A 138271-nucleotide genomic window follows, 5' to 3' on the forward strand; every position below is an offset into this window, starting at 1 on the left:
CACTGAGCCAAACCGGTTTCAGCCACCCTTTATAATCCTAGTGTTGACTCAGGCATCCCAGACATCCCAGGTTGACATTCCATTTTGAACAGGTCTTCCCACCGCCCCTCCTAGTTGCTGGATGGGAAGCTGCTTGATTCATGAATCGATTAATAAAGCTAATTAGGTCTTCAAATTTACTCGGTTGAGTTTTGTTTTTTAACAAGATTGCCCAAACTTGTAGAGCATGTTTATGACTTTATTTGAGCCAAACTGACAATTGCTGGAAAGTAAAATCCTAACGGCTGAGAATGTGCTCTGGAAAAGGGCAGCTTTACAGCTTATTTTATGCATTAGAATCAAATGGAGACCTAAGGAGGCTCACAGGAAATCCATTGGTCGTAAAGTGGCAAGATGGGAGAAAGCAACGCAGGGAACTCTCTGGGATTGGATAGAGAGTGGAATTAGGAGACACATACTTCTTTTACATGGGTGGGTATGTGGTACGCAGTTAGACAGACTTGAGCAGAGCAAGGACCATGGATGGGCTGGGTACAGAAGGTCACTAGAGCGGACAGCCTTGTGTGCCTAGCAAAGGACAGTTGTAGGGTGGGACCTCACCCCCAGGGTGACCTTTCCCCCCCTAGCATATCACTGGTCATGTGGTTTGGAACCCCCCACCTTTCCTCCCTAGAGTTAACATCTAGGTCTCAGTTGTATTTCAGCTCCGGGCCCAGAAAAGCAGCAAAACCAGACAAGGAATGCCATGGCCGCCCTCAGGGCCAGCTGCATTGGATAATGACCTCCTGCCCTGGTGCTGACCAATCAATCAGTGGTGACCGAGACCCTGAAAGGACACACCTGGAAAGCTGCTGAATATTCTATTGAGATCTTCCCCTGGGACCTCCCCTAAAAGCTCCCCTAAGGGCACCCTCTGGGCAGCCTGGCCTTTCCCTTTCACCTGCCCCTCCCTATCCCCCCAGGTGCCTCAGCTTTACCTTCCCCGCTTCAAGCTCCAAGGGCCCTCCTTTGCGTCTATGACTTGTTTCCTAAGCCCACCTCTTCTACGAATTACTTCTGCCTCTGTAATTTTCCAAATAAATGTTCTCTTATAGTTTGGGTCTTGGCTCTGAAGTCCTTCCTAGCCACAACTCTAGTACCGAGGTTGCTGAACCCAGGTCCGGTCTGACCTCACAGCTCTAACACCCTGTGCCGTTCCAGCCGCCTACAACAGGTACAAGATAGTTAACAATAAATATTTACTGCACGTAGAGACGATATTTGGGCAAGAAAATAACAATGAGGGGTTCCTCATTGGTCTTGTGCTCTGGTGGTCTGGGGGGACATTGTGCCCTGAGGGGTCTTGGAAAAAAAGGAGATTATTCTGACATTCCAAAGATACGCTATCTTGGATGCAAATAAATAATAGACTGTCTCACTTAAGATCAAGATTGACTTTGCCCGGCCAGCCTGGCTCGGTGGTTGAGTGTCAACCTATGAACCAGGAGGTCACGGTTCAGTTCCCAGTTAAGGCACATGCTGGCTCCATCCCCAGAGTGGGGCATGCAGGAGGCAGCCAATCGATGATTCTCTCTCATCGTTGATGTTTCTCTCTCTCCCTCTCTGAAATCAATTTTTAAAAATGTACTTTTTAAAAAGATAAAGATTGACCTTTGTCAAGGAAGCTACAGGCCTGGGCTGTAACTATCACCATGACTTTCTTTTAGTTAAGAATTTTGTGTTGGATCACTCCTTGTTGTTACTTTCAGTCTCTCTTTTTATTTTACTTTACTTTATTTTATTTATTTTCAGTGTCTGAGTTTGTAGGGCCTGCCGTGCTGGCCTCTCCTGAACTTGTCAGGTTTCGTATGTGGCCCCTTTTTCAACGGAAATGTTACAGGACACAAGGGGTCCCTTTGCCGGTGTGCATCAAAGCCCAGTAAGACACAAACAGTGAGAAGTAAGGATTTATTTTTAGGAAGTGGCCCAGCCAGAGGAACACAGGTGAGCTAATGCTCAAAGACCTGGCTGCCAGGCGGCTCCCAGGGATGAGTTATGTAGAGGAAAAATCATGAATCATGGTGACTAGGGAGTCGGGGATGTGGTAGGATTATGGTCTCCACTGATGGGTCGGTGCTAGGGTGCACTGATCAGTGCATCTGGTCCTGATGCCAGCCAGGGTGTAGCTTCCTCTGGTTCCCCCTTTTCTGGGCCTGCAGCTGAAACACACTGCGGCCTACATGTTATCTCCAGTTTGACTGAAACTCTGTCTTTGTGGTCAAGGCACCCGAGGCTTTGTTCCTAAGATTATGTGATGCTGGTCAGAACCTCATTGTCCTGCCCTGGCTGGTGTGGCTCAGGGTTGGCCCATGCACCCAGAGGTCACCCTTTAGATTCGTGGTCTTTTTTTTTTTTTTTTAAATATATATTTTATTGATTTTTTACAGAGAGGAAGGGAGAGGGAGAGAGAGCTAGAAACATTGATGAGAGAGAAACACCAATCAGCTATCTCCCACACACCTCCCACTGGGGATGGACCTGCAACCAAGGTACATGCCCTTGACCAGAATCGAACCTGGGACCCTTCAGTCCACAGGCCGACGCTCTATCCACTGAGCCAAACCAGTTAGGGCCGTGGTCTTTTTTTAAAAAATATATTTTTATTGATTTCAGAGAGGAAGGGAGAGGGAGAGAAAGAGAAACCTCAATGATGAGAGAGTCCTGGTCTTATGGGCTGGATCTCGATCAATATTTTGCTCTCACATCAATATTTCTCTCCCTCTCTCTCCCACTGCTGTCCTCTCTCTCTAAAAATAATAAAAATATATATTTATTAAAAAAGAGCCGAAACTGGTTTGGCTCAGTGGATAAAGCGTCGGTCTGCGGACTGAAGGGTCCCAGGTTCGATTCCGGTCAAGGGCATGTACTTTGGTTGCGGGCACATCCCCGGTGGGGGGTGTGCAGGAGGCAGCTGGATCAATGTTTCTCTCTCATCGATGTTTCTAGCTCTCTATCCCCTCTCCCTTCCTCTCTGTAAAAAATCAATAAAATATATTATAAAAAAAAAAAGAATCTTTGGCCGAAACCAGTTTGGCTCAGTGGATAGAGCGTCGGTCTGCGGACTGGAGGGTCCAGGGTTCGATTCCGGTCAAGGGCATGTACTTTGGTTGCGGGCACATCCCCAGTGGGGGGTGTGCAGGAGGCAGCTGATCAATGATTCTCTCTCATCGATGTTTCTAACTATCTATCCCTCTCCCTTCCTCTCTGTAAAAAATCAATAAAATATATTTAAAAATAAATAAATAAAATAAAAAAGAATCTTTGGGTGGTGGGCACACAGTGTAATATACAGATCTTGTAACACAGAAACCCACAACTGAAACCTGTATGTTCCTGTTGACCAATGTCACCCTATAAGTATTCTCTACTGTGACCAGCAGGGCTAGAGAGCAGACTGAGTCCCTCAGTAGGGGTGGCTGGGGATTGAGAAAAAGAAAGACAGACACAGAGATAGTAGGGAAAGCTGGGACGGGAGGAAGGGGGAGGGGGGAGAGGGGAGAGACACTGCTCTCTGATGGAGGGATAGTGACCCAGAGCTGGTGCAGCGCGTTTATTATATACACATCATGATTCCAGGAAGTTTTACTAGAGTTTAACACAAAGGAAATTATGTGAAATCATGGTTAAGGATCAAGCTGCAATTCTTCATTGTTGTGGCTTCTTTGTAATTGTCACTCGTGGCTGAGCCCAGATAATTGTGTCCGTTCCTTGCACCTGGATGAACAGAGATAATGAAACCCACCCCCTGGCACCTGAGCTAAGGGTCAGGCTGACAACATACCTGCCTCTGGCACGGTATGTTTCTAGGATGTGGCTCTGCCAATGTCACTGGACTCAGCCGACAATCAGCTCATGTGCTTTCCCAGGCGCTCTCTACATCACCCCAATTCATTTAATAAATTAAAAACCCACCTCATTGTCGTGAGGGAGGGCTTAATATTAAGGGAGTGGATGTGCAAGGGAGGAGGCAGGTGAGTCAGGGTGCTGGATGAGGCCAGGGTGAATCAAAAGAAAAGGAGAAAAGATCATATTAAAGAAATGACGTTTCTTTGTGGTTACAACAGGATTCAGGGTGTTAATGTGAGAAATGGGGTTTAGCACATAGTAAGTGCTCAATAAACGTTAGCTGTTATTAATCAACAATTATTAACTCCCTCTTCAAAACCTGAACAGCTATGGGATTAACCTTCTTCCTCATCATCCCAGCACTTGCCAGTCACTGCCTCCTCCTGCTTACCAGGCTAGAGCGGTCTCAACATGCTGCCTTGCGTCCCCACGTCCCCACGAGGGTCCCAAATCTCCACGTCTGATGGCCTGAAGCGGGGGTGAGGTGGGCAGGGCAAGCCTCCGCTGTGACCAGGATGACAGTGGGAGGTGAAGGGCAGAAGGGGGAAGGTGGGGCTGAGTCCCCACCCCATGGAAGACCGCTTTTGAAAGAGGAGACAGACCAAACAAAACAAAACAAAACAAAACAGCAAAGAAATAATTTTTTTTTTTTTTTTTTAAGAAAGAGGAGACAGGGCATGGGTGGTGGGGTGGACACTGGCCACATGGTCCAGCCAGGACACCCTGAGGCAGAGAGCCTGCGACATGGCCAGGATTGAGGGCTGGGCGCCTTGGTGTCCCCAAGTGTCTCATGGCCTTGCGGATGTCTCCCCTAGTCAGCTCCTAGTCCCATGGGCAAGTGCGCCCCGGCGGGGTAGGGGCCCTGGGCCTGGGACCTTGGTTCCAGGGCGGGTGTGGAGCTCATGGGTCCTCTCGCGGGTCTGCGTGGTGATACCAGGTGTGGATCGGACCCCGGTTCCGGGTCCTCCAGGGGGCTCGGCGGAACTGTCGCCGCTGGAGCGGGAACCTGGCCCTGCAAGTGCCGCGGGGCAGTCCGGTCACTTCCAGCCCCTCCCGTCTCCGCGGTCACCCTGCCCGCGCCATCTCTCGTGGAGCTGCGCCCGCGTGTTGCATGCGTGGCTGTTCCTGGCAGACGGGCCAGGGGTCCCGGGGCGCCCGGAGCGTGCGGCCGGAGGTCGGAGGCGGGGCGCGAGCTGGCGGTCCGGATGAATGAGTCAATGAATGAACCGATGACTCGAATGAATGGGCGCCGCCGCAGTGCCCTTCCTGGTAAAATTAAAAGGGCAAACCCAGCATTTTGGGGGGGGTAGTTGCCCCCCTCTACGAGGCAGGAGCGCAGAGTGACGTCGGTCGCCTAGATCCGGAGCGGGGAGTTGGAACTAGGGAATGGCTGGGGGCAGGGTGGGAGTGCGGTTTCGATATTTCCTGTCCCGGGGGCGGGGCATGAGGGACATGAGGGGCGGGGCCTGTTCATAGCCACGCCCCCGCTCCGCCCCGGCGCCGCGCAAGCCCCGCGGGTTTCCAGCCGCGCTGAGGTCACAGGCAGGCGGCCTGGCGTCCGAGCCGAGAGCCTGCGCCGAGCGGGGCCGGAGCGGAGCCCGAACCGAAGGAGAGCCCGAGCCCCTCTAGCAGGGAGAGGCCGCCGCGCACGGCCCCGCGCCTACCCTGCAGGCCGGCATGGAGGAGGAATGCCGGGTGCTCTCCATCCAGAGCCACGTCGTCCGCGGCTACGTGGGGAACCGGGCGGCCACGTTCCCGCTGCAGGTACGCTTACGTAACCCGCGGTGCCCCGCGAGCCGCCGCGCGGACCGAGGCGGGTGGCCACCGCCGGCCCGCGTGACCTTGGCCGGTCCCCGTCCGGCTAGGAGCGCCTGGTGGGTTCCTGCGGGTAGACCGGCTCCGGGGCGCCGAGTGCGGCGGAAGCCTCCGTGCTAGCCTCGCGCACCCGGCGGTTCCCACCCCTTCCCGCTGCCTGACCCCAGCAGACGGGTTCTCTGTGGGCGAGGAGATGCCGCGCCGTGGCCCGGACCGTGCCCCAGGGCGAATGAGACACGATGGGCAGGTGTTTGCAGTGCTCACCTGCCGGGCGCGGTGTTCTGCCCTTGCCCGCTGTGGGTCAGGTTGCCGGGACAGAGGAGGAGAAGGAAGCTCACAGTGAGGCCCCGCCAGCTAGGATGCCCCTCCCCGCCATGTGGGCCCCCACCCTGCCGCTGGCCATTCCGGGAGGTGGTCGCTGGAGAGAGAAGGGTCTACCTGCTGGTGGTGGCTGTGAAGAAGAAGAGCCCACAGACCAGTTCGGGCCCCTGCAGGGTTTGGCTGTAGAAGCTGCTCTTTCAACGTGTCAATCTTTCCATCTGGCCTTCCCCTTGGGCTGCCCTCCTGCCTTCCCAGCCTGTTCTTGCTGAGGGGCTCACCATTTCCTGTGGCTCGCTGGGCATTCACTGCTTCATATTGCAGCCCTTGGAGGGGCAGGAGGAGGCCTGGGGGCCGTGAGGTGGGCTGCTGGACAGCAGGCAACACCACAGTGCTGGGCACCTTGGCAAGGTGGTGACTCTCCTGGACTGCCTGCCTTTGGTTTGATGTTTGAGCTAGGAACAGGTATGGCAGGTCCCAGGGCTGGCCCCACAGGGCATAGAGGGCCACCTGCAGGGGCACAGGCTAGCCAGAAAGACCATAGGAAGGGCCAGAGCTTCCGAGTAGAATTTGAGGCTGACCTAGGCTGCCGTACCCAAAGCCTGAAGAGGAAATAGTGGAGCAAACACTTGAAGGTGGAGAGGTACAAAGGTTCAAGTTCAGAGTGACCAGCCAGCCCTGACTTGTGAGCAGCTCCACAGGTCTGGTCCTCATCCCTCCTGCTCTGGCCAGCAGAGGGCAGACTCGTGGGGTAGTCACCCTGCAAACTTGGGGTGTCCCACAGTCCCCACTCCTGGTCACTGCTCTGGAATGCCTCCTCCTAGCTTGTGGGGGGAAGGGGTGGAGACTTGGCAGGTAGGTGGAAGTCTGAGTAGGGCCACTGGGGTGGGACTGTGCCCAGGGGGCGGGGGGGGGGTGTGTGTGAAGCTGCAGGGTCCCTGGGGCAGAGCAGGAGCAGCCCAGGGAGGTGGAAGGAGAGGGCTTTGAGAACAGGTTCTGCTCGCTGCCCAAGGGCAGCAGCAGCTCCAGCCTGGCCTTGGCCGGGGAGCCGGGGAGCCGTGGGAACCGCCCTTGGCAGAAAGTGTGCTATTAGTTCCCCGCGGGCTCCTTTGTGCCCTCTGCCCAGTCCCCCTCCCTTGCTCTTTCCACAGGGCACACTGTTCCCTTCCTCTGCTCACCAGGGTCCTACAGTGACGTCCCTGTTCTTGAACTCCCAGGCACATGCCTTCAACTTCCACACCAAAACCTTCCTCCTCCAACCATCCAGGGGAGGCTGCTCCTCCAGGCCACCAACCTGGAGAAGTGCCTCTTAAAGACAGAGCTGCGGTTTTTAACCTGGGGTTTCCCCAGGGCCCAGCATCTTTACTTAGGGGCACGTGTGCTGCGGCTTAGGGGACACAGGCTCGGGGGCAAGGGTCATGTCATTTCCTTCCTCCTGTCATGGGCGGGGGTTGCTGACACATATTCCCAGCCCTGCACTTCCTCCCCTTAAGGTTTCTGGGGCTTAGGGGGAGCATGGCAGGATGGGGGTCATGGAAAGCAGGGACCATTAGGTTAGTGACCTTGAAGAGGCCACCTTCTCCACCGAGCCCTCTGGTGTTCGGTTGCCTCCGGTACGAATGGGCCTGACGCTGCTTCACTGGTCATTTTAGGCTCCCGGGAGATGGGGAGTGTGCACAGTTCTCTGAGGTGCCCCCTGTGGAATGAGGTGGGCCAGCAGCGCCTGGGGTGTTTTACTCACCTCTCCCCGTGCAGACAGTCAGGCATGCCTGAGGCACCCTCAGGAGGTCAGGACCACTGTCAGGAGTGGATGTGGGTCGGGGCCCTACTTCCTTGTGTCCTTTGCCCTAATTACTTCCTCTTCCTGATTACGGAAATAAGATGTAGGTTGGAGGGAGGGGAAGAGGAGAGGGATAAGGGCAGGGAGAAAGCCAGGGTGGGTCTCAGAATACGCTTCCTTGTTTCTCAGTGGGTTAGAGTACCAGCCCTCGCACCAAAGGGTCGGTCGCAGGTGTGATTCCCAGTCAAAGGCACATACCTGGATCGCAGGTTCCATCCCAGCCCTGTGCGGGAGGCAACCCAAGATGTGTCTCTCACGTCGATGTTTCTTCATCTCTTTCTCTCTCTTCCTTCCTCCCTCCCTTCCACTCTCTCTAAAAATATCAATGGAAAAAAGTACCTTCGATTGAGGATTAACAACAACAAAAAATAAAGAAAACACACTCCCTGCAAAGCTGGAACTCAAACAGAACTGCGTTAGTCAGTTCAAGTGGCCACAACAGATACCACAGACGGGGGCTCAGACACAGGTGTCTATTCTTTCCCAGTCCTGGAGGCTGGAAGTCTGAGACGAAGTGTGGGAAGGGCTGGTTTCTCCCAAGGCCTCTCTCCTTGGCGTGTGGAGGGGGCCTTCTTCCTGTGTCCTCACATGGTTGTCCCTCTGTGTGTCTGTGTCCTAATCTCTTCCTCTTATGAGCATACCAATCGTGCTGGACCAGGCCCATCCTAGTGGCTTTGTTTAACCCCAGTCACCTCTGTAATTGCTCCATCTACACTAATAAAAGAGTAAGATGCAAATTGACCGTACTTTGCAATGCCCACCAGCCAATCAGGAGTGAGTATGCAAATTAACACAACAAAGATGGTGGGTTAATTTGCATATGCAGGCGCTGAGCGGCTGGGTAGGGCGGTCCACACTGCCCCAGCTGCTCTGGGCCTCTGGGCAGCGTGGGAAGGCAGAAAGGTGGCTCCGGCCGGAGCGAAGGCGGTGCCAGCAGCCAGGGGAAGGAAGGCCCATTCTTGCACAAATCTTCGTGCATCGGGCCTCTAGTCTCTAAATAATGTTCCATTCTGAGATGCTAGGGGTCAGGGCTTCCACATATGGATTTTGGGGACACAGTTCAGACCATGACAAGAACAGTTTCCAGAAATATCGTAGTTCATTGGACTCTTTCTGCACTTGCCTACTTAGTGCTTCTTTTAGCAGAGCCTGTGCAGGCTTGTTTCGGACTCGACTTAGCTCCTTTGACATGATCTGTTCGTACTATGGGGTGCTCCCCACACCTGAGCACCGCTGAAGCAGGGAGAAGCAGGGAGATGGGTGGGGATGGCCTACTGATGGGGCTTGAACCAGCCTTTGCCACCACAGGACAGAGACATCCCCTAATACTGACCCGGGGCAGCTAGAGACTGCAAAGGCAGGCTCTTTCACAGCTGAGTGTGGAAAGAGAACTTGGAAATGATTGGAGAAGGTCAGCTCCGGCCGGGCCACACAGATTTGCCCTCATGCCACTCAGAGACTGGAAAACGGGTGTGATGGGGGCTGGAGAGGCTGCCTGCAGGGACTGATTTGGTGTCCCCGGTCTCGGAGTTCCGGCCCTCTGAGCCCTCCTAAGCCTCATCTGCAGAGTGATGCCAACAGAACCTTTGTGGGTTTAAGCAAAGAGTTTTTCACTTGGGCCCAACTGAGGATGGGGAAGTACAGCTGTGCACAGCAGTTTCAGGGAGTCACATTCACCAAGGACTCAGTTTTTCACCCGGTGGGGAGAAGGTTCGGATACGGCAGGGGCGTCAAGCTCCCGGAGCCGGGAGTCCTGGGAAGGGTCTGGAAGCAGTTATTTCTACAGATTTACCAGGATGAGGAGAGAACAGGTTATCGCCTTCTCTAATCGCTATCGTTTTCGTTGGAAGTGCTGGAAACATATGTGGCCGCCCCACGAAAGACTGCGGTTAGGAACCAACTGTGCTCCCTTGGTTACGGATCAAGTTGGAGCAGTTTGACACCTTTCCTTGTCCCGTGAGGACAGTTCTCCTGGTGATCAGAGGGTGCCTGGCTCCCAGGGTGCCACCTGGCTCCCAGGTGCGCCTCGGCCAGCGGTCAGCCTGGTGCTGATCTGTGCCGGCTGGATGTCCGTGAATCTTCAGGGCTGAGGCTCCCAGACCGCTTTGCCAGGTCCTGAAGCACACTTTTCACAGTCTCAGGCAGGCCGGCCCATGGGCTCCACCTTCCACGGGCAGAGAAAAACGTTATCCAAGAAAGAGAAGGGCCCTGGCTGGTTTGGCTCAGTGGTTAGTTGGCTCTTGGACCAAGGGTCTTGGGTTTGATTCCCAGTCAAGGGCACATACATGGGTTGCAGGTTTGCTCCTCACCCCCCGTAGGGGTGCGGTAGAGGTGTGTGCATGAGAGATACATCAGTCGATGTATCTCTCACATAGATGTCTCTCTCTCCCCTCTCTCTCTTTCTCTCTCCCACTCTTTCTGAAAAAGCAATGGAAAAAATGTCCTCTGGTGAGGATTAACAACAACAACAAAAAAGGTGGGGGGGAGAGGGAGAGAGATCCTGCTTTTGGATTCATTTCTGCGCTCTGGTGCAGCAAACCCATGGTACATTTTAATGTTGAGGGGAACATGTTAATGGGACCAGCGGCAGAGGAGGTAGCCTTAGCTGAAAATCCATTTAAATATCGTGTCACCGAAACAGGAAAGACCACAGGAGGCCCCAAAGACACTTTCTTTTCTTTTTTTAAATACATTTTACTGATTTTTTTACAGAGAGGAAGGGAGAGGGAGAGAGAGTTAGAAACATCGATCAGCTGCCTCCTGCACACCTCCTATTGGGGATGTGCCCACAACCAAGGTACATGCCCTTGACCGGAATCGAACCTGGGACCTTTCAGTCCACAGGCCGACGCTCTTATCCACTGAGCCAAACCAGCTAGGGCTCTTTTCTTTTTTCTTTTTTAAAATATTTTTATTGATTTCAGAGAGGAAGGGAGAGGGATAGAGAGATAGAAACATCAATGATGAGAGAGAATCATTGATTGGCTGCCTCCTGCCCGCCCCCTACTGGGGTGGGGGGGGATCGAGCCCGCAACCCAGGCTTGTGTCCTTGACCGGAATCGAACCTGGGACCTTTCAGTCCACAGGTCGACGCTCTATCCACTGAGCCAAACCAGCTAGGGCCCCAAAGACACTTTGGGGGTGGGGGGTGACTCAGTTTGGGGCCTGCCGAAATCAGCCTCATTCTCTGGCTCTTCGGGCCCATCTGTGCAGGAGCGGTCAGCAGCGGGTGTGCTGAGAGGCCCCGGCGGGGAAACCTGGGTTCAGACTCCTGTGGCCACAGTAGCTGGAGCAGAGGTTCTGCTGGAGCCCAACGGGAGCTACAGAGCTCAGGGACCTGGGCGTGTGAGCCCACATGTTCCTGTGGGCGGCTCCCAACAGGTTCTCCTGGAGGCACCCCTGGGTCCCCAGGGACTGCTGCAGGGCCACATGGAGCCGTTTCCACCTCTCACCTTTGAGAACCCCTGAGCCCCAGGGTGGACTTCTTCAGAGGGTCTCTGGTCAGTCCCTTGGAAGATGTTTACCACTTTTTCCTTAGAGTCCCCAGGATAGAAGGGACCTTCTCCAGCAGAGTTGCATTTGGAAGATGCTGGAAGAATGGCATCCTACCCTTAAAAAAAAAGTTGGTTTTAGAGAGAGGGAGGGTGGGAGAGGGAGAGAAACATCAATCGCCTGCTTCCCATACCCGCCCCGACCAGGGATCGAATCGGCAACCTAGGTAGGTGCCCTGACCGGGAATTGAGCCTGCAACCTTTTTGATATACGAGAGGACTTTACAACCAACTGAACGGGGCACCCTGCCCTTCAGTAGACATAGTTTCTGTCTTAACTGTTTTCGTGGTGACTCATCCTTAGCAAACAGTACAAGAGCTGCCCCCAAAAAGCACGCCTCCCTCCCCCGCACTCAGCAGTCATCCAGTCCCTGGGAGTGACCGCCGGGTTTGAGACCTCCTGAGCGTCCTCCAGACGTCCCCGCGTGCTGTCCAGGCCCCACTGACCTGCTGCTTTCCTCTGTGCTGTGTGACTCTCCCATTTCCTTCTGGAACCCCCCAGTCTGATCCAGACGTACTCCGGTCCTGGAACATGGATGTTGGTTTTGCTGTTTCTCCAGGAAAGCCCAGAATTGCTTAATATCTTGATTTCTAACTTTCTTGCTTAGTTTGGGGTTGAAGTTTCAGTTTCTCTTGGCCTGTCATAGAGAAAAGCAAGAATTTAATTGGTTCCATTTTCTGATCTTTTCCCCACCGTGTGTGTGTGTGTGCGTGTGTGTGTGCATGTGTGTGTGTGCGCGCGCACGCACACACATGCATGTGAGGTGTGAGTATGCATGTGCTGTGGGCATAGTTGTGTATCTGTGTACATATGGGTGCATACGTGCTTGGACATGTGTATGTGCAATTTTGTTGTGTGGTTTGCTGTTCTCTGCGTGGGATCCTGTCTTCTGTTTGAGTGACCGCCCTCACGGGGAAGGAGAGGGAGCATCTGGCAGCAGGTGGCTTCCGTGAGGTGGGGGCTGATGGGCTTTGCAGCTCGTGGGCTTGGCGGTCCCCTTTTGCACACCCCACGGAGCTTTTGATCTGGAATCAGCCAGTTCTATTCACAGAGTGAGCTGGAAGAGTGGTGCTGTGGGACAGAGTCAGGGGCGTTTCTCAAGGAGAAAGGAAGGAGGCATGGGGACATGGGCCACCCAGAGCAGGCGCCCTGTTACCCATCTGTACCCAGGTGCCATCGGGAGCTTGGGATGAGACCCGCCTCCCTCTTAGGGCTTTGCAGTGCCACCCAGCAGACCCTGACCCTGTGCAGCGCCTGGCGGAGCGTGGAAGCCAGGGAGCGGGGTGCACCGCGCTGGTGTACATGGGCTGAGGTGATGGGGTCCAGGGCTGTGACAGCTGAGGCAAGGGCGCACACGGGACAGCAGTGGCTAAGGCGGCCCCAGGAGGCTGCTTCGTGGAAGACAGGGCTGTTTCCAGTAGGAGTTCCCGTCGGAGACCAGAGGGTGGTGGGTGGGGACCAGCTGAGTGGTAAGACTGACCGGTAACCAGTGGTGGAAGGGACAAGGCTGACCAGGATGACAACAGACACGCGACACTCATGTCCCCTCTTGCCTAATTCTGATTTTCTGTGCAAGTGGCTAAAAGTCTTGCAAACAAGCCACAGTGAGCGTCCTTGAAGACAGAGACGCCTCCTGGTGCCCAGCATGAACTTCCCCCCTAGAGGAGCCAGGCGGTCTGGATGGGGTGAGGAGCTGCCCTGGAACATTCCAGCGTTTCTGGTTGCCGCCATGATGAAGGCGGATCGCAGAACCGCGCCTGCCTCGCAGTTAGCACAGTGCGTGGATGATTCAGCCGCGAGGTGGGTGTGCAGCCGCTGGGGCCTGTGTCCCCCACTGAGGCTGACACGGGAGCCCTGCCTCATGGCCCCAGCAGGTGCAGCTGTCCCTGAGGAGGGGTGTTGTGTCCGGAAAGGCGGACTGAGGTCTGTGTTGGGGCAATGGATGGGTGCCTGCGTGGATCGAAGACCCTGCCTACGCCCCTGTGTTCCTCTCCGTGGCTCGGTGACTGCGGAACGTTGGAAAGCTCTCTCGGGTACACGCGTGCTCCGATCATTGCAAATGCTTCCCCCCCCCCCACGCTGGCAGGGGCAGGAAGCTGGAGCCACTTCCAGGCCATCCCACTGGCCTGGGCTTGCTTTGAGCCCTGGAGCAGGCAGTCTGGGTGGCCTTCCCTCTGCGCAGGACCAGTGCCTCCTACATGCCATGCACACGTCTCCCCTTCGCTGCCACTTCACTTCCCTTCCTGCAGCAAGTCCAGGCCGCCTGCCACGTGCCAAGGGTGGATTAGCATTGACAGGCAGCGTGTCCTGCCCAGGGACATCTCTTGCCAGCAGTGCCCTGGTTTTGACTGGCTGTGCATCGCTGTGGCTCCTCTTGGATCTGAGCCCTGGCTCCTCAGCTAAGCCGTGCTGATGTGGTCACGTGAGGCCGCCTCTCTCAGCAGCTAGAGTGGGAGTGGCGGCATGCTCAGTGTGGGCACCTCGTCTTTCTGAAGGGGGAGTGCGTTTGCTGGCGGAGCCTGGGGCTGGGGCTTTTGCTACCACTGGCTTCATTCAGAGGCACCGGGGGTGGCGGACTCATCCTGGGGGGCTCCCGGTTGGCAGGGCATCCCTAAGCCATCAAAACCCCACCAAGTGCAGGTGCAGAGCCGAGAAGAGAAGACGTTCCTGTATGTGCCCTAAACAGGGTCCTGGGGGCTGAGTGAGCGATGGTCTGGGCTGCGGAGAGGCGTGCACACAGGTTTCAGACGTTTCAGGGTCAGGAAGTGGCCACAGCGTGGAATGCACGGAATTGGGTGTGGTGGTGGCACACGCAGCCCTGGGACCTGGCTTCCTGCCACGGGCAGCAGCGAGCCGGGAAGGCTAGGGCTCACGGGGTACACCTAGGGGCCAGGGGAGGGGACGAGGACAGGTGGCGTGGCGCTCACAGGAACTGGAGTGAGGAGCCCTTGGACAGCCTGCACTGGGCTGCCACAGCAGGGATGGGGCACTCGGGCGGGGGAATTCCAGGAGCACCCAGCCCCCAACTGGTGGGACAGGGAAGTCACCACCCTGAAGGAGGGCCGAGCTGGGGGGCGGGCTTCCTGTTGCAGCGCGAGGTGGCGGAGCTGGTCTCTGCTCTCTCGGAAAGCCTTCCTTCCCCTGACCCCAACCTGGGCTGAACTAGTCAGTTGGTCTTCTGTTTTTTCAATTTTTTTATTCTTTTTAGAGGGAAAGAGAAAGAGAAACATCAGCTTGTTCCAGTTATGTGTGCATTCATTGGTTGATTGGGGGCCCTGACCCAGGACCAAGCCCACAGCCTTGGTATCGGGATAACACTTGAACCACCTGGGCTGCCCGGCCTGGGCTTTCTCTTTTTTCTTTTCCTTTTTTTAAAAAAATTCTTTATTGTTTAAAGTATTACATACGTCTCCTTTTTCCCCCACTGCTCTCTCCCAGGCCGCCCCACCCCCCTCTTTTTTCTTAAAATGACAGTTTATATCTTTTTTTTTTTAAAAAAAAATATATTTTATTGATTTTTTTTACAGAGAGGAAGAGAGAGGGATAGAGAGTTAGAAACATCGATGAGAGAGAAACGTCGATCAGCTGCCTCCTGCACACCCCGTACTGGGGATGTGCCCGCATCCAAGGCACATGCCCTTGACCGGAATCGAACCTGGGACCCTTCAGTCCGCAGGCCGACGCTCTATCCACTGAGCCACACCGGTTAGACAGTTTATATCTTTTTACTGTGTGCTGGCAACTGTTAGAAAACTGGCTTGGGCCCTAGCTGGTTTGGCTCCGTGGATAGAGCGTGAGCCCGTGGACTGAAGGGTCGATGGTTTGATTCTGGTCAAGGGCACGTACCTCAGTTGCAGGCTCGATCCCCAGCCCCAGTTGGGGGCCCGTGCGGGAAGCAACCAATTGACGTGTCTCTCTCTCTCTGGATCTCCCTCCCCCTTCCTCTCTCTCTAAAAATCATTGGAAAACATATCCTGGGGTGAGGATTAACAACAGCAGGAAACTGGCTCGGGGTGGGGAGGGTGTGTGCCAATGTCTGTGGTGTAAGTGCTGCCCCGGCTGAGCCCAGCCACGCAGTGAACTGGGGGGCGGGGAGGGTAAGTCAGTCACTGATTCGTTTAACCTGGTTCCCTAGTGCGGGCTCTGCCTTAGCTGTCAGTGCCTCGGTCTTCGAAGCCAGCGACGTGCGTGGGGTCCTCTCAGCCAGATCGCCCTCCTTTTCCGCCCATCAGCCGGAAACTCCCTGCTGCTGAAGGACGCGTGTAATTAGATCAGACTCGCGTGGACGCGCTGCCTTTTGCCGCGGAACGTGGTCACATCCACGGGTTCCGCCGCACTCGGATGGGGTTGTGCACGGGTGCACAGGGCCCTGGGTCCCCACAGCACTGCTTCCCACAGGAGCCCCGGCTGAGTGAGCCCGGCTCTGCTGTAACACAGCCTGTTCTCACCCCCAGGGACCGGCAGTCTGTCCTGTCAGCTGCTCTCCTGTGGGGTGGTCTTGTCGGCCAGTAGGGTCCACCGGCATCCTGGTCTGTTCCCATGTCCTGTGACTTACGTGCAGGCTGTCAAGGGGTGGGGACTCAGATCTGCCCCCCATGCCAAAGCTGAAGGCCAGGGAGCGCCCAGCTGCTCACCGTGTGTGTGTGTGTGTGTGTGTGTGTGTGTGTGTGTGACTGTGTGAGAGTGTGTGTGTGAGTAGTGTGTGTGTGTATGTGACTGTGTGAGAGTGTGTGTGAGAGAATGTGTGTGTGAGAGAGTATGTGTGAGAGTGTGTGTGTGAGTGTGTATATCTGTGTGAGAGAGTGTGTGTGTGTGTGAGAGAGTGTGTGTGTGTGTGAGAGAGAGTGTGTATGTGTGTGTGTATGTGTGTGTGTGTGTGAGTGTGTGTGTGTGTGTGTGTGGTGGTGGGGTCTGCCCTGACCCCTGGGCCAGGAACCAGCCTGTCTCTGGCTCCCCGGCGGGAGGAGATGAGGGGTAGCAGGCTGGGGCCAGTCCAGAGACAGAAACCACAGCAGTCATTTTCAGAGAGTTTAACAGAGGCAGCTGTTACCGGGAGAACAGAACAGGGATACGGGCAGCACAGGTATGGTGTGGGAGGCCCCTGCCCACAGCCCACACCCGCCCTACGTAGCTGGTGTGGGACCAAAGAGAAGAGGCTGGGGAGTTGGAACTTCACGCTGGGAGAAGGGGGGCGAGGCTGGCTGTGCTGAGAGGGGTGGGAAGCCACAGTGTGGATGTCACCTCCGGGGCTCGGAGAACAGAGAGCTGCTGGGTACAGCCCTTCCCTCCCCCAGTCTCTCCTTGTTGGCCGTGCCCAGAGGCAGCCACTGGCTGCTGAGCTGGGTGCGAGTCCCAGCGTCTCAGCCCCCCCTCCACAGGGCCCAGCACAGAGGGGCGGGGGGGGGGGGCGGGCGGGGGTCTGAGCTGAAGCCTGGGTTTGGACAGCAGGAGGTCCTTTCTCCAGGGCCCGAGGCCTGAGTCCCGCAGGTCGGCCCCCTGTGCGACTTTCTCCTGGGTCTGGCTCAGCCCTGCACCCGGGTTTGGCAGGTGCCCTCAGAGGAGCTTGGGTTCCTGGCCAACACGCCCATGTCACTGCTGGCGTCTGAGATGGAGCTGGCAACCAGGGGCTTTGCGCTCACTGTCATTGCAAAGCAGGTACACGGCGACTTCACCTTTCCAGCTCCGAGGAGTCATTATCCACCCCAGAAGCACTGGAGAGCGGGTTTGGGCAGGATTGGCAGGGCTGGAGTCATGGCTTCAAAGCTGTCTCTTCAGGATTTGAAATTCTGCAAACTATGTGCGTCCAGGAGGCCATAAATCCAGGCAAGGACATTTGCAAAGCTCCCATTTTAACTTTTTACTTTAGTAAGAGTTGACTTTTTATTACTTTAAGTTCTGATAATACCGGCTTAAAATGTTTAAAAAGACATCCTAAGCGTGTCACTCAATGAATTCACCTGTGTAACCGTCGCCCCCGTGAAGACACGGGCGGTGAGCCGCACATAGCCGTCCGCCCGCTCCCCGTCACTGCCGCCACCGTCCCCGGGCAGCCGCCCCGACTGCCGGCAGCAGAGGCCCTTGTGTCCATTTTGAATGTTAAGATGAGACGTGGAGGTTGTTCCAGTGAAGAGGGAAAGAGTGGGGGGTGGAGGTTGTTGGTGCATAGAAGCGGGGGGGGGGGGGGTGTTGCTATAGCAGAATGGCAGGCGGAGGGCAGGGAGGCCCCAGGGCCAGCACATCCCTGCACTTCTGTCCTCTCCGTCGTTTCTTCCTTACACACTTTCTGCTACTGCTTGTCTGTCTCACACTGTCTGTCTCTCAGTCTCTGTTTTTTAAAAATATATTTTTATTGAGTTCAGAGAGGGAGAGAGAGGGAGAGAAACATCAATGATGAGCGAGAATCATTGATTGGCTGCCTCCTGCATGCCCTCTACTGGGGATTTGAGCCCCTAACCCGAGCATGTGCCCTGCCTGACTGGGAATCGAACTGTGACCTCCTGGTTCATAGGTCGATGCTCAAACCGGCCGGGCTCTCAGTCTCTGTTTTTTCACGTGGTCTCTCTCACTCGCTCTCTCTTGCCCTGTCTCTCTGGGAGACTGTATGGCTGATGGACCCCCTTCTTCCCTGTGCCCCCAGTAGGCACTGAGATTTTAATTTAAAGGCACGGCAAGTGTCTGTTTCAGCTCCTCCACAGTTTGTTGAAATCCCTCGTCTGCTCCCTTTCGTTGTCTTGTGGATCGGTGTTAAAGATCCTCGTTCTCCCGGTGAGCTCGGGGAAGGGGAGGTGTAAAGTCCGTGGACCAGGTCAACCAGAAGTCCCGGAGTTGACCCAGAGGCTTTCCTGCTCCCGGACCTCGTATCCTTATTCACTGCCCTGGCCAGTCACGTCTCCTGCGTCCTGTCCCTTCCTCCTCACCCTGGGCAGGGCCATTGGCCTCACACTTCCCTGGTGGCTTCCGGCTTGCCACTGCTTGTATGTGGCTCATTGGGGGGTGGTCTTGGTTAGTGGCCCACGGGTTTCTTTGCGCGCTCCGTTAGTGGGATTTCCAGGAGTGATCCGAAGGCACTGAGTCCCAGCTGGTGGCGAGTGGCCTCTGTGTCGCAGCCCATCACCTGGCACAGACACCACCAGAGTGCGGACATGGAGCCTGGCTCGGGGAGACGCTCCTGGGCCCTGCACCTGGGGGCCGGCATGCGTTGGCTCCCCTCCTCCAGGCCAGGGGGTTACTGCCAGCTACAGGCTCTCACACCGGGTCCTTCTCTGTCTGTCTTGCAGGTTTTGGGGTTTGAGATCGACGCTGTGAACTCTGTCCAGTTTTCAAACCACACAGGTAAGGCACAGGCTCAGCCGAGTGTGGGTATGAGAAACGTCCCTTTAGAAATGTGGGGTCTTTTTTTTTTTTTTTTTTTTTTTGAAATGTGGGGTCTTGTGCCCCCATCTGACAGAGCTGGAGGGGCTGCCCTGTGTGAGGGTGGAGGGCTGGGATCTCCCATCTGCAGGGTGGACTGCCCACCTGAGTCTTAGCCCCACGGCTTTGCGCTGGCTGGCCAGGGCAGGTGCGGTAACCAGGGAGGTGGTGCCTCAGTTTCCCCCGGTAAAACAAGGACGTGACCCTAGCACCTACTCTAGGGCTCTGCCGTCCTCTGTACATGAGTGGCTCATGCCCCCCGTGACGCCATGGCTGCGTGGAGGGCCCCATGCTGTGGGTGGACCCTGATCGTCTCTATTAGAGACTGGTGCCTGGGAGAGCACATGCATGGGGACCTCGAGGATTTCTGGACAAGCCTTGCAGTGGAGTTGCTGGCTGGAGGGTGTGTGAGGGGCAGTGCCTTAGAAGGCCCTGGTTGTCAGGGGTGAGCCCCCTGCTCCCCGCACCCCCTGACCCCACGCTCCCCACGGCCGCAGAGGCAGGAGGACAAAGTCTCCTTGGTTCTTGGAAGTGTCCCCACATTGCGTCTCGTGAGATTGCTCTGAATCCAGGAAGAACCTCCGGGCACAGAGGTCTCCGACCGCCTGGGGAGCCCCGGGGGCCCCGTGGGAGGTGCCTTGGCCTCAGCCCTCGCGAGGGATTTCTTGTAATTCTCCTGGGTGCAGTCTTTCCTGGAAGGGAGAGGGGATGATAGGTCATAGACAAGGAGGGAAGAATTCTGTGTGGGTTTGGATGGAAAGGCTACAATTCGCCCTGGAAGTCCTTTTCTGCTTTCACTTGGCGGAGTGTGCTGGACGCTCTGAAATTTGAAAAAGTCCCAAAAAGTTTGAGTCAATCCAGCAAACTTCCCTGAATCCCACATGTTTTTACTGGCTGTTTCAACCACCCTCCCTTTTTTCTCTTTCTTTCTTTTTTTAAGAATATATTTGTATTGATTTCAGAGAGGAAGGGAGAGGGAGATAGAAACATCCATGATGAGAGAGAATCATCGATCAGCTGCCTCCTGCACGCCCCACGCTGGGGATCAAGCCCGAAGCCAGGGCATGTGCCCTCACCGGGAATCGAACTGTGACCTCGTGCTTCATAGGTCGATGCTCAACCACTGAGCCTCGGGCTCTTTCTTCCTTTTATTTTTATTTATTTTAAAAATATTTTCATTGATATCAGAGAGAAAGGGAGAGGGGGAGCGAGGAGACAGAAACATCAATGATGAGAGAGAATCATTGATAGGCTGCCTCCTGCACGCCCCTCACTGGGGATGGAGCCTATAACCCGGGCATGTGCTCTTGACCGGAATCGAACCTGGGACCCTTCAGTCTGCAGGCTGACACTCTATCCACTGAGCCAAACCGGCTAGGGCTTTTTTTTTTTTTTTTTTTTTTAAGTAAATTAGCCAAACTGGCTTGGACACTAAATGATGGAATTAAACTTATTGGTGAATACTATATTGTGCCGTAATGACATTAGCTCAACGTAAGCAAGGATTCGGTTCAGAAATTCCTGCTGCCCTTTGCAAGGGCGAGGGGAGGGGCCTTCCTGGCCTCGGTGGTGACAGCTCCTCCCGCCTCCTGTGGACCCTCTCAGGTGGTGGTGGGCTGGCTGTCCTGAAGGGTCTGAAGCAGGGAGGCCTCTGCCTGCCCCGGGCGGGATGGATGAGGAACAGAGCAGTTTGCCTTAGAGCCTACACAGGTGCAGGCATGGGTAGGGCTGGGATGGGGGCTTCTCTCCCAGGGAGGCACCCCTCTGGCTCCCGGATGGGCCTTCTCACCCACAGAAAAGAGCCTCCTGCCTCCCCTCCAGCCTTCGATGCCGTGTGGGGCCTGCCTGGCGAGAGGACCCCCCAAGGCAGCTCCCCCTGTGGGTGACTTTGAGCACCTGTCTCTGCAGCCTAATCAGAGGGCCTACAGGGGGAGGTCTCCCCAAGGCCACCTCTGTGGCTCAGGTGCCAGCCCCTCGACCTGGAGTAGCCAGGTGATGCCTCGCTGTGCCCCCAGCCCATCTCTCTTCCCCTCACCCCTGCCCACGCCCTGCTGCTCAGAAGTGAGGCTGGTCTGGTTCTCACACCCACTCCCTGTGGTAGTGTGGCATGTGGCACCTGGCACCTGAGGCCCAGGAGCTAGTGCTCAGGCCACAGTCTGGTCAGGAAGCTGGTCTCACAGAGGCTGTGCTCTGCCCTGGTGCCCAGTGTCTGAGGCCTGGTGGGGGGCTGTGTGTCATCACTGCTCTGATGGGCTGAATTGTGTCCCCTCCGATTCATGTGTTGAAGCCCTGACCCCCAGAACCTCAGAGAATGACTGTATTTGGAGACAGGGTGTGTAGAGAGGTGATGAGGTTAAATGAGGTCATTGGGATGGGTCCTAATCCAACATGATGGTCGTCCCCATACAAAGAGATCAGGACACAGGCAGGCATAGAGGGACAACCATGTTTGGACACAGGGAAAAGGGGTCATCTAATCCCAGGAGAGAGGCCTTGGGAGGGACCAGCCCCGCCCACACCTGGACCTCGGCCTCCAGCCTCCAGGACTGTGTTGGAGCCGCCCAGTCTGTGGAACTTGGTCTCAGCAGGACTCGAATATGCTACAAGTGCAGTGGAAATAAACCAACCCTGGTCGGAAGGAGGTTAGGAAAACGGAGGGGCAGGAAGGACCACTGTTCTTCCCACTCTGGGCCTGCAGCATTTTTGTGGCAGCCCAGCCCTCCTTGAGCAAACACCTGCCCGGGACACAGCCAGAGGCTGCCAGCATTTGGTGTACGTGAGAGCCGGTGGGGGCAGTCCTGCACTGGGGAGCTCTTGGACTCTCCCTGCCCCTGACTCTCCCTGCCTCCTGACCCTCCTGACCCTGCTGACCCCGGGGGTCTCTGATGAATGGGGCCAATCAGGTTCTTCTACTAACAGATTCACCCTCCCATGTCAGTTCACACTGGTGTCTCTCAAGGGACACAGAGATGCGCATTTGCCCCAGAGCCACGCTGCCTGCAGAATCGCTTTGACAGTTGGAGCTGTTCCAGAATCAGGTTGACTCCTGCTCATGCACACCGGCTGCCAGCAGAGGGCACCGTCGCCCTTCTCCCTCCAGGCTGAGCAGCCTGGCTACGGGGCGGTCTGAGTTAGTCCAGATCACCACCCGGTGGTCCATGTGGAGGGTCGTAGGGATAACTCTCAGGTGGTTTTTACTTACGTGCTTGGAAGCACATACTTTAAGGCCCTCCCATTGCCATAAAGGACACCAGGAGGAATTCTCGTGGGTGAAGTGTGGGGTGTCCGTGGCGTGGCCCTGCCCCTGGGGAACTGGGAGCCCTTGGCCTGTCCCCATCTGAGCCTCTGTGGGCAGGGGCTCCACGTGGCAGGCGGGTCCCCTCAGGATGCTCACATGTCTGTCTGCACCTGCGTACCTGTCGGGGACGGGAGCAGGTTGAGCATCTGGGCCCATTTCTAATTCACATTTGGCTCTTGGTCACGATTTGATCCAAGACTTGCTTGGGCCGCATTCCAACCTTACGTGGAGGTGGAGGGCGGGGGGTGCTGGGATGTGACAAGCCCTTACCTGCCAGATGACAGCGATCAAACAACTCAGCCTGGATGGGGAAACATGCACAGTAGAAGCTGGCAAAGCAAGTGACTGTGACATGTGGGGACACAGCCCAGGGGCCCCCTCGAAAGGCAGGGAGAACTGACAGTTGCGTGAGCCCAGCGTGTCCTTTTCAGAGTGTCCCTCTCCCCGTCCTGTCATATGACACGGGTTCCACAGGTGTCCATGGGCCGGCCTGGAGAGCTGATGCCCTCGCTGCCTTGGATTCATTCCAGAGGGAACTGGCGGTGGGAGGTGTGATCCCTGATGCCAGTAATTACAAACACAGACAGTGTCAGCCAGGGTGCTGTCAGGGGCACTTTGAGGCTGTTGGGCACCCACAGGGATCAGCCCACTGAGACACCGTGCCCGGGAGGTCTCAGTCAGCCCCCGTGTCAGTCCCTGGGGAGGGGACCATTCACGCCACCAGCGTATTCAAGGTTGGGCTGTGCTGGGCCATCAGGTGAAGCTGTCTCACCCGTGTGCCGTGTGCCGTGTGCCGTGTGCCCGGCCCTGACCGCTCTGCTCTCCCCAGGCTACGCACACTGGAAGGGTCAGGTGCTGAACGCAGACGAGCTGCACGAGGTGTACGAAGGGCTGAAGCTGAACCACGTGAATAAATATGACTACGTGCTCACGGGTAAGGGCCCCGAGGGCGCAGGCGCTGGGACCTGTGAGCCTGGCTCCCGCTGGGATGGACTCGGGAAGTCCCAGAGCACCCCACGCCCGGGCTGGTCCCTGGTCCCTGCCTCCTTCGAGGAGGGGAGGCGCATGCCACCGAGCACCTGGTCCTGTCCAGGCCAAGTCACACTGCTGGGCCCACAGTGGGGTTGCAGTGCGCATGGGGTGGGGCCAAATGGGGTGTTGGGAAGAGGTTGGGGTGAAACACCCAAGTAGGCAACACGCTGCCGCCTGGTATGTTGGTCTTATTTTTACCCGCCCTTGGTTAAAAAAAGGACCTGTTTGTGTTTATGTACGTGGTTAAAAGTGAATGTGTTTATTATTGGAATGGACAGGACAGAAGAACATCCCCTATACACCCATCACCGAGGCTTCCTCCTCTGGGGCGGTGCCGGTGACCCTCGCGGCTGCATTTGCTGGGGGATGGTCTTCCCCCTGGCGCAGGACGGTTTCCCTTTGCCGCGGTCGGTTGCCGTGAGCCTTCTGTTTTGTGAGGGGGGCCTGCTCTCCCTCCCACAGGGTACACGAGGGACAAGTCCTTCCTGGCCATGGTGGTGGACATCGTGCGGGAGCTGAAGCAGCAGAACTCCCGGCTGGTGTATGGTAGGCGCTGGGCTGTCACCTGCCGGAGTGGGGGCCCCGGGGAGCCTGTGCATGGGTGAGGGCTCCCTCTTGCACCCCAACTTCATGGTCCACCTCCCAGCCTGTACGCACTGAACCCGGGGGGTGGAAACACCTTCACCAGGAACCTGGCATCTTTGTGCGGGGGGCAAGCAGGTTGTAAGCTGGCTTTACCAGTGTCAGTGTGCCACGGTCACTGCATTTGAGGTTTGTGACGCCCCAGGTGGCCCGGATGAGAACGTGGGAAATTCCAGGTAATGAGTGAATGAGAATGGGAGGCCATGCTTCCCCAAGAAGCTTTTAGGTGCAGGTGAAGTTTAACAACAAATACCATGTGAAAGGCCTTGGCCGGTTTGGCTCAGTGGATAGAGCGTTGACCCGAGGACTGAAGAGTCCCGGGTTCGATTCTGGCCAAGAGCACGTACCTGGGTTGCAGGCTTGATCCCTGACCGCAGTCGGGGCATGTGTGGGAGGCAATCAGTCTATGTGTCTCACATCAATGTTTCTCTCTCTGTCTCTCCCCCTCCCTAACACTCTCTCTAAAAAATGGAAAAATATCCTCGAGTGAGGATTAAAAAGATTAAAAAAACCCTGTGAAAGGCTCTTTGTTTCCCGGCTGCAGCCCTTGCTGATACGATGCCCTTTGTGCCTCCGCAGTGTGCGACCCGGTGATGGGCGACAAGTGGGAGGGCGAAGGCTCCATGGTGAGTGTGTCACGCCTGTGTGAGAGCGTGAGCGCAGCTGTTGCTCACGCTAAAGCAGGACACCCAGCGCTGATGGACGAGGCGCTGCTCTGGGGGAGGCGGGGCCCTCGGTCGGAGGGGGCAGGGCTGGCAGAGAGGTTTCCCAAAAAAGGGCCAGAGAGTCGGTATCTTAGGGCCACGCTTCCCTGTTGTAGCCAAAGCAGCCAATTTGCAGACCAACGGACATGGCTGTTTTCTGGTAAAATTTCATGTACGGACACAGATTGGAATTTGCTGTCATTTCCACGTGTCACAGCGTGTTCCTCCTCTTTTGATGTTTCCCCCGACTATGAAAAAATGTTAAAATTGCACTTGGCCCATGAGCCGTACACAGACAGGCAGTGGGACAGGCCGTGGCTCACTGTCCCCGTGTGGAGCCCTTTGGGTCCCCATGCGCTGCCTGTCTCCACGGTGGGGAGCCCGGTCTCACGGGGGGTGGGGGGGGGTCCCCCGAGCTGGACTCGAATGTCCCGGTTTCGTCTCCTCCTCTGTGTGCGTCAGCCTGTCCCTCTCTCCTTTTCCTTCAGTACGTTCCAGAGGATCTCCTTCCTGTTTACAAAGAAAAGGTTGTGCCGGTCGCAGACATCATAACTCCCAACCAGTTCGAGGCTGAGTAAGTGACTGTAAATGGCCAAAGCGTCCGACCTCCCAGCGGTGACGGACACAGCGCAGGAGGTGTCCCCACTTCCCTCCTGTGGGTTCGGCTTCCCGGAAGGTCCTGCCTCAGGGGAGCGGAACCTGGCCCCGGGGTGGGGGCAGGGCCTCCCCAAGTCGGAGCCACCTGCCCCGCTGCGTGCTGGGGTGACGAGGTGCCCAGGGCCGATCTGGCTGCTTTCTAGCCGTCAGCAGTAGCGTGTGGTTATTTTACTCCTGGACAGCACGAGTCTTGGGGACAGAGAGAGGGAAGTGGTGCCCTGGCAGGTGGCTGCCACAAGGGAGGGAGTCCATGCAGCTGACACGGGCGGTCACCCTGAGCTCCGGAACCCACTTCCCAGATCTGAGCATGAGGTGGGGAGCCGTGTGCAGCCCTCTGCCCAGTATCAAAGGGCCCCACCCCTTGTATTGAAGAACCAGGCGCTGAGGGTGTAAGGGGCGCTTCCCGGCGCCATGGTGTGCAGCTAAGTGCCAAGTGGGTGAAGGTTGGCTCTGTTGGACCATCAGCCTGGTCCCCTCTGTCTTCGAGGCCACTCTTTACAGTCAGAGTGGGGGGACTCCCAGACTCTCGGGTTCCCCTGAGCCAGGCCTGTCCATCGCCCTGAGGACCTTGGCCTTTGGTGGGCTCCGTGAATGTGCACCTGAGCCACTGGCAGCTGTGACTGTGGATGCGGGTCACCTTGCTGGCCCCGGGTGCCGTGGCGCGGGTCCCTAAGGGGGCCGTGTGCTGCTGTCCTTTATGTTGTTACGTGTACACGTTCACCACAGTCGAGCTTCCGCACGCCCCGTGATGTGTGAGTTCCCGTTTAAAACTAAAGTTGACTCTTTTTAAAAATTCATTTTTATTGATTTCAGAGAGGAAGGCAGAAGGAGAAAAAGATAGAAGCATCAATAATTGAGAGAGAATCATTGATCAGCTGCCTCCTGCACACCCCCTAATGGGGATTGAGCCCGCAACATGGGCATGTGCCCTGACCGTGACCTCCTGGTTCATAGGTTGATGCCCAACCACTGAGCCACCCCGGCCGGGCCTAAAGTTTACTCTTGACCGGTCCCCAAACACATCATGGTGGCCACTTGGTCCGTGATGGCCAACAGGCTCTGAGTTAGTTCCCTGTGGGGGGTGGGGGTGGGGTGGGGGTACCAGTGCTGCTGTCGCTTTGAGAACGTTCCAGGCACGACCCAGCAAGCAGCGTCTCACCTGTGCCCGCCTGCCTTTCAGGTTACTGACTGGCAGAAAGATCCACAGCCAGGAGGAAGCCTTAGCGGTAAGGAGACCTTCCAGGTCCTTAGTGGGGCAGGTGGCCTGTCCCTGGGGAGGGGACACGCACTCCTGTGGAGATGGGAGACAGACACCCCCAGGGGCCAGCTTCCGGCTGCCTGTCACCTAGCCCCGTGGTCGGCAAACTGCGGCTCGCGAGCCACATGCGGCTCTTTGGCCCCTTGAGTGTGGCTCTTCCACAAAATACCACAGCCTGGGCGAGTCTATTTTGAAGAAGTGGCGTTGGAAGAAGTTTAAGTTTAAAAAATTTGGCTCTCCAAAGAAATTTAAATCATTGTACTGTTGATATTTGGCTCTGTTGACTAATGAGTTTGCCGACCACTGACCTAACCTGAGGGCCAGGGGGATGTGTTGTCAGTTTCCTTTCTCACCCCGGTTGGTCACTTGCAGCTTCAGGCTTGTCAGGTTTGGGTGAACCCACTGTCTGCTCTGCTCTGGCAGGAGGCCCCGTCTGAGCTCACTGGGGCGGCCGTAACAGAGTCCCACAGCGGCGAGCAGAGTGGGGAGCCTCCTCCCGCTCCGAGGCCTCCGAGCCAGATGACCTGGGGTGGGAAAGGGACGGGCATGGGTACAGGCACCCCTCGCTATGAGAACTAGAGGAAATCCACAGTGCCCGGTACGGGAGGGTGGCGGGGGGGTAGCTGGCCTGTCCCCTGTGTGCGTGTGTGTGTGTGTGTGTGTGTGTGTGTGTGTGTGTGTGTGTGAGGTGGGGGACACGTCTCCCTCAGCCCACACTCAGCTCTAGAGCAGGGAGTGCCCACTCGCATGATCACAGGCACTGCTCTGAGGCAGGTGCGCAAGGCAGACAGGGCCTCCTCCAACTCTTAGAGAAAAGCCCAGTTAAAGAGTGGCCGCGCCTCGTGGCTCGGTGACCCCCAGCCCGAGGCCCAGGGCTGAGAGAGGAGGGACGCGGCTGCTAGGCTGTGACGGGGAAGAGCTGAATCCTAGCCCAAGGGTCTGGGACTTGGCGTCCATACTGGTCCCCGGCACGAGAAGTTCCGAATGTGTGTGCACGATTCACGGTCAGCACGGGAGCCTTCCCAGGCCCCCCACGTGACCCCGTAAGATAGTGCAGCTCCGCTGGCTGGCGCTGCCCACGGGAGGCAGGTGATGCGCCTCCTGCTGCGCTGAGGCCCTCCTGCCTCCGCCCAGGTCTCTCCAGGCCTGGCCCCTGCTCGGTTCAGCTGGTTCCCTTTCCTGAGGCCCGAGTGGACCTCAGTGGGTATTCTGTCACAAGGCCTGTGCCCTCGAGGGCAGGGAGCCCCCAGCCCCCAGCATGTCGCTGGACACACAGCAGTGGATGTTTGTTGAATAAATAAGCGAGTGAGGGAGTGGCTTCCCAGAGCGGACGGGTGGTGGGAGCCCAGATGAGGAAGGACAACTGGCCCAGCTGGTTGGCACCTTCCTCCAGAAGGTGGGCACCTGTAGGGTGCAGATGGGGGCTGGCAGGTGCGTGCCCTCGGACTTCAAGCCGAGCGAAAGGGGACGGTAGCTCTAACCTGGCAAAGCTGTCACTGGACGGGCAGGGGCCAGTCGGTGGGTTCCGGTTCTCAGCCTCTGTTGTCCCCCCTCTTCCCGCCCTTAAGCCAAACCCTGCCAGAGTGCGTGCGGGTGTGAGTGCCGCTGTGCGTGGCGGTGTGGGCTCAGGGTGAGGGGCAGGAGTGACGGCTTTCGGGCGCTCCCTGGCTGATGGGCTCCCTGTGCCTGGCAGGTGATGGACGTGCTGCACTCGATGGGCCCCGACACCGTGGTCATCACCAGCTCCGACCTCTCTTCCCCGCGGGGCAGTGACTACCTGATTGTGCTGGGAAGCCAGAGGATCCGTGAGTCCCACCGCCCCGCCCCGCCCCGCCCCGCCCCAGCACTGAGCCCCCTTCCCCGAGGGGCAGTGACTACCTGATTGTGCATCCCTTCCCCTTGGGGTAGTGACTACCTGATTGTGCATCCCTTCCCCTTGGGGCAGTGACTACCTGATTGTGCATCCCTTCCCCTTGGGGTAGTGACTATCTGTGCATCCCCGAGTCCCATGCCCACCCCGCCCTGCCCTGCCCCACCCCACTGTGCCCCAGCACTGAGCTCCCTTCCACACCTTTACTCCCCACGCCCCTTGAGGCTTCTGAGAAAGTTTGGAATTTCCTGAAGTCCTGTCACCCCCACCCCAATCCTGAGAAAGATGAGACTAAAACGAAATGAGGAAGGATTCCAGGAATCAGGTGCAGTGGAGCATGGGGAGCTGCCACCTCCCCCATGGCCGCCAAGCAGCCCTCGACATCCATGATGGGGCCGGCAGCATGAGGATAACGTGCCGACTTACTTACCTCTGGGGTCACAGGGAACAGCCCTACTGGAGCCAGGCTCTCGGGGACCCAGGGGTCCCCACGCCTGACCTCCCCAGAGCTGGGGCTGGGCTGACCTCGCTTCGTGGTCTGCTTGCTCGTTGTTTCCTCCTGCGCGTGCCACCGGGTTGGTGTGCTCCGCACAGCGTTAAAATGACGGGCTGGGTCACTCCCACTGCCCCAGAGAGCAGCGTCTCACGGCTCCCTCTGCATCTGTGTGCAGGAGCACACGCACTCACGCACTTGCACATGCTCATTCACAAGCTCACACTCACGCTTGCACACATGCTCACACACGTCAGTAAGTTCACATAGTCCCTGCAGCTCTAGGCGCCGTGGTTACTCGGGCTCCCTCCACAGATCACACGACCCGGCCCCTCATCAGCTGCGCAGTCCCCCCATGCCGTCCTGACGGTGGTCAGCAGGGGCTCCCATCTTTCACTTGCTCCGCTGTGGGGTATTGGGGGCACCGGGTAGGCCCTGAGCCCAGGGGTCGGTCGGAGTGAGCCTCCGTGGGTGACGTGACCCTTCCGCGTGCAGTGCAGGGGCTGAGCGGGCAGGAGGGCAGGCTAGGGCTCCGGGCTGGCCCTCCGCTGGTGACGGTCTGGGGTTCCAGCGGGCCATGCTGTCCCCCAGGGCACCCTGATGGCTCCGTGGCGATAGAGCGCATCCGCATGGACATTCACAAGGTGGACGCCGTCTTCGTGGGCACCGGGGACCTGTTTGCGGCCATGCTCCTGGCGTGGACACACAAGCACCCCAATAACCTCAAGGTCAGCAGGGCATGCCCCTCCTGCCCCGTTGACCCCTTCATCTCTGAGGGGAGTGGTTATGTCCCTCCAGAGCGCTGGAGGGTGTGAGGATTACGTAGCTTTGGTTTCCACGTCCTGCCCCACCTCTGGCTGGAGGGTGTGAGGATTCCGTAGCTTTGGTTTCCACGTCCTGCCCCACCCCTGCTCAGCGTCCCTCTCTCGTTCCCAAGCAGGGTGCCAGGCCCAGCCCAGGGAGGCCTGTGCCAGCAGAAACCTGAGGGCTCTGGCTCAGGACTGAGGTGTGCAGCCTCGGTATCGGGGAGCCTCTGTCAGCAGAGCCGTCAGTGCGAGGTGTCCTCAGATGTAGTCCCTGGGCTGGTTTGGTAAATGGGGGAGTGGGGGTTTTCTGTGCACTCTGTGGTCCAGCTCAGGACGCCCAGGTGTGCTCTTTGACCTCCTGCTGTCATATTGTTCTGTCTGATGCCCCATCAGCTGGCAGCCAGGCCTGTCCTCCATCAGGAACGTTATAGAAACGTCAAGTGGGTGAGGCCTGCTGCCCCCTGAATTTGGGAAGGGCAGACTTCTGTCTCGGGGGGGTCCACTCGAGGAAAGCACAATTCGGAGCTCAGGATCTGGAATCGGTTTCCTCTGAGGCTGTTGGCAGAGCCCCTGGAGGGGCCCCGTTTCCTCTGAGGCTGTTGGCAGAGCCCCTGGAGGGGCCCCGTTTCCTCTGAGTCTGTTGACACAGCCCCTGGAGGGGCCCCATCTCCCCTGGGGCCCAGGCCTTCCCAACACATCTGGGCTCTGTGTTTGTGCAATGCAAGGCTTGCCCTGGGGTTCCTCCCCTCTCACCCATCGAAGCCAAAATGTGCCATCCGCTGGCTGGTTTCACACCCTCCTGCCCCCTGAAAGCCAACCTGCTGAGAGTGCAGACCTGCCGGTCTAATTGGCAGCAGCGGGAGCTCCATCTGTCCAGGCAGTGGCATCGTGGTGCCCAGAGGAGGGCTCACTGCTGGGCCTCTGAAGGCCGAGTTGGTTTAGGAAGGGCCCTGGGCCCCAGAGTTGGGGAGGCAGTTCTGTTGGCTTCCCCGGCACCTGCGGAGCCCTGAGTCTGACTGTGAGCAATGACTTTGGCCGACCTTGGGGCACAAGTTCTTTCCCGTGTAGATTCTTTACACTTAATTCATGCCAGAAACACTAAGCATCTACTACGTGCCAGGCAATATGGATGGCCCTGCGTCACAGCCCCTCCCCAGAGCTGTCTGGTCCGGGGGGGGCAGTTAGTGATGCAGGCACCTGCTTAGCTCTGTTATTCTCCGGGGGGACGGCCCAGCTAGTTGGGGGAGCATGTGCTGGCCAAGCCAGTGCCCTGGTGACTCGGGGTGGAGACAGTGCCCTCGCAGGCAGCTGTGGGCGGCACGGTGAGTGGACGGTCTCGAGGTGGCCGGGCACAGTGGTCCCTCCTCCCCGCAGGTGGCCTGTGAGAAGACCGTGTCAGCCATGCACCACGTTCTGCAGCGGACCATCAAGTGTGCGAAAGGTACCACCGCAGGCCCGTGGGCGCCTTTGCGATACCGAGAGCCTCCCGCTTTGGGGCCTCAGGCAGAGCGGTGGGAGGGGGAGAGGTGGCACCTGCACAACTGTGAATGGGGTTCCCGGGGCTCCCCCTGTCCCCCTGGCCTGGCCTTTAGGAATGGGGGCAGTGGGCTGCAGCCCGGAGCTCCCCTCCGGCTGGGAACTCCGAGGCGGTCTCGCTGCTCTGCCCCGATGCTCACGCACTGTCTGCTCCGTAGCCCAGGCTGGGGAAGGACAGAAGCCCAGCCCGGCCATGCTGGAGCTGAGGATGGTCCAGAGCAAAAGGGACATCGAGAACCCGGAGATTGTCGTCCAGGCCACGGTGCTGTGAGGGCTCCTGCGCCCACCTGCTGGCGCAGCGCCGGCGTCTCCTCCTCCGTCGTCATCCCTGTGAACACGTAACGTCTGCCTTAGAGCTGTGACCGGAACTTGATGTTTTTTTCCTTTTGTGAGTGTCCAGCATCCACTGGTCTTAATTGTGAAAATGTGCCAGTCGTGCTTTTTAACACTAACACAGTGATCGCAGAAATTTGTAATTTGGAGACCCAGCCCCCTTTTCCCACGAAGGCTCCTGGGCCTCCCTGAAAACCAGCTCTGTGGTCACCCCCTTGGGGGCGTCCTCCCCAGCTGGGGGGCGGGGGGCATGGTGGGAGGGGCTGCTGCCCGCAGAGGGTCAGGTGGGCTCCCACCACTGAGTTGCCCGCTGTGCACCGTGGCCGGGACGTGACGGGCCGGTGTCTGTGTCTCTGAGAACGAGTGTGGTGTCCCCATCCGCATCGGACGGATTACGCCAAGTACCTTCCTTGTCGTCCTGACCTCTCCCCCCGGCTCCTGCATCAGGATTTGTTTCTTACGTTGCTGCTCGTGGGTCCCTGGGCGTTTCCGATGTCCCGCTCTGTTTCCCCATATGGACTGGTCAGTGCCGGTGGCCCAGACACACACAGGTGTGCACGGTCCCTTTGGCGGGGACCTTCCAGGACCCCGAAAATTCCAGTCCACAGATCTCACGAGTATCCGCGGGACCGCCCTGTCACCCACGAGTGTCTTTAGGGACCAGCTGCACGGGGCGCAGAGATGCCAGGAGAAGGACGGCTGGTGCGGGGCTGAGGGGTCAGGGAGATGCCACAGGGGCTCCTTTTGGAAAGCTCACCGAGTCGGTGACACAACAGCGTAAGCACTGCGTGTGTGCCACCGGCTGCTGGTGACGAGTACGCCGCGCCAGGGCGTTCGCGTGCGGACAGGTGCGGGGGCAGAGCTGTGCTCCTCCGCAGCCGACACGTTTCAGCCCTGGGCCCTGACACCGGTTCGGTTGTCCACTGCCAGAGTGACCTCCTTGGCTCCACTTGTCCAGAGTTTTGGGGTACCCTAGGCTTGGCTGGGGGCAGAGTGCCCATCTTGAAGACTCAGCCTGCCTGGATCTCCACACTCCGTGCCCTAGTCTGGGAGCCCACAGCCTGGAGGGGAGACACAGGATGCGGGGCCCCGTGGGGCTCCTGGGAAAGCACACTCTCCGAGGCCAGCCCTGTGCCCGGGGTTCCGTGCCCACAGGTGGGGCCCGCACAGCTCCTCAGTAGTCCGTTCTTCAGTTTGTAGAAAACGCCCGAGAAAGAAGAGAGGCCCCTCTCGGTTGAACTCCCGCACCACGGCACGGCCTTCCTCCCCCACTGTGACTTCTGAATGTCTAACTCTCACGCTGTCGTGCTCGCGATGGCCCGTGCACAGGGTCAGGGCGCTGTGTCCCTGGCTCCTGGTTCCGAGCACCAGGGTCCTCTGAGCCCCGGGGCAGAGCCCGGCCTCCTGGTCCCACCCTGCAGGGCCCGAAGGACCAGGAGGAGGAAGGAGCGGCCCGCAGCCTGGCGGGGGAGGGGGGGCAGCCTCCCCGACAGGGTGCTCACAGGGACCAGCCCAAGTCACCCAGGCCCTGGGTGTGTGTAGCACATTTAATGGGAAATACTGCCACTGCCAAGTAGAGCTGGGGAATGGCCAGTGAGAACATTGTTTTATTTCAATAGTGAGAGCCGGTGGAGGGCTGGGCAAGGAACCAGGTGTGCCTGTCCTCCACGAGATGCCAAAAGCCCACCTGGAAGGCACGGCGTGGGTGCTGGGCTTGTTCCTTGTGTGCCGGGAACTTGAAGGGAAGCGCACGCTCCGCAAACCCTGTTTGTCTCGGCTCTTCGGTTTTATTTCTGAGGCTTGGCCCCACGTTAGGGCTCCTTCTCTTACTTCCCTACATTCTCCAGAGAATGATGGGGTTCATTCCTCCTCAAAGCTCCTGTAGGACCACGACTCAGGTGCCACCGGAGGCTTGCCCGTCGGCTGTAAAGCCCCGACCCCGAGGAGCCGGAGACGGGCTGAGCTGTCTGGGCTGCGAGAAGGAACTTGGGGGCCCGGGAGCCTCTGCAGCGTGCGGGGCTCCTGTGGAAACGTGAGCTTCCGTGGGAGGCCGAGCCCCACATTCCCAGGCCCGTGTTGCTGAGCCTGTGCTGTCTGGGCTCGTCTCCACACGCACACGCTCCATGTCACGCTGACGGCAGAGGCCCCGGGCTGCCTGCGTGTAGAATTTCCCAACCTTGGTTCCTGGCGGTACTTCTTGATACAAGTTGGGTCCAAATTAGAATTGATCTTTGTTTTTACTTTGCATAGCTCAGCAACATGCAAAATGATGGTAATTTATGTTAACGTGGAGGATTGTTGTCAGAGTGCAGATTTCAAGACTTTCCAGTGTTTCAGACCTTCTCCTGTAGACCTTAAAAGATGAATTCCAAACGACGATTCCCTCTTCGAATCAGTCTTAAATCATTGCCAAGTCCTGCTGAGGTGATTGTGTTAGTCTGCGTTACTTTTGCAATATATGTCAGTGATTGTAAAATAATGCTTTGCTTGTCGTCCTATTCTTACACTTGTTAGAACCAATTTTTAAAGTGTTTAATTTTCCAGTGGCCTGAGCCTGGCCTGGCGCACCTGCTCTGAGTGAGAGGAGGGTGTTTTAGTGTTGAACCCAGGCCAGAGAGGGGGGCAGGCTGGGGTTACAGGATGTCCAGGGAACCCCATGTTCACTCCTCCGGTGACATGTACACAAAAGGAGGGAAGCCTATTCTGACCGCTGGATCGCCACTTGCGCGCACACCCTCTCCTTGTCCTTCCTGCCCTTGGGTGGGATCACCTGCCTGCCTGGGGCGTCGGGTCCACACCTGTGGGAATCAGAGACACCATGTGACTACTGTACTCAGCGGGAGAACAGCCAGGAACCCCTGTCTTCCTTCTCTGCCGCCCACCTATTCTCTTGGACCTCCTTCACCCACCTCTCTCCCTGGAGCCCCCGCCAGTCCCTACCCGGGCTAGCAGGAGGGGAGGGGAGTTTGTGACTGAGCAGAGTGGAGTATGTGCAGATGGGGACGTTGTGAGTGAGGTCCGGCTCTCTGAGTCTGGGTGGGAGCCAGGTGGCCCTGGACTCAATTGTGCCCACCAACAGAGCAGTGGGATGGAGCCCGCTTGTTTTTATACCACATTGGGGTTCCCTTCTCATCATCCTCGGAGGCTCTGGTGTTAGGGCTCCCTGGAGAGCCAGCTCCTGTGTCCCTGGAGGGAGCGTGTCAGGTGTACAAGCTGAGGGGCCCCTCAGGCGGACCCCAAGCCCTGGAGAAGATGGCTCTGGGAGGCCAGGCCCATCGCCTGAAGCCAGGGCAGCCTTAAGCTGTGGCCCCGTTGGTCTGGATGGACGTCATCCCCCCAGGAGACCTCCTACTGCCTGCAGTTCTCCTGTGAGCACAGGGATCGAGGGCGGCACACGTGCACCTTGGCCTGTGGCAGCGTTGGGGTGTGCGCTGCGGTCGGCCGCTTTGTGACAGGTGCAGCATCGGGCAGCTGGCAGGTGTTGTAGGTGAGAAGAACGTGAGATCCTGTGTTTTTACAGAGACCCTTGTCCTGGTGATGGGAGGTGTAGATTCTGGTTTCAGAATCCAGCCACACACTTCAGTCTCTGCCAGCAGGAGGGCTGAGGGAGAGGGTGGTGGGCTGGGAAGGGTCTGGGCCCCACCTTGGTAGATGGCAAACATCAGGTCTGCTTCTGGGGAACGTTTCTTCAGTGTATAAACCTCTGTCCGGTGATGGGAACCAGGCTTTGCATTCTGTGGTGATGCACGGGAGGGGGGCCCTGCCTGTGTCCCATCCCCCGCTGTGCTCCGAGGCTCCTCCCAGCATCACCCATCACCGCTGTCTGGAAGCCCCCACTCGGGGTTCTCGTAGCGCATGTGTCTTCTTGTGGGTACCTGCACTTTCTTCTCAGTGCAAAGTGTTTTCTTTAACTGATTGAAAAACAATGTCTTACAAACCACATTCCTACCTTTCATTTGAGATTTGAGCTCACCACACAATGTGTTCATTCTGTTTGTAAGACAGAACTCGGTGAATACTGTTAGGTCTGACTTAGGGGATATTTTAAAGCTATATTAGTGTGGGGGGGTGCTTTTCCTAGAATTGTCTTTTTAGATGCTGGCAGAGAGACAGGTGTTTTAAAAGCGTTTCCACTGTCCAAGTCACGCGGAGCCTGTGCTGCAGCGAGGCTTCTGCCAGCGTCACTGTGGTCACGGTGAACGGAGCCCCAACCTGCCGCCCCGCCTCCGCCCCAGCCCACCACCACCACGGGCAGGTTCTGATCTTCGTGCGGCAGGAAGCCCGTTCCACAGGAGGCTCCATTCCGAGGCTGTGGGGCGCTCGCCGTGCTGGGACATCATGGCCCGCAGGTCAGCTGCTGGAGAGCGAGGACCAGCCCTTCCCAGTGGCACCGCCCAGCCCGCACTGCAACCCCCGTCCTGGTGATGGAGGTGCAGATGTTAGCATTTAGGGAACTGGAAAGGAATTCCAATCTACGTGTAGACCCGGTGGTGTTTTGAATGTTCTAAGCTTCTAGCTGTGCACCTGCTAATCCAGAGCTGTAGTTGGCATTTCAATCAACGATTGCAAAACCAGCCCAGCGGGACGGAGCTACTGACTGGGAGCCCAGCCGAAGCTGCCCTGGGCCTTCCAGGCAAGGAGCTCGGACCTGGAGGCTTCTCGGGGGGTGTGGTCAGCCTGGGATCGAAGCACAGACCCCGGGTCCAGCGGTGAGGGGACGATCTCTGTGAGATTCAGACAGTGGCTGCATTGGCCCTGCGGTGACCAGCCCTGCCCACTGAGAGAGTGGGCACGTGTTTGTAAATGTAAAACACGGCTCACCATTGTAGAGGCCTCTCTGTGTGCTGCTCCTGTTGACTTATGATTCTCCACAAATAAATATTTTCATGCAATCGTGGTGAAGCGTGAGGAATTCTTCTCCACAGGATTCCCTTTTGTTAATCATCTGTGCAGTGCCTACACTGCAGTAACAAGCCATGGTCGCTGCTCTCCCTTCAACATCTTCCTCTTTAAAAAAAATATATACTGTATTTTCCGGCGTATAAGACGACTTTTTAACCCAGGAAAATCTTAAAAGTCGGGGGTCTTATATGCCGGAAAATACGGTATCTATATCTCTAATAATAAAATAAAAGGGTAATTTGGTAATTAGACCTGACGTCATTCCGGACGTCCTTCCTGATGAAGCCAGGGGGAGGGGCTGCAGGAGGTTGGCTGGCCAGCCCTGCCCCCTATTGGGGTAGGGGGGTGCAATCAGGGACGGGCTGGCTGGGGGAGGGGCTGGAGGCCTATCCTGGGGCAGGCTGATTGGGTGTGGGGCTGGCGTTGGTGGGGGGAAGGGAGAGGGCATTTGGCAGGCAGCCCTGCTCTTGATCAGGGTGGGAGAGTCTGATCAGGGGCAGGCTGGCAGAGGGGAGGGTCCGCGAGGTTGGCCGGCTGGCCCCACCCCCTGATCAGGCCAGTTCACTGGCCACAGTGGGAGTCATAGCGACCGGTCATTATGGTTGTTATGGCCATTATGGTCGCTGGCTTTTTATATATATAGATATTTTAATATCTATACCCTATCTAATAAAAGAGAAACATGCAAATTGACCATACCTCCGGTATACCCACAGGCCATGCCCACCAGCCAATCAGGAGCAAGTATGCAAATTAACCCAACAAATATGGCGGCAGCCAGGAAGCTGGAGCAAGCAAGAGGCTTGGGTTGCCCCCAGCGATGGAGGAAGCCAAGCTTCCTGCCCGCCCTGGCCGGCCCTGGCCTATGCTCAAGGCTACAAAGTTTCAATTATAGAAGATAAATAAATCCCAGATACCAGGGCCTCCGCTTGGGTCGCCGGGAGGCATGGCTGGCCTGCAAACCACCACAGGCCCCTTGCCCAGGCCGCCCCATGCCCCAAGGGAACCCCAACCCTGACCCGGGACACCCTTCAGGGCAAACCAGCCAGCCCCCACCTGTGCACCAGGCCTCTATCCTATCTAATAAAAGAGTAATATGCAGATTGACCATCACTCTAACACACAAGATGGCTGCCCCCATGTGGACAAAAGATGGCCACCACAAGATGGCCAGCATGGGAGGACAGTTGGAAGGGACAAGGCCTGCAAGGGAGGGCAGTTGTGGGTGATCAGGCCAGCAGGGGAGGGCAGTTGGGAGGGACTAGGCCTGCAAGGGAGGGCAGTTGGGGGACGATCAAGCCTGCAGGGGAGGGCAGTTGTGGGTGATCAGGCCAGCAGAGGAGGGCAGTTGGGAGGGACTAGGCCTGCAAGGGAGGGCAGTTGGGGGCGATCAAGCCTGCAGGGGAGGGCAGTTGGAAGGGACCCAGGCCTGCAGGGGAGAGCAGCTGGGGTGACCAGGCCTGCAGGGAGGGCAGGTAGGGGCAATCAGGCTGGCAGGGGAGCAGTTAGGCATCAATCCGGCTGATAGGGGAGTGGTTAGGGGCAATCAGGAAGGCAGGTAGGTGAGCATTTGGGAGCCAGCAGTCCTGGATTGGGAGAGGGATGTCCGACTGCCCTCAAGGGGTCCCAGATTAGAGAGGGTGGAGGCTGGGCTAAGGGACACACACCCCCGTGCACGAGTTTCGTGCACTGGGGCCTCTAGTGTGTGTGTGTATATATATATATATTGATTTCAGAGAGGAAGGAACAGGGAGAGAGATAGAAACATCAATGATGAGAATCATCGATTGGCTGCGACCTGCATGCCCCCACCACTGGGAGTGGAGCCTGAAACCTGGGCATGAGCCCTGACCGGGAATCAAACTGACCTCCTGGTTCATAGGTCGATGCTCAACCGCTGAGCCATGCTGGCTGGGCACACATCTCCCTCTTAAAGAAAGGGCCTGCCCTGCCCTGCCCTGCTCACTGTGGCCCAAGTCCCCTCCCCGCCAACCCACTCTGCTGCCCTACCCACTCAGGGTTTCTGCAAGACGCCCCCTGGGATCAGGAGGGTGGGGCTCCGTTTCCTGGCCCATCCCTGCTAGATTCAGAGGACAAGCTCTGGTCATTGATCAGGTGTCACTGCCCCTCCTGGGTTCCAGTTCCTTCACACCCTCCCACATCTTTGTAGATAAATCCTCAGGTCATCCCCAAGCAACAGGCTTTATGAGAAAGGCACCTGACTCTGCCTCTCAAACCCACTGTGACTGCCCTGTGCTGCGTAGCTGTCCCTGCCTGGACAGCTGGAGAATTAGGGCCTGTGACTCTCAAGGGTGGGCGGGCCCCTTTATCGCCGTCTTCTTGATGCTGGGGAAATAGAAGGCACTGACCAGTGACTCAAGTGCTTAGTAAAAGGGATGGGGGTGTCAGCACCCAGGGGGGACATGGAGGGAAGGGGCGCTATTACCAGCTTAGCCTGAAGGGCTAACTGGCAGGCCAAGTACCAGAATCTAAAAAGCATCCTTTAGAGGGGAGGTCACTGCCAGGAGAGCCCAGGTGGTCCCTGGGAAACGAATGGCGAGGGCGTCCCCACAGGCCAGAACCCAGAGCCCAGGGTGGGCAGAGGAGAGGCTGGGCCTGGTGGGCAGATGGAAGAGCTCAAGCCCAGCATTTGTCCCCCAAATCCTCTGCCAAAGGGTCCCCCCAGACTGGCCCTGGTTTACTGTCTTGTGCTATGTTTTTCGTGAGGTAAAATTCACAGGAAGTACACCTAAGTATCTTCAACTGCACAGCCCAGGGCATTTGTACCTCCCAGCGTTGTGTAACTGTCACCTCTTTCCTGTCACAGATGCCTCATCACCCTGACACAACCCACACCCATTAAGCCATCCCCCATTAATCAGGCAGAGCAGGGCATGGCTGTCAGCTCTGCTTAGCACCCTAAATGCCATCTCCCCGCCGGTCCCGGCAAGTCCCCAGGTGGGAAGTGTATTCGGTCTTCTGTTCAGTGCAAAATTGCTTGACTCTAAGAGGGTGTCAGGAAAGCTTTCTTCTTCCAGTTCGTGGAGGGACGGGGACGCTCACAGCTCACTGTGCAGAGATTTCTCACTAACCCTCTCCAGGCTCCGCATGCTCACCGTCCCGCCCTTCCACGCTCCTCATGACCTAAGGACGCAGACAGCCTGACCGTGGCACAAAACGCCACACACCCCAGGGGAGCCAAGTGGGGCTCAGGAATGTCAGACTGACATTAACCCTCAGGAACACACACTGAGTGACCAGATTATTATGACCACCTGACGTTTGTAGACAGAGTAGCCGTACACTTCATCCTATGGGATATGGAAGCCGAAGGCCTGTTCGAACACCTTTGCTGTCTGCAGTTACCAAGATAAAACGTCTCCAATTTGCACAGGAGCACAAGGATTGGACAGTTGAGCTTTGGAAAAAAGTCATGTGGTCCGATGAATCACGTTTCCAGTTGCATCATGCAGATGGCAGAGTGAGAATTTCCCGGAAACAGCATGAAAGCATGCACACCACATGCATGAGTACAAACCTTCAAGCTGGTGGGGGCAGTGTTATGGTTTGGGGCATGTTTTCCTGGCATGATTTGGGCCCTTTAATTCGTGTAGAACAACGTCTGAATACCATACCTAAGTATCGTTCCTGATCAACTTCATCCTACCATGTTGATGGTGTATCACAATGGAGATGGCTTCTTCCAACAAGACAATGCGCCATGCCACGGTGCTCGTATTGTGCAGGAGTGGATTCAAGAACATGAGGGAGACTTTACCTTGCTTAGGTGGCCCCCACCATCACCAGATCTCAATCCAATTGAGCATTTGTGGGACAAAGTTAAAAGAGCCATCAGGCAGCTGGTTCCACAACCATCAAATCTCACAGAACTGGACAGTGCTCTTCATCAGGCATGGTGTCCGATTCCTCGCATCACCTTTCAACATCTCGTGGAGTCAATGCCAAGAAGAATCGCCGCAGTATTGAAGGCAAAAGGTGGCCCAACGAAGTACTGATGGGGCGGTCATAATAATCTGGCCACTCAGTGTATGTTCAGTGCATGAATTCGTGCATGGGTGGGGTCTGGCCAGCCTGGCCAGGGAGAGGGAACATGGGCATTTGGCCGGCCTGCCTGCTGGTCGAACTCCTGGTCAAGGGGACAATTTGCATATTAGCCTTTTATTATACAGGATATACACTGAGTGGCCAGATTATCATGCGTTCAGAGATCATAATAATTTGGCCACTCATTGTATTCTACCTTTACCCTGAGCCAGACAGATAGAAATCTCACCAAACTGTCATTACTCCTATGATGTCAGGGGCACTCTTTAATTCTATTTCACACAAACACGGGGCCAACCAACCAGGTACTGACTGCACTGAGGGGCAGGACCCTGCTGAAACAGGCAGGCCCTCCCAGATGCTCAGGCTTTGAGCAGGCGCCGCACAGCCTCCCAGGCCGCCAGTGCTCAGGGCAGCTGCGCAGCAGGTTTGCCCAACACTTTGGGCCCTGCCGTGTGACTGCTGCTACGGAAACACAGTGTGACTGTCTGAGCACATCCGCACTCATGGTCTAGAATCGGGTTTGCTCGATTCCTTTTACTTATGGGGGCAACCGAGGCCTGGAGACAGGGTGCAGAGCCCAGGCGGCAGGGGGCAGAGCTGTAGTGGGAACAGACTCCTGGGGCCCTGGGTCTACCACCCACTTGCGGGGACATGGGGCCACCCCGCTGGGCTGTCCTCCTCAGGTGGAGGGGTCTCAGCTGGCTCAGGCTGGCGCGTGGCCGTGAAAGACCTTTGTACACACGTCTGGACACGTCTGTATGGTGGTTATGGTTTCAGATGACGAAAAACATCCACAACAAAGGAAATTTGCAAAAACTTAAAAATGCATTTATTTAGAGATCACCTAAGGCCTCTTGGAAAGCAATTTAGCTGAGATCATTGATTGGGAGGAAAATCACGCTAGTAAAGTCAGAAGCAGAGACACCAGATTGGTGCAGAGCAGCACAGACGCCGCTCATTTACGACCCCGGCACGCGAACACGTGACAGAGAACCACGTGGCGAAGGTTCAGTTCAAAATCCAGAACTAGAAATAGGTCAGCTCGTCCTGCTTGGTCTTGTGGGTCTGATAACGTGTCAAGGCCAAGGGCTTGTTTTCATGAGGGAGACTTCGAAACACTCGGATGTGCACGAAGTCATCATCTTCAACTTGAACCTGCGAAGAGAGAGTGGAGTGAGGGGGGCAGGTTCTGCCTCTGACCCCAAGTCCCCGTGCCTGGCGGACTGTGTGAAAAGGCCCTGAGAGCCTGGAGGCCGAGTCCCTTCAGGGCATCAGCAACTAGGGCGGGGACATTCCCATCTTCCTCCTTGGGGCGCAGCAGACGCCCATCACCCCGGCCAGCACCCTTGGCACCCTGTATTCGCTCCTCAGAGCCCTCAGTTCCCTGAAAGCCTCAGTCCTCTCCTCCACGGAGGCCTGCATGAGTGCATGCACACTCACTTATTTCATTATTGTTAAAACATTTTTATCGATTTTTAGAGAGAAAGACAGAGGGAGCGATACATCGATGTGAGAGAGACACATCGACTGACTGCCTCCTGCATGCGCCCCAACTGAGATCAGGGATCGAACCCGCAACCCAGGTACCTGCCCTTGACCGGGAATCCAACCCGAGGCCCTTTGGTGTGCAGGCTGACGCTCTGTCCATTGAGCCACACCAGCCAGGGCTACAGGAACCCCCTTAAGCACCTCTGTCCTGACCCCTATAGGCCCCCCTCCCGCCACGTCTGCATGAGCTCCCCTGTAGCTGACACTCCACCTTGATGAAGTAGTTAGTCCCCGCCACCACCTGGCTCTTGTACTCCGTGGCCTTGAAAGTGGGGTACTTCTTGTTTTCCTTCTCCTCCAGCTGGGCCTTCACCTAGGGGGCAGGAGAGAGGGGAAAGCGGTGTCTTCCTTCCTGCCAGAGTGACTGACACCGGAGCCGCGGCCTCCTGTCAGATGTTACAAACTGACCCCTAAGGCCCGCCCTTTACAGGTTATTCCTCGCAGTGCAGGACCAAGCATGTCAAACTCAGGGCCAGCACGAGGCATGTGGACCAACTGCGCCTTCGGGGAGGGGCCCTGACTAGGGATAAGAAAGGAGGGGGAATGGAGTCAGCACTAAGGACAGGAGGGAGGGTCAGGAAGGGAGAAGCAGGCCCCTCCTGCCGCTCCTCTGCCCTCTGCATGCGGCTGCAGGGTTCTCACTGCAGGCCGACCTGTCTCCGTGCTTTCCTGTCCTTAACGTGCCATGTTTGGACTGCAGGGATCTGACCCTGCGGACGGTGGACAAGCCTGAGGGGATGAGTGACACACACAAACCCACAGGGGAGGCTGGGAAGGAATCGCCTCCTTCTTGGCCTGTTTCAGGAGTGGAGGCAGGAAAGAAAGGAATGGTGAGAAAACCCAAATGCAGGCCATGGGACGGGGTATGTGGCAGCCTCCAGGCACTGCCCGTGGTGGCGGTTCCCTGATTGGCTGTTGGCCAGGAGAGAGATGGGCTGTGCTAGAGCGAAGGGGAGCACGAAAGGCCTGGGGATGGTGAGGAAGCTGCCAGTTACCAGCCCTCAAGGGACCAGGAGACAGCAGAGGGCCAGGGAAGGCCAAGGTCGGGACTGGTGGGTGCTACCTGAGGAGGCTGAGCCAGAATTTGGGACTCTGACATCCTTCTGGCCAGGGCTCCCTCTCTGACCTCTGTTCTCCTCACCTGCAGCCCAGAGAGCTTGGGGAGGAGTCAGTACTCGAGGCAGCAAGGTGTCCCTGCCCTGTCCTCTAGGAGCCACAGGCAAAGCCGCGCCCTCAAGAACTGCCTCCCAGCGGCAGTGGTGACTGCCCTCTGACTTGTCACTTTCAAGGGACCATCACCACATTAAGGAGCCCCAGACAGCAACCCCTCTCTCCTGAGTGAGCTGAGGCACATTCCAAGTTCAGCAAGTGAGGAATTCCTTAGGCCTGGGAAACCGGGAGCCGCAGGAGAGGCTGGGCTCTGGAGCCGTGGGAGAGGAGCCTCACACAAGCGGGCTCACCTCGCAGTCTCTACAAATTCCTCATTTTCAAAGTCTCATGGGACTGACTCACCACGCTTTACTGTGGTCAGATGGTCTGAACCAGTGGTCGGCAAACTCATTAGTCAACAGAGCCAAATATCAACAATACAACGATTGAAATTTCTTTTGAGAGCCAAATTGTTTAAACTTAAACATCTTCTAATGCCACTTCTTCAAAATAGACTCGCCCAGACTGTGGTATTTTGTGGAAGAGCCACACTCAAGGGGCCAAAGAGCTGCATGTGGCTCGTGAGCCACAGTTTGCCAACCACAGTCTAAACCACCTGAGCAAAGTGGGTGGGGGGTGGGAGGGGTACTATCGGGTCAGGGAAGAAGCAGGTTTGTTTGACTTTGTGTCTTCTCAGAACCTGCGCCTTCCTGTGGCCCCACCATCTCACCTTCCCCAGAACCTTCGGTGAAGGCACCCCAGTGACGCCCACTTTACAGACGAGAAAACAGAGGCACAGGCGTCCAGCGCTGCCCTGGGTCTGAACCAGGCTCTGCCTCTGCATCCGAGCCTGGTGTCTGTTTTTGTTTCAAAAAACGTTTATTTGGAGATGACTTCAAACTTACACAAGGAGTACTGGAATCAGGAAGGGTAGAAGTGTGGGCCCCCTGCATACCCTTCCTCAGGTTCACTGACCGCCAACGTCCATGCCACCTGCTCTACCTCCCGGTCTGTCGGACTCCCCCCTGAACCCCCAGGACACACACCAGGCCCTCCCCGCTGAGCCTGGGCGCGCAGAGCCCAGAAGCCCAGGCCCGGGGTCCATGTCCCAGCGCCAATGGTCTCCGCGTCCCGGAGGACGCTGCCCCTCTGCGGACCGGGTGGGACCGGACCCGGGCTCGGGAGGACCCGGGCGCCTACCTTGTCGGCGATGGCCTGGATCTCGGCCGTGGCGGGTTTGGTGTCGGACCACCCACCCATCAACCTCCCAGAAGCGCTCATGGCGGATCAGCGGGCACGGAGCAACAACCTGCAAGAGAGATCAGCAGTGAAGACAGAGCAAGTGCTGAGCTGCCAGCACCGCTCTCCATCTTAAATCCGCCGGTCAGCGGACGCGGGGCGGAGCCACGCGGGGCGGGGAGGAGGGCGGTCCGGTGGGAGGGGCGGGTCGGGGTGGGGTCGGGGTGGGCGGCATTGAGTGGGGTAGGGCGGGGGGAGCTGGGTGAGGGACGGGCGCCTTGCACTATCTGGGACCCCGCGGAGGGCGCCGCCTGCGGACCACTGGCGAGTACTGCAGTGCGCGCACCCTGTTTGGTGTTGGTCTTACTGGACTGGGAGACGCGCTGGGGACATATAGGCTCTGTGCGCCTCCAAAATGGGCCCCTTTCGCATATTGATTATGTTGAGCAGAGGGCAATGGAGACCCAGCCATTGGGGTGAGGAGAACCTTCATCTCTCCCTTCACAGCATTTAGGGAAGGCCCTGGCCGGTGTGGCTCAGTCCTTTGGAGCTTTCTCCTGTGCACCAAAGGGTGGTGGGTTCAACTTGGGGTTCCATATCTCCGTGGGGTCCTAAACTGGAGACAACTGATCAATGTTTCTCTCTCACATTGACGTTTCTCTCTTGCTCTCCCTCTCCCTCTCCCTTCCTCTCTCTAAAATAAAGGGGGAGAAAACAAAAAATAAAATGATTACATTAAAATCATGTAGGTAGGGTGCCTGGTCCAGGAAGAGAGCAAAGATCAGAGGTAATTTCTTTCTAAACCCGAGGCGCACCTGCATGGCAGGGCAGACAGCTGGTTACCAAACATCCGCTCTCCCCATCCTCCTGGGATGTGTCCTCCTCCCCTTTGAAGCTGCAGACCCACACCCTGGGCCTGAGCTCTGGAAGCTATGACCTCCGAACTCTGCTGCCACACTGCCTGCAGGGCAGGTTCCAGGTGGGAGAGACCCAGAGATGATGGGAGCTGGACCTGAGAGTCCCCAAGAGCAGTAGGGAGAGAAGGCTGCCCACTGGGCTCCAGAAGTAGCTGGGGGACAGACTGCCAGGGCATCCTGGAGTCCAGGACCAGGCCCTGCCTGGCCTCACTCCCAGTGCATTGGACTGCTTTGCACTTCTCATCTGCAAGACCTGGTCCAGCACCTGGCTTGCAGCAGCCACTCTGGGTGTCACCAGCGTGTGACCCAGGGACATAGTGAAGGGCTGATGTGTGTGAGCAGAGGAGGCACCAAGGCGTCCAGTGAGGAGATGCCTCCCAGGGCCTCAGGTTGGAGTGGGAGTAGCATTCCAGCTGCACCCGCTCCCCCACTCCAGGGCTGCACCTCAGGGGATGCTGGGCCTCTCCCACCACTGGGTGCTGACTGCAGGAGCAGGCCCAGCCTTGCCTTGTGTAGGGCTGAGTGCGGAACCCCAATGGGCGTGGCCCATGAGCAGGTAAGTGGGAGAGGCAAGCTTTTCTGGTGCCTGCCAGGGAAGAGCCTGGTTTGTAATTCAAGGAAGGGTGGGAGGCCTGATGTGGAGGGGAAGGAGACACCCTAAAATCCAGTCATTCATGAATGACTGAATGAATGAATGTGTGAATGAAAAAGGGGTTACATAGCAGACCAGGCTAGCTCTTGGCGCTGCATGGTGAGCCTGAAAATAACCACAAAGGTGATTCGATCATAAATTCCTGGCAGGGCAGGGCATGCCGGTAATCACATCCCACACCTATAGCTTCCTGGTAAAAGATCCATCTTTACCTTAAGCAAGCCCTGCCCATTGTGCTTATGCATCTAGGAAAGATACCTCTGATAAGTCAGGGGGAATTTCTTTTCCAAACCCCTTGGAGGCATAACCACACTGGCACCAGTTATGTTGCTGCCACATACATCTGTACTCACTGTAAGTGTTAACTGTCCTGTACCCACCAATGGGAAAGAAGTGGGTGTTTCTCCATTTGCTTCCTGGTAGTCGACCCCTCACATGTGTTGTCACAGCTCCTTGCTGGGGAGATAAGTGTGGCCCGTGTGACTTCACCTGGAGAGGATTCTGGAAGCCTCCTCCAGGGGTCTCCTGGACTCCCTCTGTATGACCTTCTCCTGTGCTGATTTGCTGTGTGTCCGTTTGCCAAAAAACTCAACAGCAGAAACCTCACATCCGCCTGCCCCACGTCCTGGGGGAGATGGAGAAACCGGGCCCCAGTCCTGAGGCTGGATATGGCTCAGGGGGACGAAGAAGCCACATGCCCCATGATCCCAGGCCACAGCCAGCCGGAGAAGTCGCCCACACTGCATTTCAGGGAAGACGGAGAAGCCGCCCACCTGCGGTCCAGGTGCCAGCACCTGCGGCTGGCTACAGCTTGGTAGACGGAGAAGCCGCCCACCCCGCAGTTCCGGGCACCAGCACCTGCGGCTGGCTGTGGCCTGGGAGATGGAGAAGCTACCCACCCTGCGGTCCTGGGTGCCAGCACTTGCAGCTGCAGCCCAGGTGAAGCCACCTGCCCACCATCCCCTGCGGCTGCAGCCGGCCTGGGCACTTATGGCTGACCAGAGGAAAGGAAGCCCTGATCCCGGGTCCCTGTGGTTGGCTGGAGGAGGGAATCCTGGGTCCCGGATGCAGGGCCAAGGCAGAGGTGGTTAGGAGCAATCAAGCCAGCAGGGGAGCAGTTAGAGATGATCAGGCTGGCAGGCAGAAGAAGTTAGGGGCAAGCAGGCAGGCAGGCAAGTGGTTAGGAGCCAGCAGTTCTGATTTGTGAGAGGGATGTCTGACTGCGGGTTATCCCCTGAGGGGTCCCAGATTGGAAAGGGTGCAGGCCGGGCTGAGGGACACCCTTCTCCTCCCCTCCCCCCGTGCAGGAATTTTGTGCACTGGGCCACTAGTGTGTGTGTGTGTGTGTGTGTGTGTGTGTGTGTGTGTGTGTATGTTGATTTCAGAGAGGAAGGAAGAGGGAGAGAGGAAGAAACATCAATGATGAGAATCATCAATTGGCTGCATCCTTCATGCTCCCACCACAGGGGATGGAGCCTGCAACCTGGGCATGAGCCCTGACCGGGAATCAAAATGACCTCCTGGTTCATAGGTCGATGCTCAACCGCTGAGCCATGCTGGCTGGGCACACATCTCCCTCTTAAAGAAAGGGCCTGCCCTGCCCTGCTCACCGTGGCCCAAGTTCCCTCCCCGCCAACCCACTCTGGTGCCCTACCCACTCAGGTTTCTGCAAGACTTTACCTTGCTTAGGTGGCCCCCACAATCACCAGATCTCAATCCAATTGAGCATTTGTGGGATGAAGTTAAAGGAGCCATCAGGCAGCTGGTTCCACAACCATCAAATCTCACAGAACTGGACAGTGCTCTTCATCAGGCATGGGGTCAGATTCCTCGCATCACCTTTCAACATCTCGTGGAGTCAATGCCAAGAAGAATCGCCGCAGTATTGAAGGCAAAAGGTGGCCCAACGAAGTACTGATGGGGTGGTCATAATAATCTGGCCTCTCAGTGTGTGTTCAGTGTATGAATTCGTGCATGGGTGGGGTCCGGCCAGCCTGGCCAGGGGTGGGGGGACATGGGCGGTTGGCCGACCTGCCTGCTGGTCGAACTCCTGGTCAAGGGGACAATTTGCATATTAGCCTTTCATTATACAGGATATACACTGAGTGGCCAGATTATCATGCGTTCAGAGATCATAATAATCTGGCCACTCATTGTATTCTACCTTGACCCTGAGTCACACAGATAGAAATCTCACCAAACTGTCATTACTCCTATGATGTCAGGGGCACTCTTTAATTCTATTTCACACAAACACGGGGCCAACTAACCAGGTACTGACTGCACTGAGGGGCAGGACCCTGCTGAAACAGGCAGGCTCTCCCAGATGCTCAGGCTTTGAGCAGGCGCCGCACAGCCTCCCAGGCCGCCAGTGCTCAGGGCAGCTGCGCAGCAGGTTTGCCCAACACTTTGGGCCCTGCCGTGTGACTGCTGCTACGGAAACACAGTGTGACTGTCTGAGCACATCCGCACTCATGGTCTAGAATCGGGTTTCCTCGAATCCTTTTACTTATGGGGGCAACCGAGGCCTGGAGACAGGGTGCAGAGCCCAGGCGGCAGGGGGCAGAGCTGTAGTGGGAACAGACTCCTGGGGCCCTGGGGCTACCACCCACTTGCTGGGACCTGGGGCCACCCCGCTGGGCTGTCCTCCTCAGGTGGAGGGGTCTCAGCTGGCTCAGGCTGGCGCGTGGCCGTGAAAGACCTTTGTACACACGTCTGGACACGTCTGTGTGGTGGTTATGGTTTCAGATGAAGAAAAAAATCCACAACAAAGGAAATTTGCAAAAACTTAAAAATGCATTTATTTAGAGATCACCTAAGGCCGCTTGGAAAGCAATTTAGCTGAGATCATTGATTGGGAGGAAAATCACGCTATTAAAGTCAGAAGCAGAGACACCAGATTGGTGCAGAGCAGCACAGACGCCGCTCATTTACGACCCCGGCACGCGAACACGTGACAGAGAACCACGTGGCGAGGGTTCAGTTCAAAATCCAGAACTAGAAATAGGTCAGCTCGTCCTTCCTGGTCTTGTTGGTCTGATAGTCGTCCAAGGACAAGGGCTTGTTTTCATGAGGGAGACTTCGAAACACTCGGATGTGCACGAAGTCATCATCTTCAACTTGAACCTGCGAAGAGAGAGTGGAGTGAGGGGGGCAGGGGCTGCCTCTGACCCCAAGTCCCCGTGCCTGGCGGACTGTGTGAAAAGGCCCTGAGAGCCTGGAGGCCGAGTCCCTTCAGGGCATCAGCAACTAGGGCGGGGACATTCCCATCTTCCTCCTTGGGGCGCAGCAGACGCCCATCACCCCGGCCAGCACCCTTGGCACCCTATATTCGCTCCTCAGAGCCCTCAGTTCCCTGAAAGCCTCAGTCCTCTCCTCCACGGAGGCCTGCATGAGTGCATGCACACTCACTTATTTCATTATTGTTAAAACATTTTTATTGATTTTTAGAGAGAAAGAGAGGAAGAGATACATCGATGTGAGAGAGACACATCGACTGATTGCCTCCTGCATGCGCCCCAACTGAGGCCAGGGATCAAACCCGCAACCCAGGTACCCGCCCTTGACCGGGAATCCAACCCGAGGCCCTTTGGTGTGCAGGCTGACGCTCTGTCCATTGAGCCACACCAGCCAGGGCTACAGGAACCCCCTTAAGCACCCCTGTCCTGGCCCCTATAGGCCCCCCTTCCCCCACATCTGCATGAGCTCCCCTGTAGCTGACACTCCACCTTGATGAAGTAGTTAGTCCCCGCGACCAGCTGGCTCTTGTACTCCGTGGCCTTGAAAGTGGGGTACTTCTTGTTTTCCTTCTCCTCCAGCTGGGCCTTCACCTAGGGGGCAGGAGAGAGGGAAAGCGGTGTCTTCCTTCCTGCCAGAGTGACTGACACCGGAGCCGCGGCCTCCTGTCAGATGTTACAAACTGACCCCTAAGGCCCGCCCTTTACAGGTTATTCCTCGCAGTGCAGGACCAAGCATGTCAAACGCATGGCCAGCACGAGGCATGTGGCCCACCAGCCGCGAGTTTGACATGCTTGTGGCTGTTCGCGCTAATGATAAAGTGCAGCAGACAATTCCTTAATTCCACCGAAGTTCCAAAGGTATGATTTCAGCATCTCACTTGCCCTTTCTTTTCTAGGTGCGGGAAGTTTTTATATCGTCATCATTATGACACTACCTACACGTTTATACCCTGCTTTTTTTTTACCTAAGACACAAACAATTCATTTGAACACTGTACATAATTTTTAATGACTCTTTTTAAATGAAAAACATAAACGTTTAAAATTTTAAACTAAAGATAATTTTAATTTTAGATTTAATCTTCCATCTCATAGATGTGCCTGAACTCTCTTGACTTCCCCCTCCTGGACCCTGAGGCTGTTCCTAAGTTCTTTTGAAGCAGATGAGGCAGCAGAGAAAGTGCTTTGCAGGTAAAGGAGTTTCCTGCATTTTTAGGTCATTTCCTGTGGATGCCATGCCTTTGGGCAGATGCGGATCCTGGTCTGAGTCTCAAACAGGAATCAAACTTTGGGTTCAATCCCGTCTCCCGGGATCTTGGCCTCTTATTAACCGAGTATCTTCATGGAGGCAGGAGAGAGCAGGCTGGTTGGTTTGCTTTTCTTACTGTAAAATCAAACCTGGTTGCAAGGTCTCTGGCTGCTCTCTAGACCACCTGGTAGGCAGTGGAGCATGCTGACTGTGGCTGGAGTGACTAGACTCGGTGTAGAAAGTGAGAGGACTTGCGTTATCTCAGCCTGATGAGCTGTGGGAGCCCACGGGATGACTCTCATGACGTGCCAGTGAGTCACGGGCCAACGGAACAAAGGCTGCATGGCCGCCCTGCGCCTACGGGGAGGGGCCCTGACTAGGGATAAGAAAGGAGGGGGAATGGAGTCAGCACTAAGGACAGGAGGGAGGGTCAGGAAGGGAGAAGCAGGCCCCTCCTGCCGATCCTCTGCCCTCCTCATGCGGCCGGCAGGGTTCTCACTGCAGGCCGACCTGTCTCCGTGCTTACCTGTCCTCAAGGTGCCATGTTTGGTCTGCAGGGATCTGACCCTGCGGACGGTGGACAAGCCTGAGGGGATGAGTGACACACACAAACCCACAGGGGAGTCTGGGAAGGAATCGCCTCCCTCGTGGCCTGTTTCAGGAGTGGAGGCAGGAAAGCAAGGAATGGTGAGAAAACCGAAATGCAGGCCAAGGGACGGGGCATGTGGCAGCCTCCAGGCCCTGCCCGTGGTGGCGGTTCACTGATTGGCTGTTGGCCAGGAGAGAGATGGGCTGTGCTAGAGCGAAGGGAAGCACGAAAGGCCTGGGGATGGTGAGGAAGCTGCCAGTTACCAGCCCTCAAGGGACCAGGAGACAGCAGAGGGCCAGGGAAGGCCAAGGTCGGGACTGGTGGGTGCTACCTGAGGAGGCTGAGCCAGAATTTGGGACTCTGACATCCTTCTGGCCAGGGCTCCCTCTCTGACCTCTGTTCTCCTCACCTGCAGCCCAGAGAGCTTGGGGAGGAGTCAGTACTCGAGGCAGCAAGGTGTCCCTGCCCTGTCCTCTAGGAGCCACAGGCAAAGCCGCGCCCTCAAGAACTGCCTCCCAGCGGCAATGGTGACTGCCCTCTGACTTGTCACTTTCAAGGGACCATCACCACCTTAAGGAGCCCCAGACAGCAACCCCTCTCTCCTGAGTGCGCTGAGGCACATTCCAAGTTCAGCAAGTGAGGAATTCCTTAGGCCTGGGAAACCGGGAGCCGCAGGAGAGGCTGGGCTCCGGAGCCGTGGGAGAGGAGCCTCGCCCAAGTTGGCTCGCCTCGCAGTCTCTACAAATTCCTCATTTTCAAAGTCTCATGGGACTGACTCACCACGCTTTACTGTGGTCAGATGGTCTGAACCACCTGAGCAAAGTGGGTGGGTGGGGGGAGCGGTACTATCGGGTCAGGGAAGAAGCAGGTTTGTTTGACTTTGTGTCTTCTCAGAACCTGTGCCTTCCTGTGGCCCCACCATCTCACCTTCCCCAGAACCTTCGGTGAAGGCACCCCAGTGACGCCCACTTTACAGACGAGAAAACAGAGGCCCAGGCGTCCAGCGCTGCCCAGGGGCTGAACCAGGCTCTGCCTCTGCATCCCAGCCTGGTGTCTGTTTTTGTTTTAAAAAACGTTTATTTGGAGATGACTTCAAACTTACACAAGGAGTACTGGAATCAGGAAGGGTAGAAGTGTGGGCCCCCTGCATACCCTTCCCCAGGTTCACTGACCGCCAACTTCCATGCCACCTGCTCTACCTCCCGGTCTGTCGGATTCCCCCCTGAACCCCCAGGACACACACCAGGCCCTCCCCGCTGAGCCTGGGCGCGCAGAGCCCAGAAGCCCAGGCCCGGGGTCCATGTCCCAGCGCCAATGGTCTCCGCGTCCCGGCGGGCGCTGCCCCTCTGCGGACCGGGTGGGACCGGACCCGGGCTCGGGAGGACCCGGGCCGCCTACCTTGTCGGCGATGGCCTGGATCTCGTCTGTGGCGGGCCGGGTGGCGGAGCACCCTCCGCACAACGTCAGGGTAGCGCTCATGGCGGAGCAGCGGGCACAGAGGGGCAGCGGGCACAGAGCAAGGGCCTGCGAGTGAGTTTAGCAGTGAAGACAGAGCGAGTGGTGGGCTGCGAGCACGGCCCTTCGTCAGAAGTCCTCCGGTCAGGTGACGCGGGGCGGAGCCACGCGGGGCGGGGAGGAGGGCGGTCCGGTGGGAGGGGCGGGCGGAGTGTGGGTGGGGTCGGGGTGGGGTCGGGGTGGGCGGCATCGAGTGGGGTAGGGCGGGGGGAGCTGGGTGAGGGACGGGCGCCTTGCACTATCTGGGACCCCGCGGAGGGCGCCGCCTGCGGACCACTGGCGAGTACTGCAGTGCGCGCACCCTGTTTGGTGTTGGACTTATGGGCCTGGGAGACGCGCTGGGGACGTACTGGGCTCTGCGCGCCTCCAAAATGGGCCCCTTTCGCATGTTGATTATGTTGAGCAGAGGGCAATGGAGACCCAGCCATTGGGGTGAGGAGAACTTACACCTCCCCCTTCATAGCGTTCATGGGTGCAGCCCGGAAGGCTGGATGAGGGTCAGCAGTGACTGCCCACAGGTGCTGCTGCTCCGTGGGAGGGGTGACTGAAAGCTGAGACTGAAAGCTGAGACCCCCTTAGCCCTTGTGCCATTTTCTGATGACTTTCGCCCTGAACCAAAGATTCACTGGGGGCTGCACAGATTTTTCTCCAATTCTACCATCCCTTCTCTCTGTGCTCGCTGGCATTCTTTGCTAAAGCACCTTCTGTCATCAACCCGGTTAAACTACCGCCCCCCTAAAAGGCGGGCACACGCTTAGTGACCTTTTAATGACAACTGTCTAGTGCTGTCATTGCGGTGTCCGGCCACTACGGGGCGATGGCGTGCGGCCGGGGAGAGGCCCTCCTAGGCGCCTGTAGTCGGAGAGCGCGCCCGGGCCAGGCCGGCGCGGTCTTGTGACGTCACACCGCGCGACCAGGCGAAGCGCGGCGGCGCGGTGGCTGGTACCTGGAGCTCTCAGTGCGATCGCCATGGTTCCGCAGCTCCCCCCTGAGATCCAGCTGGCCCAGCGCCTGGCAGGGAACGAGCAGGTGACCCGGGACCGGGCGGTGAGGAAGCTCCGGAAGTACATCGTCGCCAGGACTCAGCGGGCTGCAGGTTGGCGCGCGGCCAGCGGGGCCGCCTCGGGGACTGGGCCTCCCGGGTGAGGGCGCGGCGCAGCCGGGCGGGGCGGGGGCGGCGGCGGTCCCGGCTGGGTGGCCTCCGAACCACGTGGTCCGGCGCGCCTACGGGGGTATTTTCCCCGGCCCCGTCCCGCGGCATTTGTCACTTGTCACTTTAATGCTCCTTGTGTAACTATTGGGTTGTCATTTGAGTTTCACTGTAGCGTATGCTCCGCCAGAGCAGAGAACTTGCTTGTTAACTGGTCTCTGTTGTAACTGGTTCTCAAAGTGTGGTACCCCATCGGCACCTTCAGCGTCACCGGGACGTTTGTTGGAAATGCAATTTCTTGGTCGCATCCCAGCCTTGCTGAATCAGAAACTGGCCGCAGGGTCAGCGATCCGTGTGTTACGAAGCCCCCGAGTGATTCTAACACTAGTGCTCGGGTCTGAGAACCACGGCTCAGTGAACACAGTGCCAGACACAGGAACTCAGTAAATACTTTGAGTCATTTTATGTGTCTTCGTCCCGTACTAGCCTGCTGACGTGACCTTTTCTTTTGAAATTTGAAATGTGCAGACAAGTGCACAAACCCCAAGTGTAACGCTGGATGAATTATCCCCCTAGAATTCACCTGGGTAGCCAGCTACCATCCAACTCAGGGAATAGTGATTCACTCAGTTTTGAATCTCCAAAAATGTACGGTGTCTGATACTTGGAGATTCTCAGTTTTTATTAAAGGAATGAAATGGCAGTTGCCTGGGGGAGTCCCTGCGGGCCCGGGCCCAGGGGATTCCGAGTTAGGAGGATGTCTTGAGAGGAGAGGGAAGGTACCTTCGTTCCTGGTACTAAAAGGCTGGGGTCCACGTAGTCTGAGTATTGCCGTTTTGGTGCAGGTGGTTTCACTCATGACGAGCTGCTGAAGGTGTGGAAAGGACTGTTCTATTGCATGTGGATGCAGGACAAGCCGCTCCTCCAGGTGAGTGTATGGGAAGGCGGAAGAAGCTGGAGCAGCAGTGTCAGTAGGAGGCCAGATGGGTGTGTGGTTGACTCTGGGCGAAGTTTAGAGCTTCTTTATTTTTTCCTTTGGGCTTTATTTATTTATTTATTTATTTATTTATGGCAGGAAGGTGGGGGCCTTCGTTTAGAGAGGGTCTTGTACGTGTTGAGTTGAGCACCATAGCCACACAGGTGATCACCAGCACACGGGTGAAGCCTGGGTTATCTGTCTGGTGTTTGTGAGAGATCACAGACTGAGCCCTAAATGATGGAAACCAAGGGAGAGGGTCTAAGGTCTCTGAGACACAAATTTCTCCTGAAGCTTTTTTAACTTGTTTTTAAAAAGAAAACTATTTTTTAGAGCAGTTTTAATTTACAGACAAATTGAAAGGAAGATACAGAAATTTCCCATTATCTCCTGCCACCCCCTCACATGCACAGCTGCCTTTGTTGTAACATCGTCCACCAGATGGTCCATTTGTTATAACACTTGACACATCATCGTTATCCACAGTCCATAATTTACCTGAGGGTTCACCCTGGTGTATGGTCTGTGGGTTTGGACAAATGTATAATGACATGTATTCATCACTGTGGTACCTTATAGAGTAGTTTCATTGCCCTAAAATGCTAGCCTTTGTAAAACAGTGTTTATTAGGATATGAATTGTTTACTCTTCTTCAAGATCCCTTGGATGGTGGGGCAGGATTTAAAGTGCAGAATCCTGCACTGTATTCCATGCCTACTAAACTAGAGTCTCAGGGAAGGCTCTGGAATTTTCCATTTAGAAAGTGCACCGAGTGCTGCTTGGCCAGTGACACAGGCAGGCAGTGAGAAAGTTACAGGGGTCTGGTTGGCTGCCTCTCTCTGCCGGTCAGGTGGCTGCATGTCCTGCGGGTCCCTGCTCTGGCCCGCCTTCTCCTATTCTCTCCTTTGATGGCCAACCTCTGTTGCTCAGGGCTCAGCCGGATCATGCGGGCAGTTACTGCCCTGTTGCCAGGTTCTGCTGGCCCCGGCTGTAGAGTGAAGCCCTTCACAGCAGGCATGTAGCTTGCAGGCCTCACGCACACTGGGCTGAAGCAGCCAGTGATGCCTGTCTCATGACGGGTGGCATTTGAGTGTGTTGCTTGTTGTGAGACTGCATTTCTTCAGGGCTGAAGGAGATTATTTTACTGTTTCCTGCACAGGAGGAACTAGGAAGGACCATTTCCCAGCTTGTCCATGCTTTTCAAACCACAGAGGCACGTGAGTATCCTTACCCCTTGGGAAGGCCAGAACCACTGAGTCAGTAGCTACCACACACACAAGCCTGCGTTCTAAGATCTAGAGCAAGAGAGAAGTCCCCGTTGTAGCTGGTGTCTGCTGGTGCTTCTGTGTGAAACACTGCAACTCGTATAAACTCATTTACCTAAAATACACTCAGCTCAAAAGTCTAAAGGGCTAAAACCCTACATTTTAAAATTGAAGTGGCAAGCTAGTGTGGTATTACCAAGCTGCTGGACTGAATCTCATCCGATCGTTGTGAAGATCCTCAGTGAGCTTTTTCTCTTCTGACCACTGTCAGCAGTTGTCAACACTGCCGCTTGCCCATGGGGTCACTTGGGAGTCTTTAGAGTCCTGATGTCCAGACCCTGCTGTCCTTGCGTGGAATTCTGAGGGGGGTGCCGAGGCACCTGCATTTTGCCTCCCTCTGCTGCCCTAAGGGTGGCCTGGGCCGGGAAGCGTCACTGGCATAGGCACGAGGACCATTGCTAGTGGCTTTAATTCAGACTTAAATAGGCAAAGGATCAGAATTTGCTGGGGGAGGGGGACGTGCACAGAAATCACAGAAACTACTTTCTCAACTTGGCATTGGAGTCATCAGTGCAGGAGAATATCTACCTTCTGTATTTTTTACCCCATAAGAACCTGCACAAGAGTCTGCTCAGCAAAAGGCAGAGTATAGAGTGTTCACCTAGTGACACTGGAATGAGTCAGTGAACGCAGGCCCGTCCATTGCTGAACCATCTGATCAACCCTTTGCTGTTGGAGAAGCCTGTAAGGGGGGATAAGAGATGCCCCTTTGTGTCCTTATGTCAGGGTGTGGGCAGGGCTGGTTTCTCCTGAGGCCTCTTTCTTTGGCATGTAGATGCTGTCTTCTCCCTGTGTCCTCACATGTCTGTGTCCTGATCGCATCTTATAAGGACAGCAGTCTGATTGGATGAGGGCCAAAATAAGTGACCTTATTTTATCTTAACTACCTCTTTAAAGACCATATCTATAATAATAAAAGCATAATATGCTAATTAGACCGGACGTCCAGCCGGGGCTGCAAGGGAAGCCTGGGTCCCAGGTGCCTGCCGGCTGCCGGAGGGAAGCTGGTGCTGGCAGCCAGGGGAAGGAAGGCCTACTCTTGCACGAATTTCGTGCATCGGGCCTCTAGTATTCAAATAAAGTCCTATTTCTAGGTATGGGGGTTAGAGCTTCAGCACAGGCGTCTGAAGGGCATAGCTCCCCTCTAGTACCCTGGCATAGCCATTATCAGCAGGGTTTTGTGTTTGATTGGTTAGTACCCCTAGTGGGGCAAGTGGCGAGGTGCGGCACGGGTGTCAGGGAGCCTCAGCCCAGCCACAGGGAGGCCGAGGGCCCGGGGAGGAAGTGGCCTGAGCAGTCTCCTTTCTGGCTGGTGGCTTCGCATGCTCTTTGCGCCTATTCTTCAGAGAGTGTGGCTGCCGCTCAGAGTTGTAGGTGAGCTCTGCTTTTCTTTCTGAGGTTCCTCATAGCTCCATTTCTAAGCCAGATTCTCAGCTCAGCAGACTCAGACTGAGAATGGCAGAGGTTGGTGGCACACAACGCCCTGACCAGGTTTCTTCCTATTCTGTCCCTTTACTTCCCAAAGTGGCTTCTGTATTCCTCCATGATTCTCTTGTGGCCTGTTTTCCTCCCCAGAGCACCTGTTCCTTCAAACCTTCTGGCAGACCATGAACCGCGAGTGGACGGGCATAGACAGACTGCGCCTGGACAAGTTCTACATGGTGAGGAAGCAGCCTGCGCCCCTCGGCCAGGTCCCCTGCAGTGCCAGAGTGGCAGGGGGGAGCAGGTCTGAGCACCCCGAGAGTTGGGGAGGGAGGGCTGGGGGTGCAGCATAGTGGTCTGGCCTTTGAGCCTCACACCCCAACAGGGCAGAGCTAAAGGCTTCTGGTCAGTGCGGCCACCCTGATCACTGACCCATAAGCCTGGTGGTCGTACAGGGAGCCTAGGTCTTGTTCGGGGTGCACATGCCTAGGATTGTGCAGTACTTGACCCGTCTCTGAAGGTTGGCAAGTAGGCACAGAGTTCAGTCCTTGAAACACCGTACAGACTTTCAGTTCAGAGGAGAAGGGTGACAGTTGCCCTCCTGGAGAGTTGGGAAGCCGTGGATGCCAGGAGGAGCTGTGGAGCTCGTGCCTCAGTGGAGGCCCTTGGGATGCCTGGGTGCCAGCACTGAAGTTGGCTTCTTCCCGGCGGGGGCAGCGATACAGTTGTGTGCAGGATCCCCTCCCCCCTCCTGTGAATTTATGTTACTGATTTGCCTTTAGAAACGGCTCCCACCCCCATCCTGTTAAAAACTATGGTGTTGTCACTACAGTGGTGTTCACTGGGACTTGGGACAGTCCCCAGGTGAAGGGACAGTGTTGCTGTCAGAGCGGGTGACCCAGTGGGCACTGAGCAGGCAGTGGCCGAGCCTCACTGAGGACGCGTCCCCTGAGGGCAGCAGTTTGTGTGTGATTCTGTCACTCAGGTCGGCTCAGCCTTGGCCCAGGGTGACGTGCACACCGCCTGGCAGATGTTAAAGGGGACCATGGTGGGCCAGGCAGAGAGCTGAGGAGGGAAAGGGATGGACACGAAGGCAACGGGCAGAGGAGCAGGGCCGGGCCAGGCTTTGCACTTTTACAGAATCAGGTTTGTGCGGCGGAGGAGCTCTGTGAGTCAGCACACGTGGCCTGAGGCGCAGGCGCTTAGGTAGGATGGATTCGGTTGCTTTTTGAGGCCCATTTCCCAGGTCGCCCCTTGTGAGCACGTCTGGCAGCACAGCCCCCTTTTGATGGCACTGCAGGTAGGGAATGATGTAGGACAGGTCTCCACTGTCCTGGGGACAGGCGTCCTGGCAGCTGGGAGTGCTCTGTACTGTCCTCTCACCTCTGACCACGACTGGTCCCTCTGCGGGATGTTGGGTCTGTATGCGGAAGGCAGGAGAACTGGGCCAGAAATGCTGTGAGCAATGTATTGGGATGGGGGGAGGGGCGGTTCGAGGGCAGGGGTTGGGGCTTGACTTAAATGATGAGGTTTCAGGGGAGAGTTTACTGCATGGAGATCAGAAAGGAAGGAAGATGTTCTCAGTTGTCGGACCCTGAGGGCCTCTGCCGCCTCTGGGGACCTGTGCTTCATTCCCGTTCTTACTCCTGAAACGGGGCCCATCCACCTCAGCTGTTGCTCATGGTACCTCAGTTGCTACCCAGGTACCCTCTATGAGCCTGACTTCCTGGTGCGCTTGGAAAGTTGGGGCATCTCAGCCCTGGGTTCTGAGGGCTTGGTGTTCTGTCCACCTACAACTCCGGGGCCTGCTGTGTGTTTGGGCCTCGCAGACGACCCCGGGGCAGAGGGGCTATCTGGGCAAGTCTGGGTTGCGCTGCCACTAACGGGGCCTCCTTTTGTGCCACAGCTCATGCGGATGGTCCTGAAGGAGTCCCTGAAGGCCCTGAAAATGCGGGCCTGGGAGGAAAGGTCAGTACTCACAGCGCGTCCTGAGGCTGCTTCTCGCGGCCGGTCCGGGTTTCTGTCGGGGTATTGGGTTCACGGGTTCTCTTTCAGTTATTTGTTGTAAAGCAGATGTCAGCGGTAACATTAAAGAGTGACCGATGGCACTTACAATGAAGGTGTTTTAAAAATTATAGTTAGCTTGTGTTCGTGTAAATGTTTGTTTTCAACCTTGATGGTAAGTTGTGAATTAGAATTGAGTTCTCACATAAAAAATACTGTGTGTTCGTGTTTAGCTCTTTTATCAATGATCATTGCTCCCGGTTCTAGAAGTATTTCATTTGCCCAGACTTCTCACTTTGCCAGTAGCGCTTGTGGTGGGGTAATCTGTGTCCTCTAACCTGCAAGGGGCCTCCGTTCCTGCTGGCACCAGCAGAGCTGCTCTGTTGGGGCTCTGCTCTTCCCAGCCCCTCCTGGGACCAGGCAGGGGCGGGTCCTGCCGCCTGGCCTGGAGCTGTGCGTCCAGCTGACGGGGTACAGGTTTCTAACCACGGGGGTGAGGGTGGGGGCAGACAGATCCACCACACAAAGTGGGTTTCTGAATGTTCACATTAAAAATTTTTTAAATTAATTTAAAATTTGGTTTCTTTATAATTGTTTTCTAATTTCGAGAGTCATACATGTTTAGTGTAAAGAACTCAGAATTTATAAGACATTAAAAAGCAATTTTAACTCCAACAGACACTTTTTAAGATGTTGCATTGCTTTGTGCACATGCTACGAACGTGGTATCATTCAGACATGACATTTGCAGACTGCTTTTTATTTTACTGAGGATGCACCCAAAACATCCGGCACAATTTTAGGGCAGGGGTGGGGAAGACAGGAGGAAAGGGGCTTAGAAACAGTGTATTTTGAATTGACTTATAACTTAAAAGTGTACATTAAAGGAGTTAATTTCAAGTATGTGGATACTAAAACCAGTCCCCAGATGTTAGAATAGCTACTGAACCAGAGACTTCAGCTTACAGCCCCCGGTATACGAGGACTTTTTACCTTTGGAAAACAACGTTAGCAAAACCTTGGCCCTGCCCACTTTTTCCCATGTAAAAAAAGATCAGTAGGAGTTGGACTGTAGTTAGCTGATTTTCTTTTTGTTCAGAGGCCTTGTGGGTGACTTTACGTTGGGGTAGGAGTCCTTTGGTTTGAGTGGTGTCATCCCTAAGTCCCCATGAGGACTTGAGACCTGGGGTCTCACTCATGTCAGGACCTTGGGCTGTGGATTCCCCAGGAGTAGCTAGTGACTGAAGCGGAATTCAGTGTTAAAGGGACGGTTGTACTTCAGTTAACTTCCTATTGGTTTGTGATTATGGAGGTAGTTTTGTCCTCATTGTTGCTAGTGGTTCAGTGCAGGGATCATGTTGGAGCACTTGGCCTCCCTTTGCCTGAGGGACCAGTGCTGGTGTGCCTTCTTCTACCCTTCTCTGTCCTGACGCAGCATCTGTGGCCAGTTTGTTTTTTTGGTAAGGGTTCGTTAGCGTGATCAGCAGCCCTGGGAGGAGGGCTCTTGCACCTGCTCTGGCCTCGACTCCTTTTTCCCACTTTTCCTTCCCTAATGCTGAATCCCTCCTGTTGCCACCCACCCCGACATCCGGGCAGCCCCTTAAAGGACGCCCACTTTCCAGCTCAGGTGTAGAGGTCTGTGTGTCATCAGGTGCCCCGGAGTTCAGATGCAGGTAGACCCTGAAGGTTGGTCTCCGAGCTCTCCGACCTGGGAGCCCAGGCCTCTGTGGTCACTGAAACCAGCGTGCCAGGCAGCGGTCTGGTGTGACCATCACGGGCCATGTACTCGGTGAAGCAGCACCTGGGAGCAAGCTCATCCCCGTATGTGACCTCCATCTCCTTCCTTGCATTTGCTGTGTCCTGGTGTGCCTTCCTGAGCAGTTCCCAGCGAGGACGCAGGGAGGGGTGCGGACAGCAGGTGGTGCTAGCCTCCCATCGCCCCGAGCTTCTCCCTGCACGCGGGACAGGGAGGGCCTGTGAGTGCTCACACATCTTGCACTTTGTAGCTGAGCTTGAGTCAGGCCGTGTGTTCTGGTGCTGGGAAGGTCCCGTGAATCGGTAATTGCCAGGGTCCTTTGTCCTGGAGGACCGTGTGCGGCCGCAGGTTGGCGTGCTGGAGGGCCGGTGTCTGCGTGATAAAGGTAGAGAACAGCAGGCCCTGGTGCCTGTCAGCTGCTGCTATATGTGCTCGTTTCTTTCTTCAGACAGATTGAGCAGCTGTTGGAGCTGCTGACGACCGAGATCCTGCTCCCCGATAGCCAGGCCCCCAACGGGGTGAAGAGTCACTTCATCGAGATCTTCCTGGAGGAGCTGGCCAAAGTGGGCGCCAGCGAGGTGAGGGGGCGGGGGCGGTGGGCTGGGCAGGTTGGCAGCTGAGCTCCTCCCTGGTGTTGGTGAATGAGGGCCTGAGGCAGCTCCCGCTTAACTTCCCCTGCAGCTGACGGCAGACCAGAACCTCAAGTTCATCGATCCCTTCTGCAGAATCGCTGCCCAGACTAAGGAGTAAGTGGCAGGGGCTCCCTCCTGTTGGCTCTTCTTTTGCACTGAGTACTTCAGGGGGCTCTCTTTGGGAAGGTGCTGTTCCCTGTTGGGAAGAGGGTACGAGTTGTGTCCACCTGACAAATTCACCAGAGGGGCCGTTGGCCGGCGGTGTGGGAGACATGGTCACAGGAGGCAGCAGGTCTTTTCCTGCGGGTCCTGCCTAACGCCTGCCTTCGTGCCTGCCTCCCATTCAGCTCCCTGGTTTTACATAACATCAATCGAGGCATCTTTGAAACGATTGTGGAACAGGCCCCGCTCGCCATTGAAGACCTAATGAATGAAATGGAGGAGGAGGAGGAGGAGGAGGAGGGGGAGATGTCAGAGGATGATGGGCAGGAACAGGGCGTGCCGTCCAAGAAGCTGTTTGAGAAGCCACCCGGAGGTGAGGCTTACAGTGTGCTCAGTACGACGGGTCCGCCCCTTCTCCGCCACCTGCCCTGGGCCTGTCTGCTCTCCTCGTTTCTGCCTTTGCCCCCAAAGTCTGTTCTTGGCCCGATGGCCAACGTGTCCTTTAAAAACAAGCACCATGTCACTGTGTCCTGGTGTGCCTTCCTGAGCAGTTGTGTGCCTTCCTGTCACTCACTCTCCTGGCCCTCGCTCCATGTGCGCCATCCTGACTCCCCCGGCCCTCTCTCTCCCTCCTGTCTCCACCCTCTGTCACTCCAGGGGCCCTCCCCTGACCGCCCTGCTTGAAGCGAAGCCTCCCAGCCCTCGCCCTGCCTCACTTCCTGGCATAACCCACTCCTCGTTACACAAATCACTTGTGCATTGTTCCTGTCCCATCTTTCCCACGGGATGTTGACTCCACCAGGACAGGAAGCTCTATTGACCATCGATGTGGAAGCCTGTGTCAGGATTTGCTCCTTTTTAAGGGCGAATAGTGTTCCATTGTGTGCATGGACCACATGTTGCTTATCCAGTCACCTGTGGATGGACACTTGGTTTTGTTTTGTTTTTTAGTATATTTTATTGATTTTTTACAGAGAGGAAGGGAGAGGGATAGGGAGTTAGGAACATCGATGAGAGAGAAACATCAATCAGATGCCCCCTGCACACCCCCTACTGGGGATGTGCCCGCAACCAAGGTACATGCCCTTGACCGGAATCAAACCTGGGACCCTTGAGTCTGCAGGCTGATGCTCTATCCAGGGAGCCAAACCGGTGAAGGCGGTAATTATATTTTTAATTTTTTTAAAAAAATATATTTTATTGACTTTTTACAGAGAGGAAAGGAGAGGGACAGAGAGCTAGAAACATCGATGAGAGAGAAACATCGACTGGCTGCCTCTTGTACACCCCCTACCGGGGATGTGCCCGCAACCAATGTACATGCCCTTGACCGGAATTGAACCTGGGACCTTTCAGTCCACAGACCGACGCTCTATCCACTGAGCCAAACTGGTTTCGGCTATATTTTTAATTTTTTGAGAAACCACTGTACTTTTTCCACAGTTGCTGCACCATTTTACATTCCCACCAACATTGCACACGGGTTCACATATCCCACATCCTCGCCAACACTTGTCATTTTCTGGGGTTTTTGATAGCCGTCCTCATGGGTGTGAGGTGGTGTCTGGTGGTTTTGAGTTGCATTTCCCTAATGATTAGTGATGTTGAGCATCCTTTTATGTCCTAGTTGGCCATTTGTATGTCTTTGGAGAAGAGTCTGTTCAGGTCCTTTGTGCATTCTTCACTGGGTTGTTTTGTTGAATTTTAGGAGTCCTCTTTCTGTTCTGGATACTAACCCTTTCCACATGTATGATTTGGAGATAGCTGCTGCCATTCTGAGTTGTTTTTACTCTATCGATAGTCTCTTTTGATGCACAACATTTAAAAATTTTCATCAAGTCCATTTTGTCTTTATTTTCTCTTGTTACCTGTGCCTTTTGTGTAACTCAATGCCACATCCAATGTTGTGAAGCTTTTGTCCTGTTTTTTTTTTCCCTAGGAGTTTTATTAGTTCAGGTTTATATGTAAGTCATGGGTCGATTTTAGCTAATTTTTGTATGTGGTGGTAGGGAAGACCCAGCTTCTCTTTCGCTTGCGATGGCCAACGTTCTGGCACCACTCCCTGAAGAGACTGTCCTTCCCCATGGACGGGCCCTGGTGCCCTTGTGGAAGGCCATTTGACCAAAAATTAAGGGTTAACGTCTCCCTCCTCCGACTCTTAATGCCCTTGCTGGCCTGCTCCTTGGCTTTCTTGTTAGTCAGCACTCCCCTCTCCGCCCCCAGCATGTTCTCTGGCCATCCTGCGTCTCACCTGTCCCTCCTACGTCTCACCTGTCCCTCCCTTTCTCACTCTAAGCACCTGAGTGGCCCTGGCCCAGGCAGACCCAGGAGTCTCCTGACAGGCCTGCCCGTGCCCACCTGTGCCTGCTTGCAGCCTCTCTGTCCTCATCTGCCACACACACCTGCCCTCACGGCCGCCTGTGGTCCAGAGCTTTTCTCTGTAGGCAGTGACGTGAAAGCCCCAAATGGTCTGAAAGATCGTCTCCATAGGCCCGCCCTGTGGCTGGACTAGCTGCCCTTCTCCCTGGCCTCCAGGACTCTGGCACCCCATGTACCTAAGACGCCACTCGTAATTCCCTCTGAATTTCCCTCCTCAAGGACCTGTCAGGCCTCCACGTCCTCTGGAGCGTCTCCCTTGTTTCCAGGCCTGTGGTGGCCCCACTTCCCTCAGTGTGAGGCTGTTGGGGTCCCCCACTTCTCGTGCTGTGGGCTCCCACAGCCACACCTGTGCACTCTGCGCCCTGGCAGAGAGGGCTGGTTCCCATTGTTTGAGTTGATGCAGCTCTTTCATTCTAGGCTCCTGTGGGGCTGCCCTGGGCCTGGGTGAGGAGCAGGGCGAGGACGATGAGGACAGCACTGGCGCCGTCCTTCAGGTGGGTGTCGTGGGCTGGTGGGCTGAGCTCAGCCTCTCTCCTCGGCTTTAAAGCTGACTCGGAGCTGGCAGAGCTGGAGGGTAGGAGGCGCCAGGAACAGGGAGGGCAGCCGTTGGCTGAGACTTGGGGGACCCTGTGTCTGCCAGAGCACGAGTCCTTGAAAACGGGTTGGGGGCTGGGCACCTGGAGACGGGGTTCAGAGGCTTCACCGTTGTCAGCCGCCCAGCCCCAGGACTGCCCACCGCCTCCTGGGGCCAGTGAGGACCTGTGATTTCAGGCAAATTGGGAATGTGGGATACTTACAACTTTTCAATATTGATTACTTCGGAAATTAGCCAGATTTTAGATACCTGATTTTAAAGAAATTGATCAAAATTAATTTTACTTGTTTCCCTGTGGCTAACAGAAGATTTAAATTTACAGAGAGCCCCCCCCCCCATTTCTTTTGGGGGAGGCACTGTCCTGGAGTGAGCTGTACAGTCACCTTTGCTGAGGGGAGAGCAGGTGCTTCTCTGCTTGCTCACGTTCTGGCAGCACCTGGCACTGACTCTGTCTCCATGTGTCTCCTTATGAAACAGTTTGACTACGAGGCTGTTGCGAACAGGCTGTTTGAAATGGCCAGTCACCAGAGCACCCCTTCTCAGAACAGGAAGCGTCTCTACAAAGTGATCCGAAAGTGAGTGTTTCTCTGAAGGTGGCCGGCCTGCTCTTCCCACTGCCCTGGGTTGCCCCTTCCCTCTCGGGTGTCCTCAGCTAGGGGGACGGCGGCGGGGGTGGGGTGCAGGGAGCATTCCTCCACTTCAGAGTTCAGGTGGCGAGGGGCCTCATCGAGGGCCACCATGCTGCCCGCACAGGAGGCTGGAGGTTGTGGGGCTGCCTTCACCGAACCGCCTCCTTCCTCCTCCGGGATCCACAGCCATGCGCAGTGACTGTCTCTTGTTCTTGCAGGTTGCAGGACCTCGCTGAAGGTGAGCCCCAGGGAGAAGGCATCTGTCCCCTTCTCTCAGGAGAGCGTTGGACCCTGTAGGTTCACCCTCGCAGCATGAATAGTCTCCAGAGACGGGGGCTGGGGTCCTGCAGCTCGTCTTAGTTCAGTGCTGGGCCTGGGGCAGCGTGGGGCCCAGGAACCTGCATTTCTAGTAAGTTCCCAGCATGCTAAGGCTGCTGGTCTGCAGCAGACCTCTCCACGTCCTGGTGTGTGGCTGATGGAACTGGTACGGTTTTTTCTGCAGACAGTTTTCTGGAAGGTTTATGATTGGAGATGGAGCATTTTCCCCGCCAACATTTCATTACAAAAATGTTTACACATATAGGAGAGTTTAAAGGATTTTATCGTGAAGGCCTGCATAGCCACCACCTCGACTCTCATCGTCATTTCACTGTCCTTGTCCTATCACGAATCTGCCCATTGAGCCCTCCCTCCCTCCCCCTCAAACACTTCATGCCCGTTGTGAATTAAAGTCCAGTGTTTCTTAGGTGACATTTACATGCAGCGAAAGGCATGAGTACTGTGCACCTGTGGGCTTTGGTGCAGGCCTTTCTTCCAGCTGTGGAGCAGCATCGTTGCCCAGGAAACTCCCCTGAGCCCCTCCCAGCACCAGCGCTTTAAAGAAGTGGCCTGGCACCCTACATGCCCCGAGAACAGGCCCTTCCCCATTGTGCCGACCAGGGTTTCGGGCCGGCTGAGCTGTGGTGGGCGTGGAGCAGGGCCTCCTGGCACAAGCTCGGGGAGGGGCTGCTTGCTGGGTCATAGGGAGCAGAGAACTCACAAACGGACAGGCCTGCCCTCAGCCCCTGACCTCTGTCTGCCTTGGTCCTCAGGCCTCTTCCCGGAGGAGGACATCCCAGAAGAAGCCTACAGGGGACGGCAGGAAGGGAGGAAGGGGAGGAAGGCGAAGAAGCGTTCGCCCAAATCCCAGCTGCAGGACAAGACAGGTAGGACTAGTGCCCGCTGACGGTGGAGGGGCTTACCCACTTGTAATGGGAACACACCTGTCACTGTCTCCGGGGGGCTGGCCTCCAGGTGTGACCCCTCCTGCCTGCCCTGGCTGCCCCAGCACCGTGAGTGCCCTGGACCAGATGCCCTGCAGCAGCAGACTGCCCTGTGCAACCGGGACTCGGCCGGTCTGGCTTCCGGGCCACTTGCCATCTTCCCTGCTCTCCTTGTCTGCAGTTTCAGTCTGTGCTGCTGCTTCCTGATCCTTTTCATCTTGGATCTGTGTGCATCTGTGGGTTCTGACCCATCCACTCCTCATCCTCAGTGTCCTCCCGAGACCAGTTCGCCTCACCGCTCTCCTTGATTCTAGAGGCTTTCCTTCCTCTCCCTCCTCCCTCCCCCCTCCTCAGCTGTCCACACAGTTGTGGTGAGAATGCGACAGCCTCACTAAGGACGACTCTGCTGCTGTCACCCAGGCCCTGCGCCCACTGCAGACCACCAGGCATGGGGCTGCCTGTTGCAGCGAAATGGGCTGTGCCCTTTGAAGGGTCTCTCGATTCACCACTGCTCTGGCCAAGGCCCCGCCGTTCATACCGTTTCACATCTGGCCTTGAGGCAGGCACAGGGCCCACTTGAGCACCTATTCCAGCGGCCCCCAAATGCCATCTCACGGCTCTGGTGCACCAGGCTGAGTCCCGGCTCCCGGCCCTGCTTCCGAGCCTGTCCCTTCTGACCAGCATCACCTCCAGCCCCAGTGCACTGAGCCTGGGCCCGCCCACCCGTCATGTCTGTGCCTTGATCCTGTGCTCACCGTTCTTTCTGAGGCTGCCTCTCTGGTATCAGTAACCAGCGTGTCCACACTGGTGCGGGCCCGGCTGCTGGTGCGTGCCTGCTCCTGAGGCTGTCGGTAATTCTGTGCCAGGTGCTGTGTCCTCTGCTGCCCTGGGCTGGCACCTTCGGTCAGCGTTGCAGTGAAGTCGCCCAGGCCTTCCCGCCCCTCATTGTGTGGCCTTGCTGTTTTAGGGAAAGGTGAGCAGGAGGACCCCTGTGCAGACCTGAGTTCCAGATCAGAGAGGAAGAGGCGGCATCAGGGCCCAGGGGCTGACCCCGCTGCGCCCCAGGAACAGCCCGGGGGCCGTGGCAGGAGGGGAGTGCGCAAGAGGCGACGGCAGCCTCAGGCAGGGGCCAGAGCAAAGGTGCCTGGGTGCCAGGAGCCAGGCATGAAAAAGAAGTGGAAACGGGAGAGCAAGAAATGACGTGGCCAGGCCCAGCCCCGGAGGACAGCGCTGTCTCCACCACTCTTCCCGGTCTGCGGTCTGCGCTGTGTCGAATGAGCGAACAGGACAGGTGGGCCGTGCTCCCAAGACTCCAGACATGGTCCGAAGGTCAGCACTGAATGAGGTTGGCTCTCAGCCATGCCCCAGAGAGCGCTGCTGCTGTGCTGACCCCTGTCAGGCAGGACCCTGCAAATAACCCTCCCTGGCAGGGCCGGGGACTAGCCACGCAGTGGGCGGCTGTAAATAAAATGCTACGCGTTTTTGGAAATGGGAGTCCTGCCCCATGTGCTTAAGCTGGAAGGTTTCCTGTGGGGTGAAATGACAGGTGCCGGCTCCTGAACAGTGCACCGGCGGGGTCCCTCAGCGTAGCCTGCGGGGGATCGGGCTGAAACCGGCAGTCCAGTGCCGCCTGCCGCTCCTGCTCATCTGGGCCCCGATACGCCTGCCACCACCATTGCTCTGTAGGCTTGCTGCCACTCTGCGGCAGCCACCCGTGAGCCCTGTGTCTGGCACCCATTGGTCAGCTGAGCAGAGCTCCCACTGTGGGAGCGCACTGACCACCAGGGGGCAGCTCCTGCGTTGAGTGTCTGTTCCCTGGTGGTCAGTGCGTGTTATAGCGACTGGTCGTTCGGTTGTTTGGTTGCTTAGGCTTTTATATATATAGATACCCATATTTGTGGGTAAAATGGTTTATACATTACTCAAAATCTGGAAGAGGATGCCAAGTGCTGGTAGTGGATTTCTGGACAGGCTGTTAATCCACATTATAGACTTGTGTTTAGTGCTTGGGGTTGATGTGCCTGAGGCAGGCAGAGCGGCTCCTCTGCCCACCTTTGTCTCTGTGACTCGGAGGTAGAACCTGCTCTGGCAGTTAGTGGGCAGACCTGCCCGTTCCCCATACTTCTTTCTTTTTTAATTTTTATTGATTTGAGAGAGGGGAAGGTAGAGAGAGAGAGAGAGAAACACTGATGAGAAAGAACCATCAACCACCTGTCTCCTGCATGCCCCCTACTGGGGATTGAGCCCACAACCCAGGAATGTGCCCTGACCGGGAATCTAGCTGGTAACCTCTTGGTGCATGGGACAACACTCAACCAGCTGAGCCACGCTGGCCAGAGCTGTTCCCCATACTTCCCTTCAGCGCCTTCAGATTGTCCCGGAGGTCCATCCACAGGGTCTGAGCGGCTGGATGTTTGCTGGACCCTGACCAGAGTACCGTGAAGGGAACCTACCGGGATGGTTTGTGCTTGGACGAGCCCTGGCTCCTGAATACCAATGAGGGGAAATAGGGGTGTGAAACAGTGCTGTGTGGCTCCCAGTGGCCTCCGGGCAGTGCTACAGCCATCACCGCAGACGTATCACGTGGGCACTATCTTGGGTTTAGTGCACATCCTGTGTTCCACCGGCATCCAGGCCAATTGGGCCACTGCTGGGCCAAGGCGTGTGGGTGAGCCCAGCCAGAGGACCACCCTGGGGAAGACCCACCGAGGCTTGAACTGAACCCCAATTTCCAAAGCCCTGCTGCATGAGCACATCGCCCACCCAGGGGGAGCCAGGGCCATGTGGATCCCCTTCCATTCTGGCTGCTGGGCAGGTGAGGCTGGCTAGGGGAGCAGGTTCAGGGGACAGGAAGAGGCAGCACGCAGCAAAGTCATCAGTTCACAGTTCCCTGTCCCCAAAGAGACTCACAATTCTGTTGTTTCTGTTGAAATTCCTTTAGTCAAAGTAAGGGAACAGCGCGGCTGGAGTTGCTCAGCGGTTGAGTGTCCACCCATGCACCAAGAGGATTTCCGGGCCGGGCAGGATTTCTCTCCCTCTCCCTCTCTCTCTAAAAATCAATAAAAACATTTAAAAAAAAAGAAAATAGTAAGGGAACCAGCCATACTGTAGATATATCTGATTGCAGGTCCTACACCAGAGCCCTTCCTCGCTGCATCACCACCATGGTTGGTTACTGTCCCCCCGAGAATTTACATCGTGCTCCTGGCATAATGGCATCACTGTTAGAGTGCCAGCGGCTGCTGACTGACAATGGGCACTTCTCCCGTCAGGAAAAGTTCTCGTTGGGCAAAGTGGCGAAACCCTGAGAGGAAGTTGAATGTGACCACCAACCACTGTCCCCAGGAAAGCTTGTGTTCAGAAGTTGGCGTTGATTTTATTTCCTGTTCTTTTAAAAACGCTTTAATGAGAAATCGGTTACATACCATGCAGTTCCCCCACCCAAAGTGGACAGGTTGGGTTTTTAGTGTATTCAGAGTCACCACAGTCAATTTTAGGACATTTCACCCCAAAGGACATCGTTAGCTGTCACCCTCCCTGCGACCACTGGTCTTTCTGTCTACAGATTCCCTGACTTGGACTTTGAAATAATTGGGGTCGTACAGCGTGGTGTTCTGTGTCTGGCTTCCTTCACTCGGCACGTTTTCAGCCTTCATCCACGTTGTACGTGTCAGAATCTCATTTCCCCGATGGCTGGATGCCATTCCATTGTGGAGATGGGCCACATGTTAGTTTATTCATTGTCCATTGGGCTTGCCCCTCATCCTTTCCCTGCCCCGGTTACTGGGAATAACGCTGCTGTGAGCGCTCACGCACAGGATTCTGCGTGGCCTTGCATGTCTCGCTGTGTATCTAGGAGTGGAGTTGCTGGGCCAGGAGGTAGGACGTGACCATGTTTAGTGTGAAGAAATGCCAGACTGTCACATGGCCGCACCAGTTTATGTTCCCACCCTGGGGTTGGGGGTCCCTCTCCAGGTGTGACCTGCTCATGGGCGCAGCCTCAGGTGAGCACTTGCTGGTGCTCCTTAACCTGTACGCCTGTGGTGTGGCCGCCGCAGTGGCACAGCTGGCCGGAGCACTGGTGGTCCAGCAGAGCCCTCTGCTCACCCGCAGGGATCACCCCTGGGTGCACACTGAGGAGGCCCACTCCTGGCCCCTCCCATCTCTGCCCCAACCTGGTCCCTTTTAGGACCCCATGAGGTGACTCTTCTCAGGAGACTTGGCTCAGTCAAGTGTGTGACCTTGGGCCTGCGACCACTGAATCTTCACTTTCCAGTAAAATGGGAATAATGGGGCTGTGATGAGGGTTGTGTTGCTTTTCTTTTTGAAACCAAAACTTACAGGAAAGGTGCAAGTACAGAGAGGCTCCCACCCCTCCCCCAGCTGTCACAGTATGTGCTGCCTTGATGTGCATCACCCCAAAGACTTAGGGTGAGTTTCCTACAACAGTGACATGCTGTTAACCACAAAACAACCATCAAGTGGGAATAGCACAGGCCCCTCCTTGACGCCTAACCCACAGGCCTGTTCAGGGGCCCTTTTCAGCCAGTCCTTTCCCCGCTAGGAATGGGCCTCGTGTCTTTAGTCCCCTGCCATCTGGACCAGTTCCTCTGTCTTTGACATTTGAGACCAGATAGCGGTTACATCTCCGGCCCATGATGCAGCACCCCCTGCTGTGGGTCTCTGAAGGTACCCCTTCTCTGTGCTTGGGAACTCCTCTTGGCCAGGAGCACCACAGAAAGCGATGAGGGCCCCGGGTCCTGCCTGGGCTGCGTCCTGCAGAAGGTCTTGGGGAAGAGGTTGGTGGTCTGGGGTAGTTTCTCATCAACTTTTCATTTAGTCGTTGACCTACATCGTGGCTGTGGTTTCTTGTTTATTCAGTGGGTTACAGTCCCTTACTGTCACTTACTTGACTCCTCAGATTGTACCCGTTTGGCCATGGGAGCCTTCAGGCTGGCTCTGTTCTCTTTAAGGAGTCCCACCGTGCCCTGAGCATTCCCTGCTTTTATTAGGGTAAGAAGCCCAGGCCCATCTAGACTCCAGTCTGGAGTCAGGCTGACCACTGATTCCACAGTGAGGCCTGGGGTGGGGGTGGCAAAGCAGGGAGCAGCTGGGCCCAGGCTGCATGGGAGGGGGTCTCATTAGGGGAGAGGGGTGAGGAGGTGGGGAAGGACCTGTGTGCTGGGCAGGGAGTGAACCAGGTGGTTTTGGACCCAACCCTCCAGTAGTTGGTTGGAGGGTGGAACTGGGGACAGTCCTGCCAGCAGCCCCAGGGGGATACTCAGACCAATGTTTTGGGGAGCTCCAGCTTTTTCACAAACTGCCTTACAAAAATAGCCTCTTAATGACTTAGGGCCAGGCAGCAGGAGACTGTCCCCTCATCCTTGGCCGGAAGTTAAATGGGCAGCAAGACTCAAGACCCAGCGTCCAGGTAGTCCGTGTTGAGGCCTGGACTGCGGAGGCAGCAGGGGTGGGGCAGATAAAGGAGACACACCACTCCCCATCCAGTGCCCTGCGCCAGCTGGAGGCAGAGAGGCGCCCTGGTGGGAATCCATGTCAGGTGGCCAGCTTCAGCCCGAATGCAAGGACCGAGGCAGGGGGCCCAGTGCCATCTGAGTCCTCCGGGGCCCAGCCTGCAGTCGGGAAGGACCAGTTAAATCTCGGATGGGAACATTCCCCAGTGGACTTTCATACTGCAGAAAGAACAGGCCAGTCAGCTGACCTGCTGGGTCAGGCTTGGAGACTAGATTGTAATGGGCCACTTAGCCTGTAAACCGGGCCAAATGTATTTCCCACACTGGCTTTGGCTGGAAGGAGCTGTATCCGGAGGTGCCACGTCTCCTTCCCGCAGCAGCCGTCCGGGGAGTTTGGAGGATTCCCTCTGAGATCCGGCCTCCTGGCGCTAGGATTTCATTTGGCACCGGCTCCTGAGCTGTTTCTTTGCTTGGAGCTGGTTGGTGACTAGCCAGACATGTCCACTCAGGTTGTGGTGCAGATTGTCCCCACAGAACTGCCTGTGGGCGTGTTTGCAAATGAACTCCCAGTGACATTGCTATCTGTCTGTCCGTTCGTCCACCTCTCTAGCTGCCCACCTACTCACTGGCTGTTACTCCACAGTTACCATGGTTCTCTTCCTACCTGTCATTCATCAATCATCTCTGCCTACCTGCTTATCACCGTCCACCTCCCCCAGCCCCCCACCGCCTCCTCCTCCTCACCTTAGAGAAGAGGTAGCTGAGAACCGTGGTAACTTTCTCTTCAAAGTAGCCCATCCCCCTCAACAATGTCATTCTCCCTGGGTGCCATCTCTGGGTTACCCCCACATTGGCGTCCTCTGTGGAGTTGCCTTATTTGTGGGGAGCCCTCCACTCTTGCTGTGGATGGGGGCAGGGTGGAGGTCCAGGGGGCTGCCCAGCCCTCTCTGGCCCTGTTCCTGGGGATGTTGTTGCCTCTCCCCACCCCTTCCCTTGTCACCTCCCTCATCCACTCCCATCTGGGTCTGGCCCCAGGGAGCAGGTGCAGTCCCATCATTGGCCTCTGGGGGGCGGCCGTGGCATCTCCATTCCCTCTCTTCAGGGTCAGAATGCCATCCCACCCCTTGCCAGTGGCCAACTCCACACTCCACCACACTTCCGCCTTATTCTTTTCCTCAGCGCAGCCTCCGAAGGCACCTCCCAGGGTCTGAACCCACAGCCATGGCTTTCCCAGAGCTGTCCATCCCTGTGCCCCATGCGGGTGACCAGGGCTCTGAGTGTGTGGTGGGCACGGGCTGCTTGGTCACTCATCCAGCCTGGCACAGGCCTGGGGGTCCTTGGAGCCAGGTTCAGCTGTTGGGCAGCCCATGTCACATGGCTGGCTCGGAGGACTTGGCTTCTCACCACCAGCCTAGCTGGCTCACCGGTGAGGCTCGAGGGGCTTCCTTCCTGAGGGGTCTCAGGGTCTCAAGGCCCCTCCCCAGCTGTCCAAGCCCCTCCCTCCAGGGACCACCAGGGAGTCTGGGCAAGCTCCTGGCAGCTGTGTTCCACCCTCCAAGTCCCTCATTTCCCGCTGCTCGGAAGATGGGACCCAGGAAGACACTGCACCCCTGGCCTCAGACCAGGCCGGCCCAGCCCCAGCTGCCCGGGGCCCTCAGCCACTGCCCCCACCTGGGTCCTCTGTGCAGTTCAGGGGACCCCCAGGGTTGCTGTACTAGGGTCTCACGCAGACAAGCCCCTGTCCCCACCAGGGCCTGGCACATAGGGAGTGACACGGGTCCCGTTCAGCACACCCTCATGTACCTCTCCCAGGAGCCTGGACTGAGGATTTTGAGTTATGACAGTCGGTTGTTGGCGTTGCCCAGCTACACCCTGGGCCTTCCGTGCCCCATGCCCCTGGCAGCCCAGCTCACACCCCTCCCTGCAGTCAACCCTTCTCCCTCCTGTTCCCTTCCCTCTTCTCCTCTCCTCTCCTTCCTATGATTATTCAGCCCCGTGTTAGAGGTCAGCTGCGTAACCAGTGACTGAACACCAGGCCCCGCTCAGGTGTCGGCTGGACTGCCATCATGTGAGGCTCAGGGTCCCCTTCTCAGCTCACCAGTTATCGGCAGAATTCCTTGCAGCTGTAGGCTCAAAGTTCCTGTTTCCTGGCTGGCTGTCACCCAGGGTCACTCTGAGCTCCTCTGGCAGCCCACAGTTCCCTACCTCATGCCGAGGCCAGCAGGAGACACCCTCTACTGCCGTCTCTGAGCGCCAGCTCGCCTGCAGCTCATCTGGTTAGGTCTGGCCCACCTGGGGGGTGGGGGTCGCGTGGGCTGCAGCAGGGTAGGCATCTTGGGTCCCCCAGAGAGTCCGCCCCCCACGGTCCTTCTCTCTCTCTCCTGAGTCTTACACCTCAGAGTTTGACCCAGAGCGAAGATCTGGGGGCCCCTTCCCTCTTCTGCCCCTGGACAGTTTCCTGCTCTAAAAGGTTTGCCAGAGAGTTAAAGGAGGAGAAAACACTGGAATGTTGGGGGGCGGTATTGGGGTCAACTAAGCCAGAAAGTGGCTCCAAACTCCTTGGATGCCCAAGCTGATTTCCTTGGCCAGGGGCCAGGGCAGTGAGGCAGAGGTGGGGAGGGATATTCGAGGTCATCCCACTTTACCCACAGCCTCAAAGCCACCATCTCAGAGTCAGCGCTTCCCTGCTCACCCTACACCTGCAATACCCCCAGTCCGCCCTGCCCGCCTGGCCTGCGTGCCATCCCCAGAGCCCAGGGCCGGGGGATGGGCTGACAAAGCAGTTGGGCATCAGCCCTGGCTGGGCCAGCAGGGAGCATTGGAGCTCATGGAGTGTAGGACAAATGGTGCTGGGCCCGGTTTGGCACCTGACTTGGTCGTGGCCCTGCAGCCCTGTCTCCTGCGTGCGGCTCACGTCACCAGGGGGACAGCGTGTGACTACGCTGTGCGTGGCCGGCTCTGTCCTTTCCCGGGAGGGTGCAAGGTGGGCTTCTGTGCCAGCGCTTCCACCACTGCCCTTGACCTGAGCTTCCTGGGGTGGATCCTGCCTCCAGGCCGGAGGGCCAGGCCCCGCACAGGGCTGTGCCCAGCACCCTCAGTCCTCCCTGCTCCACCCCGTGGCCCCAGGGCCTCGCACCCCATTTTCTTTGAGGCACTTGAGCTGCTCGAACCTTGTTCTGGGGTGTTTCCTCCCCAGGTGGGGAGGCGGTGTGTACTGTCTGGTCAGTGCCCATCTTGGCAGCCCTCGCACTCTGAGAACAGAATGTCCCCCTGTCCCCTGAGGCCTGCACGCCCCACAGCTCCATCCCAGGGCACCCATGGGAGCAGGTTTCCCACCCACTGGCCAGGGCCAGGCCCCTTCCCTTCCACTTCTCTCAGCTTCCTGATTTCCAAGCCAACAACTTTCTCACAGCCCTTCACTTTGTGCCAATCAAAATGCTGCTTCATTCAGATTTACCTGAATCCACCAACCCTCCCCACACCACTGCTTTCCCAGCCCTGCGATTCCGCTCCCCCGTTCTCCCTTCCTGGGACCAAGGAGCCGGCCGCTGTTCTCAGTGGTGACGGGGGTGGGCTTCTGGTGTCATGACTTTGTGTCCTTTTTCCGGGGGTGGGCAGGCAGCCTGGAAGAGAAGGAGCAGCCATACCCTCTGCTTTGCAGCCAGACCTCTACAGCCTCTTGTTGGACAATTGTTGGTTTGTTTTCATGAACATCTATTTATATAAAAGCCTAAGCGACCATTTGACCAGTAACTATGACGTGCACTGAACACCAGGGGCCAGATGCTCAACGCACAGGCATGGAAACATGGAACAGACTGATGAATCTCAGAGGGAAGCAGGGAGAGGGGAGGACGGGAAGAGATTAACCAAAGATCTTATATGTATACTAGAGGTCTAGTGCACGGATTCGTGCACTGGTAGGGTCCCTTGGTCTGGCCTGTGGGGATTGGGCCGAAACTGGCAGTCCAACATCCTCTGAGGGGTCCCGGATTGTGAGAGGGTGCAAGCCAGACCGAGGGACCCCACCAATGCACGAATCCGTGCACCAGGCCTCTAGTAGTTATTATAATAATAAGTTCTGCCCTGATACAAATCCAAGATATGCTTGAATTTCAAAAATGGGGCCAGTGTGAACCTGAATGCTTCAGTGAGCAGCCTAAACTGGCCTAAACAGGACAGAATTCACTGGCTCTCGGCCCCGAAGACTTCTGGAATTGCCGGCCGCAGGTGAGGTCACCAATGGTCAAGTCCCTTTTCCACCTACGGAGCAGCAGCTCCGGGGCTCCCATGCCCCTCTGAGAAGCTCACCTGGACGGGGCCACCCTGCCCTGACCAAGCAGGAACCCAAGTCTTCACCTTTTCTTGGGGTAAAACTCCTGGCAAAGTGGAGACATGTATTAACACTAAGAAGCACCGTGGTCATAGCCTCATTGGCCACCTTTCACCCCAACCCCTTCCCTGGATGCCCTCACACTGAGTGACATCCCACTTGTGTAGCCAGGGGACCTGGATGCCCTCACACTGTGACATCCCACTTGTGTAGCCAGGGGACCTGGATGCCCTCACACTGTGACATCCCACTTGTGTAGCCAGGGGACCTGGATGCCCTCACACTGTGACATCCCACTTGGGTAGCCAGGCTCTGGGCACAAATACAAGCGTTTCTGCCCACCCCTCCCCTGCCTGAGTAACCCTGTGTCCCTCAGCGCTGTGCCCACTGGGCTGGGGGCTGGGCAGGACGCCCAGGCTCCTCACTGGCTGCTTCCTGCTGGTCCAGCTCGCGGGTCAGCCTCCCCACCTCTCCGAGGCTCCACCCTGACTCTAAAGACTCCAGTCTCCACCTCCTAGGTCTGAAGCTGCCTCCTGCCACCTGACCTCCCCATCACGAGTCCTCAGCAGCCCCTCGTGGGCCGGGCCTTGACCTTGAGAGGAAAACCACACAGCTTATACTTACCCATTAGGTGACCAGACACCCCGTTACTTCGTGTGATTGACTTGAGGAAGAGCCAGAGTTCAGGCCTCAGCACATTTCTCTCTAGGCTTGAGCTGAGGGCTGCTGGCCCCGAGCTGTCTGTAGGGCGCCAGGCTGTGGGAGGGAGCCAGACAGCTGTGCCTCAGCTTCCCCCTCTGTCACACAGGGATCGGCAGTAGTTCCTGCCTCAGAGGCTGAAGATTCAATAAATTAATATGTGTCGAGTATTTGGGAACGAGCCAGGACAGAGCAGCTGTGGGTAAGCGCTAGCCATCTGATTTTTTATCCTGTTTTCCACTCTGCCTGTGCTGGACAAAGGCCACCCCAGGCGTTAGGAGGACATCGGGAAGTGGACAGGGAATGGGAGAGTCTGGGCAAGTGGGAAAGGCTGGGACACTGTAAACCTGTGTGTGGAGAGCGACCTTGCCCGCCTGGCTGACCGTGACCAGGACGGAGCCACATGCCCGCCCCCCCACAGGGAAACGCAATTGGCGGTTTACTTCAAGGAAGCGATATTTTTGGAGAAGCCTCTTGCAACATGAAAATACACGCATTGCTTAAGAGAAAAGAGGCCGTTTTACTGATTAACCTGCCAGAGACGGAGGCCCATTAGCCCACGTTCCAGGCCTGTCGGTAGCGCTCTCGGAATGTAAAGGTCACGTTAGGGAGTAATTGGTGTCTTAAATAGTCACCTATAAATAGGACAGATGGAGTCGGAAGCAGCAAGGAACGAGGAAAGGTGCTGGGAGCAGCAATTACCCCAGAGTGAGTCGCGTTTGAGGTGACGGACGCCGCTGGAGGAGAAGGGGCTCAAGGCCACGGTCCCTGCCGCCAGCCCTGCAAGAACCAGGCGCTCCCGCCAGGCGGCTGCAGGGGCTGACCCCGCGGGGCGGGTCCATGGGGCCGCCTTTGCTCTCTAGATGGTCCCTGCCCTCGGGCTGGTGGGGGCAGTTCTGGCCCCAGAGCCCACCTGCCCTCCCCCTGGCCCTGAAGAGCCAGGTGACCAAGCTCAGTACAGACCACGGTCCACCCAACAAGGTGGGCTTCTCGGGGGCGATGCACAGCAAAGGGTCACCCCTGCTTGAGCAAAGGGGTGAGCCCTGACCCACCTGGGGAGCCTGACCCCTTCTCCCTCCCCTCTTAAGAGGTCAAGCTGCCCACGGGCTGGGCGGGGTCAGGGGGAGGTGAAGGAGACCAGTAGGCAAGCTCAGGACCAGATTTTGGATTTATTTAAAATTCTGACATTCTGTTTTTGTTGTCGATTTTCTGGCATCAGTTTTGATTTGGTAACATATTGTGTTAAAGCCTTAGCCGGTTTGGCTCAGTGGGTAGAGCGTTGGCCCACAGACGGAAGGGTCCCGGGTTTGATTCAGGTCAAGGGCACATGCCTCGGTTGCAGGCTAATCCCTTGCCCCAGTCAGGGCATGTGTGGGAGGCAACCAATCAATGTGTCTCTCTCAGGTTGATGTTTCCCTCCCGCTCCTTTCACTTTCTCTAAAAATCAATGAAGCCCAGCTGGCGTGGCTCAGCGGTTGAGTTCTGGTCAGGGCACATGTCTGAGTTGCAGACTCGATCCCCAGTGCAGGAGGCAGCTGATCGATAATTCTCTCTTATCGATATTTCTATCTCTCTATCCCTTTCCCTTCCTCTCTCAGAAATCAGTAAAAATATAAATAAATAAATATTATTTATAAAAAATAAAATAAATAAAATTTAAAAAGTGTTAAAGTACTATTGAATTGACCTCAATTGCTGAGTTTTTGGTGCCTCTTAAATTTTCCACCCAAATGAGCAAGGCTCTCCCACCCAGCCCCGCCTTCCCCACACCTGGCCCTGGGGACACCAGCCCAGTCCACCCTCCCTTCCTCCCTCCCTAGCACGAGAGTTTCGGTCCTTTATACACAGTTTGATGGTGACACAGTCACAGCCTTGGGCTTAGTGAGATGGGAGGGATAAGAAGAAAGGACCCTGCCCTGGCTGGTTTGGCTCAGTGGCTAGAGCATAGGCCTGCGGATTGAAGGGTTCCTGGCTCAATTCCAGTCAAGGGTACATGCCCGGGTTGTGGGCTCGGTCCCCAATAGGGGGTGTGCAGGAGGCAGCCGATCAATGATTCTCATCATTGATGTTTCTATCTCTTGCTCCCTCTCCCTTCCTCTCTGAAATCAATAAAAATATATATAAAAAAAAAAAAGAAGAGAGGACCCTGCAATCACCCCCCACCCCGCTGGCGAAGGGTGATGACTCCTGCTGTCCTCACATGCCCGCACCCCACCTCCCCCTGCTTCAGTGGTGGGCCAATCAGTTCTATTTCCTCCGAAGTGAAGTAAAACAAAAACCGCATGAATGCCTTGTCAGGGTGACAAGCAGAAGCAGCAAAGATTGAGCAGTTAAACAGCAGGTGGAGAACAGACTTTATTTTTCTGCCTCAAGTTCATCATTGAGTATCATAGCCAAGGAGCATAAAGGGCCAGAGGGTGAGCTCAGACCCTGAGTGTGCATGTGTGAGTGTGAGTGTGCAAATGTGAGCATGTGCGTGAGCACTTGAGTGTGAGTGAGCATGGGAGCATATGTGTGTGAGCATGCGAGTGTGTGTTTGTATTGTGTGAGTATGTGAGTGTGAGAATTGTGTATGTGTGTGTGAGCATGTGAGTGTGTGTTTGTATTGTGTGAGTGAGCATGTGAATGTGTGAGTGCACGAGTGTGTGAGTGAGTGTGAGAAAGACAGCTGAAGGAGCCCAGAGGAGAACCCGAAGTGAGATGCCCGTCTCCATGGTAAACGTTTCTCAGTTCTAGTAACAGCCTGGCAGCCAAGTCCCAGGTTTCCCTGAACAGAGGAGATGCCATGATGGGCATGGGTTGCGGTGTGCCATGTGCTGTGTCAAGCCACGGAGACCTGAGAGATGTGTGTGTGGGGGGGTCTTCTTCCACAGCCGGGTGGACCCCTGCCTCAGTGCTCTCTCCTCGGCACCTCACCCCCCACCCTGGGGCTTGTGTGGGTGCATTCAGTGTGCAGGGCCTGACACTCCATCTGATCTCTGGAGGAGTGGATACACCAGTTGGGGTCCTTACCTGACAGCAGTAGAAGCTGGCTCGTTCAGTTTGAAGGGATGTCAGAGGGCGCAGGGCCACGGAGAGGCCAGAGATGCTTCCAGAAGCAGCCAGCACCCCAACCTTGCTGAGACCTGGCCCACTAGAATCAGCCTGAGCCTGCTGGCACCCACAAACACAAAGGTTTTGTGCTGAGCCTGCCCCTCCAGTCCCCCACCCCAATCGGGGCTGGAGCCTGGTCCTGTGCCTGGTGGCAGGGGGTGGGGACCGGAGCTGTGGCTCCGACCCAGGCGACGCTGATGACCTGGACACTTCCCCAATAAAGACAGGCCTTTCCAGACATGTGCCATCAAAAGGGACAGCGTTGACACACACAGCCAGCTGGATGGGTCTACGGGACATTTTGCGTGAAAAGGCCAATCCTCGAGGTTATGTGTGTGTGATTCCATTTAGAGAACTTCCTGAAAATGCAAACTATGGAGCCAGAGGGCAGATTGGTGGTTGCTGGGGGTTGGAGGGGCAAGGCTGCGGGAGGGCAGCTGGGGACCATGTGGGGACGGGATGCCCCGTGTCTCATCTGTATCAATGTCAACACCTGGCTTATGATACTACTGTGCTGCTGTTTGTTTGTTAATCTTCACCCAAGGACATTTTCCCTTTGATTTCTAGAGAGAGTGGAAGGGAAGGGGAGAGACACAGAGAGAGAAACATCGACTTGAGAGAGACACTCGATTGGTGTATCTCCTCTAGCACGCGCCCCGACCTGGGCCAGGGATGGCGCCTGAAACCCAGGTCCGTGCTCTTGACTAGAATTGAACCCGAGAGCCTTCAGTCCGTGGGCTGACACTCTATCCTCTGAGCCAAACCAGCAAGGGCTCTTTTTAAAAAAATACATATTTATTGATTTTCAGAGAGGAAGGGAGAGGGAGAGAGAGATAGAAACATCAATGATGAGAGAGAATCATCCATCGGCTGCCTACCCTATACCCCCCACTGGGGCTGGAGCCCACAACCGGGGCATGTGCCTTGACTGGGAATTGAACCATGACTTCCTGATTCATAGGTTGATGCTCAACCAGCGAGCCACACCGGCCAGGCTGTACTGCTGCTGTTTTGCAAGATGTTGCCATTAGGGAAACTGAGTAAAGCATCTCTCTGTGTTATTTCTTTTCTTTTTTTAAAAAATCTTTGTTGTTGGAAGTATTACATATGTCCCCTTTTCCCCCCATTTGACCTCCTCTAGCCAGCCCCGCCCCACCCCATCTCTGTGTTATTTCTTACAACTGCACGGGAGTGGACTCTTATCTCAAGATAAAAAGGTTAACAATGAAACGAAGACGGCGGGCAGCCAGGCGGGGACAGATGCCCGTGTGCCGCGTGGGGGCGGCCCCACTGGCTCTCCCACCGGCCCAGGAACTGGCGGACCCGGGACACGGGCCCGACAGCTGGAGACTTGCTCCCGCCCGATGTCTCCTGGCCAGAGATCGGGGGTGGTCCCAGGAAGATGAGCCCGTGGGGGTGGCACTGCCTCGCCTCGCCTGGCTCTCAGCGTGTCCTCTGCTGTCCCCTCTGACGAGCTTCACGGTCGCCGTCTCCAGGGCCGCAGAGCAACGCCATCCAAAGTGGATCATGGCTGTGCTTCTTGCACATTCGAGAAGTCGGGCAGCTCCAGGGACAGTACACTGGCTCTTTCATTTATTTTTTATTGTTTTTAATTTTTTTCCCTATTTATTTATTTATTTTCTTTATTGATTAAGATATTACATATGTGTCCTTATCCCCTCATTGCCTCCCCCCCCCCCCCCCCCCCCCCCCCGCTTGTGCCCTTACCCCCCTAGTGTCTGTGTCCATTGGTTAGGCTTATATGCATGCATACAAGTCCTTTGGTTGATCTCTCCCCCTTACCCCCACCCTCCCCTACCTTCCCTCTGAGGTTTGACGGTCTGATCGATGCTTCTGTGTCTCTGGATCTGTTTTTGTTCATCATGTATGTTGTTCATTATCATCCACAAATGAGTGAGATCATGTGATATTTATCTTTCTCTGACTGGCTTATTTCCCTTAGCATAATGCTCTCCAGGTCCATCCATGCTGTTGCAAATGGTAGGAGTTCCTTCCTTTTTACAGCAGCAGCAGCGTAGTATTCCATTGTGTAGATGTACCACAGTTTTCTAATCCCCTCATCTGCTGATGGGCACTTAGGCTGTTTCCAAATCTTAGCTAATTTTTTATTACTTTAAAAAATACTTTTATTGATTTCAGAGAGGAAGGGAGAGGGAGAGAGAGATAGAAACATCAATGATGAGAGTCATTGATTGGCTGCCTCTTGCACGCCCCCTACTGGGGATGGAGCCCACAACCCGGGCATGTGCCCTTGACTGGGAATGGAACCAATGACCTCCTGGTTCATAGGTCAATGCTCAGCCACTGAGCCACACGGATTGGGCGGCTCTTATTTTTACTCTTTTCTTTTCTTCAGTTTGCCAGTGTTTCATGTCGACTGTGTTTGCAAAGGAGCGTGAGCACCCGAAAGCTCTGATGCTCCGTGCTCAGTAGGAGCAAGACAGAGGCCGTGTGGGGGGGAGGGCACATCCCTTTGCTGACGTTGGCGTGGATCTGGGGTTCCACGGCCCTCTCGCTCAGGGAGGAGCTTCCTGGGGCCTCTCTCTGTGGGGCCCCGCCTGCCTCCTCGGTAGGAATGTGGCGTCTGCCAGATGCAGACCATCCAGGCGACCAGATGTCTCCTCATTTGTGTCTCACTGTCTGGACTCGGCGTCCCCAGCAGACGTCCCCGTGCAGGTGAGATCCCAGCGCGTGAGGCTCTGCGTGTTCGCCTCGGGTTTAGCTGACATGAGAGAGGGATGGAGCCAGAGACTCACCGGGGGCCGGACACAGTGAATTCCAGCCACCGGGTTGGCTCACGGAAAACAAAACAAAGCAAAAGCCAACAAAGCAAACCCCACCCTCTGGTGTCTCCTGGTGGCTTACAACTCAATCTGCTCACTTCTCCTCACTCATTTTCCTTCTTTTCTGGTGGCAGCAGTGGGATACGAACTATTTTCCTTCTATTCTGAGCTGCTGGCACTGTGTGGTTTTACCTGCTTGCCGTCACAGAGCAGAAGTGAGGACTTGATTTTAGAGCCGTCAGTGGAACAAGCACTGCTGTCCTCTGGTGTACCCGCTCGCTCTCTCTGGGCCCAGCGCACCTTCCCTGCATCCAGAGGGGCCACCATCCCTCAGAGACCCTCCTGACCCGAGAAGGCTTCCCTTGTTTGCCCTCTTAGCTGTGTGTGTGTTGGGAGGGAAGAGTTTGGAGAGGGTGAGGGACACAGGTTTTAGAATTAAAAGTCCAGTGCTTAGACTTTTTACACTTGAGCTTCCCCAACACTGTTTGGGAAGGTCACTTCACGTCACAAAATGGCCCTTGGAGCTCCAGCCATCATAACCACATCCCAGGCAGGAAGAAGGAGGATGAGGGGGAGAGTGCGCCTCTCAGCCCAGGCAGTCCTCTCGAAGGAACTTTCTAGAGTGTGGGGAGGCACGGGACGTGGTTGGAGAGTCTGTAAGGAGGATTCTCCGAAAGGTCGGGCCTCTGAGGGGACCTTGCCGAAGGCGGCAGCCCCTCCCTTGACTTTTCCAAACGAGTCCGAGCCCCCGGGGTGTTTTGCTGGAATCTCCATGTTGAGTCTTTAAAGACCCGGCCTTGTAGAAGCAGTGCGTTCTCAGGGATGCTCACCTGCTGATTGTGCCCAGAGGTTAATTTTCCTTCGAGCTGTTGTGACAATAAAAGCCTAAGGAGGCAGGCGAACAGGGCGGCGATGGCCAAGCGGTCCCTTTCCGTCTCTTTCACAGAAGCGTGCGTCAGAGCAATCTGTTCATCCATCGCTCAGGGTCTGCGGTCAGCCCGGCACTAGAGTCTCAGGTCATCATTTATATCTCTCCGACCCCCCCGCCCCCCAGCCCCCAACCTCAGAGTTGGCAAACCCCACTGTAAGGGCGCTGAGGAAGGTTTTCAAAGCTATGCTCGTGGCTGCATCGCCAACGCTGAGACTGTTTGCTCAAGGGAGGAGGGAGCATGCACGTTGGACAGGTGGCCCTCGGAAGGGGGCGCCCCTGCTCGGTCTGTTTTGTTTTTGTTTTTAGCTCCCATTTGCTTTGTCTGTGGCACTAACCGCAGATTATAACTATGGCTTTTGTTTGCCTCCCCATTAGAATGCACGCTCCATGAGTGTGGGGGCTGGGTCGATCTGTCCCCCAGTCCTGGCTGCAGCCCCTGTTGGCCCACGGAGCAGGGCAGTGTTTGCTGGAGGGTGGGTCTGAGCCTGCCGCATGGGGCCAGGTGGGTGGAGACCTGCAGCAGCGACTCAGGGGCCTCCCCTGACCCCCCCACTCCCCAGCCCAGGGCCTCGCTTCCCACTGGGATCAAATCTCGGTGGCCATGGTATGAGGGTGAAGGAGAGAGGACTCACCGAAGCCCTCCAACCAAACACGCGCTTTGGCAGAATTACTGCTTAGCCCAAGTTGCCACAGCTGTTAAGGAGGAGGCCGGAATAAAGTGGGGATCCATCAGCCCTGAAATTAGTCCAGAAATTTCATTTCATTTAAATTCAAATAATGTCAATGGAAAGCATGGAGGGGTTTCGTTTTTTAGTTTCTATTATGAAGTTAACCCATGATTATTGATTTAAAAAGCCATGACTGTTCTCAAGAGTCACCACTGTTTTTTAATAGACTTGTTCGTTTTTGCTTTAATCACCCACTTATGTGTCCGCTGTTGTCTGAGCTTGTAGCCAGCTAGGTGCTGGCTGTGGGCATGTGGAAGGAGTACAGACCAGGAATGCAGACCCATCTGCAGGGCATGTGGCTGCTGGGGGCGGGGGGTGGAGGCTGAGGGGGAGGTTGGGGGGCAAGATGAGAAGGGGGGCTCAGGGAACACCCAGCTGGACAGGGTCGGGCAGGAGTTAGGGGAACCTGGCACCCCCAGCAGGCAACATGGGAGTGTTCCCATTTTCCCAGAGTGGGCTCCTGGTGATGGCAGGGGTCCCAGTGAAGGGGGCCCCCAGTTCCCCCCATGCTGAGTTGCTGTGGCCCCAGGCTTCTGGCCATTAGAACCCCCAGTCCCCATGGTGGGCATCTCGATGGGTTCCAGGGATGAGAACACCAGCCAGAAACAGGGAAATGCCATCATTGGCTGAGTGTTGATTTCCACTGAGAGCAGACAGGCTTCTAGAACCTCACCTTGGCTCTCTCGGGAGGGAAGGGAAGACATCTCGTGGGGGCAGAAGTCCATGTCTAACGCGTGGCCCCGTCTGCCCTCGATGCTCCGGGGCTGCCGCTTCAGACCAGGTGGGAGGAGGCTGCCCACACAGTGGTATTGTGCGTGGGCCTGAGAACAGGTTCTCCGGACAGTCTCCCCACTTCCAGGCTCCTGAAGGAGTACCTGCCGGGACCCCGCTCTGGCTATTCTGGTTTTAGGTGGTTGGGGAGGCATAAACTCATTTGCTATCTGGAAAGCAGGCACATGCCGGGTTGCGGGCTTGGTCCCAGTGGGGGGTGTGCAGGAGGCGTCCCATCAATGGCACTGTGTAATTTTATCTGGTTGCAGTCACAAAGGAAAAGAATTGCTCCCTAATTATAAGGAGGTTAAGCAATTAGGACCCAAACAGAGGCCCCAGGGCCTAGCTCTCAGACGGGGTCTTTGTAGTCTTCTAGAATCCTCCCAAGTTTTGATTTCTGCTCCTTTTTATGCAAACAGGGAAAGTAACCCAGGGAGAGGTGTGGAGGTGTCCCAGGTCCCTCAGGTCATCAGAGGCACAATGGGCTCTCCTCCAGGTTGTGAGGGGGTGAGGGGGTGTTCCCCGAGGATTCCAGGCTGGGTCTCCCACCCACAAGGGCCTAGGGGATCCACTGCCCCCTGAGGCCTCCTGGCTCTGTCTGCCCCCAGGTGACCTTGGCCTCTGCTTCGTCTTGGACAACACGCTGGGATCTGCTGAGAGGGCCGAGGAGACCCCTGAGCAGAGGGCAGACCTTCAGGAACGTGGTCCTCCCCCCTCAGGTTCTGTCTCTCTCGGGACCTTTCCCAGTCCATCACGAGACACAGAGCACCTGGCCTGCGGTGGCTGAGCAAGGAGCACCCGAGTGAGGGGTCCACCCGTCGGAACAGCCCAAATCCTCACGGGGACCCCCTGCTCCGATGAGCACTGGCCCTGAGGATGTGGCAGGAAGGGCGGGTCCCCGTCCCCACCTCTCCTGAGTGCCGGGCTCTCAGACGTCTTTCCTCTCCCTCCATGCCTGTAACCGCCCCGCCAAACTCCTCTTTAGAAACCGCTTTCCAGAGGAACTCACAGGATCTGCTTCTGTAAGTGCTGGCATTCGGAGCTGAGATTGGCTCACATCCCAGCCGGCGTCTCCGTCCCCGGTGTCCACACCACAGGGCCTATTTCCAGCCCCCGGGCTGCCTGCGGTGTTGAGGAAACCTGGGTTGGCCAGCGTCACCCTCTCGACCAGGCAGGCGATCCGTTTGTCCCAAGTTCAAGGAGGACTGTCTGCAGCCGTCCCTGGAGCCAGCGAGCTTTCTGAGTGATCACAGACAGGTTCTGTGCCGTTCAGTGTCGTCTGCCCTTATGTTTTAAGTGTGTCTAATTGTGTCCTGGAGATTTTTGTTCAAAGGGGCGAGTGGAGTGTGGACGTAGGAATAACAGCAGCAGGTCACGCCGGTGCACGGCGTCAGGAGGATGCACATTCTGAGCCCTGGCACCTGCAGAGGGCCAGGCCGCTGTCATCACCTCCCCCGCCCCGCCCCCGTCCAGGGATGAGGAAACAGGGTCGGAGTGTCACCTGGCTTAGGCAGTAAGGGGTCTTCAGCTCTTTCATTCAGTCTATCCAGATGTTCTCATCACTGCAGGGGAGATGATGCTTTAAAGTAACAATGCTTACCTTGTGGGATTGTTTTGAAGGTGACTCACTGAGTGCAAGCAGCAGGCGCTCATTGTGTGCAGGCCCCTCCCTTCCCCTGTGTGTGTGATTGCCCCCAGATAGCTGCCCCCTGTGGACGCGGCTGGGATTGCGGCTCCCCTGCTCTGCCCTCTGTGCTCTGGAACCTTCAGGGCCTGGGCCTCGGGCCTGGGGGGTGGGCCTGGGGAGGAAAAAGGTTCAGCTGGAGCTCAAGGTTGGGCTGCAGGCTTCAGGGGACGGTTCCTGACCAGGTGCTGCTTGTGACGCACGCCTGACCACGGGGTGAGGGAAGCTCAGGTGCTTACAGGAGGCGGCAGGGCATCGGTGTGGCCTGCCGGTAGCAGAAACCTGATGGGGAGGGTCGAAGGATGAAATGCGGGTTCCCTGAGCAGTGAGAACGTCAAACCAGCCATGTAACTTCTCAGTGGGAGTTTGTCCCCTGCAATAGCTGAGATATACTTGTGCTAAAAATTTACTTGTGGTTTATCTGAAATTCCAATTGAACTAGGTGTCCTGCGCTTTTTGTTTGTTAAACCCTGCAAACATGGTGCTATGGGAAAGACGCCAGGCTCAAAGGGACAAACACTGACTGGTTCCACTTCTAGGAAATGCCCAGAACGGGCAGATCTGCACGAGGGGAAGCAGATGGGCGGTCGCCGGGGGGTGGGGGTCAGGAGGGGGGTGGCTGCTTAATGAAAGGGTTCTGGAACCAGATAGTGGTGATGGTCCCACACACTGGAGGCTCTTAATGCACTGGCTTTTGTACTTATTTATTTATTTATTTATTTATTATTTATTATTATTTTTAAAATACATTTTATTGATTTTTTATAGAGAGGAAGGGAGAGGGATAGAGAGTTAGAAACATCGACAAGAGAGAAACATCAATCAGCTGCCTCCTGCACACTCCCTACTGGGTATGTGCCCGCAACCAAGGCACATGCCCTTGACCGGAATCAAACCTGGAACCCTTCAGTCCGCAGGCCGACGCTCTATCCACTGAGCCAAACCAATCAGGGCTAGATACTTGCTTTTTATATTAACTCCATGCCTTGGGAATCTTTTGAAATGCCAAGTAACAAATGATGTTTGAAGAGATACCAACGGGCTTAACCCAGAGTCAGGGGCCTCCCATCGGTTAACATACGTGGATGGTCTCTGGGGGGCGATGTAGTCCAGCTGGCGTTTCTGTTTTGCCCGTTGCCCTGCGTGCGCTCCTGTGGGGTGTTGCTCCCCGAGGACCAGAACTGTGCCTCAATCCGGTGGCTCTCAACAAGCTGCAGGAACAAGGTGACACAGTTAAACTCATGGTGGCGCTCAGAGGGCCTCTCGAGTTCCCGAGGAATGACGGTCCCCGTCCAGCCTCATGCTGTGTCCCCCGGGGCCCAGAGTCCAGTGCCACAGGGCGAGGCCTTCTGGCAGTCTCTGCTCAACAACCTGTGTCTGAGGAGGACCCAGGCACCCAAACTCGGGGACTTGAACCCCCGCTGGGGGTGTGGGCTGGAGTACACAGGCAGCTCCCAGAGAGTTGACACTCAGGCAGGAACGGGGGGGAGGGTGGGGGCGGGGAGGGGCTGGGTCAGAGACTCGAGGGGAGTGGATGGCGTCCGAGAATGCGGGACACGGGTCACAGGGCCAGGGGAGGGGGACGGGAGGCCTCTCGCCCCAGTGGGGCTGGTGCCAGTGCCTGGTGCTGAGAGCAGGGGAGGTCAGCTGGGAAGAGGAGGGGGGCCAGATGTGGAGTCCTCCATTTTCAGGGAAGCTCCAAAAATAAAAAATAAAATAAAAATAATAAGGATCTGCTCTGAGGGTGCAGTCTGCTGGCCCGTGTGGGTGCTCACTTGGTGTCTGCTGGGCGAGCGGTGGGTGGGTCTGGGAAGCTGGGCCCCTGCCAGCCCCTCCCCTGTGGGCACTGCTTCAGCCGCTTGGCCGGGAATCTAGAACAGAGGAGCCGTGAGTACCCCGCCTCTCCGGCCCGCAGCCCTGGGAGTTGTGCCTGGATAACAAAGCCAGGCCTGGGATGGGGCCCAGATCAGGCCACCCCTAGACGTGTCAGGTGTTGAATTGTGTCCCCAAAAAGACGTGAAGTCCTGGCCTCCGACCTGTGGCCTGGTTTGGAAATGGGGCTGCTGCAGACGTAACTGGTGAAGATGAGGTCACGCGGGGGCAGGGCGGGCCCTGATCCGGTGACTGGCGTCCTCATGTGGAGGCCCAGTGATGGCACAGACCGGGGAGCAGCCACGTGGTGACGGAGGCGGAGATGGGGTGAGGCACAGCCAGGGACATCGGGAGACACCAGAAACGAAGCAGGAAGGAGTCCCCCTCCCCGCCCCGCCCCCGGCCCAGGAGCAGGGCCCTCCACTCCTGGATCCCACTCAGGAAGCTGCTCCCAGGCGTCGGGCCTCCAGAACGGTGAGGGTCAGCTCGCTGGCTCTCAGCCGCCCAGTGTGTGGTGCCTTGTCACGGCCGCCCCAGGACCCTCGGACCTCAGGTAACTCATCTCATGCAAGTGACTTCCCTGCATCCTGACCTCGCCCCCAGCCCCAGACATGCCTGTCCCTTTAGCTCAAGGCCATGAGAACCAAAACAGTAAACTGCCCAGCCGGCCGGTGTGGCTCAGTGGTTGAGCGTCGACCTATGAACCAGGAGGTTGCAGTTGTATTCCGGGTCAGGGCACAAGCCCAGGTTTTGGGCTCAATCCCCAGTGGAGGGCGTGCAGGAGGCAGCCAATCAATGATTCTCTCTCATTATTGCTGTTTCCGCTTCTCTCTCTCCCTCTCCCTTCCTCTCCCTGAAATCAATGAAAACATATTTAAAACAAAAATAAAAACAACAGAGTAAACTTGAAGCAGCTAAGGAAATAGGAAGCCGGTGGTGTAGACACAAAGAAGTTTCTAAAAGAACCCGCCTGCGGTGCCTTCCTTCTTGATTTGGCCAACGGGCTCCCGGGAGGCCTCCTGGAGGGTGACTCTCGGGCCTCGGGTGGGCCTGGCCCCGTGGACTCGGCTCCGCGCTGTCCTTGCATCTCCTTGCAGCCCAGAGCTCCCACTTCCCAGCTCCAGTGGCCGGGGGACCAAGCTCTCTCCTTCCTGAGGCCTCACCTCTGTCTACACCGGGGCCGCCACCTTTCCTTGGGTGTCCTTGGCGCCCCGTCTAAGCCAGGCCACTGCCCCTGTGCCCCGGGACTTCTCAGGCGGGCCTGGCCCCTGGAGCACAAAGCTGGGGCCTGGCTGGGCCACCTGTGTCCTGTCAGGAACTGTCCTTGGCCTTGAGGTGAGCGTGCTGCTGGGCCCGTTACCGTGAGGACGGCTGGGGCCAAAGAGGTGGGGCAGGCCCTCGGAGGCCTCCCAAGAGACCGGGCGCCTCCACCAGGCACGGTGCCCCAGCCCAGGGGACACCCTTGATGGGGGGTCTTGACCTGTGGATGCTGGCCTCTTCCTTCCTGAAAAAGAGCCCCGGGAGGAGCATGCGACTCAACCCCCAAGGGGCTGAGGTGGGACCAACGTGGCCCATGACATCTGAGCAGCTCTGACCTCAGACTGGTGTCAGGAGGAACCCAGAGGAGCCCGAGTGAGTTAGCGAAACCTGCGGGTCAGGGGAGACCGAGGCCCGCTCACCCCGGGGCTGATGACTGCGGCCTTCTTGTTTCAGACACCAACACAGACTCAGACCAGAAGAATAGTGCTGGTTACCTTACTATATAGATCACGGTTATTTATAATTAGCATTTCAATTTCTATGAGGAGGTCGCTTCTAAATTGCTTGAAAATGGTCCTTGAGTATTTTAAACATTCCCTCAGCAATTTTACTGACTCTGTCGTTTGCAGTAAGCTGCGGCACCGTACCAGAAAGTGTGCGTGAAGTGGATCAGCCCCGTCCCTGGGTGAGTGAGGGCGGGGTCCCGGGCCTCCCTGCCCTGGTCATTGGTGTTTGCTGGGAAGCTGAACAGCGGAGAGGGGAGCTTTCATCGGCGAGAGCATTTTGGGGTCTCTCCATGACCATTAGGTCACAGAGCGAGGATCACAGAGAGAGGGGTGATGAGAACACGTAGGGCCTGATCCTGTCCCTCTGCCGACCCCTGTGGGGCCCGAGGGGCTGCTGGCCACATCCGTGTGCTCCAGCGCCTATCCCAGCATCCGGCCATCTGCAGGTGCTGCGCAAACACCTGCTCAGTGGAGAAATGAGGGGACACACTGGGGTGGGGGGGCATCGCCCGCTGGCCACTGGGGAGGGAAAGCAGGCCGCCTGCCAAGCCGGTGGGCAGAGCCATTCCACGGGGCAGGACCTAGGTTTAGGGAGGACAGAATGTCACCCACCAGGTTGTTTGCTGGGGCTGCCGAACAAAACACCATGGAACAGGAGGCTTAAACAGCAGACCAGCTCTGGAGGCTGAACGCCCAAGATCAAGGTGTGGGCAGGGCAGTTCCCCTTGGGCCTCTGCTTGGTGTGTAGACGGCCATCTTCTCCCTGTGTCCTCAGGTGGTCATCCCTCTGTGTGGTCTGCCCCAATCGCTTTTTAAAAAAATTTATTTTATTGATTTTTCACAGAGAGGAAGGGAGAGGGATAGAGAGTTAGAAACATCAATGAGAGAGAAACAACGATCAGCTGCCTCCTGCACACCCCCCACGGGGGATGTGCCCGCAACCAAGGTACATGCCCTTGACTGGAATCGAACCTAGGACCCTTCAGTCTGCAGGCTGACGCTCTATCCACTGAGCCAAACCGGTTTCGGCCGCTTTTTTTTTTTTTTTTTAATAATATACTAGAGGCCCAGGGCATGAAATTCATACACTCAGGGAGTGGGGGGAGTCCCTCAGCCCAGCCTGCACCCTCTTGCAGTCCGGGAGCCTTCAGGGGATGTCCAACTGCTGCAGAGGCAGGAGAGGCTCCCCGCCATCGCCCTTGCGCTGTGAGCCCGGCTTCTGGCTGAGTGGCGCTCCCCCTGTGGGAGCACACTGACCACCAGGGGGCAGCTCCTGCATTGAGCGTCTGCCCCCTGGTGGTCAGTGTGCATTATAGCAACCGGTTGTTCCACCGTTTGGTCAATTTGCATATTAGCCTTTTATTACATACGATTTTTATTGATTTCAGAGAGGAAGGGAGAGGGATAGAGAGATAGAAACATCAATGATGAGAGAAGATCATTGATCAGCTGCCTCCTGAACACTTCCTACTGGGGATGGAGCCTGCAACCCAGACATGTGCCCTTGACCAGAATTGAACCTGGGAACCCTTAGTCCACAGGCCAATGCTTTATCCACTGAGCCAAACCAGCTAGGGCTGATCCACCTCTTTTTATAAGGACACTAGTCATGTGGTATCAGGGCCACCCCAGTGACCTCAGTCTAACTTGGTCACTTCTGTAAAGGCCCATTTCCAAATACAGCCACCTTTGGATCCACCAGGGGTCGGAGCTTCCACATTTGAATTTTGGGGACACAATTTGGGCCTGGCTGAGTTGTGTCAACTACAGCTGCAGGTGCGTTAGGATCCCCACTTGGGATGGGAGGTGGAGGAAGCAGGATGGGGCAGAGCTGCGGGTGAATTGGACGCAGGCCCCACAAGACCTTGGTCAACTCCTCCAGGAGCTCTGGATGGACACTGGCCGTGAGGGTGTCCCAAGATGGGCTGGGATGGCTGGGCTCATCCCACTGACCCAGTCCCCAGAAATAGCTCGACCTCTGTGAAGCGGCTCTCTGGCGAGGCTGATCCCAAGAAGCTGATGGCCATTTGCTTTGGAGACAGGAAGGAGTCCAGAGGCCAATGCCCTCGTCTCCCTGCCTCTGTGGACAGCCTCAGGCACAAGAGCTCTGTGTATCCCACCTGAGGCGACTAACCCGGAAGGCCGGACACAGCAGCCCCCGTCCTCTCCTGGCCTCACTCCCGATCCCCTCCCCGCAGCGGCCCTGGGATGGGACCCCCCGTTGAAGCATTGTGCTCCAGCCTCCCTCAGCCTCTGCGCTCTGGGACCTCCAGCCTGGAGAGCCGGGACTGCAGGGCGAGGGTTTCACCTGCCCCCGGCACGGGGTCACCGAGGGCTCCTGGCGTGAGGGATCTGGCCAGCTGCACCTCAGGACGGTGACTCCAGCCACAGTGGAAGGGGCAGGGGCACCCAAGCGGCCACCACAGAAACCGAGGTTGGGGTGCTGGCAGCAGGAGGCGACAGAGGGGCAGGGGAGGGAGGTGCCAGAGGGAGGTGCCCTGTAATTTATCTGACGCAGAGCCATGGACTGTGATTAACTTGGATCTGCTCCCAGCTGGGCTGCTCAAGCCACCCTGGTGTCCGACACTTCGTGTGTGGATTCGTGGCCACGTGCCCCGGACGCCACCTTGAGTTGACCTCCGTGTCACAGCTCCTGGCTGGGTGGTATGCGGACAGCCATGGCCACTGAGTGTCTCACACTAAAGATCAGCTTGGGCAGGGGGACTCTGTCTACAGCTGATGGGGGCGGGGGGCAGTGTGGGCTGGAACAGAGGCTGGGGCCAGTGTATTCTATAGCGAATAGAAACCCTGCCCCAATTCCCGGTTTTACCCTTTCTAATGCGAACCTGTAACAGAGCGGTGGTGCGTTCGTTCAGCTGGTCCTGAAAGCAGCGCGGTGGGAAGCTCCCTGGGTCGTGCTTCCACAAGATGACAATCCTCGGCGCCGTGACTCCGGCAGCCTCCCGCTGGAGTCAGGACAAAGGCACGCCACCGGCTCCGTTTCTTTTCAGATTAACACGAAGGTAGCACAAAGGCTTGCAGCAGTTTGAAACACATCAGCTCCTCACAGCTATGAAATAGCCAGGAGGCTTCTTTATCCACAGAAACGTAAGGTGCTAGTTGTAACCTCCCCACGGGTTTTGGAAGGAGGGCGTGCGGAGGCCTGTCTGGGTGTGAGCGGCAGAGAGGGTAGTTAGCTGGGTGTCCGTTATCGGCAGCTGTGTGTCCATGAGCCTCAGTGGCTTCAAATCGCCGTTTATTTAGCTCTTGTTGCTGGGGGCTGGCAGTGAGTGTGGGCTCAGCTGAGTGGTTCTTCTGCTGGGTTTGCCAACACCTGAAGTCAGCTGGTGTCCCGGCCTCACTCTCGCGACTGGCGGTGGGCTGGGTGATGGGTGACTGGCTGTGTTACTCTTAGCATCCACCAGCTTGCCGTTCATATGGCAAGAACTTGCCAAGAACATCAGTCTTGCCAAGAACATCAAGGCAATGAGCCCCCTAGGCAAGACCTTTTATAAAGCCACCATTTTTAAAAAATCCATTCATTTGTTTGAGTCATTTATAACATACATGTATCATTTTGACCACTTTTTAAGAAAATATATATTTTTATTGATTTCAGAGAGGAGAGAGAGAGAGAGAAACATCAATCCTGAGAGAGAATCATTGATCGGCTGCCTTCTGCACGCCCCACACTGGGGATCAAGCCCACAACCCAGGCATGTGCCCTTGACCAGAATCGAACCCTGGACCATTCAGTCCGCAGGCTGACGCTCATTTTGACCACTTTTTGTTGTTGTTTTTGTTTTGTTAATCCCCACCTGAGGATATTTTTTCCACTGATTTTTAGAGAGAGTGGAAGGGAGGGTGTGTGTGTGTGTGTGAGTGTGAGAGAGAGAGAGAGAGAGAGGGGGGGGGGAGAGAAACATCTATGTGAGAGAGACATATTGATTGGTTGCCTCGTGGGTCTTCCTGGGATGATCATGCTCCTAACCCCCACCACTCTGTGTCTGGAGGCAAAACCCCAAGCCCTAACTGGCCCCAAGGGAAAAGCAGAAGCATGGATTTGTTTTGCAACTACGAGATTCACAGTCTTCAGTCCATTCTGATGCTAAAGGATCAGGTTTTGTTTTGTTGTTTTTTTAAAATATTTTTATTGATGTGCGTGTGTGTGTGTGTGTGTGTGTGTGTGTGTGTGTGTGTGTGTGTAGAGGGAGAGAGAGAAACATCCACCATCAGCATGTGCCCCCGGGCATGTGCCCTGACCAGGAATCGAACCAGCAACCTTTTTGGTGCATGGGACAATGCTCAAACAACTGAGCCATACGGGCCATGGCAGGATCAGGATTTTTGGGTGTTTTTTGTTGTTTTTTAGTGTAATGATGTGAACAATGACGTTTTGGAAACTGGCCAGATGAGAACTGAAACTGAAAGGAAAGACCCAGGTGTTCCCCTCTCCTAAGTGTTTCCAAGAAGTGACACTGAGCTTGTTTTCAGCGCCCCGGGTGACGGGTAGACCAGTTTTGTCACCGTGGCCAGTGCAAGCATTGTGCGGTCTAAGGGCACTTATCCACACCTCTTTTTTCCCGGAAACAACTCTTCTGCTGTCATTCTGAGTATTCGGATTTTATATATTTTACTAGTGGCCCGGTGCACAAAATTTGTGCAGATTAAAGGGGAATTAACACATTAAGTGCCCTGTCAGTCACTGGTGACTGACACTATACTTTTTGTCAGAAGACGAAACAGTCTGGGCCCTTAAAGTGTTACTTAGAGGAAATATTTTAATATTGCTATTTGCCCTTTCTCTATAATAGAAGTATCAGAGATGAAAGAAAATTAGTAAAATGTATATGAAAATCTCCCTCCTGTCAGAGTCTGGGTTGCGCCGCAGAAGCCACAGTAAGTGCCTGCCCACCTGTGCGTGCCTTGAAATTGCACGAGACCCAGACCCGGCCGGCCCCACCCCTGTCAAGCCCCACAGGGTGAGGGGCAGTCCCCCGGCTCGGCCTCAGGTCCCCCGGCCCCGGTGCGAGGGCGTGACGACCGTTTGCATATTAGCTCTTTATGGTATAGGATTCCCAGTCAAATCAAATCAGGATCTGTGCTATGCCTACATCCTGTGCCTGGGGCGTTTAATAGCCTCCCCAAAAGCTACTGAGCTACTCCTCCCCTTCATACTAACCCACTGGGTTGTTTTTTTTTTTTGGAAGCATTTCCTTGATCCCACTAGAAATAGTCCCGAGTAACTCCTTTTCCCATTTCTCAGGAATCGAATGGTGTAGTGGGCCTGCGGGATGGGCTAGCCCTGTGGTCGGCAAACTGTGGCTCTCGAGCCACATGTGGCTCTTTGTCCCCTTGAGTGTGGCTCTTCCACAAAATACCACGGCCTGGGCGAGTCTATTTTGAAGAAGTGGCATTAGAAGAAGTTTAAGTTGAAAAAATTTCAATCGTTGTACTGCTGATACTTGGCTCTGTTGACTAATGAGTTTGCCAACCACTGGGCTAGCCTTTTCCCGCGTGCATTAGCAATACCAGGTCTGAACAGGTGAATTTTTAGAAACAGCATGATTTTTTTTTTTTAAATCCCAGAGACTATTTGAAAAATAATTTGTAAGAAGAAAAAAAATTAAAAATTATGCTTGCTTGCTGGGTGTGTGCGTGTGTGAGGTGGGGTGGGAGGGAGACTATCCAAGAGGTTACACTGAGGTCACACTTACTGCGAGTTTCCGTCCCACAGACCCTGTGGACAAGAGCCTGCCCAGGGCAGCAGCTCCCACCTTTGCCAGGGGCCTGGAGCACCGCAGTGATGTAGAGACCCACAGCCTTCAGGTCAGAGGTTGTCTGCAGAGTTGGCGTGCAGTCCTGGGAGGGCCTGAGCACGCAGCATTTCTAAGTCGGGGTGGGGTGGGGGAGGGTAAGGTCTCTTTTTCAGGTACCTGTGTCTGGTGGGGGCCTCCAGGGAGTACCTACTGAGCAGGGTTAGGGTGCAAGGGGCTTTGGGGGGGGCGCTGTAACACCTGTGAAAGATAAAGGGGGCAGGACCGGGTAGGTGAAGCCTCAGACCTCCACACAGCTGGCCGGCTCAGAGCAAAGATTGCCTGTTAGGGGCATCTGGTTCCAGTACCCCACCTGCTCCTATTGGCTGGGGCTGCCTGGAGAGGGAGGCCGCAGCTGCACCCCACAGCCCTGTTCTGGCCTCCCTGTCTCTGCCATCAGCCTGTCCTCTGGCCCCGCTGCCTGCTCTCTGCCATCCTCAGTTCTTCCGTGGGACTCACTTACCAGTAAAAGGCGGCTGCTGCTGGTCCAGCCTGCAGCTAACAGCTCAGTAGCTTTCACTGAGGCAGGCCCTGTGCTCCGGGCGCAGGTCCTCAGTCCCTACAACATGACAACTGCACACAGCGGTTACTATCTGCAGAGGGGGCTCTGGCGCTGAATAGCGCACCTGCCCTCACAGCCTTGCAAGGGGGGTCCAGGTTCAGACCAGGCTTTACCCCTGCTTCCCATGTGCTGGGTTCCTGACCCCCCCGACACCCCCCCCTCCCCCGCCCCCGTCTGTTCTCCGAGCAGCACTGACTTCTCCTGCCCTTGGGACTTTGACTTTGACCTCCAGGCTGATCAGGCCAGGCTTCTCTCTAGTGCCCCTTCTGCGTGGCATTTTTGTAGTTTCAGCTGATGTGGCTGAAAGAGATTTCTCAACAACCACCTTGAGGGCGGGCTCTCAGGGTGTCCTGGGGCCTCCAGTCTCCACCGCAAAAATCCTTTTTCTTCTTTTTGCCCTTGTAGAAGCCCATGTTTAAAATAATTTGTCTCCTGAAAATGGCATCTATCACTGTTTTAGTCAAAAGCACCTAACACCTATCTACCAGTATTTGAGATTAGTGACAACGTGCTGGACTTATAAATCTCCAGCCAAGTTATTTTCTTTAGCTATGGGATATTTTTGCATCTTGGAGAAATGTAAAGTTCGCCTGAGATTGTTAAAAATGCCTGAAGTAGCCCCCAAGCTGTGACTTTCTTGGCCTATTCTTGGCGATCAGGGAAGTCCCCAGTGGGAACTTCCTTGTTTCACAGAAAAGGAAACCAAGACCCAAAGGGATAATGACCTTGTCCAAGGTCACAGGCCAGCTGGCTCTCAGTTCCCTGGGCAGTGGTGTTGGGCTGATGTCTGTGTCCAGCAGCCCTGGGAAGCCTCCCCTGGGTTGTCCACCAGCCAGTAGTCCTCTCCCAGGGCCCATGCCATTGCCCACGCACCTAAATGTGCCGCGACGGGCAAGTTCTCCAATGAGAGTCTCAGATCTAGAAAGCCCACCGTGTGCTCAGAGGTGGGCACCTGCCGGCCATTTGACCTTGGGATCACCTCTGGGGCTCTGGCTTACTTATCAGTAAAATCAGATCCCAGCAAGTTTGTTCTAAGAATTAGAAGTCATGAACCAGGGATGCCCCCTCTCCCCAAAGGCCCAGTCACACTCCCGGAGGCCCCTTAAATGTCGTTTTCCTTCTCATTCATGGCAGAGATGCCCTCTCTCTAGAAATCTGTGCCACATAACACTCTAGGCAAGAATTGTCCTTTCCCTATTGTAACTTGGGAACTGGGGTCCGAGGTTCCCTCCTAACAAGGAAGCATCCATCACTAATGGGGTCAGGAGAGGCCCCAGCACAGGGCCGAGTCAGGGGGCTCTGGGGCCACCTGGATTCTGGTGGGAAAGATATGCAACTTTGCTGTGCCTCAGTTTCCACAAATGTGAAATGGATGCCTTGTTCCCATAAGTAGGTGAAATGCTCTCATACAACAGGCTCTCAACAAGCCTGAACAATGACCACATTTCCCATCAGTCCGCACACCACAGGGCCCAGCCAGCAGCCAAGGGCTGGTTGGCGGACTTCCAAGTTCCATTTAACTGTTTACTCTGTTCATATGAGCTTTTCCTGCTCAGCTCAGGTATGGGTGGTCATAGATTCTAACTGAATGTAGATTAGCTCATACTGATGACACTTTGTGCTGTTGAGAACAATGCAGTATTTTTGTGTTGATATAAAAACTCAAAGTAATTTTGTTGTTGTTAATTCTCACGGGAGGATATTTTTTCCATTGATTTTTAGAGAGAGTGGAAGGGAGGAGAAGAGGGAGAGAGAGAGAGAAAGAGAAAGAGAGAGAGTGAGAGAGGGAGGGAGAAAATTAATGTGAGAGACACATCAATTGGTTGCCTCCCACACCTGCCCTGACTGGGGCCTGGGGATTGAACCTGCAACCCAGGTACATGCCCTTGACCAGGAATCGAACCTGAAACTCTTTGGTCTGCAGGTAGATGTTCTAACCACTGAACAAAAACTGTCCAGGGCGTTTTTAGTGTTTTAAATTTAAAATAGTATTGAATGAATACCCTGGAGTGCACTTAACCAGGTCTCTGTCGGTTATGTCCAGGTTTTCTGTAATTCTGTGCTGTAAGTCGGAATGTTCTTGTACACACACCTGCGGTGCTGGTGGGATTTATCTGTGGGATGAATGCCTGGAAGTGGCTGTGCAGGGTCCAAGATTTTTACATTTAATTTCTACAACACTGCAAACCGTAACTCCCCCCTCTAACCCCCCCCCCAATTATAAGGGAATCGTGAATAGAGCAGGTGCATGTATGTTTATTTCAATCTAGGTGTTTGAGGAGGCTTAAGAACAGGCACAGCCAGCACCTGACATTTTAAATAGCTTTCCCTGAAACCGGTTCAAGGTCCGGAGGGACAGGCAGGCCTGAGGACCCAGCAGAGTGGAGGTGAGCCTCTATAGTGGCCATCAATGAACGAGGCTGCCTCGGGACAGTCCTGACTGCCACTCCCTCTGGAGGCCCAGCCATAGGGCAGGGGATGCAGGGGATGCTGGAGATGCGGGAGATGCTGGAGATGCAGGAGATGCGGGTTCGGCCAGGCCCGCATCTCCTGCATAGAGCAGACAGGGGTCGGGGACCACCGGCGAGGGGCGGGGCTCGCGAGGCCAGGCCAGGGGAGGTCGCTGCCCCCACCCCGTGGGGAAACTTCCTCCAGGGTCAGACACCGGTACAAGCCGGAGCCAGCGACAAGAGCACGTGGGTCTGAAACACGATCCGCCCGTGGAGTCAAGGCTCCCAGGACACTCCCCACGGTGACCCCGCGCCCGCGGTGAACCTCAGACCACAGCCCGGATCCAGGACGGGGAGCTCCCGCCTGGAAACACCCCCAGTGCCCTCCCGGGGTTCCCCGGGGAGGTGGGGGGAGTCCAGGCGGGGTCCCAGGGCCCCCCATGGCACTATCTCCGGCACCCCATCTGCCCGGACCCCGCCCACCACGCTGTGCCCGGGCCCTAATCCAGTTCCCCATCTGTGCCTCTGCCAGGTGGCCTCCCTTCACCCCTAACCGGCCCCTCCATGGGGGGGACCTCGATAGTCCCAACCCCAGGTGCCCTCCCCATCCCGATCCCGCAGTGCCTCCCGCCCACGCGTGTCCTATAGGCCCCGCCCAGTCCCGCCCCCGCCGCCGCCCCCCATCTGTGCCCCCTGTCACCCCATGTCTCCCCTGCCCCTCCCATGGGCTCCCCAGCACTCCACGGACCCCTGTGTCCCCCACGCGTGTCCTCCCCGCATGTCCCCCCTATCCCCCCACAGCGTGTCCCGCGTGTCCCCAGCCCCACACGTGTTCTCCCCGCGTGTCCGCCCCACGTGTCCCCCTGCCCCCCGCGTGTCCCCCGCGTGTCTCCCGTCCCCCCACGGCGTGTCCCATGTCGCCCCACGGCGTGTCCCGCGCCCCCCCCCCCCCGCGTGTCCTCCGCCCCGCGCCGGCGGAACTGTGGGAGCGGCGCGCACAGGAAGTGGCGGGGCGGCGGCGGGCGCGGGGGGATGGGGGCCGGGGGCGGCGGGCGCCGCACTCGCTGAGGCCCGACGCAGGGCCGGGCGCCCGGGGCCGAGCGCAGGCCGGAGCGGCCCGGAGGCGGAGGGACGCCGGGGCCACGCGCGGACCAGCAGGTGAGAGCCGGGCCCCGCCGAGCTCGCCCCCGTCGCCCGCCCGGGTCGGCCCCCGCCCGCCGCCCGAGGTCGCCCCCTCCCGCCCCGCCCCGGCCCCGCCGCAGTGGCGGCCGCGCTCCCGGCTGCGGCCTGCGGGAAGGGGCGTCCGCGGCCCGGGCTCCCCGCCCCCGCCTCCCGGGCCTGGTCCCGCCGAGGTCCAGGCCCCTTCCCCACTGCCCGCCGCCGGCCCTGCAGCCGGGCGCTCTGGTCCCGGGAGGGGGCACCCCGGGAGGGCCTGGCTGCTCGGAGGGGGCGCCACCCCCACCTCCCACCCCTCCCCCCGGACTTTGTGGGGGATCCCCTATGCTCCACCGTGGACGCGACGCGCCCCCTCCCCGGCGTGTGGGGCGCCGGTGACCTGGGACCCCGGGCGCCCTCCCCTCCCCGGCACGCGGGGCCGGTTGCACCCTGCGGGCTTCGGGAGGGAGGGAGGCAGGGCTGCAGGTGGACTGCAGGGAGGGGCGCCCAGTGTCCAGCCTTGACTTTGGCGTTTGGACCCGAGGCTGACTGCGAATTTCCATGGTTCCAGTCAGGTGATGGGTCCCTCACCCAGAGCCCTGGGAGGGAGCCACCCCGGAGGACATGCGGGCCGTGGGTCCCCGGATCCCAGGGCAGGAGGGTTGCTAGCAGTGAAGCTACCTTGAAAAATTGTGCTGGTTTTTTTTTTTTTCTTTTTCCCCCTTTAACTTTGAGAGAAGTTCAGTGAAATAGGAAAAATGCTTTTATAAATGGCTTCCCAGCCCTTTCCTTTTAAAGCATAATGTAAGTCTTGCCTAAGAGAATACTTGAGCGGTTGGATTCCTTTCCTAGGAAATGTGATCTCTCGAGAAGGGAAAATGAGGGCTGCTGGCCTGGAGGCAGCGGGAGTGAGCAGTGGCCGCCTGTGTCAAAAGTGAGACTCGTCCCAGACCCGAGCCCCGTGAGCTGGTGCTGATGGGCCGCACGCTGCCTCCAGCCCAGAGGCTCCCTGCGTGTTAAATGACAGCTCTGCGGGCTGATTATGCTCATTTAGGGATTGCTGATCAACGCGTTTCTGCCTTTAAAAGCTTCATCAGAGGTCGGGTCAGATTCTGAACGGTCTCTAATTTGATCACTTCCTCTCTGTCCCCACCCCCCCTTAAAGTTTCATAGTTAGTCTGTTACAATTCACTTCTGTATCCATTTCTTGGCGACTCTCAGAGATGGTCTTGAGTAACTGTTTGATCCAGAAGCTACATGTGATTGACATTCAGCATGCACAGGGCCTCTCCTTGGCCTCGGACACTGTAAGGCGCCTTAACGTTTTGAACCAAACTTCATGCGCTTGGCGCCGGCGGAACTGTGGGTGAACTCTGTTCACCCTACCTGCAGGGCGGGGGGCTGGGCGGGGGGGTGGCTACCTGGGCATCTCTGCCAGAGAGCCCGTGTCTTAGCAGTAGCCTGAGGAGTTGGTGAGAGCAGGGCTAATGCCGGTGTTGTGGGTGGTGAAGGAAGCAGGGGTCCTTGAACTGGTGAGTCCTGATTCTGGAAGCTGTGCCCAGCGGGGGAAGCCCCTGTCCCCGGGCTGGCCCACCCGCTTGCAGAGACGCTCCCTGTGTCTGTGCACACGTTGGTGTGTCAGGGCTGCGGACGTAAACTGGAAGTTGCTTTATTTTGGAAGTTAGAAAAAGAGCATCCATCTTTTTCTAGTTTTCACTCCGCTCCCCCTGTTAGCTAGCCGTGGGTCCTGACACGCTGGGTTACCCTTGACCTGTGTTAGCCCCGATCAGACTTTGACCTTGTGAAGAGTGGTCGTGGAAAAACAGTGAGGCTCAGTTACCTGCTGGAGGTCGGATCACAGATCAGCACGGCCAGAACTTAAACTAAGCTCCACGGGACTCTCATCTTTTCAGATCCATCCGTCCGCTGAAAGTCTGTGAACTTTTTATCTCTGGTGAAACCCGAGGCGGGAGGGAATGGTGAAACCCTGACACACACAGGGAAAATGAAAAACAGATGTTGTGTTTGAGCGGAGCCGGATGGCCTGGGGTTTGGCTTGGGAGGGGCTGGTTAACTTGTCCAGTCACATTTGACCCTGAAACACACCCGTTCCGTTGACTTTCGGTCTGACCTGAGCTGGCTGGCCCCTCACTGTTAGCTGCTCGCCCCCTTTGTCACCGTCAGGATGCACCTGTGGCAAGAGCGATGGCTTCCACTCCCCATCTTGTCTCCCCCCTCTCGCCTCGTCAAAAACTCTTAACCTTTTACTGTTCCAGGTTGTGGCTGATGGATGTGGAGAGAGCAAAGCATCGGGCGGGTGGGTTACATTCGTCTGTTTCTGTTTGAACGATGTGTACCACTGAGATCTTCGTTACTCGGTCTTCTCATTGAGAAAATTGACCTCAGGTTGACTGAATTTTGTAAAAACAGTGGCTACGAAATTGTCTGGGTTTTCCTTGGGTAAGCCGTTCTTGGGTCAGTCAAACAACGCTTGAAGTTTTAAATGAGTCGTTTCACATGGTAAAGGGAAATGACTGTGACTTCATCTTTGGTTCCCAAAACCACTTACTGGTCATTTAAAAACGAATCCTAAATTACTAGTTTTAAAATGCTGCATCTCGGGCGAGCACATTAGTGGCTCGTCCTCTGACAGTCTTTGGTGCCTAGTTACTTATTTAGTGCTGTTTGATGATCTTTATCAAGCAGGGTGTGAGAGAGACTGAGACACTGGTCCCGGTGGGGGCCGTCTGTGTGTGTCTGTGGAGGTGGGAGCGGAGTGGAGGGGAAACTGAGGCCGTGCGCTCTGACTGGCCCTGGTGCTGTGGTCACACTGGCCCTGTCTTTTCCCCAGGAGCCAGGAGGGTTGCAGACACATGTGAGATGTTGGTGTCACCACACTCAAAGGAACACGTGTCCTTGAACATGTGACACGTAGAGTTGCTTTGCATGGCGTGGGACTAAAAGCTGAAGCGGGGTGCTCCAGTGGGAGCGGCGAGAGGCCTGTCCCGAGGCGACTTGGGAGGCCACGTGTCATTCACGTGGAGCGACCGGATCCCTCTCGGAAAGCGGTGGGGAGTGACATCCGTCATAAAGAGCAGAATGACGCATTCTACCACGAGCGGTAGGAAAAGCTGCTGCCAGGAGAGACCTCACCCAGACCCGTGGCTCCCGGGGACCTGCCCCCTAAAGGTTGCACACCGGGCAAGGGGCTGGGTTCTGGAGCGCCAGGCGGGGCGGCTTTCTCTCTTCATCACGCCGTTTGCTGACCTGAAAACTGTGTGCGCATATGCCGACGTTAAATGTGTGCCCTCCCGCGTCATGTAGGCTCTGCGTGTTGTTTTCGTAGCAGCAGCTACAATTCTTGCACCTGTCCGGCATTTTACGTGCTGCTTTTGTTGTTGGGTTCTCAAAACAACCCTGTAAGGACAGTAGTGTTGCCCCATTACACAGATGGAGAAACCGAGGTGGGCAGGCTTGGCCAGGGTCGCTCAGTGAGCAAGTGGAGAATCTAGATTGCAGACAAAGGTCTGATGAGATCCACATCGCCGCGATGCTCAGAAAACTCAGTAAGCGAAAGCCTACATGTTAGAAACAGAGACTGAGTGAATGGCTCCCCAGAAGTACTCCCTCACCAACTTCTCACCTGTGGACGGAGTCAGAGACCCGTCTCTGGGATGATAGACACAGACACGAGGCGGGTCAGAAAGAACAGAAATTCAGTTTATGCAGCTTCACTGTGCCCAGCGTTTCTCTAGACACGAGGTAGGGCTGAGCTGAAGAGCTGTCCACTGACCCGTCGCATAAGAACGTGCTGATGATTGCCTGAGACTCCCCATAGATCGATCTCTAACCTAGATGACTGTCCTGGTCTAATTGGAGTGATTGATTGACTGAGCGCAGGGATGTAACTTTTATTAGGAAGATACATGTAATTCTTACGTTCAGAGAGAAGTCACTCAGTGGACAGACCTTGCAAAATACGGTTCAGTATCAGCGATTTTTGCCAAGTGAGACAGCAGTCACATGGTTAAGTGAAGACGGCCTCAGTTTGGGTTATCCGGGAGGTGGACGTCACGGTGAGCAGTGCCAGGAGGTTTCAGAAAAGGCCCTGGTTTCGACAGGTCTCCTTAAGCTGTCACTCAGGCCCCTTCGCTGCCACGCCTCCGAGGTTGAGTGTCCCGGCAGGTGCTTCCAGACGGATGACAGAGATCAGCACACACGTGTCAGTGGTAAAGGTCATTCTCGGTTTTCTAAACCGAGGCACATGCTGCTGTAACCGAAGTTCTAGATACTCGCTCGCACACGCCCCGGGTGGCCTGCAGGTCAGCTCCAGCTCCAGGCGAGCACCTGTCTTCCCGGAGCCCCACCTGCTTTGTGCCTTTCACTACTTTCCTTCACACTTTAGAGTTGGGTATAAACACTTTTTTTTTTTTTTTGGGTGAACAAAGCTACATGTGAAGGTTGTAGACACAGATTCCGACAGGGGCCAGGCAGGAAGGTGAGCCAGCGACGGAGCGATGGTGGCGTGTGAGCGTGAGTGATGACCGAGCGCCTCTTCTGGGGCCCCCTCCCCTGACCCAGCAGGGACGCCCAGCCAGCAGGCCCGGGTGGGGGCAGGACCAGAGTTACTGACCTCTGGTCTGCTGGGACAAGCCAGGAATCTGGATTTTTATATGCAGTTATTTTTAACAGACCATGCAGGCAAATAGAAAATGCTCCTGCTTTACTTCAGCCAGTAGACCCTCTTTTTGCAACCTCTGGCCTGAAATACATGTTTACTTTTTGAAATAAAGTAACTGAGCTAATTAAACAAAGACACAATGGGCACTTCCCAAATGCATGCGAGGGAAGCAGGACACGAATAACAGAAGCCTAAGCCTTTATCTGCAGATGAAAACCAAAGAATACTTTTCTACTGGGTTATGCCTTTCTTGTGTATATGCCTTGCATATAGTTCTATGTGACATGTTTCCTCATATATTCGTGATACCAATCCTGTGTCGTAGTGGGTGTGTCACATGCCTCGCGTCTTGTGCTTTTTCTTTATTTTGATGAATAGAAATTCCTAATTTAATGCAGACTTTATCCGTCTTTCCTTTCATGGGTAATGCCTTTTGAGTGTTGATAAGAAGTCCTGCCCACCCTGGGGTCTCCTGCATCTTCTCGTAGGAGTTTTAAAGTTTGTTCTCCACACTGAAGTCCACGCTGGTCCTCAGTGAGTGAGTCCCTTTTCCCTGCTGGCCTGCGGTGTCCAGGTCCCCTCCGTCTGGTTGTCTGTCCCACTGGTCAGTGTGTCTGCATGGGCTTCATCATGCTGCTTGGCTCTCTACCCGTCCTGCTCTCTGGACGTCCTCCCCCGGGTCTCTGGGACCCTTGGTTGTTGTTGTTCCTTGCTTTCCTGGGTGAATGTTCAGATCAGCTTGTCGCCCGGCCTGTGTGGCTCAGTGGATGACCGATGAACCAGGAGGTCATGGTTCGATTCCCAGTCAGGCACATGCCTAGATTGTGGGCTCAATTATTAGTGAGGGGCGTGCAGGAGGCAGCCAATCAATGATTCTCTCTCATCATTGATGTTTCTATCTCTCTCTCTCTCCCTCTCCTTTCCTCTCTGAAATCAATAAAATACACTGAGTGGCCAGATTATTATGATCTCTGAACGCATAATAATCTGGCCACTCAGTGTATATCCTATATAATAAAAGGCTAATATACAAATTGTCCCCTTGACCAGGAGTTCAACCAGCAGGCAGGCCAGCCAACCGCCCAGGTCCCCTCCCCCTGGCCAGGCTGGCCAGACCATACCCATGCACGAATTCATGCACTGGGCCTCTAATAAACATACACACACACACACACACACACACACACACACACACTGAGTGGCCAGATTATTATGCGTTCAGAGATCATAATAATCTGGCCACTCATAGTATATATATTTTAAAAAATCAGCTTGTCAAGTTTCATGAAAACTTTGTCAGAATTTTGATTGAAATTGTATTAATCCTGTAGATCCATTTGGGGGGATTTTTCATCTTTATGATATTCAGCCTTCCTGCTGTAAACATAGTATATGTCTCCATTAATGAAGATCTTTTTAAGTGACTTGCAATTAGGCTTTATAATATTCCACATACTGTCTTAGACTCTGCAGTTAAATTTATTCCCAGGCACTCATAATTTTTGTTGCTTTTGTAAGTGGTGTTTTAAAATTTTATTTTTAATTAAATTGGTTTCTAACTTCTTATGGGTGTTGTACAGAAAGGCAGTTGATTCTGGTTATCAATTTTATAGCCAGTCACCTTACCCGTCTCTATTTCTAGATTTGTGAACTTGGGGGCTTTCTGCGCAGACATCCCTATTGTCTGGGAATGGGGGCGGCTTTGTCTCATCCTTGTGCCTTTACTGTCTTTCCTTCCCATTTTACTGCCGGGGCCTTCGGGACGGTGTTGGATGGCAGCGTGATAGGGTGTTCTCGTCTGGTTCCCGATTTCAAGTAAAGGATGCTGTTGTTTCCCCTTGTTGTGCTGGTACAGACACAGGCTGTTTGGTTCTGAATCGTCCCATTGCGCCTCCCGGGATCAGAGGCCAATAAAGAGATTAAAGACTTACCTCCATTGGTCATCAGGGACATGCAAAAATATGGCCACAGGGAGGTGCCGGCCTGCCCACCGGGGTGGCTAAAATGTACAGCGGCCTCGGCCCAGCGTTGTAAACAGGGCAGCGCTTCAGAGATCCCGTGGCCAGATCTGCAGGCGAGGCCATTGCACGTGACCCAGTGTGCGTGTCAGGACCCCAAGCAGGACAGGATGGCCACAGCCACTTAGTGGGCGGACCCTGGAGAAGAAAAATGTGGTGTATACTGTATGTACAACGGAATATTGCTTCAAATAAAATTCACACGATGGGAAAGAGATGAAATAGCTGCAACCACCGGCAGATATGTGTGGCTCTTACAGATGTGGGAGCAACGGGCGTGAGGCACAGAGGTGCGTGCTGCCTGATCCATGGGTAGGAAGCACCAAAGCAGGCAAGACCAGGCCGTGCTGCCTGGAGTCAGGGTGTGGCCACTGAGGGGCCACTGGGGACGGGAAGGGAACATGCAGGGCCTCCTAGGGGCACTGGGAATGCTCTCTGTCTTGATCCGGGAGTTCGTTACTTGGGTGTGTTTAATAGTTGCAGATCCATTGAGGTTTTCCAATCCTGTTTGAATATAACTTGGTAAGGTACTTTTCTAGGGAGGCATCTGCATTAGTTACCTGTGCTGTGTGACAAATGACACCAATGTTTGTTGGCTTTAAAAACAGCACTATCATTTCACAGTTTCTGTGATCCAAGAATCTGGGCACAGCTTAGCTTTCATGGGCTGCCATCGAGGTGTCACTGGGCTGTGGTCTTATCTGAAGGTTCTGTGGGGAAGGGTCCCTTTTCAAGTTCACTCATGGATTGTTGTCAGGATTCTGACGGCCTCCCCAACATGGCAATTTGCTCATTGGAGCATGCAAACATGAAAGGAGAGAGAGGAATAGAGAGGGAGGGAGATAAAGTTGCAGTCTTTCAAAACCTCATCTCAGAGGTGACCTTCCATTACTTGTGCTGTACTCTTTTTTTTAAAAAAACAACACACGTTTTTCTTGATTTCAGAGAGGAAGGGAGAGGGAGGGGAGATAGAAACATCAATGATGAGAGAGAATCATTGATTGCTTGCCTCCTACACACCCCACACTGGGGACTGTGTCCATAACCCTGGGCATATGCCCTAATTGGTAATCAAACCGTGACCTCCTGGTTCATAGGTCGATGCTCAACCACTGAACCACACCAGCTGGGGATGCTGTACGCTTTTTGTTAGAAGCCAGTCACTAGGTCTTACAAACCCTCAAGAGGAGGGGATTGCACGAGGGTGTGAACCTGGGGGGGGGGGGGTCACCTCAGGGCTGCCTACCGTACTATCCATTTCATTAAACTGGCCATTTCCTTGGTACAGAGGTCATTATATTTTCTTAAATTTAAAATCTCTACTGTGTCTGACATTAAGTTCCCCTTTGCATTCCTAAAATTGCTCTTGCCTTTCTTTTTTCTCGAGTCATCTCAGCAGAGGTTCATCTATTTTATTACTGACTGCAGCGCCGGCTTTAGTTTTGTGGACCATCTCCTTGGTCTCTGTTTTCTGTGTCATTAATTTCTGCTTTCATTGTCATTATTGCTTTCCACGCTCCTTCAGTTTATCCTGGTGTTCTTTTGCTAGGTTATTGAATTGAAAGCTTTATTTTCTTTAATATTCTCTATCCCTTACTTTTAATTTTTTTCTTTATTATTCTTTATTGTTTCTAAGCATCGTTTCTTAATTTTCAGACTTTTTTCCTATCGTAAGCATTTAAGGCTGTAACTGTCCGTGGTTCTGCTTGATGGTAGCCTGTATGTTTTGGTACATAGCATTTTCACTGTTCAGGTCTCAGCATTTAACCATTTCTAGTGTTATTCTTCTGTGACTCAAGAGTGATATAAAAGCCATTTTTATTTTCTAAATGTGTGGGGATTTTAGGTTAATTAATCTTTTATCCTCACCTGAAGATATGTTTATTGATTTTGGAGAGAGAAGGGAGAGAGAGAAACATCAATGTGAGAGAATTGCCTCCTCTGTGTACCTGACCGGGAATCGAACCCACAACCTTTTGGTGTATGGGATGATGCCACCTTTGCCCTCTGAAAGGGTGACACTGTTTCCACTCACCCAGTCGCATGGGAAAGAACGACACCCTTCCAGGCGCCTAACAGTTTTCTCATTTTCCGTTATTTTCTCATTTTGAAATCCAACATGCTAGGATCTCGCTGTGAACTGCGACAGTGCCATGGTCAATGCTGCTGAGGTCACGCGGTGAGAATGGAGGGCAGGTGACTGGCCTGTCCTCTGTGGAGGTGTTGGGGCGCACCGTCGGCTCGAGGCCGAGAGCATGGGTGACAGCGGCTCTGGCAGGTGAATCCTTCTCTCGGTCACGGCCTCTGCTCCTCTTCTCCTCTTCCCCGTGAGGATCGGAAAGGCCGTGTGTGAAAACGCTTTGTAAAGAGGTGTGCACACACCACGCACCTCATGCGAGGTGGAGAAGGGACGTCCCACGTGGTGGTGTGTGCGAGTCCCGGCCGCCTGCCCCGGGACGCCAGCACTTAGGAAAAGGGGCTCCGATTGGCAAGCGCCACAGGGAGAGGGGAGCAAGAACAGAGACAGGGAGCTTTGCATTCGTCCCCAAACTGGCCACGAGCCCTTGGACACCCGGCAAGGGTCCCTCCCGCGTGCCTCTCCTGCTGGTGTTGACTCCCCTGATCTCCCCGTGGGCGCCGACGAAGGAGACGTGGGCTTTGTCCGTCCCTGTTCTCTTTGTCTGGAAGAGGCATGGCAGCATCGCAGCCCAGTGTCTCGCAGGTGCTGAGCGTGGTAGAGGCGGGGGCATTGGCATTAGCTGTGCCACCCACCCGCACCCAGACTGGGTGTCTGCCTGTCCGTACAGCACCGTGTTCTGTGCCAATGTTGGTTTTCCTTGTTGCTGAATCATTTCATGGCTCAGCAAATCTGGGAGTAGCATCTCTTCTTCCCCTGAGAGCCACTAGCCTGAGAGTAGCCGGAGCTGCTAGCTGTCGTGTTCACTTTGTGGCACTTGGGCGGCTGATTGGCAGGAGCAGGCGAGGCCACCTGTCCTGGTCTCGTGTCCTTAGGCTCCTCTGGGAGCCGGGGCTGCGTCTGGGAGCCCCTGGAAGAAAGCTGCATTAGGGACTTTGTAGGGCGACTTCAGGTCCAGGGGGGCTAATGGGCTCAGCTGGGGTAATCTCCCCTTCCCAGCGGTTTTGTTTATTGCCATTTGTGTGGGGGGGGGGGAAGGGAGGGTTTGAAAATAAGTTTTAACATTGGCCACCACATTTAGGGTAGGACAGGTTTACGTAACAACAATGATTGTACCCATTAGTCTTTTTATTCCCCCTCACGTATATCTGCCAAATAATGACATCAGCACCTAAGAGGCTCCTGGCCCAGCGTGGAGTCAGCAGCAGCGGCCCGGAGCATTTCAGATGCGCTTTATTTGACATGGCGTGTAACTTGACATGTGTGACATGTAGTATGTCAACTGTACAGAACAAGAAATATTTGTACCAGGTGGGTGGTTTGATGACCGAGATGGTCCTTCCTGTTTTTGGGAGTGGGGCTAGGAGGCGCTGGGGGTTGAGAGACAGTCTGATAGAGAGACAGAGAGAATATAAATAAGAGAGGGGCTTCTTATAAATAAGGACTTTTTTTCTAGAAAAAAAGAGAAAGTTGAAAAGGAAGTGATGATAATTACAAATTGTTTGTGTGTGGTCATTTGTACTTATTTCCAGAAAGGGTTCAGTTTCTTCTTCCCCTTCCAAGGTCTACAGAAGAAGTAGAAAATTGGGAGTATTTGATAATTCTGTCATTTTTATTTTGTAACTTGTGATGATATTATATTTCCAGGAATGGGTTAGCTTATTTTTTTTTTTAAATTAAGAAATATGAAAACAGAATATTGAATCCCCACACCTACCATCCAGTGGAAGAATTAACCACTGTAAAGTCATTTGAAGTCAAAGAGTCCATGAAAGTAACATTCGTAACTTGTAAATGGAAAAGGGAGATGGGAGGACAAGGACCCTCGGCGGGCGCGTCTGCCTGCGCTGCGCTGCCCCACGCGGAGCCGGAGCCGTGGCGGCTAGTCAGGGTTAGGAGGTGCTGTCAGAGTGACAGGCACACGATTTCCAAGAGCCTGAGAGAGAGTGAAGACACCTCCCTAAGATGCTTTTACACGGACTCGCCGTTGGACATATTGGGTTAAATAAAACATGTTATTAAATTACTAGAGGCCCAGCGTGCGATTGAAATCATGCGAGGAGGCGCCCCACCTCCCGCCATGCGAGGAGGCACCCCGCGGGCCGCCGCGGGAGTCAGGCCTGACTGGCGCCGCGGGCGGCTGGGACCCGCACCTGACTTCTGCCCCAGGCCCCCCCTGCCCCCCTGCCTATGTCTGCTCTGGGGCCGCCTGAGCTGCCGCTCTGGCTCGGGCAGGCCTCCCTGACTCTGTCTCCGTCTCCACTCGGGGCCTCACCTGCGTGTGCAACCTCCTCCTGTCTGGTCGTGACCCGTTATGGTGTCCTGGCCTAATTTGCATATCACCTCTTTATATATTATAGACGTTTGCCTGTTTCTTCTCACTTGTTCATGTGGCCGCTGGAAAACGTACAGTTGGGGAGCACTTCCCATTGTGGCTCACATCAGGCTCCCACTGGACAGGCTGTCGGGGTTCCGAGTGGCCTCGTGAGGGAGGGCCCTGTGACCTTGGCACGTCCCCCACCTTCTCACCATTTTTATCCATCCTTATACTAGAAAAGTAAGAGAAGAAAGAGAAAAGACATACATGATGGAAAAGAGAAGTGAAATCTTTATTCACAGGTGTGGAAAACCCTACGGAGTCTACAGTAAGCTACTAGAACTAATAGGTGAGTTCAGTGAGTTTACAAGATACAGGTCAGTATAACACTGGACAATATAGTAGCACTGGACAATTAAAATTTGTAATAAAACACCATTTACAACAGCAGGAAAAATATGAAATTCTTAGGGATAAATGTAACCAAAAAATGTACCAAGAGCAATTAAAGAAGACCTGTATAATGGGGAGATATACTATGTCAATGAACTAGGACACCCAATGTTACTAATCTGTCAGTTCTACCAAAACTGACATGGAGATTCAGTGCAATCAAAATAATAATCCTGGCAAGGTTTTTGTTTGTTTGGGGTTTTTTTTTAGACATTTACAAGCTTATTTTAAAATTTAATGGAAATCCAAAGACCTAGAATAGCCAGAATGATTTTGAAGAGACAAACAAAAGATGACCTGGTTTTAAGACTCTCTGTTGCTTCACTAATTGTGGAAAAGGTATGCATGAAGATCAGTGGGATGGAATGATTCCAGAAACAAACCACATCTAGAGTCAATCAGTTTCCAACAAAAGTACCAGCGTAATTCAAGGAGGAAGTGACAGTATTTTCAACAAATGATGCCAGGATTATTGGACACCCATATGCAAAAACAATAAACCTTTGTCCTACTTCTTCCCGTTGTCAAAAAAGCCAACTTGAAATGGGTCATAAGCCTAAGTGTGGAAGCTAAGACGACACGATTGATAGAAGAAAAATGTGGTGTATACATAAATGGAATATTATTCAACCTTAAAAACAAACATGCTTATAACATGGATGAACCTGGAGGACATCACGCTGAGTGAAATAAGCCAGTCACAAAAGGTCAAGGACTATGATTCCATGTATATGAGATGCTTAGAGCAGTCACATCCATAGAGACAGAAAGTAGGATGCTGGGTGCCAGGGGCTGGGGGATGGGGGGCGGGCAGGGTGTGTGTGTGGAGTTAGTGTTTAATGAGGAGAAGGTTGCAGCTGGGGAAGGTGAAACGTTCTGGAGATGGATAATGTTGATGGTTGTACAACAGTGTGAATGTGCTTGATGCCGCTGAGCTGTGCACTTAAAAATGATTAAAATGGCCTGGTCAGCATGGCTCAGTGGTTGAGCGTCGACCTATGAACCAGGAGGTCAGGGTTCGATTCCTGGTCAGGGCACATGCCTGGGTTGCAGGCTGGATCCTCAGTCAGGGGCTTGCAGGAGGCAGCCCATCAATGATTCTCTCTCCTCATTGATGTTTCTATCTCCCTCTGAAATCAATAAAAATACATATTAAAAATGATTAAAATGTGAGTTTTATGTATATTTAACCACAATTTAAAGCAAACAAAAAACAAGGAGTAAGATTGGCCAGCGGCCCTGGGGTTTCACTTCATTGGTCACAGCGTAAGGTCGTGCTGGAGGGAGGGGAGGCCGGCTGTCCGGAGGGGAGCCCGGTGTGCAGGGTTTTGTCGGGTTTGGGAGGGAGCGAGAGTGCAAACGAGGTCGGGCAGCACTCTGTGCTGGGAAGGACAGATCCTGGCATCCAGAGGGCAGAGGCCTGGGGGCTGTTGGGTCCGCGTGGCGCATGGCGGGAGGAGCCCATCTTCAGCTGCTCCTGGAGCCTGCAGGGAGGCTGAAGTTGCTCTGTGGTCCTTCCTGGGGCGTGTTCATTTGTGAGCCATCTGTGGGGCCTCCCGATCGGGCAGTGGGAAGTCACGGCTCGGAAGGGCCCCGAATGGGCCATGGCCTTGGCATTTGCTGAAGGTAGTGGAGTGTTCACTTCACGGGGAAATTAAGTTCGTTCGTGGTGGTCAGCTTCCCTGACGTGCAGGAGTCTGGTCACCGTGTGTTTTTCCCGCGTAAGTACGTGTGTTTGTGCCTTTCACTTTTAGGCCCTCAAGGTGAAAACCTCTCAGGACGGTTGCTTCCCTGGCTGTGCTGACCCTGAGCCTCGGTAAGTTAGGAGAGGAGGCGCCCGGCGTGCGTGTGTGTGTGTGTGTGTGTGTGTGTGTGTGTGTGTGTGTTTCTGTTCCCCGCAACGGCCCTGGAGTGGGTCCTGCCCTCGTGATCTGGGCACAGCTCTTGCTGGCAGACCCAGAAGTCCATCTGCCTTGAGAGCCGGGCTCGCTGAGTTAGCGTCAGTGACATTGAAGGGACCTTGTGGAGCACAGTTGGGCCTTAGTGCATGTTGATTGATTTTCTTAAAGGGGTATATGCTTTTTCGTAGGTATTTGTTAATCAGTTCCCATTTATCCAAAATCCAAATGGGAAAGTTCAGGTATGGGGTCTCCCCTTCTGTTCTTTCCTGGGGGGCCAGACTAAAGATGCCGCTGGGTCCCAGTGTGTCCGCGGGGGAGCAGCAGTGGGCATCACCCCGCAGAGCTGGGCCTGGCTTTTGTTAGCAGACCCCGAAGACTGAGAGACTCTTTGAGACAGACATGGCTGTCCAGTTTAGATGTCCAGGGGTCTGCGTGCGTGTTTGCCAGGAGGAGGCCCAGTTCGCCATGGGGCAGTCAGCTCTTAGGGTGCTCCCTGGGAGCCCAGAGATAATGGGCAGCTCTGGCGGAGAGCACTGAGTCGGGGGTGGGCATGGGGGTACCCAGTTCATCAGAGTCCTCAGGTCCATCCCACAGAGTGGCCTCCGGTCACCCTCACCCCCTCTTCTGTCTTCTGTGTCCTGGCTCCAGGCAGCCCGGGACCCTTCGTTTAGGCTCCATGCTCACCACCGCCCTCCTGCACCCACACGCAGTCTTGAGACCTACTCGTGTTAGGTGAGTGAGCGACAGATTCCTTCCTATTAATCACGCCTCCACCAGACGGCCTCCTGCCATTGCTTCTCTGGGCCCGGAGTCACCTGTCTTTTAAAGTGTTTTCTGCGAAGAGCGGGTCCCCGCCACCATGTCTAGGAGTTTGCACGTTTAATTAATAGTTTCCATTTCTCGGGCAGGATGTTTAAGCTCCTGTGTAATGAGTATAACAGACAGTGTGCTGATAGCTACTATTTGGTAAAAACAAACAGTTTTGGGGATACGAGTAAGTTGATACAACCCCGTGCCAATCTCATACTTTTTGTATTTGTAGTCTTGACTTGTTTCAAATAATGTTGCTTAAATATATGAACCGAGCACTGCAGCACTGCCTTCCTTTTCAAGTTAAAGTTACTTTGTTTAGTGTCGCTTTAGAACTGAGTCTTTTCTTGCGAGTGCCTGTGTAGTAACTGTTACCATAAAGGTGACACAAGCGGCAGCTCCCGGTGCTCTGAGGAGCCCGTCTCCAAGGCTCTGACCATATCGTGGGTGTGGTATGGCTGTAGACGCTGACATTCTGAATCAGAAGTGTATTTGCTTTCTTTGCTCATCATTGATTTATTACTCAGCTTAGGGTTTCCCTTGTTAAGTTGTTGAGAGCTGCTATTGTGAACAAAAGAAAATCACAGTTACATTGTATCCTAGGGTTGAGCTCTCAATGCATGACTTTCTTTTCCTGTCGATGATCACCTGCAGGGACTGGAGGATGCTTGGGGCTGAGAGGATTCTCTCCCTCACCACTGCCCGGGGAACTGGGGCCCGGGGCCTGCAGAGCTGCAGGGGCTCTGGGTGACTCGGAGCCTTGCAATCCAGGAGGCGCATTGCCCCGGGCACAGCAGGTGTGTGTCCTCCGCCTCGGTTTGTTCCTGGGCTGGAGGGGCCCAGGGTCACTAGTCAGCAGCCGGCCCCTCCCAGAAAGATGGCATTTGGGGAGATTGGAGGCGGAAATCAGGTTCCGGGGCCAGGTTCCTTTCCCAGAAAGGGGCGTCTGTTTTCTGGTACATCCCACCCTGGATTCTCCGGCTGGAACACGTACAGGGCTGTGTGCACACGGGTTCACATGCCTTTGTTGTCCGGGTTCCACTGCTCCTCGGGAGGGCTGCCTGCCTCCAGGCGTCTAACACCAGGCGCGGCAGAGGCCACCGTGGCGGGCGCCGTCTTGTCTCACGGACACCGCCTGCCTGGCAGCTCCTTATCTCTTGGGGCCTAGAACTAAAACTGAAGCTCTCCTCTGGAGCGGCCGTGCCGGGAGCACCAGGGCCTCGTGTGCCGTCGGTTTGGCTCTGTATCGGGGGGTGCTGGCTGGAACAGAGGACTGTAGGAAGGGCGTCAGGGATCCACATCACATGCATCTGTCTGGTGGCCACGTCACGTGCAACCTGAGCTGTCTCGGCCGCCTCCTTGACGCGGCGCTTCGCGTTGCCTGGTGGTCTCCCACTCGCTTCCAGTGAATTGAAGTGAAGAGGTGAGTCCGTAGAAACACCAGGCTGAGCCGGGAGGCATGGCCCAGCCCCAGACGTGGAAGGGAGGCACCCAGCAGGCCTGGCACCGCAGTGAATGCCACGCAGTGCGGCCCCTTCTCAGTTTCCGTGCCACTCTGCTCTCTTCACCATCCTTCCAAAGTGGGCGTCTGTCGAGGGAGCGTGCGGGCAGCTGGCAGCCCTGGAGGAAGGGCAGGCGGCTGCCGCGGGCGGAGCGGCGTCCGTGTTCTACCACAATCTCCTGCAGCTCTCCGTTTTCCGTAATGCGCCTCCAGAACGTCTTGGATTTCCTGTGTAGACGATCATCTCATCTACCAATGGCAAAAGCTGTGTAATCTCTCTTTCTCTTATTCTTGACTTGTCTGTCCCTGTGGCCACAGTAAGTTCTCGGTGGTGGGATGGCGTCTCGATGGTCATTCCTTATGAATGTCATTGCCCTTCCCATCTGCCTTTCCTGAATCCAGTGAAATAGGCTTGTTTTCTTCCTTTTTCTCTTATTGCCAATAATCAGATAATTGATTTTCTATAGTAAACTGTTTCTTTGTCCTGGTATAAACAAAATTTGGTCATGGTTTTATTTTTTAAATTTTGGAGTATTTTTTAAAAATATTTTTTTATTGATTTCAGAGAGGAAGGGAGAGGGGGGAGAGAGAGAGAGAGAAACCTCAATGATGAGAAAATCATTGATCGGCTGCCTCCTACACGCCCCCTACTGGGAATCGAGCCTGCAACCGGAGCATGTGCTCTTGACCTGAATCGAACCTGGGACCCTTCGGTCCGCAGGCTGATGCTCTACCCACTGAGCCAAACCAACCAGAGCAGTCATGTTTTGTTTTTTTAAACTGCACGGCTAGAATCAGTCTGCTAATACATATTTATTGTGAGTATTCCATCTATATTCTTGTCTGCGATGGGTTCAGTAATGGGCATTTTGTGTGGCTCCTGCTGTTTCCTGGAATGCCTTGACCGTTTCTCGTTCAGGAAATGCTGACGTTGGGGTTGAGAGGTTATTACCTTACAGGGGAGTCAGTAGTGGGTGTGTCACCTTCAGGGGAAGCGTATAATGAGTGTCTATAATCTTTTAAATTGCCTCCACTTTATGGAGTGTTCTTATCAGGAAGTGAGGTTGGGTTTTGCTTACTTACCTGACCAGCATTCTTCTTAAAGAAATAGAATGAATTTTATTAACAGATTTCCTACCATAAAATCATGGCTGCATTCATGGAACAAACCCTTCTTGGTCTCCATGTGTTATTTTTTTTTAATATGCTATTAGATTCTCTTTGCTAATTTTTAAAGGAATTTTTATATTTATATTCATAAGTGAAGAGCAGAGGTTCTCAAACCTTTGCTCTCTTCACACTTGGCAGTGTCAGGACATGCTTTTGGTTGGTAAACTGTGGTGGTGGTGATGGTGGCGTTTCTGTTTGCCTCTGGGGAGAAGCCAGGCAAGCTGCCAATATCCCACCGCACACAGGCAGCCCCCCCAGAGTCTCTGGTCCAAATGTCAGGCGTGCCACGGAGCAGAACGCCGGTGTTGATGTATATACTGTTTTAGAAACTAACACCACGAACATTTAAGAACCATTAATAATTTATTTAGAATAGCAGCAATAGCTCTTTTCTGGTTTTGGCCGTGCGAGAACCATGAGCAGCAAAGTCTCCCGGGACCCCCTGCGCCAGGCGGTGCGGGAAGTCCCGCACAGGAGGCAGCGCAGGAGGTTTTTGCAGACGGTCGGGCTGCACATCAGCTTGAAGAACTGTGACCCTCAGAAGGACAGAAGCCCACTCCTGCCCCACTTCCTCCACATGTGACCTGGGGACCAGCAGCCCTGTGCTGAGGCCACGGCCGTGCACCGCGCCTCCCCCCACTCCCCGCCCCCACAGGGACATGAGGCGCTGAAGAAAAAACTCAAAGAGGATACGAAGCTGGCCAGGAAGTGTGCTGTCTTTTGGCCTCAGAGTCTCTGGTCAAGCAGATCCCATGAGCCCCGGGCCCAGGCCTGGATCGGCTCCTGTCCTTGCTGACCCACAACGAGAACGTGGTGGCCGAAACGCTGAGGTGACCGCCGATGAGGAGGATGCGTGTCTGGCAGTGGCTGTGGCCACGTGAAGATGACGGGGAGGAGCTTGTGTGCAACATCCACTCAGCTGTCATCTTCCCGGTGTCGCTGCTCAGAAAGGACTGGCAGACGTGCGGGCTTCGCACCCCAGGAGCCCCACGGGCCAGCCCGGCGCCCGGCGCCCGGACGGCGGCACAGCCCAGTAAGCCCCGCTGCTGCCATAGAGAAAGCAGTAAGCCCATTGCCCGTTCACATCAGGAACATTTTTTAATAAAGAAAACTATACTTTTTAAAAACTGTAAAACAGTGCAGTGAGGAGAGAGGCATTGGTTTATATTTTTGCAACATACTCAGTCTCTTTCATGTCTGACTAATGGGGGACAGTGAAGGGATCTGTGTTGGCAGCGGCTGAGGTTCCTGAAGAAACTCCTGCCTCACCCAGCACAGCCTTGGGGGGAGGGACGGAGACTCCCAGACCCCCTGGCGGCCCTCCCGTCCCTCTGAGAACATGGATTAGACGAACTTCCACTGCATTCGTTCTCACATTGCGAATGTAATGCCACACTTGCTTTGTGCAAGGCACCTGGGAGCTTGCCTTCCTTGCCTAGGACCTGGAGAAGGTAACCAGTGTTAGGATGCTCTGTTGGTGTCGGCTGGGTGGAGCCTCCTGTGAAGTCCTCTGGGTTTGGTCTCTTGCATCAGCTGTGACAGATAGAGATAGCGCTTTTAATTCTACAAAAGCAGGTCTGCTCAGGCTGTCCATCTTTCCTGTGTTCCTTTTTTTTAAAAAAAAAAAAATATTTATTGTGTAAATTTCTTTTCTCTAGAAAAGTATACACTTGATCGAGGTTTTCAAATTTATTTGCATAGAGATGTGCAATCACTTCCAGGATTTAAAATAATATTTTCTTTTGATGCTTATTCCCTCTTTTCTTTATTTATTCATTTTATTCTCTTTTTTCTTGATTAGTTTTTTTTTTATTGCTGTAGGTGACTCGTCTATTTTATTGATTTTTTAAAAAGAAACCATCTTTTAAAATTTTATAACTAATTAGAATGCTTTTCTCTAACTCACTATATTTTACTTTTACCTTTTAACAATTCTTTCAGTTACTTTGTAATTTTCTTCCAACTCTTTGTTTCCATGCATTCTCTTATTTCCATGCTTTCATTTCTAAACATTGAAAGTATTTAATGCAGTACATTTTCCTCAGAGCCCTGCTGTCGCTTTCATTATGTTTTCTAGACATTTTCTACTGCCCTGGAGCGAAACATCTGAGAGGAGAATGTTTACATTTCAGGGAGGAAGGCTTTTTCTGTTTTCTGATTTTGTTATGAATTTCTAGAGCATATTGTTTGTATTATACTTACTGTTTGGAATGTGTCGAAAACTTCTTTGTTGCTTCATATATCTGGACACTGTTTGTGGATGTTTCTATGAGCGACGGGGAGATGGGTGTTCCCTCTTAGCAAGTGCAGGTCGGCTGTGTCTCAGGCCACGGCACCGACCTTGCTCTGCGTCTTCTGGACGGCCCTCCTTCCTCCCGACCCCTTGTCCTCCTTGATGGAGATGTGGCAGCGCCTCTCATGGTCAGCTGCGGGGATTCGTTTCTGCTTCATGACACAGCTGGCCGCTGTGCTATTTGGTACATGGGTATGAAGCCATCAGGTCGTTAAGGATTTTAGTTCTAGCATTATAAATATCCCTGCTTTGTCATTTATGGTCACTTGCCTGGATATTTTATTCTCTGATATCAAGCATTTGAACCCTCTTTTTACTTGCATTTACTTACACATCTATTCATCCTTTTTGACCCTACTGGCTGGCTTTGGTCAAGGTCTTTCTCTGTGAAGTAGCTCCCTTTGCTGGTTGGTGAGCTCCGCTGGATTGAAGTGATGGACATGGTCCGTGTTTTGATCCGTGCTGTTGGTATTTGTGTGTTGGGGGTTACAGATAAAACATGTTCCCATTCATAGCCACGCTCACGGTGCACATGGCCTCTGTTCTTCGCCCTCCTGGTTGTCGTGTGTTGTGCTGTGTTGTGTTTTGGTGTGGCTGACCTGAGAGCTGGGGAGGTGTGTGGTTTGTCTAATGGTTACCAGGTCCTCCCTTTCCTCCTTTTGGGTGATGTCTAGTGTTTCTGCACTAAGAGTGACAGGAAAGCACTGTACCTCCCCTCCCCAGGCACTGCCTCCCCGGGCACCTGCTCTGGCACCTCCACGCGCCTGAGCCTTTCTTGCCCACCTGTCAGTTCCTCTGCTCTCAGTTCCCACTGCTGCCTCTGAAGCGACACGGCTCCTTCTCTCCCACCTCCCTCCCCGCCTGCCCCTTATGCTGGTTGGTTGTCAGAGCCTCGAGCACCCAGCCCTCTCTGCTTAGGCGTCTTTCTCCGGGTAGACACATCACAGCTCGTCCCTGGGCCTTCTTGGTGCTTCAGGTGGGTCCCTCGCTCCGTCGTGGGCGGAGGTTTGGACTGTTAGCCAATGGAGCCGCTTGCTGCTGTGTCCCAGCTGTTCCCTCCCCAAGCCTCTTGCCTTCAGGTCAGTTTCACGATCCTACTTTGTGGTCCAGCGTTTCTTGGTGAATGTTTGTGTGTATTTCCCTTTGATTTAGTTTCCTTCTTTCTGAGACACACTGATTTAGCCTTGTCCTTGTAAACCCAGCAGATGGCTGGATTTTCGCTGCGTATACTCACTGTGGTGATGAATATATTTGGACTTGCATCATCATCATCATTATTTACTACCTCTTTCCTTTGTGTTCCCATCTTCTCTTGAATGTAACCTGTTAAATCTGTTTGTCTGTTTCCACCCTTGGAGTGGTACCTTTATACATCGGGATGCATGGTCGCCTTAGCTAAAGCTCATCGCTGTCTCTACTTCCTTCCCAAATAGTGTCAAGGCCTGAGAACCGGGACTGGTTCCACCATTTTTCAGACCCACATCTCCTGGGCACACACAGCACCGTGTGGGTGTTTGCACCTCTGTCCTCTGATGGAGTCCCGGCCGTGGCCCTCAAGGGGGCCCTGGGCCCTGAAGAAGTGACCATGGAGCCAACCACAGGACACGTGGGGACCAGGCTGTGCTGTTCTGCATGGCCGCTCAGTACTCTCCACCTCCGCCCTCCCAGAGCGCGTGGCCACGCCCCCTTACACAATCACTTCTCCATTCCCAGGGGCACACAGCTCTGATGTGGCAGGCCCATGGCACTTGTCAGTCCACGATGATAACCATCATCACCCCACCCACACCCTTGAGCGTGGGGACCCTTCCTGAGGCAGCTTCCTGGACCAGCTGTCAGGTGTGCTGTGGACACTCGCCTGTGTGTGTGCGCGTGCACCTCCCTGCGTGAGGGTGGACTGGGGCCAAGAGGGCAGTGAGCTGCTGGTTTTGTCCCAGCTCAGGCGACGCTAAGAACTTGAAGAGACCTTGGACTTCATCAAAGTCAGGGAGAGCTTTGCAACAGTCAGTGACCGGTGCCTTTGACAAGTTTCAGTGAATAATAAAACTAGGGGTTGATGGCTGTCCTTCGTTAATGAGTAATTAGCTCCACGCTGCCGATTCTCTGAGCTGACTTGTCCAGGGTGAGGGCTCATTTTAAAAAATATATATTTTTATTGATTTCAGATTGGAAGGGAGAGGGAGAAAGAGATAGAAACATCAATGATGAGAGAAAATCATTGATCAGCTGCCTCCTGCACACCCCACATTGGGGATCGAGCCCACAATCCGGACATGTGCCCTTGACCGGAATTGAACCCGGGATCCTTCAGTCCATAGGCCGACGCTCTATCCACTGAGCCAAACGGGCCAGGGCGAGGGCTCATTTCTTGAGGAGACCCTGAGCTCTAGAGTCTGGGGTTCTGGTCGGGGCTGGTAAGGTGGGCGTGCCCTCCCATGCCCCGGCCAGCGGGGTCTTCTAACGGGGGTACCGAGACGGCGCACCTAAGAGAATGAGAGACAGACAAGGGACGCAAAGAATGGAGGCAAGACAAAGGGGTTTCTGATCAAGCCTCAAATTTTTATTTTTTACAGCGTTCTTTATATGTGATTTCTAGAAGGGTGGATGCCTAGGAGGGGTGGGGGCTGACCTAGATAATCGGCTAAAGTCGTAACTATAGATAAAGGGTGTGGCGGTTGAAGGGTGGCTACAGAAGAAATGCTTTGTCCTCAGGCAAGAGGAAGTGGGCCTAGTTTCAGTAACTTACTGAAGGTCAGGGTTAATCCTTTGATCAACTCTTGGCTCCTGACACTCCCAGCCTCAGTGTGGACGAGCCATAGAGGATACCTCGTGAGACCAGCGGCAGGTACGGTGTCAGGATGTCTTTTTACCAATTTCTCTGTATTTTGATGCTGTTTTTGTGAAGGTTTAACAAATACTGGATAGATTATTGGATTATTGTGAGGATCTAGGCTTCTTCATTTGGAGTAAATGCTGTCTAATGAAGATTTCCTGTTGGAAGTTACATTCTTAACCCCATGGTCTAGGTGAGGAGCAGGAGCCTGTGGGGAGGGGGAGGTTGAGGGTGTCGGGACCAGGAGGAGGTGTAGGGAGGTGAGGCGCTTATGAATGGGCTTGGGCGCTTGTTCTCTGGTGTAGGCACTTAGGTGGTACATGCCTTCAGGCGTCAAGTTGCTTATAAAGAGCCATGGCATTCCCTGCTTTGGAACCTGCATAGCTGTGACCAAACAGAAGCGAACACATGTTCGTGGTTGCTGCGAAGTTGGATCTTGGGGTTGGGAGCCTTGGGGTCCCGTGTGGTTTGTTGGTGAGGAGAGGACCTGGATCGCCATTACGTGGGCTCCCCAGGCCCCTCCACGGGGCCCCCAGGAGGTCAGCTATGCCGTCAGGTAGCATAGACCTTATTCAATAATTACTCAGCCGAGGGCCCCCCGCCTGCCAGTGCCCCACTTGGTGTTGGGGGCAGAGGGACCACCATTAGACTCACACAGACTAACAGGAAGCATGTGTGAAGTCCCACTTCCGGTCATTTGTGCTTCATGGATTTATAGAGCCCTGAGGGCTGCATTTCAGTGGGCAGCCGGGAGGCGCGGTGACAGCAATGAACAGGCAAACACACTCGACGCCAGATGAACTGTGCTGGGAGGGGTCTGCGTGGGGCTGTGCAGCGTGAGGGCAGTGTGGGTGCCGACGGGGAGCAGACGACCCTCACAGGGAGTGGCAGGGAGCAAACACCCCAGCACCAGCAAGCTTGGCAGGCAGGCGAGCGGGCGGGCAGGTGGGCAGGCGAGCGGGCAGGCGGGCGCAGTGAGGCTGGTGAGGGCCGGGAAGTGCAGAGGGCAGGCCCAGGAGGCCAGGGCGCCTGACTTAGTAGACATGAAGGGGTGGCTTCTGTCCTTGGTTCTGCTCAGTGGAAGGCACATGGGGTCACTGGGGCGTGGGCAGCTTGGCATGGTCCCCAGTGGGTGGAGAGAGCTCTGGCTTCCCCATGGATTGCAGGGGACAAGAGTGGAAGTCGCGAGAGGTGATGGGGCTGGTGACACAGTGGTGGAGAGCAGACAGGCTTGCGGGCAGGTTGAGTGTGCGTGTGGGAGTATGTGGGATATGTATGTACATGTGCGTCTGCGTCTGTGCCTGCATGTGCCTGCGTGTGCGCACACATGTGTGTGACTGACGGAGGCAGCACTGGGAGGAGCGCACATCCCCGGAAGCATGAGTCGTCCTTGGAGTTTGTGTCTGCCTTAGACCTTGTGCTGCTGCTTGGCGATACGACAGTCACCTCGGGGACAAATGGCTGGACGGCGCCCAGGCCCGGGCCCGGTGTGGGCTCTTAGCCTCAGTGTCTAGCCGGACTTTCGAGATGTCTCTCTGCCTGGCCGCACTGCCCTCAGGATGCTGGGTGGAGGGTCTGCACCTCCTCGGGGTTTGCAGACCTGCCCCCACACCAACAGGAACAGGAGGCAGAGCCAGGTCTGACTAGGAAGAGGGGAGGGCCATGTGCCTTGTCTACTTCCCCCAAGGATGGCGGGACGGCCTCACAGCGGAAGGAACATGGCGAGAGGCTCCGAGCCTGCAGGATCCCGGTCATGTGACCCATGACCAAAGGCTGAGGCTGGGCAGGAGGCTCCTGCTCTAGGGATAGATGGATGTGAAGGGTGGCCCCGGCTTCGGGGAACCAGTGGGGCTGAGGAATCGTCCCAGCTCCGGGGCAGGTCCAGGAGGCAGCTAGAGCAGGGTTCCCACACCCAGTTCGTGTGTCCAAGGTGCAATTTGTACCCACAGCACAGGCGCACACTTCACACGCACACCATATACACACCACACACCACACACACAGGGATTTGTTTCTTTAAAGACACAGAGCTGAAGCAGTTATGGCACATGTTCCATCTCAGTGATGGGCGTCTGAGACACTGCTCTTTGTGTTTGCCTCTTTAAAATTAAACACATATGTAAGTGTTATGAGAGGGACATAGGAAAGGGCTCCTCCCCGGGACAGAGCTCTCCTGCAGGGAGGCCGCCCTGGATTCGGTGAGAGGACAGGTGTCAGCCATGCATCAGGTGAGGACAGGTGTCAGCTGAACCCTGCTGCCGGCAAACCTTGGGTGAGGGGGGATCTCATGGGCCCGTGGGCAGGGTGTTGGGTCTGGTCAGCATGACTTGGGCCCCGGGGTGCTGTGCGCACGGCTAGGCCAGGCCCTGGTTGGTGAGAGTGTCTACTCCCATCGGGCCTCTGCTTTTCTTCCCAATGTTACAGGAGCGTGTGCTCCCGGGAAAAACAGCTGGTGTAAGAAGAGAGGCCAGGAGAGCAGGATACATGGCAGCAGGCGGGGTGGGGACCACTGGGACTGGGGCCCTGCTGGGTGCAGCCTCCACGGCTCTGTGGCAGGAAGCTCAGACGGGAGATTTGGGGTGGAATGGGGTGCAGCGGAAGTCGGAAACAGCTCAGGTAGTTTTCATCGACTCCAGGATCTGCTATGAGATACTCCTTTGCCGTAGAGTTCTACATGTGTTAGGAGCAGGTTCAGCCCATGTGGGCAGCAAATCAGTGCAGGCCAGTCTCCCCTGTCCCCCTCTCCCGCCAACACTGAGGCAGCCCAGGGTGGGCAGCAGCTCCACACAGCCGCAGGGACGCAGGCTCCCTCTGATGTCCCTCTCAGCCTGCAGCTCTGTCCTCCTGATTATGTCTTGTGGCTTCAAAAAGGCTGCTCCAGCCTTGCCATTCCATCTGCATTCCAGGCTGGAGGGGGAGAAGGGCACAGCTGGGCTGTTTCCTTTTGAAGAGCCCCACCCAGGGGCTTTCACCTCCATCTCCCTGGCCGACGTGGCTGTCCCAGCTGCAGGGTGCTGGGACCTTACCCTGTGGCTGAGCCTGCGTCTGCCTGACAGCGTGTCCATCCTGTTGGTATGAAGTGAGGGACGGTGAGTTTTGGACTGGCAGTGTGTGGGGGGAGCACTTTCCTCTCCCCTCAAGGTCCCAGCTGGTCTAATAATCAAATCCACATGAGACAGATTCGCCCTAGAAAATGGCCAGATTTAATACAAATGTCCACATGGAACCCCACATACATGAGAGGTTCCGAGACAGACAGGGGCAATGAGGGAGATAAGACATTCGGAGCTAGGGGTGAGGTAAGGTTCCTGGGAGCCTCAGCGGGCCATTGCAGGATGACGAGAAGAGCAGGTGTTCAGTCATTAGTTTGTCCTGCCCTATGGAGAGGCCAAAAAAGGTTATCTCTGACCATCTCTCACTAAGTGCAAGGCCCCTAATTCAATTCTTCTAGGTTGGTGGGGGTAGCGACAGAAGTTTCTCTTGGGCCCCCAGGGTCTTGGTTGTCTTTGGCTCAAAACAATCTACAGATCACAGAAGCATATCTTGGGGTGCTCATTCTGAACCCCTATAGCAGCCATCTCCTTCCTACCACTTCACAGGGTAGTCAGTATTCCAGAAATCAGGTGTATCCTTGACCTTTGACCTGAATGTGATAAAAAGAAGGCATCTTCTCCCTCTCTCTGTGCTTCCCTCTTCGCTGCACTTGGCACACATGGGTTGTTCTGCAACTGTTGCCCTGCATTTCTGGTTTTCGGTGTGGGGGCTGGGCAGGTCCTGGCTTTCAGTCTCTGTGAAAATTAAAAAAGCGACAGCCACTGCCTGGGCCAGGACCTCTCCCTAAGTGCTCCCCGCCTCGAGTGGTGCCCACCCCCTGGACGTGGGCAAGCTGGGCCCTCTCCCCTGGACCCTGCAGCGGTTGTCCCAGGCCACCCACGCTCCTGGCTGCTCTCACCGTCCTGGTGAGCAGAGATTTTAACTCGGGGTGAAAAGGAAAACTGGTGAGCCCCTGCCCCCCTTCAGATCCTGCCTCCCCAGTGGGGAGGGGCTGAGGGCAGGATAAGAGCTGGGCCACCTGCAGCGAGGGAGCCGCCCTGCAGCTCTGGCCCTGACGCTCACAGGTAAGGGCAGGGCTGCTCTCCAGCAGAACCCCGACCTCCCCCGATGGAGTGAGGCACCGAGTGGGGGGGGGGGGAGAGAGAGTGGGAGTTGAGGGCCGCACATCTCAGGCCCCACAGTCTCCGTCCGAGTCTGCACTCTGTGGGTCCGACTCTCCCTAAGCTCTGGCCACAGAAGAGTGGGTGGGTGAGTTATTTATCCCGGACCCTCCACCTTTGCTTGCCCGGAACAGCATCTGTCCCTCTAGCATGTGGGAGGTCCCGTGGCTGGCGTCTGTCCTTCTCCACCCTGAGCTAAACTGTCAATGTAAGAAACGTCCAAACCTGTAGAGAAATTTTTGTAAGAGTTTCTTTGGGCCAAACTGATGACATATGCCAGGGAACAAGATCTCAAAAGCTCTGAGATTTTGCAGCTTCTTCTATACAGTTGAAATCAAGAGAGATTACATGAAGGTGGGGAAAGCAGAGCAGGGATTGGATTACAGTACAGTTAACAAGATTGTTCTCTCTCTCTCCCTCTCTTTCTCTCTCTCTTTGTTGTTGTGAATTCTCACCTGAGGGTTTCTTTTCCAGTGATTTTTAGAGAGAGAGTGAAAGGGAGGGGGAGAGACAGGGAGAGAAACATGGACATAAGAGAGACACATCAATTGGTTGCTTCTCACACACACCCCAATCAGGGCCAGGGATCGAGCCTGCAACTGAGGTATGTGCCCTTGACCGGAATCGAACCTGCAACCCTTTAGTCCACAGGCTGACGCTCTCATCATTGACGCTCTCCATTGGCTAGGGCAAGCTTGTACTGTCTTGAGGGTTAACACTCCCTTCCAGGGGTATTACTTTTGGTGTTTCAAAGGGGTGTTAACCTAGATGCAGGAGAACAATGGACAGGGATGGCTTAAAACCTTCCACTAAAGAAGTTATGGGCCTGGGCCAGGCTGCCCACCGTGAGCTGCCCAGCTAGGAATTTATGATCGGGTCATCCGGTGAGAATACTTCACATAGAATCCCGTTTTCACCCACAAAACGAAGGCAGGACTGGGTGAATAAGACGTCTCGTTTGCGTCTGCCTTACAGTCATCTTCAGGGCCTCCACCTCAACATTGCTGTCGGTCAGGATTTCGACAGAATGATTTCTGAGTCCGTATTATCTCCCAGTCAGGGTGAGCCAAAGCTTTTGTCTGCCACAGATGTCATGTGACTAACTGAAATGACAGACCCAACCGTCCCGTGTCAATGCCACTGCCCAGAGTGGCTGGTGAGCCCTTGAGAGCAGAGAGGCCAAGCCTAGGGGTGCTGAGAGTTAAAGACATGGGAGCTGATGGACTGCAAAGCCCACATGACAGGGTGACACAGCACATGGCATTGACTTCTCACTGTTGGCTGCACGTTGACCTGATGGCGTTTGGGCTGTGTTGGGTTGAGCCAGCCGTTTCTTTTGGGATTACCATCAGTTAACACGCAAGGGGCAGGAGGAAGCAGTTCCGCAGGTGAGCACATGTTCAGGACCGTGTGGCCGGATCAGTGCCCGAGGTGGGCTTGGGCGTTAGGCTCTGAGAACAGGCCATGCGCAGGGGCCACACCTGCATGACAATGAACTTAAACCAGCAGCTTCCTACGTGTGGTGGGTTTTATGCTACAAAATCTGCACCCAGGCATTTGAGAGCGAGGAGTTCTCTGTGGTTTTGCTAGTGGTTTAGTTTCTGTCGATTAGGTGCGGGGAGTGTTGCGCAGGGTGAGACCCGGGCCCTGCCCAGCAGCCCTGTGTGATACCGGAGTGGCCAGGCAGGTGGCCAGGCCAGGGGTCCAGAGGGCTTGGCACAGGCCCTACCTCAGCACAAGTGGCAGGAGGTGGAAAGATTTCCTGGTGAATTAAGTTGTACACCCGGCTCCCACCAGACAGATCTGCGAGAGAGAGAGAGAGAGAGAGAGAGAGAGAGAGAGAGAGAGAGAGAGAGAGAGAGAATGCTCCCCTGTGGCAGAGCTGGCGGTATTGCTGCACCCGGTGTTAGGACGGCGAGAATTAGGATCTGGGAAAGACTCGCTCCAGTAATGACTCAACATTTGACTAGACACCCATCCATCTGTTCATTTCACAGATAGATGTTTGGTTACTGTTACTGCCAGGACCTGTGGTGGTAATGGGGTACAGAAAACCATACACGGTGTGTCTGCCCTGGTCTGTCAAGGAGCAGGTGTGGCAATGCCTGGCCCCGGTCAGTGGGCCACGCCTGAGCTCCCACGAGAGCGCACCGCCGGGCACTGCCCAGCCAGGGCACCGGAGAAGCTGGTGAAGGGAGGGATCTTAGACCCTGTGTCCAATGGTCTTGGGCAGCAGAGCCAGGCACGGGGGTGAGGGCCTGGAGCCACCTCTGCTGTGGTCAGCATGCGTCTGCCCAGGCGCTGTCTTGTCCTGGGTCTGGACTGCAGGCCTCAGCTGGCCAGGTGGAGCCAGCTGCCCGTGACGGGAGGGAGGAGTCAGCAAAACTGCACCAAGCTCTCAGCCAAGGTCAGGGTCGCACCCGAAGTCCCACATGAAGACCACACGAAGTCTGTGTCAGAAAGGGATCTCTCCAGGTGAAACTCGTTTTGTGCTGCCCTTGGGAAGGTGCTGGAAAACTTTTGTTTAAGGCGCTCAGAGAGCCAGGGGAACTGAGCACCTGCGGATGAGACAGGTCACTGCGGGGCAGAGTGACTGTGAGTCGGGGCTACTAAACCAGCCCGTGTCCTGTGTGGTTTGGAACCAGGGGAGGTAAAAATGTCAGCTTTGCACTGATCTGTTTAAGAACATGTCTGACATGTGCATCCGTGCGGCTTCCTGATCTAAGCCCCAGGGTTAGAGGGCGTTCCCACCAGGCACAGTGACTGCGCCCGCCCTGCAGGGTGGGGTTGGCCTGGGGTCCTCTGGCAGGAGGGTCACAGGATGGGGGCCCGGGGGCCTGGGAAGGAGGGGCTGACAGCAGACCACCCAGTGCTCAGTGGGCAGTAGGTGAGCAGCAGCTACCCAGAGGTGGCTGGAGGGTCAGGGGCGACCTCCCAGTGGTCAGAAAATGCAAGTTCAACCCCAGGCAGTCATGTCTCATCCCGCAGACCAGCAGACGCCATGGTCAAGGGGCCTGAGCAGGAGCTGGAGGGCTGGATTCCAGCCCGGAGTAGCTGTACGTGGGCCGCTTACGGTGGGTGTACACTCGTCGGTGAAGACACCTTCTGAGCACAGACGGGTGGGAGGGTCCCGGAGCGAAGGTTCCTGGCCGCCTGGTGCCCTGGGAAGGTGGACGAGCCGAGTCAGCTCCACGGCGTGTTGCTCCCCACAGAGAGCCCACGGGTGGCACAGGAGGAGGTGGCCGTGGCCGTGCTGGGAGGGTGCGACTGCCGGTGTCGCTGATGTGCGTCTCTCAGCCCCCATTCACAGCTGGTTTGTCAGGTCGACAGGATTTGTGGGGACATTTTTTGTTGATCCAGGCACATGGCATGTGTAAGGACTAGGCCGTGGGTGCTGCCGGGCTTGGCAGGCTCCAGGGCTGCCTCACCCCTGCAGGCAAGACTGTGAGGTGGGCCGTGGGCGCGGTGCCCGGTGACCCGCCCCCAGAATGCCCAGCAGCCCGCAGCTGGCACTTGCTGTGCCTTGAGAATGGTCCAGTGTCTTCTTCCTAAAGTAGCCGTGCTCTGCCCTTGCTCCAAACAGGAGGGCAAACTGGCTGGCCCTCCTCACTGCCCTCTCCCACCTCCTTCCTGTGCTGTTCCCCGTGGCACCTTGTCTCCTGGGAGCTGTGTAGGTGGAAGCAGAGGGATCTCATGCCAAGAGCAGGTCTGCGTTCTGCTCCTAGCCTTACCACTAGCTTGGGCTGCACTTTCTTCTCTTCCCCCCAAATGGGAGGTGCAAATGGCCATGCCCCCTGGTGATGGGCACTTGCCCCTGTGCGGCATCCCCTCCTGGGCCAGGGCTGCTGGAGTGGGAAGGGCCCGAGAGGCACTCTGCTCACAGGGAGACAGGGTGCCGGGCCAATGGCAGGACCCCTGAGCGGACCTGCCCTGCCAGGCCCCGGGGAAGGGGAAGGTCCGTGTCCTCTCAGCTCTCACAGCACTGTCTCTGCCCGCCTCCACAGGGGCGGGGCCAGAAACCAGCGCAGCTGGTCAGACTGGGAAGCTCAGACTGGTGTCCACCACTGGAGGCCTGAGGGGCTTTTCTGACCACACTCATTTTTGAAGATCATAAAAATAATGCATCCCCATTCCCCAAGATAAAATCCATGGGGCTTTCGTCACCGGGGGCTCTGAGCACGGGGACTGAGTCGCTCATGGTGGTCGGCAGCCCGGGGAACCCCTTTGGTGGTTGGGGCATCTGATATGGCCGCCAGGGACTCAGCATAACCTTGTTGGCAGGTGCGCCGTGAAAATGACGACTGGCCAGACGCACCTTTCCGGGTCTGTGGGCGTAACTTGGGGTCTGCACTCATCTGTAGCTAAAGATGCAGCGGAGATTGGATGTCATACCCATGACTCAGAGGAAGGCTTGGCTTCTCTTCCGTATTTTTTCTTGATCTGTTTTATTGCTCAGGAGGAAATTTGTCTAAGGAAAAAATCTAACTTACATTTACTTTTGAAACTTTTTATTTTGAAATCTAAAGAAATTTCTACCAGGAAAACCAGGCGCAGGCTAATCCCAGGTGTCCAGGCTGACAGAGCAGAGAACCAGGTGGGAAGCCAGCATCTGGAAAGTCTCCTCGCGTTGAGGCCTTTCGGTGGATACCATTCTGTAAATCTGCACGGAGAGACCGTCTCTGTCAGAGACCTTGTTCGTCAGGTCGCACTTCAGAGCCCTGGTCTCACACCTTGTCCCTAAAAGCCAGGTGCAGCTCATGCAGGTGCGCCCGCTGGAGCCGTGTGGGAGGCTGGGAAGATCTGGGCTCTGCCCAACCCCAGCAGCCGGTCTGACGACTGGCTCAGCTTTCAGCTGTTTAAGGTTGGAGGAGCCGGGCTGAGCAGGCGGGGAGCCCGCCCTGAGGTGGGGGTGGCGGTGCAGACAGAAGAGGAGCGGAGGAAGGGCCAGGAGCCGGACAGGACCCGGGAGCGCAGGGTGGCAGCTGGCCCTCCGGCCCTCCAGGTAATGCCACTGTGGCGCCTGCAAAGGTGTGCTTTTGGTTGTTGGACGTGGTTGATGTTTCTCTTTACTTTTTCTGTCTCTGCCTTTTCTGGAAGGTTAAAAAGAAATAGCTTGCCTCCTCTCAGGAAAAGGTAGAAGTGTCATTTAGCAAGTTCCAGGTCAGGACCATAATAGCGGCCACCCCAGCACCCCTCCCCCCGCGACAAAGGCCAGGCGTGGGCAGTCCGGGCATCACAGGCTGATCCCTCGGGACCTCACACACCATCCGAGTCCTTGAGGCTTAAAAGCGGAGCAGGTGACCAGGAGACGGTCCACCTGTGGAAACCAGCCAGCAGCTTCTCCTGTGGAGAAGGAGCTGGCCCAGCCTGGCCAGTAACCCCCATGGCGCCGTGCATGTGCTCGTGTCCCGGGCGAAGGGTGGTGACTGCATCCCACAGAGCAGGCAGGCAGGCAGGGGGCATGGGGGGAGCCCGGAGCCTTCTCCACGGTTACACATTCACCCTGCAGGACTCCCGACGTGGGAACGGGGGGAGGGGGGGGAAGCTCCACCTGAGCGAGAGGCTACTGAGGCGAGAACGAAGTGGATTCCAGCCGGACACAGGCAAGTGCCCCAATAGGGGGCCACGGCAGACCTCTCGGTCCTGGCGATGGCCCAGAGCCACATTGTCACGTCACAGGCTGGGCACGCGATGATCTAAGTGTCCTGGGCAGGAGAAGGGTTACCTGCCGTTTAATACGTTCCTACATGGAAGTACTCTGCAGCCGGTTTTACAAGAATGAAAGAGGGCAGGGATGCTGACGATGACAGCACTGAGCCCTGCACCAGTCCCCGGTCCAGTGCTTTTCACGACTCGCTCATTTAACTCTGGTAACCTGCTGGTGTAGGACGTACCCCACTCTCCAGAGGGGGAAGTGGAGGCTCAGAGCGGCTCAGTCCTTTCTCCAGGTCACACAGCCTGGTGTTGGGGAGGCCAGGATTTGAACCTGGTCGTGTGCTCCTTTTCGTTACTACCCCTTCCAGAAAGGCGAGGCTTGCTCTGACCCAGCAGGCTTTCCTGGTGGAGTGTCTGAGTCTGTTCAGGAGGTTGTAACAGAATGCCATAGATCAGGCGACTTTAAAGAAACAGACAGATTTCTCATCGTTCCTGAGGCTGAAGGCCCAGATCAGGGCCCAGGCGCGTGGAGAGGCTTCCTGGTTCAGGACAGTGCCTTCCCGCTGTGTCCGCACGGGGTGGGAGGGTGAAGGAGCTCCCTGGGCTTTCTCTTAGAAGGACACTAATCCGCTCATGGGGGCTCCGCCCTCATGACCTAAGTCACCTCCCGGAGGCCCCTCCTCCAGTACCTCCACGTGGGGCATTTGGTTTCAGCATACGAATTTGCTGGTGGGGTGGGGGGCACAAACGTTCTGTCCACAGCATAGAGCCAGCATTGTAGGGGGAAATCAAGTTATAGTCTCACAACATTGCCAGGAAGACCCCAGACCCCTCGGCAGTCTGTGGGGGCGGTGGCAAAGGTTCCTCTTTTGACCATGTACTTCGGCGAGGTTTGAAAGTTTTGCAACAAGAATCTATTACTTTCTGCTAACGCACAGAATCTCATTATTTACAAAATCTTTTTTTAAATTCATCTTAGAAAGAGGAAGGGACATGGGGAGAGAGAGAGAAACAGCAATTCGTTGCCTTCCGCATGCGCCCCACCTGGGGATCGAACCCACAGTCTGGGTGGGTATGTGCCCTAACTGGGAATGGAACCCGCCACCTTTTGGTGTATGGGACAACGCTCTAACCAACTGAGCTACACTGGCCAGGGCTTTACAAAACCTTTTTAAAAACACAGAGTTCAAAAGTTGGGTGTTTTTGCTAGAAATGTTTCATTTGGTCACAGAACGGGCAGCCGGTCTACACCAGCGAGTGGCCGCAGCGTCTCAGTCTCCCAGGTGAACAGGGGCTCTTTGGAGTTCCTCACTCCCCACCCCATCCATTCAGACCGGGTTAGAAGGCAGCGACAGAAAGCTGCTGCTTTTATCCTTCCTCCCTCCTCCCCAGGCCGCTCCTCCTCGGTTCACAAACCAGCAGGCTGCTCCCCGGCTGCGAGGCTCAGAGCTTCTCCGCCTTTGAGCCGAGGGATGAATGGCTGTTCGCAGGGCATTTGGTTGGATTTTGCTCCGAGGCTGTTTAGGACCTGGTTCCTGTTTGTGGAAGCCTGAGTCCTGATCCCGCCGCTTGCTTGCTCTGTGACTCTGGGCTAGTGCTTAACCTCTCTGTACCTTAGTTTCAAGTCTGTAAAATGAAGCTCATAAGTGTGCCCTCCCCCCCCTCTGGATGGTGGCGAAAGTGGGTGAGCTGACACAGAGGGCCATCTGGGTGCTCAGAGATGGTGACCAGCGTGCATGCAGGAACATGCTACAGACGTGTCTACAGACGTGTCACCCTGCGCTGCACTGTTAGGATGTCCTGCCTGAAATTCTAGACCCTGGTCTTCCTATCCAGGGAGCTGGGGCTGGCGGGCCCATGCCAAGGGCTGGTCGTGTGTTCGGCGGTTCAAGGTGCTCCCTGTGCACTGGGCAGCTGAGCCGCTGGGCACTGCCTGCACCCGAAATGCAGCAGGAGCACTGAACAGCCACGCGGCCGGCCAGGGAGAGCAAACCCGCTGCAGGCGGGGAGAGGAGGCTGGGGTGCAGGCGGTGCAGGCCCGGCCCAGCACCGAGAGCTGGTGGTGGCTCCTCGCTGGCTTCTAGTCTAGAGTGTCCCTGTCAGTGCCTGTTCTACGGAAGGAAACGCGGCTGCACAAACATACTGCTCAGAAAATGCAAATGGGAGCAAATGGAAACAGTATCAGGCAGCACATGCGGCGGGCGAGCTGGGGGCCCCGCACACGTCCCGACGGGGATGGAACCTGCAACCTAGCCCTGACCGGGGATCGAGTTGGTGTGCCAGGGCCCACCAGGTAGTTCTCACCGGTGCTTCAGGGCTGCGTGCACCTGCTTTCCTCACTGTCACCTACCCCTGGGCTGTGACTGCCTTCTGAAGGCTCCCCACCAGTCCTGACACGCAGTCGTGAAAAAAACCAGTGTGTTCACATTATCTGAACGTGCCGAGGGCCCAGAACCCGGTCACGTGTCCTGAGGAAGCTTTGCAGGCTGACCTTTCTGTCTTAGAGCAGAGCAGCTGTCTCAGTCCACCCTGAACAGGTGAGGCCCCGCCCCCTCGTGGCAGCGTCACCCCGGGACACCTGTGTGTGCTCCTCCCGCGGCCTGTGTAAAAGCCACAGAGGAGCTGTAAGCCACGCAGATAGCGTCTGGCATGGCGCTCCCGACGACACTGCAAAGCACTTGAGAGTTGGCCGCTGGCCTTCCTGGGCTCACACCTCGGTTGTTTACTTGTGTTTGGTTTGCATAGTAACCCACGTTCTGGTGCGCGTCCCCGTGTGGATTGGAAGGACATGGTATCAGCTGGTCCCTGCGAGCACCCGCCTCGCTCCTGGAGTTTCTGCGCGTCTCACTTATCCAGAGGGAGTCACAGCAAGCAGTCCTTCCACAGGGAGCGTTACTTTGTTACTTACTTATTTATCTGTGCACTTAAAGCTGTGGAAGGGCGGGTTGGGTGAGGTGTGGAACCCAAACCAGCAGCCTCAGGTGCGGGAAGTGGCCTCCTGCAGGTGCCACCATCGTGTGTCAGGAGAGGCCCCAGCCGAGCAGACACGCCCTCAGCTGTGCCCCCTGCGCAGTGTGACAGGAGCGGGCCTGGAGACTGCTGGTCTAGGCTGCACTCGGGCTGCAGACTCTGTCTCGCCTGCTTCTTCCTGGGACCCGAGGAGAAAGCTGCAGGGACTCCGTTCCAGAGGCCGCTGGGAAGCAGCAGGAGCTCAGGTCAGCGGGAAGGACGCTCTGGGCATAAGAATGAGGTGTGAGGTGGACCCTGTCAACAGCCAGGAGCCCAGTGAGGCCTCAGGGCGGGGGGTGGGGGTGGGGAGTGCTTAAGTGAGTGCATTTGGCAACTTTTCTTCATATTGATGGTCCTGCAACATGTTGCTGGCATCTGAGGGTTCTCTGGGTCTAATGCTGAGCTCAATCAGGATAAACAGGCTGGCGCGATGGTGTGTTCCCAGTGGGCGGGCAGCATCTCATTAACCTAATAAACGCAGTAGGGCTGAGCCGAAAGGCAGGGCGAAGAGCAGCGAAGTAACTTGCTCAGCGTCTCTCCTGCTGGAAACTCAGCGCCTTGCCGCTGCCGTTCTGTGGTTCAGGCAGGACCCGCTTTCTTGAGGCCCGGGATGCCAGAAATTGACACAGTGCCTTTGGGGACACTGTGGGAAAGAGGGTGATTAACTGTGAGTTAACAAGAGTCTGAGGCATGGAGACACCCTGGCCCCTGGGGACTGCTGGAGACCGAATAAGTCACGAGTCGTTGGGGGGTTGGGGGGGTGTCTGGGTTGAACCGGCTGCACCAGGGCCAGTGAAATACTCCGAGGCCAGCGTCGGCCAAACCTGGTTCTCATCCTGGGTCGGCCAGCTTTTTGTGAGCCATGCAGTTGTTCGTGGTACCAAGAGAGCAGGGCTGTTGTGGTCACTAAATGAATAATTCGTGTTTAGTGCCTGTCTCTCCGCACAGCCTTGGCGTGGTCTCCCTGATCGCTCACTGGCTTGTCTGGGTGTGGTCTCCCCGATCTGTCACCAGTGCGTCTCGGCGTGGCCCGTGGGCCTTCCTTAGTTTCCCTGTGGATTCTGCCCTTCCAGACCTCAGCGTTAACAAGCCCTCTCGGTTAACTCAGAGGCCGTCCACACCTGGTTCCGGGCTGTTTCCAGATGGGGTCCACGCTGGAGGGCTGGGACCTGGAGGTGAGGCTGGCAGAGAGGGGGGTCACAGTTTCTGGGGGGCCGGGGTGAGGCGGGGGAACGGCGAGAGCTCTGACCTGGTCACACCCGGCCTGAAGGTGAGTGAAGAGAACAGGTCGGGGCAGGGAGGCGGCCCCAGAAGGAGCAGGACGTCCAGGCCCCGGGCGCTCAGTCCGGCAGCCAGCGTGGACAGGGCTGTCCTGTGTCCGTACCTGCCCCTCCCCTGGAGGCAGGTAGATGGGATCGTATGTTTGTTCTGGAAGCTGGAGACACACAGCTCTTGCAGGCGCCACCATGGAGCCTGTGACCAGATGGCCCCTGCGGGCCCCGTGGGTGGGGTCCTCCCCGGGCCGAGGGCCGACAGCGGGTTAATGAAGAGCTTCTCTGAGAAACTGCATGAACTGCACCCGCATCTGTGCATTCACCTGTCCTCGTGCCTGAGGCCGCAGTATTGCCTCCTTGAGCAGCAGTGAGTCTTACGCCTGCAGTGCTCCCCGTTGTGTACGAAAGAGTGTGGGCACTCCATGAGAAACGTGCTGAGTCTAAAGAAAGTTAAGTTTTTAGAACCTTCCTTTAATGCTGCTCTGAGGACACCGCCAGGAGGTTCTGTCAGCACGCTCCTGCTGCTCTCCTTCCTATTTAGCATAAATCAGTCATTTTGGGTCCAGGGAAGTATCTAGACATACAATGTTCCTGTGACATGTTCTTGTGTAATACTGTCAAGTTAGCTTTATTCTCTTTAACCTTCAACAAAAGACTCAGAATGAAGTCGAATAGTAATCCAGGGGCAGGAGTGACCTCACTCGCACACGTGGTCTCAGGACGAGGAGGCAGGATTGCCTCACTTGCTCCCATGGGCTCGAGGACTAGGAGGGCCACGGCCATGGGCCTTGAGCATGGCCAGCAGACAGGTGCACTCAGGACCCCATGGGGAGTTTCCCGTCCACAGAAATACTATTGGAGGAGGATTTTGGCGAAATTCCGATGCCAACCTTTATTTCAAAATCAATAAAACCAAGATTCTAAGCATTCTAGGTTTGCTGTGTTTCACACAAGTAATGGATAGGGCATAGTAAAAAGTGAGAACTCTCAACATTCCTGCCCTGGCTGGTTTGGCTCAGTGGATACAGTGTTGGCCAGCAGACTAAAGGGTCCCAGGTT

The 138271-nt window shown here is 55.6% G+C and overlaps 5 protein-coding genes across 10 annotated transcripts in view; 3 read left to right on the plus strand and 2 right to left on the minus strand.

Annotated features, from left to right (window-relative positions):
• The first annotated feature begins 5390 nt into the window (after nt 1-5390).
• Nucleotides 5391-36341, plus strand: PDXK (pyridoxal kinase). Its single transcript, XM_054713582.1, has 12 exons — nt 5391-5649; nt 18688-18742; nt 22948-23052; nt 23613-23696; nt 24372-24418; nt 24985-25070; nt 26334-26379; nt 28105-28216; nt 29366-29502; nt 30955-31021; nt 31275-31504; nt 33700-36341. Exons 1-11 carry the CDS (start codon nt 5563-5565, stop codon nt 31385-31387), a joined length of 939 nt encoding a protein of 312 aa, XP_054569557.1. The 5' UTR covers nt 5391-5562; the 3' UTR covers nt 31388-31504; nt 33700-36341.
• A 4884-nt stretch (nt 36342-41225) lies between these two features.
• Nucleotides 41226-44500, minus strand: LOC129148533 (cystatin-B-like). The gene is made up of 3 exons (XM_054713583.1): nt 44317-44500; nt 42179-42280; nt 41226-41574 (listed from the first exon to the last, which is right to left on the minus strand). Exons 1-3 carry the CDS (start codon nt 44395-44397, stop codon nt 41446-41448), a joined length of 312 nt encoding a protein of 103 aa, XP_054569558.1. The 5' UTR covers nt 44398-44500; the 3' UTR covers nt 41226-41445.
• A 4201-nt stretch (nt 44501-48701) lies between these two features.
• Nucleotides 48702-52595, minus strand: LOC103304952 (cystatin-B-like). Its single transcript, XM_054713584.1, has 3 exons — nt 52400-52595; nt 49653-49754; nt 48702-49050 (listed from the first exon to the last, which is right to left on the minus strand). The coding sequence occupies exons 1-3, from the start codon at nt 52478-52480 to the stop codon at nt 48922-48924; spliced, it is 312 nt and encodes a 103-aa protein (XP_054569559.1). The 5' UTR covers nt 52481-52595; the 3' UTR covers nt 48702-48921.
• Nucleotides 52596-53438: 843 nt separating this feature from the next.
• On the plus strand, nt 53439-68297 carry RRP1 (ribosomal RNA processing 1). Its single transcript, XM_028151814.2, has 13 exons — nt 53439-53612; nt 54512-54594; nt 55802-55859; nt 57543-57628; nt 59296-59357; nt 61598-61727; nt 61831-61895; nt 62129-62316; nt 64740-64816; nt 65395-65492; nt 65765-65784; nt 66638-66751; nt 67776-68297. Exons 1-13 carry the CDS (start codon nt 53486-53488, stop codon nt 68006-68008), a joined length of 1341 nt encoding a protein of 446 aa, XP_028007615.2. The 5' UTR covers nt 53439-53485; the 3' UTR covers nt 68009-68297.
• A 32546-nt stretch (nt 68298-100843) lies between these two features.
• The window catches only part of AGPAT3 (1-acylglycerol-3-phosphate O-acyltransferase 3), a 68616-nt gene continuing 31188 nt past the window's right edge, over nt 100844-138271 (plus strand). The window contains exons 1-2 of one of the 6 annotated variants that reach the window (XM_054713586.1): nt 100844-100949; nt 114307-114368. The gene's annotated coding sequence lies outside the window, so the exon portion shown is untranslated. Of the gene's footprint in view, nt 100950-102026; nt 102046-114306; nt 114369-132204; nt 132277-136005; nt 136145-136483; nt 136606-138271 lie in introns of those variants that run through there. The other 5 variants (XM_054713585.1, XM_054713589.1, XM_028151811.2 and 2 more) reach the window with 5 other exon arrangements.

The sequence above is a fragment of the Eptesicus fuscus genome, chromosome 3 (genome assembly GCF_027574615.1).
Source record: "Eptesicus fuscus isolate TK198812 chromosome 3, DD_ASM_mEF_20220401, whole genome shotgun sequence".
NCBI lineage: Eukaryota > Metazoa > Chordata > Mammalia > Chiroptera > Vespertilionidae > Eptesicus > Eptesicus fuscus.

What these genes read in the sequence shown, in the direction of transcription:
- PDXK (XM_054713582.1), top strand. Translation starts at nt 5,563, where the DNA reads ATGGAGGAGGAATGCCGGGTGCTCTCCATCCAGAGCCACGTCGTCCGC. An exon ending in CGGCCACGTTCCCGCTGCAG is followed by an intron (nt 5,650 to 18,687) that starts GTACGCTTACGT and finishes TCTGTCTTGCAG; the next exon opens with GTTTTGGGGTTTGAGATCGA. An exon ending in CCAGTTTTCAAACCACACAG is followed by an intron (nt 18,743 to 22,947) that starts GTAAGGCACAGG and finishes TGCTCTCCCCAG; the next exon opens with GCTACGCACACTGGAAGGGT.
- LOC129148533 (XM_054713583.1), bottom strand. Translation starts at nt 44,397, where the DNA reads ATGAGCGCTTCTGGGAGGTTGATGGGTGGGTGGTCCGACACCAAACCC. An exon ending in TCCAGGCCATCGCCGACAAG is followed by an intron (nt 42,281 to 44,316) that starts GTAGGCGCCCGG and finishes CCTGCCCCCTAG; the next exon opens with GTGAAGGCCCAGCTGGAGGA. An exon ending in GGACTAACTACTTCATCAAG is followed by an intron (nt 41,575 to 42,178) that starts GTGGAGTGTCAG and finishes CTCTCTTCGCAG; the next exon opens with GTTCAAGTTGAAGATGATGA.
- LOC103304952 (XM_054713584.1), bottom strand. Translation starts at nt 52,480, where the DNA reads ATGAGCGCTACCCTGACGTTGTGCGGAGGGTGCTCCGCCACCCGGCCC. An exon ending in TCCAGGCCATCGCCGACAAG is followed by an intron (nt 49,755 to 52,399) that starts GTAGGCGGCCCG and finishes CCTGCCCCCTAG; the next exon opens with GTGAAGGCCCAGCTGGAGGA. An exon ending in GGACTAACTACTTCATCAAG is followed by an intron (nt 49,051 to 49,652) that starts GTGGAGTGTCAG and finishes CTCTCTTCGCAG; the next exon opens with GTTCAAGTTGAAGATGATGA.
- RRP1 (XM_028151814.2), top strand. Translation starts at nt 53,486, where the DNA reads ATGGTTCCGCAGCTCCCCCCTGAGATCCAGCTGGCCCAGCGCCTGGCA. An exon ending in TTTTCAAACCACAGAGGCAC is followed by an intron (nt 55,860 to 57,542) that starts GTGAGTATCCTT and finishes TTTCCTCCCCAG; the next exon opens with AGCACCTGTTCCTTCAAACC. An exon ending in GCACTGGCGCCGTCCTTCAG is followed by an intron (nt 64,817 to 65,394) that starts GTGGGTGTCGTG and finishes CTTATGAAACAG; the next exon opens with TTTGACTACGAGGCTGTTGC.